The 124,901-nt window shown below is 44.1% G+C and overlaps 1 protein-coding gene across 2 annotated transcripts; it reads right to left on the bottom strand.

The window, feature by feature from the left end:
• Positions 1–54,261: 54,261 nt before the first annotated feature.
• ECHDC1 (ethylmalonyl-CoA decarboxylase 1) lies at positions 54,262–106,564 on the bottom strand. Of its 2 annotated transcripts, XM_077486932.1 has the most exons (8): positions 106,442–106,457; positions 98,718–98,864; positions 91,709–91,783; positions 86,378–86,599; positions 84,263–84,405; positions 75,869–75,921; positions 62,212–62,292; positions 54,262–55,411 (listed from the first exon to the last, which is right to left on the bottom strand). In XM_077486932.1, exons 4-8 carry the CDS (start codon positions 86,595–86,597, stop codon positions 55,009–55,011), a joined length of 900 nt encoding a protein of 299 aa, XP_077343058.1. In that variant the 5' UTR covers positions 86,598–86,599; positions 91,709–91,783; positions 98,718–98,864; positions 106,442–106,457; the 3' UTR covers positions 54,262–55,008. The 2 variants fall into 2 exon arrangements, with proteins under 2 accessions (XP_077343058.1, XP_077343059.1); XM_077486933.1 differs by lacking the exon at positions 98,718–98,864 and having other exon boundaries at positions 106,442–106,564.
• Positions 106,565–124,901: the final 18,337 nt, after the last annotated feature.

The following is a 124,901-nucleotide window of genomic DNA, read 5'->3' as shown; positions in this document are numbered from 1 at the left end:
TGGCTAAAGGTAAGCAAATAAGCAAAGGCCCCCCCCCCCCAAAGCCACAGTTTGGAGACCACTGATCCAAACTCACAAAATGAGATGAATGGAAGAATACCTGTGCTGAGACGTTGTATTCTGACAGCTGCACTGTCAGAATACACTGATCAGCGACTGAAGCCAGAAGTTGATCAATCAACTTTGAGCAGGGGCTGCCACATATACCGAAATTTGGCCAGTCATTGTCGAACAGGTCAAATTGTGATCAGTGTATGGCCAGCTTTACTTAGTCAATGGATAGCAGCAGATGCACCCTATTCCAGACATTCTTCAAAACCTAAAACTGCTGGGTTAGGATTTTTTTTTTTTTTTTTTTTTTGTGTCCAGTCATTTCTGTATACTCACAGATAATTCAATTACATCCTTGGGACATATGAGTGGTCATGAAACCATTGTTTTTAAAGGAAACAAAATGTATATCCTGAAGGAAAAACTTTTTTTTTTTTTTGTATAGAGTAGGGGAGGTTTAAAACCCACTGGTAGGGTTTTTGTTGCCATCTGTCTTATTAGGCAAAATTTCCTTTTACTTTTTGTCCTGAAGACAGGAAGTGAGAGTATTCCTTTGCAATGTGACAATTGTCACGGAAAAATGTCCTCTCCATATTCCTGTTCTGGTGGCAACTTTAAACCTTTGGCTGTTCCTTTTAATTTCAGAACTCTACTGCATCTGAGAGTTACAAGTCTTTGCATAAAACCAACTATACAAATCAATGACCACACATCTGAGTGTTTACATTAGGGTTGCACCGATACTAGTATCAGTACTCGTGCAAATGCTCTGATGCCTGATCCGATACCTGTTGTATCGGACCAGGCATCCTCAGTGTAGCGGGGGGGGGGGGGGGGACCTCACAGGTGATCAGTGCAGCAATGGGGGGGTATAAGCACCAATCACCCTGTATAGCTTTTTTGACAGCCACTTCTCCTCAACCTCCTGCAGCTGTCAGATGCTTTATTTAAAGCTATACAGGGAGATCGGTGCTTATACTCATCCCCCCCCCCCCCCCACCACCGCTGCACCGATCATCCCTGACTGTCCCCCCTGCCCCCCCCCCCCCGTGTGCTCCTCATTCTGTCTGGTTTCCCACTCCGTGCTTCTCGCTCTCTACTGGTCCCACCCTCATCCTGGATCTGTCAGGATGGAGAGTGGAGGAAGGAGCCAGTAAATCTGTCATTTACTGGCTCCTTCCTTTTCTGAATGCATAGTCCGTGATCATTGACTCTATCCATTCATGACTGTGCATCATAAATTGTGATGATGATGCTTCCATTTATGAATGGAGAGGAGCCTCTGTCTCCTGTCCATTCATTTTCAGTGCAGGGTAAGGGACTGGGGAATCTCTATCCTCAGTCCCCTTTCCTGTCTCAAAGCGGAGATATCTCACCAAAGCCCCCCCCAACAGGGACGATTAAAAAAAAAATTCTAAATAATAAAAAAATACTGACACTGTCCACTCCCCCCAACAAAGAAAGCATTGTAAAAAAAAAAAACATAAAAAAAAACTAATGCCTCATCAGTAGCCATCACTGCTACATATTAGTGCCACTGTCACACAACATAAAAAAAAAAAAAAAAAAAAAAGTATCAATAATCGGTATGGGCAAGTACTTGGGGAAGAAAAAGTATCAGTACTTGTACTCAGTCTTAAAAAAGTGGTATCGGTGCAACCCTAGATTACATGCATACAGGGACACTCCTGTAGCCCTGTACACTTGTAAACATTTGGATGTGCAGTTAACAGCGTACAGACCTAGCCTGTCATTGGTTTGGACAGGAGCTGTATGCAAACACTTGTAACATCTTAACAGGGCTCAAAATTTCAAGTCTTAAGCTACTAGCCAGTCCTCAGGGGTTACTCGCCACCAGTTGCCCCACCTAACCCTTACCCTCCACCTCCCCTAAACATGCCCCCATAAATTATCTCATGAAATGACACGTAAGTTTTATGTAGAATTATGTTTAAAAATAGATATGAACAACAACTTTATCTGTGCCCATCAATGTAGCCTCACCTGTGTACACCAATGCAGCCTGCCATGTCCACCATGCAGCTTCCCTTTGTCTAGCATGCAGGGGAACAGAGGAGAGGAAGGGGATTGCCGGCTGGATGATCAGAGCACCAAGGAACATCACTGGAACAGCTTTTGTTTCAACAGCAGTGTGTTTTCGTCGCTCTGCATCACATACAGCCCTGCCCCCTAGCTGCGGAACTTTGGTACACGTTACTGGTCCTGGGATTGGATGAGTGATCTGTCTATCAATGTCCCAGGAGCAAGGGGTGGGGCTGTGTGTGACAGCGAATGCAGGGAACACTCTGCTATTGAAAGTAAAGCCATTAGTGACGTTTCTCATGCTCTGATCATCCGGCCGCCTGATCATCTCTCCCCCCCTCCCCCTGCGAGCGCTGGGAGAAGGACTCCCATACAACCCGCTCCCAGGCAGTCCTTCCTCAAAATGCGAGTGGAATTTTTGAGGGCTGTTAACATGATATAACATGTCTGAAATTTTATTTCAGTACACAGGAAGTTAAAAGGATGCTAGGATTCTAGCAAGATCAACAGATGTTTTCAGTACTTGCAGAAATTTTTTTTTCAGCCTGAAAAAAAAAAATTATTCCAACCTCCAAGGACTGGTAAGCTGGAAATTTTACATTTTTGTTCTTGGTTTTACAACAAATTGCTCTCCTCTGTGACTCGGTCAACAATTTTTAAAATATACTTTTAGCAGCTGATATTGTACATAACCATCTACATACAAAAATAAATCAGCAGACCTCATGTGGTAGCGTATGAAAGAACATTTTATATATTTTGCTTATGTACATCTTTTTGTGCTTCCACGGCAAGTTAGAATAGGTTACTAAGAGTAACCCACTTTTATATTTAAGACATATTTTCATGTCTGAAAGGTACTCTGTTCAACATTCCTAGGAATTATGTTTAAGCTTACCATGGGAAGAAAGCATTAAAAGGGGCCAAAACCTAGATGAAATACTGGATAAAAATTCAGATGACATCACTAAGTTAAATTTTGAAACAAGAGCAATCAGAAAACCTCTAGAACTTCATGACATGGCCATAGAAAGTAAGACTATAAATGTTGTACTTGGATACATAATACCAGTATAGACATATCTGATTATTATGACATAATCTCATAACAGAAAAGAAGTAGATAAAATTACAAACAGAAGCACGAGATATAGCAAAGAATTTGGAACCTAATTTTGGAGGAATATTTTTGTGGCTGAAAGGCATTGCTAAGACTATTATGATTTTGCTTTTTTTATTATTTTTATATGCATGTTTCAAACTTGTAATGTGTATCATTATACTTTTTTTTTCTAACACCTTAGAGATTAAAATGGCAGTCATTGAAATACTTCTGTCACACCGTATTTGCGCAACAGTCTTACAATCGCACTTTTTTGGAAAAAAATAAAAAATTTTAATTAAATAATAAGACAACAGTTAAGTTAGGCCAATTTTTTTTTATATTGTGAAAGATAATGTTACGCCGAGCAAATTTATACCCAACATGTCACGCTTCAAAATTGCACCCGCTCGTGGAATGGCGACAAACTTTTATTCTTAAAAATCTCCATAGACGAAGTTTAAAAATTCTACAGCTATCATGTCTTGAGTTACAGAGGAGGGCTAGAGCTAGAATTATTGCTCTCGCTCTACCGATCGTGGCGATACCTCACGTGTGGTTTTAACACCGTTTTCATATGCGGGCGCTGCTCACGTATGTGCTCTCTTCTGTGTGTGAGCTTGTTGGGACGGGGAGCGTTTAAAAAATAGGATTTTTGTACTCGCCGTAAAATCCTTTTCTCTGAAGTTCACTGACTGACACAGCTCCATTATTCTTGACCATAGGGTTGTTAAGCCACCTTCAGGAGAGGGCTAGGCAAAACATGTTCTACATGTGAAACAAAACAGAACTTTATAGTTCCGCCCAGGTACGTCAACAAGCAGTATAACGTAAATCAGGGTTGCTGTGTCAGTCAGTGAACTTCAGAGAAAAGGATTTTATGGTGAGTACAAAAATCCTATTTTCTCTTTTGTTCACTGACTGACACAGCTCCATTATTCTAGACCATAAGGACGTCCCCAAGCAGTGTCATAACAAGGGGTGGGAACAGCATTAAAAAAACTTCCCCACAACCAGAAGTGCTCCCTAATAGGGGAGTCACCACCTTATCTCAGAACTTGCGGTTAACAATGCAACACTGCATTATACTCAAAAGTAACTGTATTCTAAGAAAAAAAAAGAAGTGCAATTGCAACATCACACGGCTGCCTGCAAAACTTTGTGGCAAGCATCTGAAGATGCGCTTACATCCACTTTGTAGAATTTGGTAAAAGTGTGAATGGACGGCCAAGTCAGCGCCTTACACACTTGAGCGACTGACGCTTGATGTCGGAAAGCCCAAGAGGTTCCAATTGCCCTGGTGGAATGGGCCGTGACAGGATCGGGGGGGGCACCTGCCCCTTCAAGGCGTAAGTCTGTACCACAATCTGTCTGATCCACCTGGAAATGACCAACTGGCCAACGATACCGCCATACCTTTTTTTGGACCAGCTACCAAAACGAACAGAGTCTGACTTTCAAAGGGGAGCCGTGGCAGACAAATACACCCTTAGAGCCTAGACCGCGTCCAGGAAATGAAGGGCCACCTCTTTAGGATGTGTCGGTTTAGGACACAGGGATGGTAACACAATGTCTTCATTGTTGTGAAACTCCGAAAATACCTTCAGCAGAAAAGAAGGTTGCGGACGCAACACCACCTTATCCTTATGGATAACCAGATAGGGCGACTTGCAAGACAAGGCCGCCAGTTCCGTAACCCTCCTGGTCGATGTAATGGCCACTAGAAACCACTTTCTGGGAAAGAGTCAAGAAGGGAATTTCTCTTTTGTTCTCAGACGGCGGTTTCTGAAGAGCCGATAACACCAGGTTCAGATCCCGCAGAGGTAAAGGTGGACACGCCAGACCCCCTGAATAAAAGTGCTCACTAGAGAATGAGCCACCAGAGGTCACTGAAAAAAGACAGCCAGGGCTGATATTTGTCCCTTAATGGTGCTTAAGGCCAATTTCTGCTCTACTCCTCACTGCAGAAACAGCAGGATCCTGGAAACGGAATAGGTGCGCGGACACCATCCTTTCACTTCACACATGGAGATGTAGGCCTTCCAGGTATGATGGTATATCTTCTGAGAATACATTTTCCATGCTCTTAACATAGTTTAAATCACTGAGTCCGAAAGGCCTCGGTTCCTTAGCACCTGGATCTCAATAGCCATGCCGTTAAAACCAGCGATGGTAAAGCAGGATGGAGAATCGGGCCTTGAGACAGAAGGTCTTCTCTCATCGGTAGTCGCCAGGGAGCATCCGCAACCAGGCGTACTAGGTCGGCGTACCAGGGGCCGGTCTCCACTCTGGAGCAGACGTGGTAGTAGCTTTAGTGGAGGAAAGGTATAGATCAGTCGATACTGACCCCACGGAGCCAACAGCGCATCTGACGCATCTGCCCAAGGATCTCTGGATACGAATCTCGGCACCTTCCGATTGAGATGGGAGGCCAGAAGATCTAAGACTGGTGTGCCCCATCACAGGCACATTTCCCCCATCCGGATGCAGTGCCCATTCTCCTGGGCCACCATCTGGTGACTTGGGTAGCCCGCCTGCCAGTTTTCCACTCCTGGGATGTAAATGGCTGTTAGGGCCGGTACATGTCACTGCCCACTGAAAGATGTGAGTGACCTCCCGTGCTGCAGCCAAGCTTCTTGTCCTCCTTGATGATTGACATATGCCACCGACGTGGCGTAGTCTGACTGAATCCAGATCAGACGCCATCATAGTCTCATCGACCATGTGGAGAGGCATAGCCTGATCACTCGAAGTTCATGCACATTGATCGGCAACTTGGATTGCTCCCCCGACCAGAGGCCCTGGGTCGATTGCACCCCCAGTACTCCACCCCAGCCGGTCAGACTGGCATCCGTTGTGATCACTGTCCAATGTAGAGGTAGGAACGACTTCCCGGACCGAAGTGTCGGGGACCTCAGCCACCAGAGCAGGGAGTCCTTGACTAACTGGCTCACCCGAATCTGCCAAGCCAGGGATAATGGAGATTTGTCCCATTTCCTCAAAATCTCCTGCAAGACTCTGGTATGAAACTGGGTGTATGGCACTGCCTCGAAGGAGGCCACCATGAGCCTCAGGACTCGCATGCAGAAGCGTAGCGACGACCACCTGCGGTTCATCAGTAGTTTCACCGCAGTTTTGAGAGTCTGCAGCTTGTCTTAAGGGAGAAACACGCTCGATTCCATGGAGTCCAGCAGGAGGCCTAGGTACTCCAAGCGCTGAGTCGGTATAAGCACTGACTTCTTTAGGTTCAACAGCCACCCAAAATCCTGCAAGGTTTACATGGTGATCTATACAGTGAATTGATGTCACGCTATTCTATTTTAGGATAGAGCGACATCAATTCACTGTATATGTTTTCTTTAGTGGATATAGTTTTGGTCCATATTGATGTATGCAGCTATTCATATAAATAGCCTTTGTTAGGAGCAGCGCAGGAATAATCATCTATTTTTACATGGTGATCGCCACATCCTCTCTTAATTCTGAGGTGGAAGGTGCTCTCAGGAGTCTAGATAACCTACGATCGCAATCCCGCGTTGTTGCAACAATGCCAAAATTGGAGACAATACCTTGGTAAAGCTGATGTCAAACCAAAAGGAAGGGCCACAAACTGGTAGTGGGCTTCCCCAACTGCAAATTGCAGAAACCTTTGATGCTGGAGGCATATGGGTATGTGCAGGTACGCATCCTGGATGTCCAAAGATGCCAGGGAGTCCCCCTTATGGAGTGCAGCGACCCCTGAGCGAACTGATTCCATTCTGAACCTCTGTGCTTTTACAAAGCAATTGAGGGCTTTCAGGTCCAGGATTTTACGTACTCCTTCCTTTTTGGGGACAACAGATTGCAGTAGAACCCCTGGAACCTTTCCGACTCCGGAACAGGCACTATCACCCCGCAACTTAGCAGGTCCCTTACCACCCCCATTAGGGCCTCCCGTCATGTCGGGAGTAAGGGTATGCTGGAGGGGAAGAATCTGTTTGGTGGCCAAGAGAGGAACTCTGTCTTGTAGCCAGAGGAAATCAGTTTGCAGACCCATTGGTCGGACAGCCAAAAGGCCCTCCGGGCTGCAAACTCCTGAAGGCGACCCCCCCCCCCCCACCTGAGAGACGGGCGGGGGCAAACCTTCATACGGTAGCACTTTTGCGGAGCAGGCTTGTTAGGCTTGCAGTTCCAGGGATGCTTTTGTCCCTCAGAGGTCATCCTGTTGGGCTGGGGGTGTTTAGCCGAAGCCCTGGGTGGACGAAAAAGTCTATTTTGAGCGGAAAATGAGGGCCTTTCCCTGCGGTGTGGCTCCTAAGCCTTCCTGGTCTGTGGGAGTAAAGTACTCTTCCCACCTGTGGCAGTCTTAATGTCATCCAACGAGCCACTCAACAAGAAAGGGTGGATCCGTCAGGGCTTTCTTAGATGCTTGGTCCGCGGACCAGCATTTTAGCCAAGTCAGGCGCCTCAGCACAACTGCTGACACTGAAGCCCTGGATAACAGAGGAAGCGTATCTAGGGCCACATCACAAACGTACTTAAGGCCTTGCACTAACTGGTCTGCTAGTTCCACGCAGACAACAGAGGCCTGTTGCTTCTCCAACTTGTGCAAAAGTTTTGCCCACTCAGTAAGTGTTTGCGACAAAAGTGCTGAGGCCAGTACTGGTCGCATCGCTGACCTCACAACCATAAACAAGGAACAGGCCACTGCCTCTGCCTTCCTGTCTGTGGGGTCCTTAAACGCAGTTGTCCCCTCTACTGGGATCGTGGTTACTTTATTTAACCTGGATACTGGGGGGTCCACGACCGGAGGAGCCGACCATTTTTTAAGAAGGCTCTCCTCAAAGTGGTAATGCACCGCCATACTTTTTGAGTCCGAAAAGGTCTGTTGTGGTCTTTCCCATTCCTTCTACATGAACTTATCGAAATAAGTCAGATACGGAAACTCCTTAGGTGCACGGGCTGGCTTACAGGACCCAAAAGGGACCGCTACTTCAGCAGAAGGACCTGCTGTATCTTCAATCTTCAGGGTATCGCGCAAAGCTGTGATAAGTGCTCCAACTAGCGCTTTGTCTTGTACGGCCCCGGGCGGGGACTCATCCTCACTGTCCAATCAGTCCCGGTCAGCGTCATCTGAAACGACAGAACAGGGGCCGCCAGTCTCAGCAGGTCCTGAGTTTACGTCAGAGCTCTCCCCAGAGGATGGGGGGGCAAAGGTCGCTTTTTACGACCTTTTGCGCCCGCATACCGCCTCCATCCTGGCAACGAACGTGTCCAAGGACCGCCGACAAAGCATCCAAAGGCACTGCACTGTTTGCAGACAAACCGCAATTGCCGGGAGTTCGGAAGAAATGCCAGTTTCTGAAGCCATGTTGACCCACCCTGTCTCCCACCTTTGGGGACTTAGGACAGGTGCACAGTCCCACCCTCCTAGCTACTGCAGACTGAGGGGCCCCCACCGCAGGGCTCGCCACCTTGACCGAGTTCTGCTCTGTTCAGCTAACAGTGTCTGCGTCCTGTATCAGCTCCCAGGTGTCCTGAGTGAGAGACTGCACTGTTCTGAGCAGCAGGGACCAGCACTGAGCATAAAAACCGCGCTGGGCTACAACAAAATGGCCGCCGCCCATCCAGTATAAAGGACATGATCACAAGGAAAATGGCTGCCGAACTACAGCAAAATGGCCCCTGAACATGCTTTCCACTGAGGCACACCAAAAATGTCCAACAAACAACTGTACACAGAGGAAAGACAGTGAAAATGCGGCAGAACAGCGCTATGGCGATCAGCAAGAGCAGACACCCAGCAGGAAGACCACAGACACCCAGGGAAACAGCCACCCAGCGCAGCCCCCCTTTCAAGGTGAGGGTCCCCTGGCTATAGGCACACACACCACTCAGCAGCCCATAATGCAGCATCCCCCACGGGGGGGGGGGGGATACGGAGAGAGGAGAGGGACTCTCGAATCTACCTCCCAGGGAATGCCCAGCTGCTCAACCCTGCCAAGGCAGGGAGAGCTGTACTTACCATCCAGATGAGCTGGGGACATCCCATCACAGACCCATTCTCTGATCAGTACGGGGTGGCTGCTGGCCTGGCACACTGTGACAAATAAATCAGTAGTCCGGTCATATATGTGCCCCAGAGCGTTGCACTCACCAGCCGCTCCTGGAGCCTGAGAGGCATGTTGTGGCCGACCCAGTGCATAGCTATGGTCTGCACACACTTTATGAGCAGGCTGGGGAGACTACAAGGATAAGAATATCCAGCCTGTCACCCAGCAGGCTGTTAATAGTAGATCACAGGATCCAAAAATCTTGCGCAAAAGGCAAACTTCTGCAAAAAATTCCAGGACCATCTCCTTCGCTAGGCAGAAAAAAACGAAGCTGCAGGAAGCAGGCTGAGGGGGTGTTACTGAAGGGACTGCCCCCTGGGCGGAACTATAAAGTTTTGTTTTGTTTCACATATAAAATGTTCTGCCTAGTCCTCTCCTGAAGGTGGTGTAACAACCCTATGGTCAAGAATAATGGAGCTGTGTCAGTGAAAGAGAAAATTTTTATTTTATTTATTTTACCTTTTTATTTTTAATTTTTACACTGTTCTTTAAAAAAAAAAAAAAAATGGTGTCGCTTATATTCCTATTACAAGGAATGTAAACATTCCTTGTAATAGAAAAAAAGCATGAGGGGACCTCTTAAATATGAGATCTGGGGTCAAAAAGACCTCAGATCTCATATTTACACTAAAATTTGTCATTTAAGAAAAAAAAAAAAAAGGCCCTTTAACCACTTCAGCCCACGGAAGAATTTACCCCCTTCCTGACCAGAGCACTTTTTGCAATTCGGCACTGCGTCGCTTTAACTGACAATTGTGCGGTCGTGTGACATGGCCCCCAAACAAAATTTACCTTTTTTTCCCCACAAATAGAGCTTTCTTTTGGTGGTATTTGACCACCCCTGCGGTTGTTTTACAAACAAAAAAAAGTGACCGTTTTGAAAAAAATGTCAGGTCACCTTGAGGCGAGGTGGCAGGTGCACACCGTAGGATCAGGAGTGCACCGCAAGGTTGTGGACCCTACGGCTGACTGCTGCAGACGGGGGACAGATCCCACTGGGGTTAGAGCGTAAGATTCCCTGGGGCGCGGAGTCTAAGAGCCAGCAGGTGTTTACCAGCGCCTCTGGTGGTGAGGATGGACTTGGCTGCAACTGGCTCCAGGTTGTGACCCCCAGGGTCCCCCAACTCACACCCACAGTAGGCAACAGGAGGATAGGGATGGTGAGGGACAAAGCCAAGGTCGGGGCCACAAGCAGACAAGAATAGTCGGGGACACGCCAAAAGGTCAGAATCACAGGCAAACAGGGATAGTCAAAACACGCCAAAGTCGGTAATGGAAAACAGTAGCAGAGCACACGGCAGGAAACAGGAAGCTAACACACAAAGGAATACACAATGGTTGATCAGCACTGATGGCCTGCAGTGCACAGGTTAATATAGGGCTCCCTGATAGGGCCTGGGTTGGAGCCATGCTTAGAGAAGAGGTTATAAAAACCACCAGGTGGAAGTGGCTGACCTCTTAGTATGAAGACATGAGGGAAGGTAAGCAAACACAGGAAGATCACTGCATAACCATGACAAAAAAATTCATTATTTTTGACATTTTGCTATAATAAATATCCCCCAAAAATATATATAAAAAAAAACATTTTTTTTCCTCAGTTTAGGCCGATACGTATTCTTCTACATATTTTTGGTATAAAAAAAAATCGCAATAAGCGTTTGATTAGTTTGCACAAAAGTTAAAGCGTTTACAAAATAGGGGATATTTTTATAATTTTTTTTTTTACTAGTAATGGTGGCGATCAGCGATTTTTATCATGGCTGCGACATTATGGCAGACACATCGGACATTTTTGACGCATTTTTGGGACCATTGTAATTTATACAGCAATCAGTGCTATACAAATGCACTGATTCCTGTGTAAATGACACTGGCAGTGAAGGGGTTAACCACTAGGGGACAGTGTAGGGGTAAAGTGTCTCCTGGGGAGTGTTTATAACTGTAGGGGGGGCGTGGCTACGTGTGACACATCACTGATCTCTGCTGCCGATCACAGGGAGCAGCGATCAGTGACACTGTCACTAGGCAGAACGGGGAGATGCTTGTTTACATTAGCATCTCCCCATTCTTCCTCTCCGTGAGGTGATCGTGTCCACAGGACTCGCAACCCGACTCACGGAGCTTGCCGTGGGCCCGCTGGCCGCCTCTTAAGGGGCAACGTACAGGTATGTTAGGTTGCCTGTATGAGCCCTTCTGCCGATTGTATATTGGCGTGAGGCGATCGGCAATCGGTTAAGAGCTATGGTTTTGACATCACTTCCGCCCTGCAATGGTATTTAGACGGGTAGGGACATCTTTCCCTCACTCGTCTCCATACCCATCAAGGAAGAGGATCCGATAAGCGGTGCAGGGCACCAGAGAGCAGCAGGAGGGGGGCCCCTCTCCCGCGGAAATAAAAGTGACCTTGCAGCAAATCCGCTGCAGAGACCACCATTATCAGAAACCGGACTGCCGGCCGAAGAAGAGGATAGCGGGGTTATGGCAGCTAGCTGCTGCCATAACGACGATATTCCTCTTCAAAGTTAGGAAGTATACACACACAAGCTTGTTTCTCATGTCATGTGGTGTCTCATGGATCCGAGGGTCCCGGTGGTCGGCCTGCATAACCAGGGTGGTCGTCAAGGTGTATAATTCCTTTCATTTGTAAACACTCTGTGTTTTTTTACCTTAATGCATCCTCCTGTCCATGCATGCAGTTGCCTGCCTTGAACCCTTGGATATGTTTCAGTGCAGCCTTACAAAAACTCTGAGATTATTTTTTATTTTTTTTAAATCAGCTCAGAACCACAGCATGTTTGAATAGAGAAGTAACTCACTTTTTTTTAGCAACAATACTATGTCCAGGCGGAATGTCATCAAAACTAGCTTTAATAACGGCGGAGTTTATTTTAAAGCAACAAAGGTGCCCAAACCTCTTAAGGAGTTTCAGGCATGAAGTACGGTAAGTATTTCTCACACATTGTCCTTGTGAACAGTAACACTTACAGCCTTATTAAATTTCCCTTGGATTGCTTAAGATGCTGTGTCTGGGTCTTCATTAACCACTTCAGCCCCGGAAGGATTTGCCCCCTTCCTAACCAGGCCATTTTTGGAAAACGGCACTAGACGCTTTAACTGATCATGCAACGTTGTACCCAAACAAAATTGATGTCCTTTTTTCCCCACAGAGCTTTCTTTTGGTGGTATTTGATCACCCCTGCAGTTTTTATTTTTTGCCCTTAAACAAATAAAGTGCGACAATTTTGAAAAAACACAATATTTGGACTTTTTGCTATAGTAAATATCGTATATTGATTGGTTTGCACAAAAGTTATAGCGTCTACAAAATAGGGGCTAGATTTATGGCATTTTTATTTTTGTTTTTTTTACTAGTAATGTTGGTGGTCTGCAATTTTTATCGCGACTGCAACTTTGCAACAAACACTTTTGACACTTTTTTGGGAACAGTGATATTTATACAGTGATAAGAGCTAAAAATAGTCACTGATTACTGTATAAATATAATTGACAGGGAAGTGGTTAACACTAGGGGGCGATCAAGGGGTTAACTGTGATCCCTATGTGTGTTTCTAACTGGGGAGGGGGTGGCTGACTAGAGGAGGAGACAGATTGTGTTTTCCCACTAAGTAGGAACAACAATCTGTCTCCTCTCCCCTGACAGAACTGGGATTTGTGCGTTTACACACATAGATCCCAGTTCTCGCTCTGTAACAAGCGATCGGGGGTGCCCAGCGGTCATCTCTCCAGCAGGGCACATGCATCGACTCTGGGGACACGCTGCGGACTTCCTGTTCCACCCTTCCCTTGGAATAAAACTGAGTTGGCTGACCGCTGCTCAGACATTTACAGGAAGTTTTGTATTCCATGAATGAATACAAAGCTTCCTCTAAATGGCTGATTCAGAGATTGTGAAGTCAGCAGCCAACCTTAGCCAATTAGAGGAAGCTTTGTATTCATTCATAGAATACAAAGTTCACTGTGAGTGGCTGAACAGTGCTTTTTTCCTGAAGCGAGACACAAGGTCCCAATCCTGCTGTTGGAATACAGCGCTGTATACTTTATGTGGTTTTGGCAACATGCATCTCATACCGTGCTGACAGCCACTGCATGTGTTAGTGAAATAAATAGTTTGGATCAAGGTAGCCCAAACAAACCATTTAAACGTCACTAAACTTGGAGACCAGCTTTAAAGTGTCTGTAAACCTAACAAATATAATATGCTTAATAATGTTCCTATTTTATTCAGTCCTGCCTGTTATATAATACCTGGTTGATCCTGCCTGTGCCCCTCCCCCTGAAAGTAAACTGACCACGCTAGCATCCTGCTGTTAATACAAATACACCGTGCAAGTGTACTGGATTGCTTGGTAAGCTACAGTTATCACGTGGCCTGCAATTTAGGCACCAGGGGTTAAATTATAGCCACATTTTTCAAGAAAAAAAACCCTTGAGTTTTGACAAGGTAACATTTCTCTGTTTAATAATGTGTTTAACATTAGTGAACTTTACAGCTACTTTAACTGTTCCAATAAAAATATTAAAATACTTTGGCTAGAGATACATTTTAAATAACTTCCCCACCCTTTATAAACAATGGGAGCACAGATGGACTTGCTGAGACATTGCCTTGCAGCAAAATGATCATTAATTTTGCCAGAAGGAATAAATATAAAATAAGAAAAACAAACATAGTATATTATTCAATGATAACCAAATGAAAAGAAGGTCTATGTGATAAATATATATAGCAGGTAAAATAAGTATTGAATAGATCACCATTTTACTAGGAAAATATATTTCTAAAGGTGGTATATGAAATCTTCACCACGTCGACAACAACCAATGCAATCCAAACATAGAAAAAAAACAAAACAAATAAGTTAAGTAATTAAGTTATGTGTAATAAAATAGAATGACACAGTGAAAAAGTGAAAACAGGGAGGCGCAAAAAAGCATTGAAAGCCAAGACACCAGCTGAAATCAGTAACTGGAAAGCAATCCTGCCTCTTGTCAGTGCAAATTAATATCAGCTGGTCTTAACTGATTGTCTATCAAAAGGTGTCTCATTACCAGGTTGTCACACAAGAAACATGATGGGTAAAAGCAAAGAGCTCTCTGAAGACCTTTGCAACCTTATTGTTGCAAAACATACTGATAACATTGGTTACAGAAGGATTTTTAAACTTATGAATGTTCCAATGAGCACTAATCTGGAAGTGGAAAGAACATAATTTCACCATAAACCAGCCACCACCTGGAATATTTCTAACAGAGTGAAAATAATTATCAGAAGAGTTGTCCAAGAGACAAGGACCACACGTGGAGAGCTTAAAAAATGGAATTAGCAGGTACAATTGTTTCCAAGAAAACAATAAGTATGCAAAACTAAATTTTTTCTTCCCTGTGTCATTCCATTTTATTACATATAACTTAATTTCTGAACTTATTTGTTTTGGTTTCTTTGTATGTATGGATTGCATGGGTTGTTACTAACGTGGTGAAAATTTCATGTCAAAAGCACCTTTAGAAATATATTTACTTAGAAAAATGGTGACGTGTTCAATACTTATTTTGCCTGCTGTATGAATCAATAACATGTAATACATTATATAAATAACAATACAGTGTCAATCAAAGCCTCAAAGAGAAGAATTACATAAATACCCAGTATAGTGTAAAATCATAAAAAATTAATTTTCCCAATTATATCTTTTTTTTTCTACCAAATATCTTGCCACCAGTGTAAAAAGATATTTATTTGGACTATTTACTGTTTATGCGTTTACACTACACTGGGTGTTTATGTATTTCTTCTTTTTTAGGATTTGATTTACACCAGTGTTAATTTCATCGTCGACAACATTTTTGTCATAATTTATGACGGAAAATGTGAAGGTCATTTAACAACCTGAACTTCTGGTTTCCTCTGGGCTCTGCCTGTAAAGCACATGAGTGTTTCCCCTCCCAGCAAGCAAGGTAGCGACTTTTCCATGCTTAGTGATATGGTCAACTTAGTGCTGTGCAGCATTGCAGGACTCCTCAGATCACCGTCCAGAGAACTGTTTGCATTACAGGCCTCCTTGGACCACTGTCCAGAGCACCGTGTAGCATTACAGGCCTCCTCAGACCATCATCCAGAGCACATTGTGCATTTACAGGCCTCCTCAGACCATCTGCAGCATTTACAGGCCTCCTCAGATCACTATCCAGAGCACTGTGTGCATTACAGGCCTCCTTAGATCACCATCTAGAGCACTGTGCAGCATTACAGGCCTCCTCAGACCGTCCAGAGCACTGTGCATTGCAGGCCTCTTCAGACCACCATCCAGAGCACTGTGAAGCATTACAGGCCTCCTCAGACCACCATCCAGAGCACTGTGAAGCATTACAGGCTTCCTCAGACCACTGTCCAGAGCACTGTGCAGCATTTACAGGCCTCCATAGACTGTCCAGAGCACTGTGCAGCATTTACAGTTGTCAGACCACCATCCAGAGCACTGTGCATTACAGGTCTCCTCAGACCATTGTCCAGAGCATTGTGTGCATTATCCCCTACCAACCAACAACTCTGGCTCCCACAAACTGGCTACAGTATGTGCTCATATGGTATGCAGATTAGTCCTGTCAATTTAAGAAGGTGCTTCTAACGAAAACTCATTATGTATATAAAAGACACCTGTCCACAGAATCTCTTTCTTCCATTCGAATCAGCCATCATGCGTAAGACCAAAGAGAAGTCAGGGGCAAGATTGTAGACCTACACAAGGCTGGAATAGGCTACAAGACCATCAGCAAGATGTTTGGTGAGAAGGAGACAACTGTTGGAGCAATAATCGCAAATGGAAGAAATACAAAATAATCAATCACCCTAAGTCTGGAACTCCATGCTAAATTTTGGCCCATCAAATAAGGAAGATCATGAGAAAAAGTGAGGGATCAGCCCAGAACTACACAGGAGGACCTTATGAATGATCTCAGCAGTTGAGACCATGGTCAGCAAACAAACCATGTTAACACAATATGCCGCCATGGATTGAAATCCTGCCCATAAGGTCCCCTATCTCAAGAAGGCACGTGTACAGGCCCAGTCTGAAGTTTGCCAATGAACATCTAAATGATTCAGAGAAGGATTGGGAGAAAGCGCTGTGGTCAGAAGAGACCAAAATTGAGCTCTTTGACATTAACTTGACTCGCCATGTTTGGAGGAAGGAAAATGCTGACTATGACCCTAAGAACACACCCCTACAGTCAAGCACGGAGGTGTAAATATTATAATTTGGGGCTGTTTCTCTGCTAAAGGTACAGGCTGACTTTGCCACATTGGGGGACAAATAGATGGAGCCACGTATTGAAAAATCTTGGATGAGAACCATATTTCCTCAGTCAAAATACTGAAGATGGGTCGTGGATGCATATTCCAGCATGACAATGACCCATACTGCCAAGGCAACAAAGGAGTGGCTCAAGAAGAAACACATTATGCTTCTGCCTGTGGGAGTCATGTTTGTAACTGTCAACCTTGCAATACCTTATGGGACTTGTAGTTCTGCAACAGCTGGAGGGCCACCAGTTTGACACCTGTGGCCTAGCCAGTCTCCAGACCTTAATCCTATAGAAAATGTATAGAGGGAACTGAAACTTCGAGTTGCCAAGTGACATCCAAGAAACCTTAAGGATCAGTAAAAAAATGGACCAAAATGCCTCCTGAGATGTGTGCAAACCTGGAAACCAACTACAATAAGCTATTTATAGTGTTGGTATGGGCTGTTGGCGCTACCTCTGTTAAATTACTTAAGCCTCTACTAGATGTTTTATTACCTCTATCAGGTGACCCAAAATATTTTACAGGTGCTTGTAAAAAATTTATAAAATCAATAAGTGTGCACCCCTATGCCAGCCATGTATATACACTAATAGTACAGTAGCATACAGTAGGATAATGGCCCTCGGGGGGTGAGCAAAAAGACAAATAGACCAAAAGCTATGAAAAATAGAACAAGAGGTAAAAAATAAAAATGAATATAATAGAATAGACCTGTATTTGTGCGTAGCGTGCCTTCTTATAGATTAAGGACCCAAACGTGTTCCCTAGTACACAGTCCCACTCCTCTGCATACGCAGGGGATGTATCAGGTCTCAATCATAAATGCTAATGTGATTTAAGCATATATGTTCAAAAGTTATAAGCTAATAAAGTGCATATCTAGGTTATAAGCCAGTACGATGCCTAAATACTACAGTGAAGGTTATAAAGTGCAAAACAGTGCAAAAATAATTTTTCTGCAAGTAAACCCTACAGCTCTCAGTTCAAACCCTCACATAGGGTAAAATGAACCATACAGAAACCACACATTATATGTAAAGATAACTGTACACCAAACAAATGGTCACATTACATTAGGTATGTATTCAATAGTCCTCAACCATCAGGTTTGTAAAGGTTGTGAAAAAAATAATAATAAATCAAACAAAAGCAGGTATGTATAAAAATAGTGCTCAGTATATAAAGTTCAACTGGTGTCTTGTAATTGTCAGCAGCATTCAGGATCCCAGCTCAAGAAAGAAGAAAAAGGTGACTTTCATGATCATATATATCTGGTGACTTCAGTGCTCGTGCCCCCTTTAGGTCCCCACTCACCAGATTCACATCCTCCCTAAGGGGTTATAGGCATATAGACTCTCCATCACTGTGCGCCTTGCATCTAACGGTTCCACCTGCCAGCTGTATACTTGACACTCTGCCGGTACTCCTTTTTTCCAAACGGTGGTTTTCCTTTTGTCAAAGCGATATTTGGCGAACAGGGTCGTTCCTCAGAGGGGAAAAAAATCGATTCTCATAGTGTAGTATGTAGATCACCACGGAGTATATAAAAAACTTTTAACACATATTTCCAAACGCTTAGTATGGTTTATTATGGGATACATAGTGCTAAAGAAAAATCACAAAAAAACACACAAAAAAGGAGACTCTTTGCAAAATAATACAAAGAAGTTGGTCCTTAGGCCAGTTTTTATTGAAAAGGTGCCATAACAGCAGAAAAAACGTTTTGATAAAAAGGGGTTAAACAAAACTTAAAATTAGAGGTAACTTAAAAACAGAGGTAATAAAACATCTAGTAGAGGCTAAAGTAATTTAACAGAGGTAGCACCAACAGCCCATACCAACACTATAAATAGCTACAGACCATAGACTTCTAACAAAGTCTGAGGAATTATAGGGCGGCAGCAGCCTTAACGTTTTTCCCCCCTTTCCTAAGCGCGGCTATATGTACATACATTTTCAACTACAATAAGCGTCTTGCTTCTGTGCTTGCCAACAAGGGTTTCTCCACCAACTACTAAGTCTTGTTTTGCTTGGGAATCAAATACTTATTTACTCACTGAACTGCAACTCAATTTATAACATTTGTATTGTGTTTTTTCTGGATTTTTGGTTGATATTCTATCATTTAAAATACACCTATGATAAAAATTATAGACCCTTAATTTCTTTGTAAGTGGGTGAACTTACAAAATCTGCAGGGGATCAAATATTTTCCCTACTGTATATTTATCCATAGTGCTGCTTTTCATTCAGTTATCACTGAATTATGTATATTACTTTGAGGGTGGAAGTTATTGCAGTAGCAGTGTAATAATTGGCCATTTTGGGATATTGGGCATTGTTTTTAACTGGGTTTATATTTAAAGTGGTTGTAGACCTTTACATATACCCAGTGAAGTGATTGGCCCCAGGTGATACACAAAGATGAAAACAAATCCTCCTACATTGCACCTGTCTATCTGCAGTCTTCTCTACAGCCATTTAAAGTGCTGAATTATAAAGCTTGTCTGAGAGTTCAGAAAAAGGGGTCAGAGAGCTGAAATCACACACTACAGAGCCCAGTGAGGGGAGCGCTGAGAACTGATTGGAGGGCAGGGACACACCTGTAAAATAAAACCAAATCATTTCCAAGCTCAACTTACCAACCAGCCTGCGACCAAACGAATTACCCTAACAGTATGCGTTAAAAACGGGTATAGTTGCACACATTTGCAAATACATGCACAAGCTGCAGGCCACGTCAAGGCACCCTGTATCCTGCAGACCCTAACCCTAACTTTGAAGAGTCTACACAGTGGGAGCACATGTATTCTAATGGATTCTAACACTAACCTCTGTAAAGCGAGTATACATACCTTTTCTGCAGGCAATCCAACCTGATCTCCAGCGGCAGAAATTTTGCTTAGTACACAGATAACGGCTGTTACTATGGGGCTTCCGTTGACGGATGCGTCCTCTGCACCCACCTTCGCAGCGAAGCCATTGCTGACAGCTCAGTGTGGGATCAGAGCTTCCGACGCTGGAGATCAGGTTGGATCGCCTGTAGAAAAGGTATGTATACTAATTTTTTCTTTTCGGGGCTAAAGAGGTTAGTGTTAGACTGTTGGTAGCTATATATGCAGAGATTTAAGATTTTGCATGGACTTCCACTTTAAGGATAAATTAATGAGTGACAGTGAACAGAGAAAAAAAAAGGTCTAACTCCCACAATATTTGTCTCATTCAGTACAACCTGCTCCCAAGTGAAGTAATAGGCAGTCATGCCTAAAGCTGTAATTAAAAAAAAAAAAGCTTAAAACAGAGAAAAGAAGAAGCCCAGAAGGGGAAAGACAGAAAGCAGGAGAAGGGAAAAGGTAAAAAAACAAAGACACACACATACAGATGAAGGGGGAGCTCCTACCAAACGCCAGTCTAGAAACCCAAGAAGGAACCATAACAAGATTAAAAATAATCTTCTGTAGCATACTGGCATTAGGCCACAAACTCAGTCTTGCAGTCCTAAATATGACCAATATTCAGTAGTTATCTTAAAATCTAACCAACAGTACCAGGTGGCTGTGAACTTAGACATCCTGTCTTGTGAGATATGAATCAGCTCTGCATCGTTGATCCTGCAAAACCCTTCATGCCACGTGGGGATAGCGGTAGAAGAATGATGTAGTAAGAATTGCGCTGGATAATAAGCCAGATTGTAAGCAGTAACTCTAGCAATCATGCTATGTACATGCTTCCAAAAAGGCTGGAGACTGGGGCACATCCGCTAGACATGGTACCAACTTCCTAAATGCATCACCAGCATAGATTAGAAACAAAGGGATATCATTTGTTAAGCAGGGAAGGAGTTTGATACCAGGAAGAGAAAACCTTATACCCATTCTCCCATATAGCCACATTTAGCAAACCCTTATGAATGTAAGTACAAATAGTTTCCCATTCTGTATCTGTAAAGGTTTGATTCAATGCCTGAGAACAGGCCAGACAGGCAGGAGATGTGAATATGGAGGGGAGGTCTAGGAGCAAACTGTAAAGAATGTAAATAACGTGTCTTTGCAGTTGTGTGTGAGTGCAGATGGCCTCCAGTACCGTCAACGGTCGGGTCCAGGTTGAAGTAGGGTCCTGTGAACACAAGAAATGGTGAGTTTGGAGATAAATCCATTGTGATATATCATGCAGTTTCATCAGGCTATTAAGCTCCTCCCAGGTCAGAAGTGATCCCTTTTGGAAAGAATGCATGGAAAACGCCTCCCAACTTGTATCAAAAAGGATGTGGACCTGCCAGGTGGGTGGGGGGGGGGGGGAGTTGAAAATTAAAGACTTTAGGGGGCAGCCTTGAACCATCCCACATGTTAGTGTGCAAGTTTGATGCTAGATTGCCATGGAGGCAAAAATCAAAAGGATGTGATTTAGCATCAGTAGAAACCTCATTCAGCTGGAGCCAGGGCAATAGATTCAAGGGCGAGGATATCTGGCAGTGTTCTAGATATGCTTTGTTCATATTTGATGTCTGAGGTTTACAACCAATTGAACAGAGACAAATGGTTGATAAAGGTTTTGTAACCATAAGCAACCTGGATCCTGGAGTGTTACCTAAAATAAGTATCTACAGCTAAAATAAAAAAATGTGAGGTCTATTTGGCCTTTCATTTGTGTCCCTTGTGTGGTTTATTCTAAACTACAAATATGTGGTAAAGAGCTTATAGCAAGGAAGATGTCAAATTAATAGCTATTTAGTAGGGATGAGCTTCGTGTTCGAGTCGAACGTACGTTCGACTCGAACATTGGCTGTTCGGCGAATTCCGAACGTTTGGGCCGTTCGCGTCAAAATTCGAGTGACGCGCGCGCGGACCACAATGCACTGCGGTGGCGCAGTGCATTGCTGCCCCATGATTGGCCAAGCATGCACTGTGACCCCACATGCTTGGCCAATCGCAGTGCCGGCAGCGAGGAGAGCCATGATTGGCCACAGGCATCCTGCCTGTGGCCAATCATAGCTCAGGCTGTGTAGTGCAGGCCCCACACTATATAAGGCCGCCTTTGAGGCGGCTTCGTGTAGTGTGTTACTTAGCATCTGAAGCAGTGGGTGTTCTGTGTACCTTCAACACAGTACACACCAATCGTTTTTGGCTGATTTCCTATCTTGCTGCTGTGTAGTGGTTGTTGTCTGTGCCCTGACTGCAGTATACACCACTATATTCACCTCACCTATATAGCTAGTGATCTAGCTTTAACCACTTAACAACTGCCCATTGCCGATTAACGGCTTCAGGGGGGTTGTTTAACTCTGAGAGGCCGTTTATTAACGGCCTCCCAGAATTCTGCTCTCGCGTGCCCCGAGGTGTGCGCACTCGAGAGCATCCGTGACCGCCGGGTCGCATCACGGATCACGGTAAACGGCCGCTCATAGCGGCCGTTTACCACGTGATTGCTCCGTCAAATGACGGAGTGATCACTTGGAAACAAACCGGCGTCATGTTATGACGCCGGTTCCTCCCTCCCCTCTCTGTACCGATCGGTACAGCGGAGGGGAAAGAGATCGGTGTCAGCAGCGATGTGGGCTGCATCTGCAGTGCCCACATCACTGCTCACCGAATTTAACCCCTCAATTCCCTGCCAATACTCTGCAATACCAGTGCATACTCTGCAGTACCCTGCCATTACTCTGCAGTACCCCGCCATTACTCTGCAGTGCAGTACCCCGCCATTACTCTGCAGTGCAGTACCCTGCCATTACCCTGCAGTACCCCCCATTACTCTGCAGTAACCCCCATTACTCTGCAGTACCCCCCAATACTCTGCAGTACCCGCCATTACTCTGCAGTACCCCCAATACTCTGCAGTACCCTGCCATTACTCTGCAGTGCAGTACCCTGCCATTACTCTGCAGTACCCCCCATTACTCTGCAGTAACCCCCATTACTCTGCAGTACCCCCCAATACTCTGCAGTACCCGCCATTACTCTGCAGTACCCGTCATTACTCTGCAGTACCCCCAATACTCTGCAGTACCCTGCCATTACTCTGTAGTACCCCCCAATACTCTGCAGTACCCTGCTATTACTCTGTAGTACCCCGCCAATACCCCGCCAATACTCTGTAATACCCTGCCATAAATTGCCATACCCAGCCATACTCAGAGATACCCAGCCATACTCGGTGATACCCTGAAATACACAGCCATAGACGCCCCCCACCCCTCACCGCCCTCCGGTGCTTCTACCAACTCGCCAGTACGATCAAAGCCAGAATCTTTTTTTTATTTTTTATTTCAGGCTTCCCAGCCTAGAGGTGAGATGTGGGGTCATATTGACCCCCCATATTTCACTGTAAAGAGGACCTGTCACCCCATATTCTTTTTACAAGGGATGTTTACATTTCTTGTAATAGGAATAAAAGTGATCAAAAATATATTTTTGGGGAAAAAAATGTCAAACTAACATAAATAAAGTAAAATGAACAATAAAAAAATAAAATTAAAATTAAAGCGCCCATGTCCCCATGTGCTCGCATGTGCCACACATGTGAGGTATCGCCGAGAATGTTAGAGCGAGAGCAATAATTCTAGTCCTAGACCTCCTCTGCAACTCAAAACATGTAACCAGTAAAAAAAAAATTAAAGCGTCGCCTATGGGGATTTTAACACAACAAACCTACACAGTCCCTGTCTTGTTTGCACCGCCTGTATACTGCTGTTCTGAGTATATAGGGCCTGGGGGCCACACGCATTTCCTTTTTTTTATATGGGTACAGGGTTCCCCTTAATATGCGTACAAGACCCAAATAGGCTGGTAATGGGCAGGGAGGGCTACCCATGCCATGTTTCTCAATGATTTTCAACCATATTGCAGGAACCAGATATAACATTAAAACTGCAAGCAGTTTTAAATGGTGTTATTTCCGTTTAATGTCATTTTGTGCAGGGACTGTTCTAAACACGGGAAACACGTGGCACTTCACAGGCATACTACAGACACCCCCCAGGCACCATATTTAAAGGAATATTTCACTTTTTTTTTTTCACTTTAATCGTCATTAAAATCAGTGCTCCCGCCAAAACGGCAGTTTTTAAAACTTTTTTTTGCAGTGACCCATGTCCCCTGAGGCAGGAGGCAGGTCCCCAAACCCTTTTTAGGACACTATCTTGCATATTAGCCGTTAAAATTAGCACTTTCCAATTCAAACGTTCGAGTCCCATAGACTTCAATGGGGTTCTAACGTTCGTACCGAACGCGGGGGTCGTTCGCAAGTTCTGGTGTGAACCGAACCGGGGGGTGTTCGGCTCATCCCTACTATTTAGGAGTGATACATGATTGGGGAAGAAGATGCAGTTGGTGGAAGACATGGAATGCCCCGTTTTCTCAAACTGTATGCAAACCTTAGCAATGATTCAATCTCATTTGCTTTCTTTTGGTACGCCGAATACACCATCGAAAGTGTTTTGTTCTATCTGTTCGAGAAGTGAAAAAAAAAATACCGGTTGATATTGCCAGAAAATCTGGGAACTGATAACTTCCTGTACTGTCAGTCTGTTCACAAGGAGGTGTTATGGAGATAGGGAAAGGGCTGTATTCTTAATTCGTAATGCATCAGTAACAATGTAGGCAGGGCTGACTTTGCATGTTAGAATTTCAAAGCTGAGCGGAGTTCCACCCAAAAATGGAACTTCCGCTCATTTGTCCCCCCCCCCTCCGGTGCCACAATTGGCACCTTTTGGGGGGAGGAGGGACAAGATACCTTTGACAGGTATCCTGTTCCCACTTCCGGGAGTCCGGGCTGCGGCCCATGACATCACCGCAGGGCTCCTCTCCCTGTTGCCGGGCCAGTAGAAGAGAGGAGCGGGGCCTTGCGCATGCGCAGTATGGTTCCTGGCATGAAGCCATAAGGCTAAACTGTCGGGTGCCCTTGCCCGCAATGTGGCACGGTGGCAGCAGCCAACATTGCTGGACTCCAGGACAGGTAAGTGTCCTGGAGTCCAGTGTCCAATTTTGGACGTGCAATGCTGGAACCCGGATATCCTGCAGTGGATGCCAGGGCCAGCATCACCTGGTTTTTCGGCTACCACTGCAAGGCCTTTAGGCTAAAGACACGTTTAGCTCTCTGCAATCTATTGGGTGGGTCGGGATAGGGAGCCTCTGACCCTTGTTGTGTAAAACCACCTTCCCCACATAGGTTTGCACCCACTTAGTGACTTCTATTTGGGGGTTACTGGGGTGCATTGAGACTAGGTCTCTCCTACGCCCAAGGCATTAGTCTTCTTTTTTCCCTTTCCTGATTACTTTTTCCATATTCTTCTTCTTGGTCTCCACACAACTTCTTCTTCGCCCACGCTTCTACTTTCCGCTCCTCTTAACCCTCTCTATCCCCCCCCCCCTTTTTTTTTATGTTTGCTTGAACTCCTCCAGTCACAGCCATGCCCACGGGAAAAACAGAGCTTGTCCATCTAGTTTCTTTCAACGTGAAGGGATTAAACAACCCAGAGAAACGCTCCATGGTGCTAGCATATGAAGGTACAAGTGTGTCTCCTCCAGGAGACACACTTCTGTGCGGATAAACTACCGAAACTTCATGACCGCTTTTTCCCTGACGGTATACCACAGATGCTCTTCTGACTCTAAATCAAAGGGGGTTAGTATCCTGGTTCCGTGGAACTACCACTTGGTGGCTGAAGGACCAATGGCGAGATAGAGAGGAAAGAGCTCTCTTTGTAAAGGAGACGCTGGGGGGATCCCTGGTAAACTTATACCTCCCCAACTCAAACCAGATTGCCTTCCTGGAACCGATTCTGACCAAACTAGGTGACTTTGCCGAAGGGGGGGTGATCCTGGAGGGGGGGGGGGGGGGTATGGACATGAACTTCATCATGGACCCGACTCTGGACTCCTCCAGGAATGCCTCCTGAATCTCGTACGCAAAGCTGAAATTACTTAACAGGAGCTTCCAAGCTTTCCACCTAGTGGATGTGTGGCGCATTCTCCACTCGTGCCACAGAGAATACACATTTTTTTATTAAATCGCCTTTCATGACAACCCTGGAGAGAGCACAGCTCCGCCCCTTTCTTCAGGAAACACCTGCCAACCTTTAAATCCCTCCTATTCCACCATGGCTTCAGTTATGGTTTCCTCCGCCATGGTGGAAGCACCTGTGGGAACCAAAGGGGGGTTTGCGCTCTCTCCAGAGAGAGGGAAAAGGCTTACCGCTTGGCTTGTTCTTTTTGTGACCATCCCAGTACGTTCAGAGGGTGTTCTGGAGCCCCCAGCTTTTCCCATGCTCAGTGGAGCGGTGGTCGGCAGATGGTCGAGGCGTCAGCCGACCCGGGCTCTGATGTGGAGTGCGGGAAACAGGAGTATTTCGCCGCTGATGAGGTTTCCGGGGTTTCCTGCCTGGCGGGCAGGTGAGGCGGCAGCCAGTGATGCGGCTTCCTGTTATGGGCGGGGCGATGGGTGTTTCCGGTCGCCTGGAACGCAAAGGCCAGGGGGGCGGGTCCATAGGCCGGTGTTTCCGCTTCCAGGCCGGCGGAAGACGCCGGACCCAGGAAAAATTTAAAAGCGGACATTTTATACATTTCCCCGCTGCGCTCTCTGCAAGATGGAGGAGAGACCATCAGCGACAGTGGAGGCAGGCACCATAAGCACCGCTCAGGCCCAGGTAACAGGGGAACAGCGGTGCCTTTGATTCTTCTCCTTATGGGCTGTGTCTTTTTCTCTTGTATGTTTTTCCTCCCTAGGGGAGCCTGCTACTACAGGGTCAGAGGTTACTTCTCTCAGACCCTGTAGCTTTGGTGGTGGAGGTTGCTCTTTGGTTCACTCGAGTTTCTGGTGTCTTCCTTTTGGCTGGGCGAGGTAGCATGTTGTAGTGGATTTGCAGTAAAGAGTGGGTCGCCCTCCCCCTTTTTTCTTTCTTTCTCGTTGCAGGAAGAAAGTTTGGTGAAAGTGAAGCACTTAAACCCAGGGAAAAGGTGCCATTCGTGCAAAAATCCACTTAGAGAGAGCTCGCTGAGCTCGGTGAAAAGATTACTGGTCCAGAATACCCCAGGCCAGTCTGGGAGTCAGCAACCACCACCACCACTCAGTCCCAGGGCATCTACCTCTAAGACAGTGGAGGTTATTGAGTCAGAGGACGAGGGAGCAAGCACTCTTCCTTCAGGGATTCAGAGGATGAAGGGGAAGAGGAAGATGATGACAGCCGTAGCTCTAGGTACAAATTGTCCTTAGAGGAAGTGGACGAGCTTTTGAAATCAATTTATATGACCCTGGATATTCAAGAGGAAAAAGTCCAGTTGTCGGTCCACGATAGAATGTACCAAGGTCTGGACGACACTAAAGGCAGGGTGTTCCGGAGACCGGGAGGAGGGAAGCGGCGACCTGGAGTGAGCGGTGTGCGGAGGAGCGGGGGAGTACATATCAATAGATGTGCATATAAAGTGAAGAGTGAACATTCCCCCAGCGCACCAGCAGCGGTATCCAGATAGCAGCACAGTGGCTCATACTGTGAAATCCCATCCAACCCCACGGGGATACATGATCTGGTGAGAGCATTCACATTACCACAACACTGAGTGGCGCACCGGGGACGAGTGTTTTCTCTGCATTGAAGATTGGCACTTTTGCACTAGTCACTTTACCTTGTGTTACCACTACCTGGGACATTACTACATGGGACTTTTTAGTGATCCCAGAATTTGACTTTGAAAGTTTTTTCTATGCACAAGGACGTTTTTGGGATTAATTATTTTGCACACATTTTTTGAATGAATTTTTCTTATGAATTTTGATATTATCGTTATAGGCAATTTATATTTATTGGTCACAGTAGTGTTAGCACGTATTTGCATACACTGATTATTGAATTTTCCTTATTTTAATTTTATAACGTTTAAAATTTCAGCACTGAGATATGTAACATTTGCAAACTAATTATCAACTTTATATATATCCTTATAGATAGACCATCATAGGCTAGATATATATTGGGTTTAGCGCCATAGCCCATTATTTAATCTTTTATATTTAAACCTCCCCCCCCCATTTTTAGGGGGTGGAGGATCTAGGCAAAGGCAGCTCTAACCCCTGTAAGTTTTACGTCTAATAATTCACAGTAGTATTCACATTTTCAATCCTTTATTTGTTTTCAAATTTTCACCCATTTCAGTCACTCACAGGGTGGGTAGTCCGTAGCGTGACTTTATTTATTTATTTATTCAAAGGTTTTTATTCACACATCTTTCTGGTAAAAAAAAAACCTTCAGGGAAGTATCGGTTAATTCTGAATCTGAAAATCTTAAACAGATCAATCCGAAAAAAGCATTTTCAATTGGATACAATCCACTCGATAACCAAGTTGTTGTCTCCAAACTGCTTCATGGTATCCCTAGATCTGAGGGATGCATATTTACACGTCCCGATTGCCCAAGCTTCCCAGCGCTTTCTCCGACTGGCAGTCAACCTGGGGACATCAATCTGGCACCTGCAGTTCAGAGCCCTGCCTTTCGGGTTCTCATCATCCCCCAAGATTTTTACAAAAATAATGGCGGAAGCCCTGGAGCCGTTGAAACTGAGGGGAATTTCTGTAGTCCCATACCTAGATGACCTGTTGTTCTTCGCGGACTCCAGGGAACAGCTTTTGACAAATCTACAGATATCACAAGCGCACCTCAGGGATCTGGGATGGCTCCTCAACTTGGAGAAGTCAAATCTGTGTCCAAGCCAGGAGGTGGTATTTTTGAGCTACATAATCAATTTGGTCCTTCAGAAGGTCTTTTTACCGCAAGCAAAACTAGAAAAGATATACGCGGCGGTAAAGCAAATGCAAACGAACTGTGCAATCTCAGTCCGATCAGCTATGGCGGTGCTAGGGCTTCTTACGGCTTCAATCCCGGGGGTTCAGTGGGCCACTTTCATTCCAAACCACTTCAGTCAAACATCTTACAGAACTGGTCACATCAGATTTCACTGGAGAAACAGATCAGGCTCACCTCACGAGTGAAACAAGCACTGTGGTGGTGGAGGAATTTGGCCAACCTGACGAAGGGCCTCTCCTGGGTATTTCTACTAGGCAAGCGTCTGACAACGGATGCAAGTTCCTGAGGCTGGGGAGCCCACCTGGATGGTCTAACCGCACAAGGGACTTGGTCCAAGGTGAAAGCCCAGAGGTCATCAAATTGGCGAGAGCTAAGAGACATCTTTCTGGGTCTTCTAGCTTTTGATTAGACAGGGGGCAGCATGTTCAGGTCCTTTCGGACAATATGACAGCGGTAGCTTATGTCCTCAAACAAGGGGGAACCAGGAGCAGGGGTCTTATGAGTCTTGCCAATCAACTTTTCGCTTGGGCAGAACAGAATGTGGCCTATCGGCGATCCACCTAAAGGGTTCCCAAAATCTGTTGGCGGACCTGCTCAGCAGAAGGAGGTAGAGGCAGAGTGGAGCTTGATCCAAGAAATCTTCCTAATGATCTTCGAAGCTTGGAGGTGCCCCCAGGTGGACCTGTTTGCCAGTCAACAAAACTCAAAAACACACAGGTTCTTTTCTCTTCACCGAGAAGATCAAGCTATAGGCATAGATGCTCTAGCCCACCCATGGCATTACCAGCTGTGCTATGCCTTTCCACCATTTCCTCCAATTCCGATGGTCTTAAGGAAATTTCCAAGAGGAAAGGACCAACATGATCTTAATTATGCCCTTTTGGCCAAAAATAACTTGGTTTGCAACTTTACTGAATCTGGCTGTAGAACCTCCCTGGAAACTGCCATTCAGGAAGGACCTTCTAACTCAGGGATCAGTGATGCACCCGGAGGCGGACAGACTGCACCTAACTGCTTGGCTTCTGAGGAAGACCTCCTGAAGGCCAAAGGTTTATCAGATAGATTAATAAAGACCCTACTCTCCAGCAGGAAGGAAGTGACTAGAGCCATATACCTGAAGGTCTGGAAGAAGTTCAATTCCTATTGTGTCTCTAAAGACTTTCAGGTAAACCGGGTCATTTCAGTCCTTGAGTTTCTCCATGAGGGAATGGAAAAAGGACTGGCAGCCAGCACCTTAAAAACACAGGTAGCGGATCTTTCAGTTTTTTTTTGGAAAGGACTTTATCAAAAGAAACTTTAATTTCAAGATTATTTAGGGCCATGGCATGGAATAGGCCGGGGCCCCTCAATAGTTCTCCCAGTTGGGACTTCTCTATTGTTTTACAGGGTCTCATGAAGGCACCGTTTGAACCCTTGTACGAGGCTTCATTAAAAAGTTTAGTTCTCAAAACAATCTTCTTAGTAGCCATCATGTCGGCAAGAAGAGTCAGTGAACTGCAGGCCTTAGCAGTTACGGAACCTTTTCTCAAAGTTTTTCTAGATAGAGTGGTTCTTCGCACAGACCCAGCCTTTCCTACCCAATGTCTTTTTGAACTTTCACCGTTCACAGGAAATAGTGCTTCCCACGTTTTCGCTAACTCCTGCCAATGCGGGTGAAGAAGCTTTCCATACTTTGGATGTAAGGAGGTGTCTTCTTCAATATTTTAAATTTAAAAAGTCCAATGCCCTTTTTGTGATCTTCATGGGCTTTCGTAAAGGGGAGAAAGCTTCTAAAAGCACTATGGGCAGATGGCTTAGATGGGCAATCTCAGAGGCCTATGGAGCCAAGGGAGAAGTACCACCCTCAGGGATTGTGGCCCATTCTACAAGATCTACGGCAGTTTCCTGGGCCGAAAGGGCCGGTGCTACGCCTGATCAAATCTGCAAGGTGGCCACCTGGTCCAACTACTCAACATTTCTCACACACTATAGGCTGGACTTACTGTCAGCTGTGGATCAAGCCTTCGGTAGGAAAGTACTGCAGGCAGTAGTCCCACCCTAGGGTAAGTTTCTCGGCTATCCTCTCCAGGGTTGTCCTGAAAGGCGATTTGAGAAAAACTTAGTTAGACTTACCGGTGACGGTATTTCTAAGAGCCTTTCAGGGCAACCGCTATTTCCCTCCTTTTGTAGCTTAGAAATGTTTTAAGCATCTATCATGGTTGTTTTTGGTTTTCTGTGCTCTTGTTTTCCAGTATGTTGGAGGCCAAAATAACTGAAGCCATGGTGGAAGAGGAGGGATTTAAAGGTTGGCAGGTGTTTCCTGAAGAAAGGGGCGGAGCTGTCCTCAAGCCAGGGTTGTCCTGAAAGGCTCTTAGAAATACCGTCACCAGTAAGTCTACGTTTTTTTGCACCCCCATGACTCCTATACCAGAATCGATCTGTTCATGATACCACAATCGCTCTTGTCTAGGGTTACCTCAGCCTCAATTGGCTCTATCACCTTCTCGGACCATGCCCCGGTTTTTGTAGACATAGATCTGCTTCAGCCCACTATGAAACAGTGGATATGGAAGCTTAACGACTCACGGATACAGATGCCAGAGGTCGCTGAGGAGGTGTCAAGGGAACCGATACAGTACTTTTCCACAAATGTGGAACCAGAAGTTGACACAACAATGGTTTGGGAGGCACATAAAAGCTACATTTTGATCAAAATAGGGTCACGTATCAAGAAAGACAGAGCAAAACAAATTGTTGATCTTTTGGGAAAAATCAGATCCCTAGAAGCTGTTCATAAACAATCACAAGCCTACCAGACCCTTTCAGATCTAACTGCCCTGCGGAATCAACTCCGATCCTTGGCCCTGTTCAAGGCCAAGGCAGTGATTTCTAAATGTCACCGTACTTTTTATGAGCACAGCAACAAATGTGGCAAGATGCTGGCACGGGCTCTGAGCGCACAGAAAGCTTTTAGGGTTGTCCCTGAACTTCTTAATGACATTCATAACAAAGTTCACACTACTAAAGATATCGCAATCTGTTCCGGGAGTATTATATCGCTTTGTATAATCTCCCGTGCCCAAAGTCTCAGGGAGAGAAAGCCACCAAATGGAAGACTATCAAAGACTACTTGCATAGGTCTGGGCTTCCCCATCTTTCGGAGGAGCTGACCGATCTAAAAAAATAAAAAATAAAATGATGAAAACAATTCTTTGTGTTAAAATAAAAATTCCTTTTATTTTACACTGTGTTTTTTTAGTTTTTTAATTTTTAAAAAAAGTTTCTAATTTAATTCAGTCATTTGAAAGTCTACAATCACTTCACAGTTTTTTGTTATTTGAGACTGTCTGATTCATTTAAATAATTCTTCATTTTAAATAACCAAAAAAACCCACCTGTGGGTCTAATACCATTTAGATATTTTGACATAAATTACAATATTTTCACACAAATTTAGTTTTTTCAGACAAGGTATTGAAATGGCATGAGGGTAAGTCACATCTTTAAAGGATCACACACATCACTGATCCACTAATACCCGACAGAGGGTTTAACACAATATTCTGATTAATAACACAAAGAATTGTTTTCATAATTTTATTTATTTTTTGCATTCAATTTAAAGAAATTGCATTTGGATAGCATATTCCTTATTTTGGAGGTAATAGGGGACAGCGCCACTTCTACTTGGCTTTTCTATTTTCCATACTTTATTCCACCCACCGGTGAAATAAATTGTAGAGGCAGCTCCAAGCCCCCAGCTCACAAAAAGGCACCTTTGGGTTACACAAATCCGTAGCGCAGCCCCACCTTTCCTTTTTCTGAAGGGAGGCATAGCCTTGCCGGATGCCAATCTCTACCACACGGCATGTCACCTAACCCTTATATTAGACTGGTGTCTTCATGGCGCACTGAAACAATGGGTGCAAATGGAACAATCCCTAACGGGGGTCCAACTGAAGTAGCTGCCCTGGTGTCAACAGCCCTTGCCAAAACAGATTTCAGACCATCCCCCGGTGGGGGAGACAGTACAGACTGCTCGGAAGGCTTTCTGCGACTTTTCTATTGTGCCGCTCCCATCCCCACTCACCCCTGTAGAGGGCAACCCAGCCTTCAGTCTGGGACTCAACCCTAGATTCCTGGAATTGAAACTGGTTGAGAGGTCACAGGCCTGACACTTTCTCACCAATGGACAATGGAGAAATAGGCAGCAGATCCTGGACAACCCAGCCCTGATGGGGCTTTCTTTTCGGCAAAAAAGGCCTAAATAAGAAATTTTAAAAAAAATTGGATTTTTAAAATAGCTTACCTGTAAAATCCTTTTCTTTGATGTACATCAGGGGACACAAAGCCGTAGTAATAACGATGTGGGTTATATCGGTGTATCAGGCGCTGGACACTGGCACGCCCCTTAAGGTGTGAACTTACCCCATATAATCCCTCCCATTACTGGGAGTCCTCAGTTTTGTAGCCAGGCAATCAAAAGTGTATAAGAAGAAGAAGAAGGGAGGGACCTCTGTGTCCCCTGATGTACATCAAAGAAAAGGATTTTACAGGTATTGATTAATATCAATTTGAAAAAAATCAGATAAACGTCTGAACCAAAGACCAGGTTGCGGTCTTACAGATCTGAGCCATAGAGGCCTGATGATGCACCACCCAAGAGGCACTAATCGCCCTGGATGAGTGTGCTCGTAATATGAGAAGGAAGAATTTTCTTCTTTAAGATGAAGCTTGATCAATCACTTGACACATCCATTTGGAAAATAGTGGATCTTGACACTGCCTGCCCATATCTTGGACCCTCTGGCAGTACAAACAAAACCTGTGTTTTGCGAACCTGAGCAGTCGCCTTTAAATAGATTCTGATCGCTCTTACTACATCAAGAGACTGTAGTTCTTTCTCTTCCCCAGATTCAGGCTTCTGGGGAGAAAGAAGGAAGAACAATATCTTGGTTTAAATGAAAACTGGTTACCACTTTTGGTAAGAATTCAGGATGAGGACATCAAACCACCTCATCCTTATGCATGATGAAATATGGCTCTTACAAGACAGAGCGGTTAGTTCCGATACTCTTCTAGCAGAAGAAATGGCAAGCAAAAAAGATTATCTTTCTTGTCAAAGAACCAAGAGAATTTCTCATGAGGTTCAAATGGCTGAATCAGCAAAGCCAAAAAGAACCATTTTTAAATCATAAGGATTTAAAGGTGCCTTGATAGGGGGATAAACCGTGTTACCCCCCGAATAAGCTACGCACCAAGAGTGGGAAGCAAAAGGCCATAGGAAAAGACATTGAAACGGCCTGGATCTGGCTCTTGATAAAAGTCAAGGCCAGCTTCATTTCAGATCCCATATGCAGGAATCCTGCCTAGTGACATACTTCCTGGGGTGCCAACCCCTGGATCCATACCAAGAAACCTATGTCTTCCAGATTCTATAGTAAGTGATTCTGTAAGCCAGCTTCCTGGCATTAGTCAAAGTAGACTACTGAAGGAGATTACCCACGATCTTTTATAGAGTGGGATTCAACAGTCAAACCTGTTAAACTCCTTGTCCGTAAAGTAGGATGAAATACCGGACCTTGTGCAAGAAGGTCTGGCTATAATGGCAGAGTCCAAAGGACTTCTACTGACCTCTTTATGATCTCGATAAACTAAGATCTTCTGGGACCCAGCTGGGGCCACCAGAATCACCTCCTCCTGTTCCTGCTTAATCCTGCAGAGAAGGTGTGGAAGTAGCAGAGCTGGAGGAAATGCATAGATCGGTGAAAACTGATCCCCTGGGAAGACTAACGCATCTTTTCCGCCTGCTAGCGGACCCCTTGCTTGACATAAAGTTGGCGACCTTATTAATGAATCTGGACGCGAATAGGTCCATGTCTGGAGTACCCCATTGGACATATTGTTAGGAAGATGTCGAGGTGAAGAGATCATTCTCCTGGAAATAATTAGTACACCTGAAATATTAAAATTGCAGATAGGCAAGGAGTATTGTGTTCTGCCAAAGCTAGAGCATTATTCACCTCTTTTTTAGGCTGCATGACTTCTCGTGCCTCCCCTGGTGATCGATGTAAGCCACCGCCGTGGCTCTGTCAGACTGAATCCTGTCAGGACAGTCTCGTAATCTGACCGCCAAGATTCTATGGCCAGATGTACTGCCTAAAACTTCCAACAAAGTTAATAGGCAAGGTCCTCTAACCTGGACCATCTCCCCTGGCCAGAATCTTCTTCCAGGGCTGCTCCCCAGCCTAGAAGGCTGGCATCTGTTAACACCTTGCAGGATTAAGATGTTCCCTCCTGCTGGATAACAACCACCAATTTAGGCTCTGACCTATGTTTGGAGCCAAGCATATTGTAAACAAACAAGGCCTGAATCCTCTTTATTCCAGACCGACAGGATGGTGTCTTGAAGCAGTCTTTGAATAAAACTGCACGTAAGGGACGGCCCTGAAGGAGGCCACCATTTCCCCTAAAAATCTCCTGCAGCCGAATAAAGGAATAGATTCCTATTTGCACTTTAGTTCTATTTGGACATTGCACTTTATTTATATATTTATTTATGCATATTTTTTAGGTAGCGCCGCATTTATTTATCTATTTGTATTCTTCTGTATGGTATCTATAACCAACCCCCAAGTAACCTCCTTGATGGTTTTAAAGGAGAATCTTCCTAGGCTGAGAATCCAACCTTGAGATTTCAGATATCTATAGCTGAGACCAGATTCTGATTTTAGACCTGAGACTGAATGATCTGTTAAAAGTATATCCTTTTAATAGGCTAGGACTGTTATGCCTTGAGCCCTTAACCTGGCTAAAGGAGGTGCCAGAATCTTTCAGAACACTCGTAGTGCTGTGGCTAAGCCGGATGCCAGTGCCATGATTGAAAAAATAATTTTATATTTCAAACCGCAGAAATTTCTGGCAAGCGGGAAACTTTGGCACATGGAGATATCCAACGCTCCTCCTTGCAGGATGGACACAGCCGATCAAATTATGAAATGATCGGATGTTCAAGTGCCGATTCAGATCTTCGAGATCTAGAATGGGTCTTACCTCTTTGTTTGACTCTGAGACCTTAAAAGGTTTGCGCCAAAAAAAAAACCCTGTTCCACTAAGGGAATCTCTGATATCACTGACTGGGATAACAGCTGATCCAGAGGCTAAGGGTTTTCACCTGGTGCTTTGGCAGACTAATATTTCAGCCACGGACCTCTTGCAAAAATGCACTAGTCCTCCATAGTATCTGTGAGAGACAGTGCGTCAAATACACCAGCCCCTTGCCGGGCCTGCTGATCAGGCAGAACTTTCAGGTATCTCACACCTGTTCCTTAACCCCTTGGAGTCCATATTCCAATGCATTGGCGTGACTCAAAATGTGCTCCACCAAAATAGCGGAGCAGACGTTAAAGGGTTAATGGACTGAGCTACTCCAATTGCAGCCAGAACTGCAAAAGACATCTGGTCTTTAACCACCTTCAGACCGGACCATTTTGCTGGTAAATGACCAGAGGTCTTTTTACACTTTGGCACTGCGCTGCTTTAACTGGTAATTGCGCGGTCATACAATGTTGTACCCAAACGAAATTTGCGTCCTTTTCTTCCCACAAATAGAGCTTTCTTTTGATGGTATTTGATTGCCTCTGCGATTTTTATTTTTTGCGATATAAACGTAAAAAGACCGCAAATTTTGAAAAAAAATGATATTTTCTACTTTTTGTTATTAGAAAAATCCAATAAACTCAATTTTAGTCATACATTTAGGCCAAAATGTATTCAGCCACATGTCTTTGGTAAAAAAAAAGTAAATAACTGTATATTTATTGGTTTGCGCAAAAGTTGTCACATCTAAAAACTAAGGTACATTTTCTGGAATTTACGCAGCTTTTAGTTTATGACTGCCTATCTCATTTCTTGAGGTGGAAAAATGGCAGGGCAGTACAAAACCCCCCCAAATGACCCCATTTTGGAAAGTAGACACCCTAAGGAAATTGATAAGAGGCATGTTGAGCCCATTGAATATTTTATTTTTTTGCCGCAAGCGATTGAATAATGACAAAAAAAAATTTTTTTTTTTTTTTTTACACAAAGTTGTCACTAAATGATATATTGCTCACACATGCCATGGTTATATGTGGAATTGTACCCCAAAATACATTCTGCTGCTTCTCCTGAGTACGGGGATACCACATGTGGTCGACTTTTTGGAAGCCTAGCCGCGTACGGGGCCCCGAAAGCCAAGCACCGCCTTCAGGATTTCTAAGGGCATACATATGTCATTTTACTCCTCACTACCTATCACAGTTTTGAAGGCCATAAAATGCCAAGATGGCACAAAACCCCCACAAATGACCCCATTTTAGAAAGTAGACACCCCAAGCTATTTGCTGAGAGGCATGTTGAGTCCATGGAATATTTTATATTTTGCCACAAGTTGCGGGAAAATTACAAACTTTATAAATTTTTCACAAAGTTGTCACTAAATGATATATTGCTCACACATGCTATGGGCATATGTGAAATGACACCCCAAAATAAATTCTGCTGCTTCTCCTGAGTACGGGGATACCACATATGTGGGACTTTTTGGGAGCCTAGCCGCGTACGGGGCCCCGAAAACCAAGCACCGCCTTCAGGCTTTCTAAGGGCGTAAATTTTTCATTTCACGCCTCACTACCTATTACAGTTTTGAAGGCCATAAAATGCCAAGATGGCACAAAACCCCCCCAAATGACCCCATTTTAGAAAGTAGACACCCCAAGCTATTTGCTGAGAGGCATGTTGAGTCCATGGAATATTTTATATTTTGCCACAAGTTGCGGGAAAATTACAAACTTTTTTTTTTTCCACAAAGTTGTCACTAAATGATATATTGCTCACACATGCCATGGGCATATGTGAAATGACACCCCAAAATAAATTCTGCTGCTTCTCCTGAGTACGGGGATACCACATGTGTGGGATTTTTTGGGAGCCTAGCTGCGTACGGGGCCCCGAAAGCCAAGAACCGCCTTCAGGCTTTCTAAGGGCGTAAATTTTTGATTTCACGCCTCACTACCTATTACAGTTTTGAAGGCCATAAAATGCCAAGATGGCACAAAACCCCCACAAATGACCCCATTTTAGAAAGTAGACACCCCAAGCTATTTGCTGAGAGGCATGTTGAGTCCATGGAATATTTTATATTTTGCCACAAGTTGCGGGAAAAGTACAAACTTTTATTTTTTTTTATTTTTTTTTCACAAAGTTGTCACTAAATGATATATTGCTCACACATGCCAGGGGCATATGTGAAATGACACCCCAAAATAAATTCCGCTGCTTCTCCTGAGTACGGGGATACCACATGTGTGGGACTTTTTGGGAGCCTAGTCGCGTACGGGGCCCCGAAAACCAAGAACCGCCTTCAGGATTTCTAAGGGTGTAAATATTTGATTTCACACCTCACTACCTATCACAGTTTTGAAGGCCATAAAATGCCAAAATAGCACAAAACCCCCCAAAATGACCCCATTTTGGAAAGTAGACACCCCAAGCTATTTGCCGAGAGGCATGGTGAGTATTTTGCAGCTCTCATTTGTTTTTGAAAATGAAGAAAAAAAAAAATAATGTATATTTTTTTTCTTTTTTTCAATTTTCAAAACTTTGTGACAAAAATGAAGGTCTGCAAAATACTAACCATACCTCTCGGCAAATAGCTTGGGGTGTCTCCTTTCCAAAATGGGGTCACTTGGGGGGATTTTGTGCTATCTGGGCATTCCATGGCCTCCGAAACTGTGATAGGCAGTGAGGAATGAAATCAAAAATTTACACCCTTAGAAATCCTGAAGGTGGTGCTTGGATTTTGGGGTACCGTACGCGGTTAGGCTCCCAAAAGGTCTCACACTTGTGGTATCCCCGTACTCAGGAGAAGCAACAGAATGTATTTTGGGGTGTAATTTTACATATAACCATGGCATGTTTGAGCAATATATCATTTAATGACAACTTTGTGCAAAAAAAAATAAAAAAAATAATAATGTATTTTTTCCACAACTTTTGTCAAAATATAAAATATTCCATGGACTCGACATGCCTCTCAGCAAATAGCTTGGGGTGTCTACTTTCTAAAATGGGGTCATTTGTGGGGGTTTTGTGCCATCTTGGCATTTTATGCACAACATTTAGAAGCTTATGTCACACATCACCCACTCTTCTAACCACTTGAAGAAAAAGCCCTTTCTGACACTTTTTGTTTACATGAAAAAATATTTTTTTTTGCAAGAAAATTACTTTGAACCCCCAAACATGAAGTGTTTTTTTAAAGCAAAAGCCCTGCCGATTAAAATGGTGGGTGTTTCATTTTTTTTTTCACACGGTATTTGCGCAGCGATTTTTCAAACGCATTTTTTGGGGAAAAAACACACTTTTTTTTATTTTAATGCACTAAAAATCACTATATTGCCCAAATGTTTGATGAAATAAAAAATATGATCTTAGGCCGAGTACATGGATACCAAACATGACATGCCTTAAAATTGCGCAGAAACGTGCAGCGGCGACAAACTACGTACATTTTTAAAAGCCTTTAAATGCCTTTACAGGTGACCACTTTAGATTTACGGAGGAGGTCTACTGCTAAAATTAGTACCCTCGATCTGACCTTCGTGGTGATACCTCACATGCATGGTGCAATTGCTGTTTACATATGACACCAGACCAACGCTTGCGTTCCACGTTGCGCCTTAGCAGGGGGGGACAGGGGTGTTTTTTTTTATTTTTATTTTTTTATTATTTTTTTTGCTTTTTTATTTTATTTTTAAACTGTTCCTTTCATTTATATATATTTTTTTATGATTTTTATTGTTATCTCAGGGAATGTAAATATCCCCTATGATTGCAATAGGTAGTGACAGGTACTCTTTTTTAAAAAAAATTAGGGTCTATCAGACCCTAGATCTCTCCTCTGTCCTCAAAGCATCTGACCACACCAAGATCGGTGTGATAAAATGCTTTCCCAATTTCCCAATGGCGCTGTTTACATCCCGCAAAATCTAAGTCATGAAATGCTCGTAGCTTCCGGTGTCTTAGATTGGAGCCATTCTGGTCTCTGATCAGCTCTATGGTCAGCTGGCGGAACCACCGGCTGCATTCTCAGGTTCCCTGTTGGGACAGGAGAGCCTGAGAAAACCATGGAAGATGGTGCGGGGGGGGGGGGGGACATTCCCTCCCACTGCTTGTAAAAGTAGTCTAGAGGCTAATTAGCCGCTAGGATTGCTTTTACATAAAAGCCGACCGCTGGCTGAAAAGAATGATACCAAGATGATACCTAAACCTGCAGGCATCATTCTGGTATAAGCACTCAAAGTCCCGCAACATACCAGTATGTTGCTGGAACTGGTTGGGCATATATTGTAATTTTTTTTTCATGCAGCCTGTGGGCTGAACGAAAAAAAAATATTGATCGGTGGGTATGCCCACCATTAGATACCTCCCTTCATCCACCCACTTCTAATGGTGGGCATACATGCACCATTTATATATGCCGAAGCATGGGGGCATCCTCCCGCAAAAGGTAGGAGCAGATCGCTCTTCCACCCCGTATGCCCCCATGCTTCGGCATATATGCTCTTTTTTAACTGTGGTGGTGAAATCACCTCCGACAGCGCTGGAGTCGTGGCTTTACGTATCGTGGGAGCAAACGCTGTTGCTGTCAAGATAAATAAATCCACGCTACAGCTGAATGGCGTATCTGAAAACAAAAAATGGTTAACAATAAAACATTGCAGAATAGAATACAGTACAAAGGAGCAGAACAATAGAGAGAGAATAGAGAGAGAGAGAGAGAACAATAAAACGACAACTATTTTTGTTTTTTTTATTTTATATTTTTTTTGTTTTTTTGGTTTTTTTACTTTTTTTTTTTTTTTAACACTTTTTTATGTAACTTTAACACTTCTGTTGTAACGGTTCCAGCGGTTTGGGTCTCTCAAAATGTGATGGCATCTTGGGAGACCCTGTGAACGTGTGCCTAGCCTGTGCAATGCTGTACCCTACGCTAATACTCAACTAGTTCATGGTAGCGTTCAAAACACTCACCCTGACAAAGACCAGGATTGCCAGGACAGCGTGGACAATAAGAACGGGTGTCACGCCAAAATCCGCGCTTTCTGCAGACACGACATTTTCTTTGGGGGGCTCGTTGGGTAGGGGTACTCGGGAGGACATGAATAATGAATAGAATAATGAAAAGAATAATGCCTCTCATGCAGCCGGCTTACTGCATCTGGTAGGGGAAGGTGAGGTGGAGCACCGCCTGGATACAGAAGGGCTCTGACGATATCCTCCTGGAATTTGAGGAAGGATCCAGTCCGTCCTGAAGCTTTGTGTAGTACATAAGCATTCAGTATAGCCAATTGGAATAAATAAACAGACACTTTTTTGTACCAGCGTCTGGACTTACGGGCAACTAGATACGGCGCCAACAACTGGTCATTGAGGTCCACCCCTCCCATGTTAAGGTTATATTTGTGGACACAGAGGGGTTTCTCCACAATAGTCGCCGTAGGAATTTGGACCGTCGTGTCTGCATGAAGGGAGGTAAGAACGAAAACATTCTTATTATCCCTCCACTTCATAGCGAGCAAATTATTACTGCGCAAGCAGGCTCTCTCCCCCAGCCTAAGACGGGACTCTACAAGCCGCTGGGGAAAGCCCCGGCGATTAGGTCGCACGGTGCCACATGCTCCAATCTGCTGATCAAACAAGTGACTAAACAGTGGCACGCTTGTGTAATAATTGTCCACGTACAAGTGGTACCCCTTTCCGAATAAGGGTGACACCATGTCCCACACTATCTTGCCAGCGCTTCCTATGTAGTCAGGGCAGTTCTCCGGCTCTACGTGACTATCTTTACCCTCATAAACCATGAAACTACGTGTATAGCCTGTGGCCCTGTCACAGAGCTTATACATCTTGACCCCGTATCTGGAACGCTTGTTGGGGACGTATTGTTTGAATGACAAGCGACCAGAAAACTTAATCAGGGACTCATCAACGCAGACAACTTGATCGGGAGTAAACAAGTCTGCAAAACGTTGGTTGAAGTGGTTTATGAGGGGCCGAATTTTGTAGAGCCGATCGTATTCAGGGTCTCCACGAGGACGACAGAGTTCATTGTCGCTGAAGTGCATGAACCGCAAAATCATCTCGTATCGTGCCCTGGACATGGAAGCAGAGAACAAGCGCATATGGTGAATTGGGTCAGTGGACCAATATGACCGCAACTCACTCTTTTTGGTTATGCCCATGTTGAGGGAGAGGCCCAGAAAGATTTTAAATTCGGAAACCGTAACTGGTTTCCATTGTCTGGCAAGGGCGGACTGGGGAATAGTGGCGATGTGTTGAGCAGCGTACAAATTGGTTTGGTCCACAATAGATCTATAGAGATCTTCGGTGAAAAACAGTGAGTAAAAGTCAAGTGTCGTAAAATCAACTGTTTCCACGTTAATGCCAGGTTGGCCAGTGAATGGGGGAAGTACGGGTTCTGCAGAAGTGGTGGGCACCCAAATAGGATTGGCGAATTCTGCAGGAAGGGCACTATGGGTACGATGGGTCTGTCTTTGTCTTCTTCTTGGTGGCAGCGGGACACTACTTGTGCTTGCCACCTCGCCAGCTTGAACTGCACTTATGGGACTCGCCACGTCACCACGTGTTACTGCAGTGCTGGATGTAGGTCCAGGGTGTACTAGGCCGCTGGTGCTTGCCAGTTCACCAGAAGGATGAGCGGCTCTAGTACGTCTCTGCTCCATACGAGTGGCCTGCGGTTTATGCACCTCAACAACAGAATACATTCGGGATCGGGCACACCTGTCCCTAACAGAGGCCTCATCTCCGTCGTCAGAGCTATCTGTCATGGAGCTGCTGTCCTCTACAGGATCGTATTCTGAGCCTGAATCTGACAGATGAGTGACGTCCTCTTCACTATCTGTCATGCTCAGAAACGTGTAGGCCTCTTCACTAGTGTACCTTCGCTTTGCCATTTTGGGCTCTAAATTTAGGGGTACACTAGTGAGACTCACAGGTAAAAAAGCACCTAGCCTGTCAGCGACTGTTTCAAAACGCTACAAAAAAAACTGTTAGCGATCGCAGGGATCAAGCCTGACTCTGCGAACGCTGCAGTTATGTGTGTTGTGTTTTGTAAGTGATAGTGATCGATCGATACTGCACTTGGGTGGGCTGGGCTTGGCGGAGGGGCTAAACGCAGGTGCTAGCAGGTATCTGGGCTGATCCCGCTAACAATGCGTTTTGGGAAACCTAAAATGCTGGCAACGCTAATATAGATCTGATCAGATACTATATTACTAAGGGAGGTGTATGCTTTGCGCGTGGGTGTTAGCGGTACTGGCACTAACCTGACGCTGGGGCGACGCAGGCCTTATCTGACCCTCAAACTTATATCACTCGCCGGGTGATCAGGGGGTTAAACCTTTATTAGGTAATAAATGGCGAGTGCCCTGAAACAAAAAAAAATAACTAACCAACCAGCGTCACCTGTAACAGTTATATGGTGATCACTGGTGAAAGGGTTAACTGGGGGGCAATCAGGGGGCTATGCGGTAGTATATGGGGGTCCCTGACGCTATAAAAAGCTGCAGCGAACCTAAATACTTACCTGCCTAACTAGCGTCACCTGTGACACTAATACAGCGATCAGAAAAACGATCGCTTATTAGTGACACTGGCGACGGGGGGTGATCACGGGGTTAAACCTTTATTGGGGGGGTTAGGGGGGCACCCTAGAGCTAAAGGGGGCTAGCCCTAACTGCCCTAACAGTTATTACAGTCACAAATGACACCAATGCAAAAAAAAAAGAAAAAGAAAAAAAAATGCAATTGGTGTCACTGTGACTGGGGGGGGCAGGGGTGATTGGGGGGTGATTGGGGGGTGATCGGGGGGGTGAAAAGTGTGCCTGGCGTGTTCTACTGTAAGTGTAGTGTTGGGTGCAACTCACGATCCTCTCTCCTCGGTGCCGGAACGAAAAAGACCGACACGAGGAGAGATTACTTCACTTCCTCTGCCTGTGTTTACATTACAGGAGAGGAAGTGATGTCACCGAGCATTTTCATTCGTCGGGAGCGATCGCGAGGGGGTGGCCATGAATGAATGGCCGTCCCCTCGTCCGGGATCGCTCCCGAACGAATACCGACCACCGCAGGCACCGGGCGGGGGCCCGATCGGGCCCCCGACCCGCGGGCAGGCAAGGACGTACATGTAAGCCCTTATGCCTGCCCGTGCCATTCTGTCGACGTACATCGTCGTGCGGCGGTCGGCAAGTGGTTAAAAGGAAAATCCAACCTTAACTTGCTGGATCCTTTAACATCAGTGCATTATCCACTGGACATGTGAGACTATGCTTAATGAGGTGATTACAGCATTAATAGTTGGAACCCCCCATTTCTTTCATAGAAATGTTCCCAATCAGAATATATAGCTATGCATGAATAGGAAAAACATCCCCAGGTGGGGGAGGTTCAAACGAACCCTATTAGAGGTAGATACCTCAAGAGCCTGTGCTGCAGGCAACAAAAGGGTTAAGAAAGGGAGTAGACAAACACCTGACTTGTGTGGCTACTTAGTCCCTGTTAGGATCCTTTGAAGAGGAAAAATAAGTATCTTCCAATATTTGGGAAGATCTACCTGATCCCCAGCCTCCTGCACCTCAACAAAAGGGCCCAGAGGTGTAGAAACAGAACGAAACTCTGGATAGCCGCACTCCGGATTGTGTAAAAATTAGATGCCTTTATTTCTTCAAAATGCAAGTGCAAAACTTCATTGAACAAAACGTCACAGCAAAAAGGGAACAAAAAAGGATTTTTACATATATATATGTATATATATATATATATATTTTTTTTTTTACATATTTATACTTTTCATCTAATCACGTTTCAACACACAGACATGTTCACCTTTTTTCCCCTTTTTTCCTTTCCCAGTTATTTTCACCAACCAACAACTGGGTGTGGAATGCATGTGTGGAGAATCTATGATGATAGCTTTATCAGCTGTCATGGTTTTACCTCTGATTTCACTGTGGTGTGCTTATACATGAACAGTATATATTTGTTTGTTATTCAGAACATAAGCTAGCTATGAGTAAGCGCTGTTTGTAGCGTGAAACGCGTTAGCTATTTTATTCAAAAATCCTTTTTTGTTCCCTTTTTGCTGTGACATTTTGTTCAATGAAGTTTTGCACTTGCATTTTGAAGAAATAAAGGCATCTAATTTTTACACAATCCGGAGTGCGGCTATCCAGAGTTTCGTTCTGTTTCTACACATTTGGCTTATGCAATCAGCCTGCACTTGGAACCCCATTTGGAGAGCTAGCAGCCTGTCAGTGGTTTTGACTTGGAGCGGTGAAATCTTTGTTTGTTTTGTCGACTTTCTGGATCTTTTTGCATCTTCTAAATATCACCAGCTCAGAACATCCACTTCTGTTTACCTATACACAGGTATTTACAGCTTCGTTTATCTCTCCGATCTATTTTACCAGTGGGGTTGAGAAATTCTGCCTGAACAATCCTGAACATGGATCCGACCATCATCCCAACAACCACAGCAGAGGGAACAATCAGTAGAACCCTCACGGCGCCGTCCAATAATCCATTACGACGAACATCACAGACACACATGGTACAATCTTTGGACGATGATAGTGTGCCTTTAATACGTCAATTCAGGAAACTTGAGCATCTGATGGCCAAAGAGATCAGAGTTTATTGGGACATTAGTTTTCTGACAGAATATATTTCTATAGCACACATTCCACGTGGACTGTGTATTAAAAAGTTTCCATCCTCAGAACTATTCAATGATGACATGAAGAAGGAATGGACTGAAGCACTTGATATCTGCTCCTTCACCTTAATGAAGACTTTAGTGTCATCTAAACAAAAAGAAATAGAAGTGCTACAAACAGAGATAACCTCCGTTCAAACAGACCTAGCAAGGATGCAAACTCACCCTGACTTTTTGAATTTAGACAGCCGACTTAACAGCAAATTGGATAAAATGGAAAAATCTGTGATCGACAATAAAAGAGGGAAAATGGCTCGTGATAAAACAGACTATGAAAATAAAAAAGTCTATGTTTGGAAGAAGCCACGATTTTTTCCTGGACGTTCTCAGAGGAATCCAATTAAACAAGTCAGTTTCTCAGATCATGATAGTGACCTGGGAGATGATACCCTTGCGTATACCATGTCAGATTCTTCTCCAGAACACCTCACAAGTTCTATAGAACCGTCAGGTTCAATCAAATCTACTACAGATCGGTCACCGGGAAACCCTCAAAGATCCAGTCAAACCAAAAAGAAAAAATCATCCATAAAAAAGTCAGGAGAGGGGGCAAGAAACACAGAAGTCGCGAAGGACACTCAGCACATGTCATGGACGAGAACCAGAAGATAGCCCTAAACGTTATCAATGTTTCAGAGAGAATTTTATTGAAAGAGGAATGTCATTTATTATCAAGAGGACTTGGTTTTTGCCCCAATAGACACTTTGATTTGTTTTGAACTATTTTAGATGTTAATAGGTTTTCACAAGCTTTAACACTCAAGAAACATTTCTTGGACATTTCTCCCACAGACATTGAAGCTGAGGTTTCCTTTGACACCTGCGAGCGGGGTGAGTCTCCTGATCTTCCTTCACCTGTCAAGTTTTGTGATACTTGTGCATTATTAGATTTACAGGATCTTGCTATGGAATCGGATTCCTTCCCCCTTGACCCCATCGATGTTTCCCTAAAAATGTCATTTAAGACTAGATCCAATTTTTACCCTATCGAGTCAAGGGGCAAGGATCTGGATTTATTCCAAAAAATGGTGGAGAGAGACTTGACCCGCCTTGCTCGCACTTGTCATAAAAAAACATTTCTTGACAATTTAACAAATGCTGAAAGAAATGCTTTCAAATCATTGTCAACAGATAAAAACATAGTTATCAAGAATGCGGATAAGGGAGGCAGTGTGGTGGTCCTGAATTCATGTGATTATAAAGCAGAAACACTGCGTCAACTTTCAGATACCAACACTTATCAATTACTGCGATCTAACCCCACTGCCTCCTTTAAACTTGAACTTTCTAATTTGTTGAATAGAGCTGTCAGGGCTGGTCTTCTGTCTGAAAATGACAAAATCTCTTTTATTCCTGAGAATCCAGTCATGCCTATTTTTCACTATCTTCCTAAGGTCCACAAAGGGTTAAATCCCCTTGTGGGTCGACCGATAGTGGCAGGAATAGGCTCTCTTAACGAACGATTAGGAGAGTGGGTGGATAATTTACTCCAGCCTTTAGTCCTAAATTTACCTGGATATCTCAGAGATTCTGTAATTTACTCAGCAAATCACCAGTATCTAAAGTGGCACTCTACATACAGATGGATCAGCTGTGATGTTACCAGTCTGTATTCCAGCATTCCACACCGACTGGGTTTAAGAGCAGTAGCTCACCTTTTACAAACATCTGGGAGGTTTTCTCTAGCACTTCAAGAATTTATATTGTCATCTTTAGAATATTTACTTACACATAATTTCTTTATGTTTGACGGGGCCTATTACCTCCAGAGATGCGGGGCCTCCATGGGAGCGAAATTTTCGCCCTCATTAGCCAACCTATACATGGGTTGGTGGGAGAGGTCCCGCATCTTTGGACATGATAGCCCCCGCCGCAAAGATACCATATTTTTTGGGCGCTTCATAGACGATATGTTATTTATTTCATCTGATGAGTGTGCCAGTTTGGAAAATTGGCTTACCTATTTCAATGACAACAATTTAAATTTACAATTTACTGGAGTCATGAAAATAAGCACCATAGAATTTTTAGATGTCAATCTGACTGGTTCAGAAGAAAACATAGTCTCTGGTCTACATAGAAAATCAATCGCAGGTAACACACTTTTAAGAGCAGACTCAGCCCATCCTGGTCATACTATCAAAGGGATACCATATGGACAATTTTTGAGGTTGAGGCGTTTATGCAGCTCCCCAGAAATTTTTCAGCTGGAAGCCAATGAGATGGCCAATAGATTCAAGGAAAGAGGATATACACCCGCCAATATACAAAAAGCCCTGGTTTCAGCTAGTACCATCCCAAGAGATACTTTGTTACAAAAAAAACGTTCCTCCAGTAGAAATAGCAATAAAAGTAAATTTTCTTCTTTAGAGACAAACATCCCTGTGTTCTCCACATCTTATAGTTCAGAATTTAATGACGTGAGGAAAATAGTGACTAAATATCTCCCTATTTTATTTAGCGATTTTGCATACAATCAAATCCTTTCCAGAGGTATAAAAACGGTTTCTCGTAGAGCACCTACTTTAGGACATACCTTATCCCCCAGTTTATTCACAAGTAGCAAATCCGACCAACATTGGTTAAGATTTACAGGTAACTTTAAATGCGGTGGAACAGGTTGTGCTTACTGTTGCCATATCATGAGAGGCACACAGATTACTTCTTGTGTTAATAATAAAACTGCTGACATTAAATCTTTCATGAATTGCAACACTAAGTATTTAATTTATGTCATCACATGCAATCTTTGCCATATACAATATGTAGGACGCACCACACGCAGACTTAAAGATCGCTTATATGATCATTTATATGACATTGAAAAGAACAAATCCACTAATGTGGCTAGACACTGGAACATTGTACATCAGAAGGATGTTTCAAATCTATTTATACAGGGGATTGAGAAGGTGGTGACCCCCAAGCGAGGAGGTGACAGATTTCTCATACTCTGTAAACGTGAGGTTTTCTGGACATTCTTTTTAGAAACCAGAATTCCGACAGGGTTAAATTTTGATTGGGATGTTTCATATTATTATGATTGAGAAATCTTTTGAAACACTGTAATTCCCCTTCAGGATTAAGATTACCCCAATTTAATGTTACCTTTTATGATGTACTAGTGTTCCAGTTCTGTTTCTTATTTTCCATCAGCTCTTTCAGCCATCCCAAAATCTAACGTTATAATAGTCATAGGTTCATTCACAATAACACCCTCTACAAGCTTGTCACATGGGATCAAAATGATAACATCCATGTGAATGTCTAAAATTATACATGTGTGCGCTAGTCAGACACACCAAGTGGGTGGTAATTGACATTTCTTCCCCATATTTACTAAGACTATAGAGGGGGTTTTTGTCTAGTTTGTGAATGTTACCCATATATAGATATTTTCAGATACAGTATATATTATATGGGTATAGTCTCATAGATATGGGACACACTCACTATTTTGCATGTATGTGGTTTACTGATATAACCCAGATATTGGGGAATTTGTATATACCGCATTACACACTTTGCGGTTTATGCAATTTATTGATGCGGTTTATACACAGCACATTTCACATTTAACCATTGAACAGATCTGGAAATATTCTTTTTCCGCGACTATAGTCTTTTAACAATTAAATCTTTATATATTTTTTCACTTTACATAATCTAGAGAGGTGTCATTTACATTAGGTTAATAAATGAATAATAATAAAAATAAGAAATAGAAATCAAGAGATCTCACAGCATTGTAGCGTGATCCCTTCTGCATATATATAGTCCACAAACCGTGTTCACATGAGTTTATACATATTGTGGTTATATATATCACCATTTTATCTTATGCGGAATTGATCATGTTCAATCACCCATTATAGCCATTGCATCCTTGCCTCTATTCCATCATAGACTCTCTCATACTATTCACTCAGGTCATTGGTCTTCAAAGAAAAGGAGATGTTTCACAGCATTATAGTGAGATATTTCCTTTTCATACTACACAACCTATAAAAAATGTCTAAGTGACTTTATATACACTGCGATTACACACTATATATCACTATTCTATGTAGAACAGTTGGTGTCTGTACACTAGTTGCATTTATTGTATTACAGACATTTCTGCACGTTGCTGTATTGGTGTTTTTATATGGGCGACCCGTGTGAACAACATGAGTTAATTATAGTTTAGGAGGGAAGGGGTTAAAATGTTTGTTCCTTTTCTCGCCCATTAATCGTAATATCTATGGAATATTCAAGTAGATGGTTGATTGCCTAAAGCATACGCCTCATTTGGGTGCATTTACTGTTTTAGGCACTTGATTGAGGCGTCTAGGCTTATTCTAGTGTCCGTGAGGGTTCTAAAAGGTTTTTTGTTTTTCATTTTTGTTTCTGTTTTAATTTAACTATTTTACATGTTATATTTGTGTGTTTTTATAGTGGTAGTTGCAGTCACATACTTTATTTTATGCATTGATTGGTGTATTTACATTCATTTACACATCGATAAAAACACGAGATTGGTTGGTGTATGTACAACTTTAGAAATATTTGGCAATTGTGATCTGCTTCTGAATCTTGGATTTTCCATGCATGCATACTACTTGTCATCGAAATAAGTCCATCAATTGTATGGTTTCATATTGGTTCTTTCATTATTATTCTTTTCTTTTTTCACCAACAGTTCACATAAATATGGCCATCGATCTGATGTGATTTTGTTTAGTGCAGGTTCATCCCTGTCACTGTTATATCACAGTTCATTCTCTAAATATTTGAGTTTATTTACATACATATAAACATTCAATACTGTTTTACTTTGAATTTTATGACATTTATTCATATTCTTTATCTATGCATTAAAAGGTTATTCTGCACTAGTGCACAATTACATGTATTATTATCACCTTTACACCAATATATTTATATACACACATTTATACACGCCTATATACATATATACATTTTTCTTTTTATTTTCACACTTTGTTATTTTCACCTCTATATATATATATATATATATATATATATATATATATATTTTTAAAATTTTTTTTTTTTTTTACATATTTATCCTTTATATCTAATCACGTTTCAACACACAGACATGTTCACCTTTTCTCCCCTTTTTTCCTTTCCCAGTTATTTTCACCAACCAACAACTGGGTGTGGAATGCATGTGTGGAGAATCTATGATGATAGCTTTATCAGCTGTCATGGTTTTACCTCTGATTTCACTGTGGTGTGCTTATACATGAACAGTATATATTTGTTTGTTATTCAGAACATAAGCTAGCTATGAGTAAGCGCTGTTTGTAGCGTGAAACGCGTTAGCTATTTTATTCAAAAATCCTTTTTTGTTCCCTTTTTGCTGTGACGTTTTGTTCAATGAAGTTTTGCACTTGCATTTTGAAGAAATAATGGAATCTAATTTTTACACAATCCGGAGTGCGGCTATCCAGAGTTTCGTTCTGTTTCTACACATTTGGCTTATGCAATCAGCCTGCACCTGGAACCCCATTTGGAGAGCTAGCAGCCTGTCAGTGGTTTTGACTTGGAGCGGTGAAATCTTTGTTTGTTTAAAAGGGCCCAGAGGACTAGATGGGAATCTGCTATGTTTAGTCCTACTATGGAGAGACATCATAGCAATAATCTTTTAAATGGTAGAAGAAAAAAACTGCTTGTATGAAATACACAGGGACAGAAGTGTTCTACCCTTGACGGCTTATCTGACTGGCTGTATTTTTCTTTTTTACCTCTCAGGGGAGGAAGACATTCTTTTGGAAGGGTTTTTAGTCTGTTGTATACCATTAACCCCTTAGAACCCTTAGGAGGTTCCTGGTCCCTTTGTCACTCATAGCTTACAGTACAAAACAGAGGCAGTACCAGCAAAAGAATGTTTCACTTGCTAGGCTATAGTACAGTACAAAAGCTGCTATTAGTCCTAGCTATACAGTACAATGTTGTCAACAAAAGTGGGATGCCTGTGTCACCCAACCTGACCAGCAACCACTCTGCTCTGTCCCTCTACAACACAATACATGGAAGGAGAGATTCCTGAGAAAATCTCCCCTACCTTTCCTTGCAGCAGGGTTTATCAGAGATAAAAAAAAACAATCTTCGCCCTTCACGGTAGGCCCCGAGACCTTGAAAGGAAACCTTCAGGAATAGGGTGTCAGGGATGGCTTAGCCCTTCCTCCTCTGGGCTGGCCGCTCAGCTGTCGGCTAATTGCCAGCTCTCTTCTCTTTCCACAGTTACCAGCTGTTCCAGATGATGCTCGTCTGACCTACCTATTTAAAGCCTTGCAGCTCACTTTTTCCTTTGCCTTTGCGTTGGTCACATCACAAGGAACCATCTCCTGCTGTTTGTTTCTAGACTGGCTTGCTGACATCCCTCCTGGCTTCTTATCCTACCTGCAGTTGCTCTCCTTGGATCCCTGACTTCTGGCTTGGCTGATTACCCGATCTGGTTAATTAACTTTGGACTGGCTGACTACCCGATCTGGCTACTGGACTCTGGCTATGCTTGACGATGTTTTTTTCTATTTACCTTTTATTTTTATTAATAAACAAGTGTGATTTGATTGTACTTCTGTCTCAGTCTGTTTCACGGTTTCTGACATAGGGGAACACTCAGGTTATCCCACAATCCTGGACCTGCGAGAAGACCCTCCCAGTAAACTTTTATTGGCTTTACTACCAAAAAGTACTGGATCCCAGGGCCCAGCTTTAAAAGCATTTGAAAGCAAAACCTTGTGTCTTTGGATGAAAAGGCCCAGGTACCATTCATTTAGTCCATTACGGAGACATCAGAACAGATCCAGTCAGGATGGCTGGCTCTCATCAAAGGATTACTGCCCGTGGAACTCAGTACACACATCCTTACACGTGCCCAACACCTTAGACACTGGTGAAAAAACGGAGGACTCCTCAGTAATGGGAGGGGTTATATGGGGGAAGTTCACGCCTTAAGGGGCATGCCAGTGTCCAGCACCTGATATGCTGATGTAACCCACATAGTTATTACTATGGCTCTGTGTCCCCTGATGTAAGAAAATAAAAATGGTTTCACTGGCACAAATTCATCTACTCTGAGGAGTACAGGCAGCTAGTGGCCCAGCTCCCCTGAAGGGGGGTGACTGAAAGCTCCCCAGACAGAGTGGGCTTGACTGGATGGTGGTACTAACCCCTCCCCCCCTTTTTTCCCCTTCTTTCTTTTTCTTTCCCCTTCTCCTTGCTCCCCGATTTACCCATTTTCCTGACTTGTCTATAGTGCTGTGGCCTTAGAGTCGGTCAGTACCAGGCTCAAATCCCAATCTCTAAAAACATCAATTGCCATAAAAAGGGCCATGTGGGGTATGGGGGACTGCTATTCCCTTGAAGCTCAATGTGATTCCCTCCTGATAGAAGACTTCTCTTTACACTGTGATGTATGTACGAGGTTATTGGGAACAACTATTTTATTGCGTTATACACCAGCATGGGCTCTGTATTTCCACGTTTTTCTTTCTTAAATAAAGAATTTATATAAAAAAAAAAAAAAAAGTGCTAACCACTACACCACTGTGCCGTCCAAATAAAAACCTCTTTGCCATTCTGAAGCTTTTGTAAGGGTCATTCATAAGGGTTTGCCAAATGTGGGTATTGTGATTGTGCACTTGCTGCCCTGTTCAGTTCCTGGATTTACACAGACACATAGAGGTACACCTTCAGCTCTCCAGCTTTCATTGGCATTCTTATGACTCACCCCCCCCCCCCCCTCCCTTAATGGCAAACTCTCACAAGAGTGAGATAGAGAGCTGTGCATGATGTCATAAGCCTACGCTTTTTACTAGACAAGAAACAGCAAGTGGGCTGTATAAGGTATTTACTGGCAGAAATAGAATGTTTTACTATCCAGAGTTAAAACAATAGGGGCAGAAGATTTTAAAAAAATGGAAAGTTTAAAAAAAAAAAGACTGAAGGTCCACTTTAAGGCTAAATGATCAACACATTTTGTGGCTCCCTATAGCTTTTACCATAAAATGAAAGTATGCTCAGCGTATTTCACATTATGCCAAACATATCAATGCCCTTCCCAAGTAATGCGACACCTGCATTCTCTCTCGTTGCTCCCATCTCCACCCAGTCTTCTTCTGTTTGCACACAGGAGTTGCTTTGCCCTCCGCACAAAATCATGCAGAGACTGTATACGGAGCTCCACATACCTAGGCTAAATGTATAAAAAAAAGCATTTATGACAAAAGTCAATTTCTGCTTCACTGAAGGTTCCCAAGAGCACAGTGGCCTCCATAATTCTCAAATGGAAGAGGTTTGGCACAACTAGGACTCTTACAAGGACTGGTTGCCTGGCTAAACTGAGCAATCGGAGGAAGAAGGTGACCAAGAATCCGATGGTCACTCTGAGCTGCAGAGATCCTGTGTGGAGATAGTTCCAGAAAGACAACCATCACTGCAGCCCTCCACTGATCTGGGCTTTATGACAGAGTGGCTAGATGGAAGCCTCTCCTCAGTGCAAAACACATGAAAGCCTGCTTGGAATTTGCAAAAAAGTACCCAAAGGATTCAAGATTGTCTGGTCTGATGAAACCAAGATCCAACGGTTTGGCCTCATCACCCGTCCAATGCCATCCCAACAGTGAATGTCGAGGAAAAGCGGGAGCAAAAGTACAGCGATCTCCTCAATGAAAACCTGTTCCACAGCACTCAGGACCTCAGACTGGGGCAAAGGTTCACCTTTGAACATGACAACGATCTTACGACAATACAGGAGTGGCTTAGGAAAAACTGTGAATGTTCTAGAGTGGCCCAGCCAGAGTCCTGACTTCAACCCTATTGAACATCTCTGGAGGGACCTAAAAATGTCTTTCCACCTACGGTCCCCATCTAACCTGACTGAGATTGAGAGAATTTGCAAAGAAGAATGGCAGAATATCTTTCAAACCAGGTATGCAAAGCTTGTTGTATCATACCTAAAAAGACTTAAGGCTGTAATTGCTGATAAAGGTGCTTCGACAAAGTATTGATAAAGGGTCTGATTACAGTTTTATCTTTTTTAATAAATTCACAGACATTTTTGATTAATGAGAATTTTTTTTTTTTAAACAACTGTAGTATCAGGCTGCAACATAACAAAACTGAAAAAAGTGAATGGGGTCTGAATACTTAGATGAATGCCTCTACTAGGCCAGGGCATACAATGCATTCATAAACATACAGTATTTTAGGGAGCCAAAGTAGCCCTTAGTATGTGGATTTTAGTAAACCACTATCTAACTTTGTGGATGACTTTAATGGCCCTTGGTTAAGGGTGAAGTGGCCAAACAGAAGTATGCTGAGGCATCTTTTGGTGCATTCTATAAAATGCTGGCCTTATTCTGTAGCTTGCCTTAGTTTATTTCCAATACAGGTTCACTTTGTCACATTACTAACTTCTGATGAGCTGCTATATCTTAGTGCAATGTGTACATTGTTCATTAATTAACCAAATAAGTAGATCAATGCTATACTATTTAGAGCTTTATAATATTTTCCTGATTAGTAGATAAGTTAATGGCCATCATCCCCATAACAAATCTGATTACTGTAAAAAAAGAATGCTTTGCTTTAGAGAGTTAATAATATAATAGCAACTCATTACAGGCCAAACCTGATTAACATTTTTCAATTATCACAATCAAGTGTACAGAGACACAATGTTAGAAAACTGCATACTTCGCACATTAATTTTTATTTTTAAAATCAGGTGCCCTGCAAGCTAACCTTAGTCTTTAAGAATATCTTCATTAATTGTGTTTGGTTCCTTTTGACAATGCCTGCATATTGGCAGGCCCACCCCACACTGTTCCAAAAATATCTTTCTCTGTCCTGAGAGAATCCTCAATTAACTTCTCTCTTCCAGAAGCTATTACTTTTTTTACAGCTCTGTTCACATCAACTGCTCCTTTTGTGTAGGATGCTATCCATTTTTGGGCTTCTGCCAATGATCCATCGGCACCAGAAGATAAAATCTCATCAGCAAGACCAATATTCAATGCATATTTAGGATGAACACGGAGAGCACTGCTGAGTAGTTTCAGCGCATGTCTACTTCCAATAAGATGAATTAATCTTGTTGCTCCACCCCAACCTGGAACCAAACCCATACGTTTATGGACAAATCGTATTTCACTGTCTTCAGTCATCAACCTGCAGGAGAACAGAATATAACATTTGTGTTTTTGTCTGATGAATTATCTTGTACTGTAATAAAATGTAGTATTTATTGCACGTGACACACAAAACTATATATCACATTAAAAAATACAATTGAAAAGAAAACACTGCTCTGTGATTTGTTATAAGTGAAGAATGGCCTCGACAGCCAGAAGAGCAGCCAACACCAAAAACAAACAAAGTTCGGCAAATAGGATAATAAAAACAGTGTAGCGCTTCAATGATAATAAACGTGATCAACATAAAAAATAATAATATGTCAAAAATCGCATAAATATAAATGCCTAGAGATGAAAGTCCAACATTGGGCGCTCATTCCACTATGTAGCTGGCATGGGGGTGACCGAACCGTCACAGAGAAGGAAGGTAATACACTAGGCGAATGTATTCATATGGATCTGCTTGACTGTAAACATCAGGAAAGAGTAGATAAATACTTCTTACCGGAACAGTTGGACTCACACAGTCATATGACGGTTGAGTCTAGAAGGCTTGAGGTCGCAATCTGGGACCAAGGAGTATAAGGAGGGAGGTCTGTTGAGCTGATGGTGGAGCTCCGGGCGGTTGTAGGCCCAATGGTGGATCCTTTCAGATGGAACGTCAAGGTAGTCAAGCTCAGACGCAGCCCGTTGTACCAATACTCCAATCTCCCCCGAATGGGGAGGGAGATGATGTAAAGGTTTAAACCAAAGAAACGGAGAAAAGAAAAAAGAAAACCTGCGACGCAACCTGCGACGCTCTCATATACACGCCCCCACTCCGCCGCCACGCACTTGGCACGTTCTTACGCTGTTTGTTTCGATTCACAGCGTGGAACGCACAACACGGAGAAATGGCGCCAATGTTTGAATACCTCCCCCCTTCCTTATATTTTGCATAATGATGTATAAATATACACGCCCTTGCTCTGTAGACGCGAGCTCCTTTCAACCACTCCCACACCCAGTCACATGATATACACATTGAGGGATTAGTGGAACCTCTCCTGTCTTACTGCACGTCATGATGTTTATGATCATTCGATCGCAACTCTAAATAATAGATCAGTACGTATGAACTGTCATCATGGTTATTTATACATATTTTCTGGTTACACACTGCTAGTATAACAAGTAAGAGACATCCAAATTGCACAATGACAGATCCTTATCAGACACTATTACTGAGACCTTCACATCTCCATTTATGATACAACACAAATGCAAAGTAGCCCTTTCAGGTGACGTTACAATGTAGTTTATGTATAGCTAACAATACATGTCTGATTTTTTTGTACCAGAGCTGGAAGTGTTTTCTGTATACAGTGGTGTGAAAAAGTGTTTGCCCCCTTCCTCATTTCCTGTTCCTTTGCATGTTTGTCACACTTAAGTGTTTCGGAACATCAAACCAATTTAAACAATAGTCAAGGACAACACAAGTAAACACAAAATGCAATTTGTAAATGAAGGTGTTTATTATTAAAGGTGAAAAAAAATCCAAACCATCATGGCCCTGTGTGAAAAAGTGATTGCCCCCTAAACCTAATAACTGGTTGGGCCACCCTTAGCAGCAACAACTGCAACCAAGCGTTTGCGATAACGTGCAATGAGGCCTTTACAGCGTCCTGGAGGAATTTTGGCCCACTCATCTTTGCAGAATTGTCCTAATTCAGTTACATTAGAGGGTTTTCGAGCATGAACGGCCTTTTTAAGGTCATACCACAACATCTCAATAGGATTCAGGTCAGGACTTTGGCTAGGCCACTCCAAAGTCTTCATTTTGTTTTTCTTCAGCCATTCGGTGGTGGACTTGCTGGTGTGTTTAGGATCATTGTCCTGCTGCAGAACCCAAGTTCGTTTCAGCTTGAGTACACGAACAGATGGTCGGACATTCTCCTTCAGGATCTCTTGGTAGACAGCAGAATTCATAGTTCCTTTTATCACAGCAAGTCTTCCAGGTCCTGAAGCAGCAAAACAGCCCCAGACCATCACACTACCACCACCATATTTTACTGTTGGTATAATGTTCTTTTTATGAAATGCAGTGTTCCTTCTACGCCAGATATACTTGGACACACATCTTCCAAAGAGTTCCACTTTTGTCTCATCGGTCCACAGAATGTTGTCCCAAAAGTCTTGGGGATCATCAAGATGTGTTGTGGAAAAATTGAGACGAGCTTTGATGTTCTTTTTGCTCAGCAGTGGTTTTCTCCTTGGAACTCTGCCATGCAGGCCATTTTTGCCCAGTCTTTTCCTGATGGTGGAGGCATGAACGCTGACCTTAACTGAGGCAAGTGAGGCCTGCAGTTCCTTGGACGTTGTTGTGGGGTCTTTTGTGACCTCTTGGATGAGTCGTCGCTGCGCTCTTGGGGTCATTTTGGGCGGCCGGCCACTCCTGGGAAGGTTCACCACTGTTCCATGTCTTCGCCATTTGTGGATAATGGCTCTCACTGTGGTTCGCTGGATTCCCAAAGCTTTGGAAATGGCTTTATAACCCTTTCCAGACTGATAGATCTCAATTACTTTCTTTCTCAATTGTTCCTGAATTTCTTTGGGTCTCGGCATGATGTGTAGCTTTTAAGGATCTTCTGGTGGACCTTACTGTGTCAAGCAGCTTCTATTTAAGTGATGCCTTGATTGTGAACAGGTGTGGCAATAATCAGGCCTGGGTGTGGCTAGAGAAATTGAACTCAGGTGTGGACAACCACAGTTATAGTATGTTTTAACAAGGGGGGCAATCACTTTTTCACACAGGGCCATGATGGTTTGGATTTTTTTTCACCTTTAATAATAAACACCTTCATTTACAAATTGCATTTTGTGTTTACTTGTGTTGTCCTTGACTATTGTTTAAATTGGTTTGATGTTCCGAAACACTTAAGTGTGACAAACATGCAAAGGAACAGGAAATGAGGAAGGGGGCAAACACTTTTTCACACCACTGTATGCTTTGCATGTGCATTGAATCTCTCTGCATTTATATGTCTGATGAGGCTATGAATAATGCAGATGCAGACTATTACTTTCAGATTTTGGTGCAATGCAGTTTATGTATAATTAACGACACATGTCTGATCTCTTTGTACCAGTATTGGATGCGTTCTCTGTATATGTTTTATATGTATGTTGAATCTTTCTGCATCTACATGTCTGATGAGGCTATGAATAATGCAATCTATTCAGAGCTATCCATGCGTGAGCATGGTGGTAAAAAATTTTTCTATATATTTTTATATATCTTATTGTTATTAATTTAACAGCCTGCATGAGTGACATCTCTAGATGTTATTTATAATTGCTTATTGTGTTTGAACATGTTTACCCTGATTTGATCAAACTGTTCACTGTATCTTTAAGAGGTTGTTTGAGACGGGATTCTCCGCCCCTTGGTAGGCGGAACCTCTCTCTCATTCCTTATATATTTGTCAGCAATGTGGTGGGTTCCAACATGCCCCAGTTGAAGACACATATGTCGAAACGCGTCGGGTGAGCTGTTGGCACCCCACATTGCTTTTAATTTCATTTTATTTTTTATGTGATCACCAAGTCATTAATTATCTTTTGACTTCAATAAATCAACATTTTTTATACCGTTTGACCCGCACCATGTGGAGCCCTTTTTTTCTTTTTTCTTTTCTCCGTTTCTTTGGTTTAAACCTTCACATCATCTCCCTCCCCATTCGGGGGAGATTGGAGTATTGGTACAACGGGCTGCGTCTGAGCTTGACTACCTTGACGTTCCATCTGAAAGGATCCACCATTGGGCCTACAACCGCCCGGAGCTCCACCATCAGCTCAACAGACCTCCCTCCTTATACTCCTTGGTCCCAGATTGCGACCTCAAGCCTTCTAGACTCAACCGTCATATGACTGTGTGAGTCCAACTGTTCCGGTAAGAAGTATTTATCTACTCTTTCCTGATGTTTACAGTCAAGCAGATCCATATGAATACATTCGCCTAGTGTATTACCTTCCTTCTCTGTGACGGTTCGGTCACCCCCATGCCAGCTACATAGTGGAATGAGCGCCCAATGTTGGACTTTCATCTCTAGGCATTTATATTTATGCGATTTTTGACATATTATTATTTTTTATGTTGATCACGTTTATTATCATTGAAGCGCTACACTGTTTTTATTATCCTATATATCACATTGTTATCAAAATTGCCAAAGTACAAAAATCTTACATTTTTAAGGTTTGGTCAGATTACAATGTAAGAGAAAATACAGTTTGAGTTGTCTCCAGTACAGAGAGGGAAAATCTTCCTCTGAAGACCTCTTGTGCCATTGACATTTGAGTAAATCTACTATTGATCCTGATGACTGGAGGGAGAGTCAACAGTTCACAGTGAATGGAAAAGTGATAGCTTAAGTGGCATCTGTCAAATGAGAGTTCCCCTTGTTTCTGGTAGTTGTCCAATTACTTGTACTACTTGTATCTCTGGGGACAGGAAAATCTTATAGATGGTTTTAAAAACTTTATCCAAAACGTAAAAAAATAAAATAAATTAGGCTGGAGATGCTGGTTTGCTAAAACCTAGTGTAAGTCTGCAAATGTTTAGACACACTCCAATACCCCTATGTACCTTTAGTTTGATACAGTGTGGCCCCCCTATTCCCCTTCCCCAACAGCATAGATATTTGGGGAAGGGGGCTCCAAAAGAATATTGGGGCAATAGGCACTTAGTTTAAAGGAAAGATGTGGGAATGGAGGTACCTGCTTTAAAGCTGCATGCTTTGTTTCCAGTTTAAAAAAAGTAAAGATTTACTTTAGCTGTTAAACATTAAAATAAATCCGAACCCTAACTGGATGAAATTTAGTTTGTTAAGCTTCTGATCATTATAAACGTGTTTTTTTTTTCCATAAAAATACTGTTTTCACCTTTGTTTATCTTTTTTTTTTTCTTTTTCTTTTTTGCATCTCAGTGCTGATCTTCTTCAGCCTCTTCCGGTCTACTTGAAAACACTAGAGTAAACTACACATCATTACTCTGGACTAAATTACTGATAGTAACAATGAACTATGCCTGAGATATGTGCGTCTGCATGGCTGCTTATAGTCACAACCAGGGGCATATTTGACAGGGTGTCAGCACATAAGCACATCTTGTCAATTCATAACACAAAGTACCTGGACCTGAACCCCTTCATGGCAGGATCACCAGGTTTATTTTAATCCTGTGGACTGGTAAAGATTAAAAACTATTTTTGAATTTAAAATGTTAATGCTTGCATGAAATTTTAGTTATTGGATTTAGATAAAGTTTATTTTTAAGGATTAAGTCAAAGTTAAATGTTAAGGTACAGACTGATTGTTAGGCTGCATTCACACCTAAGCATATGGATTTACTGGCATTTTTATTTGAGAGATTTTGAGCATTTTCTAGAAGTGTATTGCAAGCGCTTTAGAAGCTTATTACAAGCGTTTTACAGTCTCAGGCATTTTTAATTAAAAAGCATTTGGGGAGAGGTAGAGGAGATTAGGGTCAGAGAGCTGTTGCCCGAGCAGAAAATGTGTGACAAAGCACTTGTAAAACACTTAAGTCAAGCATTTTCAGGTGTTTCTACTGAAGTTTATAGGGCCGAAAAGAAGCGTTTTTGAGGGACAGGCGTTTTGCTGCAGGTGACAGGATTTGGCTTGTTGAGCGTTTTAGAGCTAAAATCTTCAAGCAGAAAATCACTGCAAGGCACGGGAAGTGTTGATGAAATGGGTGAATGAGAATATGTATAAGCGTTTTGAATGTCTAACTGATGCTAGGTATTCCCCTGGTCTCAGAGAGGCAATCATCGGCGTTGCATATTCTATGTGAAATGTTAGAATGTGAAGACAATTGTTTAGGGATTTTAGGTCAAGGGTAGGACAAATACTCCTTTTGAGTTTTGGTACAGTGAACTTGTTTGAATAGAATCCTTTGAACCTGCCTTCCAGAAGAAATCCAGGACATTTGTAAAAATACTTTAAAGCAATTGTCAAGTCTTGTTTTTTTTCATTGTAAAAATATTAAACATGTTATACTTATCTGCTCTGTTGCAGTGGATTTGCACAGAGCAGCCCAGATCCTCCTCTTCTCTGGTCCCTCTTCGGCTCTCCTGGCCCCTTTTCCTGTTCAATGCCCCCAAAGCAAGCCTCTTGCTATTGGGGCACCCAAGTTGAATCACAGCTCACGGCATCCATTCAGACATGGAGCCCTGTCCCAGCCCACCCCCTTTCACCCTGATTGGCTAGCTTACTTTGATTGACAGCAGCTGGAGCCAATGAGGAAGGCGAATCTCGGACAGCTGAGACACTTGTGGACATCGCTAGAGGAAAGTATTAGGGGGGCTGCTGCACACTGAAGGCTTTTTATTTGAATGCATAGAATGCATTAAGGTGAAAAAACCTTCTGTCTTTACAATTCCTTTAACTTATGCTCTTTGCTGACAGTCCTGTTCCAAGAACTACCAGCAACAGGCTTTTGCCGAAAATAAAGGAAAATATAAAAGACATTTTGAAGCTGCCACTTCGAACTTGTTTTTGAACAAGTGCTTCTTTCTGCTTTATTTCTTAGTGATTCGCTAAAAAGGAACAATCATGAAGCTACAGTCATATGAAAACATCTGGCCTCCATACCTGCTCTTGACGCATGTCTTACTAAGTAAGGAAGCCAAAATCAGGGACATCACCTTAAAGCTTGCCTCTTTAAAACAAGTCAGCAATTATAGTTGAAATACTTTAATCACAGGAGCATTTTATTCTACTTTCATGGCTAAACTGACACTATATGCAGAAAATCAGAAACCCAGGGCAACATACCTGAAATCACATGCTGTACATAACTCAGCCCCTCCTCCCAATGCTTTTCCTTGCACTAGTGCAACACTAATGAGTGGCAATCTAAAAAACAAAAACACAAGGCATATTTTAACCACTTGCATACGGGGCACCCAAGCCCCCTCCTGCCCAGACCAATTTTCAGCTTTTAGAGCGGTCACACTCTGAACGACAATTGCGTGGTCATACAACACTGTACCCAAATGAAATGTTTATATTCCCCACAAATAGAGCTTTCTTTTGGTGGTATTTGATCACCTCCTGGGTTTTTTTATTTTTTGTTAAAAAAAATAAAAATTACCAATTTTTTTTTTTTTTATACAAGACCGTTTTATATTTTGTTAATAAATCTTGCAAACAGGTAATTTTTCTCCTTCATTGATGTACGCTGATGAGGCTGCACTGACAGGCTGCATTGATGGGCACTGATGAGGTGTTATTGGTGGGCACTGATGAGCATTTATAAGGGGCACTGCTAGGTGGCACTGATTGGCATTGATAGGTGGCACTCATACACTAGTGGGCACTGATTTGTGGACACTGGCAGGTGGCACTAGCAGGCGGTACTGGTTCCTCCTCGGGACCGATGTCCCTTGCACAGAAGCCAGTCATCTGCTTTTTTTTCTCCTCACGCTGTCAGTGTGAGGAGAAAAAAAAAACGATTACGGATCTTCTGTTTACATCACGTGATCAGCTGTCATTGGCTAACAGCTCATCACGTGGTAAGGGGGCGGGATCAGCCCCTTACTCCAATCTGTGATCACCTGAGTCTCATTGACTTGTGATCACAGCAGGGGACGCATGCAAAAGGGGAGGACGTCTCTTGATGGCCTCCCGGCAAAGTAGGTCCGCGCTGTAGCCATCATTCGGCTATAGCACGGATCTGAAGGGGGTTAAATAATATTTCATTCAAAGTGAACCCGTGCTTTGCCTATGCTGGGGCAATGCAACACTGAACAGCTTACCTGCAGCATTGTCACTTGGGTAAGGAGTAACTTTCTCGCCACTTCTGGAAATAGAGGGTATTTCTCTTTGCTTCCAGTGGTCAGGAGGAGAGCCCAAAGAAGGAAAGTATGTGCAGGTACAAAGGGGATATGTTAAATCTACTGCTTATTTAGTCCTGCATGGGCAACGTGTAGGTTCACTTTGCATTCCAACCATGGTCAGCTTTTAACTGTGATACCTCCAACTTATGCTGTATAAAACTACAATATAAAACCGGTCAGGGGGGAAAGTTAGTTAATTTACTTTCCATTTGTCTGGTTTCAATACTGCAGGGGGTAATTTCATCATCCTGCTGACAAGATCCCTTGGAATGCTGAGTAGACCAATTATTATGAGAAGATGCTGCAGCACAGTGCAGGATTATGTCCCCCCAACATTTGAGCTACTCAGTAATCATTAGAAGGATGACATCGTCTTTACCTAGGCACTGTGACCAGAATCCAGGGGGACAGGAGAGTATATTATCTACCTTTCCCCATGGAATCTGATGCCTAATTTTAGCCACTAGCCATAGCCACATAGCAGATTTACTGCTACAGGGCAGCTCTCCTGTGCAGAATTGCATATATACAGTATCTCACAAAAGGGAGTACACCCCTCACATTTTTGTAAATATTTTATTATATCTTTTCATGTGACAACACCGAAGAAATTACACTTTCTTACAATGTAAAGTAGGGAGTGTACAGCTTGTATAACAGTGTAAATTTGCTGTCCCCTCAAAAACTCAACACACAGTCATTATTGTCTAAACCACTGGCAACAAAAGGGAGTACACCCCTAAGTGAACGTGTCCAAATTTGGCCCAATTAGCCATTTTCCCTCCCCGGTGTCATGTGACTCGTTAGTGTTACAAGGTCTCAGGTGTGAATGGGGAGCAGGTGTGTTAAATTTGGTTTTATCGCTCTTTCTCTCTCCCCTACTGGTCATTGGAAGTTCAACATGGCCCCTCATGGCAAAGAACTTTCCGAGGATCTGAAACAATGAATTTTGCTCTACATAAAGATGGCCTAGGCTATAAGAAGATTGCCAAGACCCTAAAACTGAGCTGTAGCACACTGGCCAAGACTATACAGTGGTTTAATAGGACAGGTTCCAACCAGAACAGGTCTCACCATGGTCGACCAAAGAAGTTGAGTGCACGTGTGCTCAGCGTCATATCCAGAGGTTGTCTTCGGGAAATAGACATATGAGTGCTGCCAGCACTGATGCAGAGGTTGAAGGGGTGGGGGGGGGGGGCAGCCTGTCAGTGCTCACACCATATTCCACACACTGCATCAAATTGGTCTGCATGACTGTTGTTCCAGAAGGAAGCCTCTTCTAAAGATGATGCACAAGGGGGGCGTGGCCTGGAGAGCTATGGAGTAGGACACAGGCAGTGAGAGCTCTGCCTGCCCATACTCCTTTACCGACATCCTGCAGTGATCCTGTCCATCCAAGACTGCCCTCCACACCGCAGTGGTCCTGCTCTGTCCTCCCCGTGGATTTGAGAGGTCTTTGGAGCCCCGGGGGGCCGCCGCCGCGGGTCCGTGCGTTCTGCGGTAGCCTTCAGGAAAGTCCGCGGCTCCGGCCTACCTCCTGGAGCAGCGGCCATCTTGCTCCACCCGGAGACGGTCCCTGTGGAACTATCTGGCCTCCCTGGTGGTCCCAAGTTTGCCTGGTCGTTGGAGCAGCCTCCAGACAGCCCCTGCCCGCGGATAAAGCTCCCCAGTGCCCTGCAGCTGCCTTTGAGAGGTCCTGTGGCCCTGGCCTAACTCCCGGAGGGGCGGCCATCTTGCTACACCTGGATAGGACCCCTGCTGGCATCTCTGCTCTGTATAACTGCCCTGAGCCTGGCCCCCCCTGCTATAGCCACCGATCCCCGGTGGCCACTACTGTACCACATCAGTGCCCTCCAGCTGTCTGGGGGATAGCCTGCAGCCCACACCCAGCTCGCGGAGCAGAGGCCATCTTGCTCCACCCTGGGGCGACTGGGACGGATGCCCTAGGTTTTCTCGGGATCTGTGAGCCCAGATACCTCCTGTGACAGTCACTGGACTTCCGCAGCGGAGTGCGTGTTTCCTGCAGCCCCCTGTGTCCTCTCTATACATTGTGCCAGGAGGGAGCCCCTGCGGAGTGGGCCTGGTGAACAGCGGCCATTGTGGTACACTTGGGGACCCTCCCGAATACCCCTGGAACATGTCTCCACCAAAGAAGAGCTCTGAGGCTGCTGACAAACTAGCTAAATATCACCAGCTCGAGGGGGACCAACAGAACAGGGACGGCGCCAGCGCGTCCTCGGATGCGGAGCATTCTATGGCGGCCACCAACAAAGTGCTTGAGGCTATTGCCTTATGTCAGAGTACGCTTAGCACCAAAATAGAGGAGGTCAAAATTGACGTGCCCCTTATCCGCAAGGACCTCTCTACTCTGCGGGACCGTGTGGCGGAGACGGAGACCCATATCGGCAGATTCGGAAGACATCTTGCACCCCCTACAACACACAAGGGACGAGGTGCGCTGCCAGCTACAACAGATTAGCGCAAAACAGGATGATATGGAGAACCGCCTTCGAAGATGCAATCTCCGTTTTATTGGCCTTCCTGAGAATGCCGAGGGCAATGACCCGGCGAGCTATCTTGAAAACCTCTTGGTAACCACCTTTGGCAGAGACGCATTCTCTGTGATGTTTGCACTGGAGAGAGCTCATCGAATCCCTGCCTGTCCTCCCCCTAAGGGAGCCCCGCCGCGTACACGGATAGCAAAATTCCTTAATTTTAGAGACCGCGACAAGATCCTCCGCCTGACCAGGGAGAAGGGAAATATTCCCCACACCAACACACATGTGGCTGTCTTCCTGGACTTCTCCAATGAGGTACAGCGGCAGCGTCCCAGGTTCCAGGATGTTAAGAGGCGACTCCGCGTTTTACACCTTAAATACGCTATGCTGTACCCTGCGAGGCTCCGCGTGGAGTGTGATGGCCGAACCCACTTTTTTGAGGACCTGGAGATGGCGTCCACTTGGATCGATCAGAGGGATCGTCAAGATTGAGTCTGTCACATCCTTTACAAGCTGGGAGCACCTCTATTTTATTTTATTTTCCTCCTCGCTCCCCCCTGCATCCGCCAGGGTGCTCACTGTCACCCTGACGTCTAGCCCTTGAGCGAGTGCATCCTATGTACATGTTCTTGAATGGAGCAGGGGGGCAGACCTGGGAACTATGTCCTGTTAAACGCTGTTTTTTATAGCATGCTTACCACCCCTGAGTGATCCTGTTGTTTTGTGCTCCTCATTCTCACCCCTCCTGAGAGTTGTTTGTGGAGGATGGCATGTCGAACGGTGCTGAGATTACTTAACTCAACTTATTTACCATCCTGTTGGCAGGTGGGATCTCCTGCTGCACACCTGTAATGGTATTACATTGTTATGGCACCTACACCCCATGCACTTCTCAGAGAAGAAGTGCCCCCCCCCCCCCCCAGGACCTTTGTTAACTTTTTTGCCCCCTGATTTACCAATGTTTTTTTTCTTCCCCGTTTTTCTACTGTTCACCACAGGTGTCTATGCCCCCTTGCAATCAAGTTCCCTGCCTCCAATAGGTCTTTTACGTTGGATGTCCCCTGTTGATACCTGGTTAAGGGGTGCTATGTCCATGCCGAGTTGGGGTGGCAGTGAACCGGGTGGGGGGGGAGAGGTTGCGGTTATTGTTTTTTATGTATCACCAAATTTACAACTGCTTATCAGTGCTAAAGGTACTGTGCTACTGTAAAACATATATCATCAATATTGGATGTCAATGTGTTCTATGCTATCAAGTGTGACTATATCTGCTCTGCCGGTCTTGGTCCATTTGTGGTCTGCCATATATGCCCTATACCCGCCATGAGTTCTTTAAAATTTCTCAAGTGGAATGTTAGAAGCCTGCGCAATAAGATCAAACGCACAGCAGTCTTAACATTTCTCAAGTCCCAGCGCGCTGACATCATTACATTGGTAGAGACACATGTCACGGGCCACCTGCAGGCCTCTCTTAAAAAGCCCTGGATAGGTTGGGCATACCACGATTGCAAAAAGGGTGCCGTTTGATCTAGTGCTGCTCCAAACAGACCAGCAGGGCAGATATGTGTTTATCCATGCCACCGTTAACAAGCTAAAATCAGGATGGGGGATCCGTTATGTCCCTCCCCCTTACAACTCAGCAGTAATTAAGGAGGGCCTTGCCTTTATGGCACATTACACATCTGTTCCGGCAGTGTGGATGGGGGACTTTAATATGACCCTTATTCCCGCTCTGGACCGTATGGGCACACTGGACCCCCCCTTAATCCACCGGCCCATACCAGACTGTACCGCATACTGACTGACTTTGCCCTTGTAGACACCTGGCGCCACAGGCACCCACATACCAAGGTCTTCTCGTGCTTCTCAGCCAGTCACAACACGATGTCACGCATCGATTTTATTTTAATCTCACAGTCCCTGACACCTAAACTAGGAGATGTGGGCTTTGCTCCGAGAATCCTCTCGGACCACGCTCCCTACTGGATTATGCTCCAGCTCTTGAAGGCCTCCCCGGCTCCCTCATGGCAGCTCAACCCGTTTTGGTTAACCGCTCGGCAGGACCATGGGGACATCCCTGCAGAACTACAACACTACTTCACAGTCAACGTGAACTCTGCTACGTATGATATGGTGTGGGAGATGTTTAAGCTCCATGCCCGTTCCTTACTCTCCTTATTGTCCAACAGGCTGCAGAACACCTACAGGTGCTAAAGGAGGCGTTCCATCGGGACCCCTCGCCCAGCGCAGCCAATAACCTTAGGATTCAGGCACGACAGGTCTCTCAACTGCACATTGAGAAAGCTAAACAACGCATCTTTTTCTGTAAACAAAGGGTATTTGAGCATGGAGAAAGATCGGGTAAACTACTTGCGTATCTTGCCCACCTAGACTCTCGTCCCCCAGTGGTGGTGACGTTGGTCGGCCCTCAAGGGAACAAAATCACTGACCCACAACAAGTGGCAGAGGAATTTGGGAAATTCTACCGTGCACTTTACACCTCCAGAGTCACACACACTCCCCAAGACACCAAAGACTACCTAGCAGGGGTTAAATTCCCTAGGTTGACTAACGACCAGCTTGAGCTCCTCGAGACCCCCATTACTAAGGAGGACATTTCTGGAGCTATCTCCTGACTGGCCACATCTAAGGCCCCAGGACTGGACGGCCTACCACTTGAGTTCTATGCCACCTATTCTGACATTCTAATCCCTAAACTCTACGATCTATATAAATCCATATTTGATTCGGGAACCCTGCCCCCCTCTATGAGAGAAGCCCAAATTATAGTGATCCCCAAGCCGGGTAAGGACCACAAATATGCGGAATCATATAGACCCATCTCCTTATTGCAGGTAGATATTAAAATACTAGCTAAGATTTTGGCCTCACGCCTTAACCAGGTCATTCTGTCACTGATCCATCCTGATCAGACAGGTTTTATGCCAGGAAAAAACACAGCTATGAATATACGCCGTCTATTTATGAACCTCCAGGGGTCCCATGATGAAATTGGCTCGGTCATGGTGGCTCTTGATGCCGCCAAGGCATTCGACTCCGTGGAGTGGAATCACCTGTTCCAGATCTTCAGGACTATTATCTTGCCTCCCAATTGTCCCACTTCTATCATTTTGATAAAGACGAGCTACCAAGATACTAAGCACTACTCTGTGAGCGCCCGGGTGACCCAGCCCATGCCCCACTTCAGGCAGGCCTTAGAGCCCCATCGTCAAGACGCCCCTCCCAACACAAAGCGGACATGCTGACTCATCACCGTAGGGTATGGCGGATGGCATTACTAAAACTCGGGACCCCACAGGTTCACTTCCACACCCCCCTCTGGTTCAACACACACCTACCAGAATTATTGTCTATTCCGGACCCGGAGATGTGGATACGCCATGGGATCCTATACCTGTATCAGATCATGACCACTACGGGACTTAAAACATTCCAAGCGCTAAAGGACGAATTTTCCCTTCCCAATTGCCTTCTCTTCAGGTATCTACAGCTCCGTCCACGCTATACAAACACAGTTTACTGACTCCAACCCATCTCTGGCAGTCCCCTCTGTAGTAAACACAGTCACAGGTACTGAACCAGCTAAACTGATTTCTACCCTATACTCTGCCATTCGCCTCCCTAGTACTACAGCATTGGCCTATACTGCCAAGACTGGGTGGGAGGTGGATGTTGGAACCATTGACAATGAGGATTGGGATGAGATTTTGGAGTATGTGAAGAGAGTTTCCCCCAAACTGTCAGACCACCTTACGCAGTTGTACATTATACACAGGACGTATCTGACTCCTCAGAGGATAGCGCGCTACAAACCCTCATACAACCCGAGGTGCCGACTATGTGGTCACACACCAGGCTCTATCACCTTCTATGGTCCTGTCCAACCATGCAAGGGTACTGGACACAGGTGGTTCGCTTTCCTACATGACCAAATGGGCTCCCCTGCCACTTTAGACCCGAAGATGTGCCTGCTTGGTCTAATACCAGACTTAGACGCTGATAAGCCCCTTCGCACCTTTCTACATGAGACGCTATTCATGGCAAGAAAAGAAGTAGCTCGCAATTGGCTGCAGGCCCAGCCCCCCACAATCCAGTGTTGGAAAAATGGAATTAACGATACTCTCCCATACAGAAGTTGATATATGTACATAGAGGGTGTCCGCAAAAGTTTGAGAAGGTTTGGAGTAGATGGTTAGCAGATGGTGAAACGTGTACTTGATATGTTTATTCCTGCTCCCCCCCCTTTTTTTTCTCCCCCCCCTCTCTCTTCTCCTCCCTCCTGTTCTGGACTAAATACTGGTCCTACCCCCGGTGGATCTCTGGTTTTATGCCACACTGACACTACAATGTATGTATTATTGTTCTGGCCATGTTGGCACGCACAGATGTATGTACCATGATTACACTTTTCAATAAAGTTGGTTTTCCAATTAAAAAAAAAAGATGTTGCACAAGAAAGCCTGCAAACAGTTTGCTGAAGACAAGTAGACTAAGGACATGGATTACTGGAGCCATGTCCTGTCGTCTGATGAGACCAAGATAAACTTATTTGGTTCAGATGGTGCAAGCGTGTGGGGCAGCAACCAGGTGAGGAATACAAAACAAGTGTGTCTTGCCTACAGTCAAGCATAGTGGTGGGAGTGTCAAGGTCTGGGGCTGCATGAGTGCTGCCACCAGTGGGGAGCTACAGTTCATTGAGGGAACCATGAATGCCAACATGTACTGTGACATACTGAAGCAGAGCATGATCCCCTCCCTTCGGAGACTGGGCCGCAGAGTAGTATTCCAACATGATAACGACCCCAAACACACCTCCAAGATGACCACTGCCTTGCTAAAGAAGCGGAGGGTAAAGGCGATGGACTGGCCAAGCATGTCTCCAGACCTACACCCTATTGAGCATCTGTGGGGCATCCTCAAATGGAAGGTGGAGGGGTGCAAGGTCTCCACCAGCTCTGTGATGTCATCATCAAGGAGTGGAAGAGGGCTCCAGTGGCAACCTGTGAAGCTCTGGTGAACTCCATGCCCAAGAGAGTTAAGGCAGTGCTGGAAAATAATGGTAGCCACACAAAATATTGATACTTTGGGCCCAATTTGGACATTTTCACTTAGGGGTGTACATACTTTTGTTGCCAGCGGTTTAGACATTAATGACTGCGTTTTGAGTTATTTTGAGGGGACAGCAAATTTACACTGTTATACAAGCTGTACACTCACTACTTTACATTGTAGCAAAGTGTAATTTCTTCAGTGTTGTCACATGAAAAAATATAATAAAATATTTACAAAAATGTGAGGGGTGTACTCACTTTTGTAAGATACTGTGTATATATGTATATACGCCATTCTGCACTTCTACCTAGGGGGCATGCACCACCAGCGGCCAGCTTCTGCTGTGATTAATTACAGCAGAAGCCGATCTGCGGGTGCTGGGCACTGGATGCCCGCCAGCACTCATCGACCGTGTGTAAAACACAGAATGGAGATCTGCCCATGTAAACAAGGCTGATCTCTGTTCTGACGGGGGAAGGAATGGATTTTGTGTTCCTGCAAAGCAAGGAATAAAATCCATCTCTTCCCCTAGTAAAAGCAGCACACACAGTGCACAGAAACGCTGGATAGGCACGCAGTTAACCCTTTGATTACCCTACATGTTTAACCCCTTCCCAGCCACTGTATTAGTGTCACTGGTTCCCACAAAGGGTCAAAAGTGTCAGTGTCCAATATCGCAGTCTCACTATAAGTCACTGATCACCGCCATTACTAGAATAAAAATAATAAATAAATACAAATTCCATAAATATTGCCCATAGTTTGTAGACGCTATAACGTTTAGGTAAATCAATATACACTTATTGGGATTTTTTTAACCAAAGATATGTAGCAGAATACATATTGGCCTAAATTTATAAAGAAAATTGATTTTTAAATTTTTTTATTGGATATGTTTTATAGCAGAAAGTAAAAAATAATGTTTTTTTTTCAAAATTGTCGGTCTTTTTATTTATAGAGAAAAAAATAAAAAACACAGTAGTGATCAAATACCACCAAAAGAAAGCTTTATTTGTGGGGAAAAAAATACATATTTTATTTGGGTACAGAGTTGCATGACTGCGTAAATCTCAGTTAAAGTAATACAGTTGTATCACAAAAAATGGTCATGAAGGGGACGAATCTTCCAGAGATCAAGTGGTAAAAAAAAAAAAAGACCACGCTAAATAGCTTTTATAGAGCAGGGTCCACTTTGAACTACATACACGAACGTGTGAAAATACTTCAGTTAATTATAACAAATTAAATAAGTTTTGGAGACTGACTGCCATGAATCAGTATGCCTATCACTAGTTTCTCACACTGTAGCTGCTCCGTGTTAGCGGTAAAGTTCCATTAGTCTTAACGGCGAATTACCGCCGTTTTAGCTGCATTTTCAGTAGATTTTAACCCCTGCTAGCGGCAGAAGAAAGGGTTAAGAGTGCTCGTGTTGTGGTGCTGCCCAAGCGCTTTGCAGACGCTTCAGCAATGGTACCCATTTCAATGGGCAGGGCATTTTAGGAGCAGTGCATACACCACTCCCAAACCACCCCAAAGATGCTGCTTGCAGGACATTTCAGAATGTCTCGCAAGTGCACCACCCCATTTTAAAAAGTCACACTGAAATTAACGGGGAGTCGGTTTTCAGGTGTTAGAGGCTATTTCTAGAGCTAAAACGCCTGAAAACCGCCTCAGTGTGAAAGGAGACCCAATAAGAATTTAATATAGCAAGGCTAATTTTACAGAGAAAATTCAGGATCCTGTGTTGTCTAAGGTAATTGCCTTATATATATGATAATGTCTGGGCTGGCTTAGCCCTTCCTCCTCTGGGCTGGCCGCTCAGCTGTCGGCTAATTGCCAGCTCTCTTCTCTTTCCACAGTTACCAGCTGTTCCCGATGATGCTCGTCTGACCTGCCTATTTAAAGCCTTCCAGCTCACTGTTTCCTTTGCTTTCGCGTTGGTCACATCACAAGGAAGCATCTCCTGCTGTTTGTTACAAGACCGGCTTGCTGACATCCCTCCTGGCTTCTTATGCTGCTTGCAGTTGCTCTCCTTGGATCCCTGACTTCTGGCCTGGCTGATTACCCGATCTGGTTTATGAACTTTGGACTGGCTGACTACCTGATCTGGCTACTGAACTATGCTTGACTACGCTTTTTTCTATTTACCTTTTTATTTCTATTAATAAACTAGTGTGATTTGATTGTACTTCTGTCTCAGTCTGTTTCATGGTTTCTGACAGATAAAGAGTAGACTGCCAAAGGCAAGAACATCCTGTTAACCACCCCGGAAAGTTTTCTCCCTTAAAGCAGGATTCCACCCTAAAGTGGAACCTCCGCTGATCGGATCTCTCCCCCCCTCCGGTGTCACAATTGACACCTTTCAGGGGGGACGGGGGTGGAGATACCTGTCAAAGACAGGTATTTACACCCACTTCCGGGCATAGACTCCCTTGGGAGTCTACGCCATTTCCTGCCCTGCCGCGCTGTCTGCTGGGACACACACGGGTCCCAGTGACAGCGCGGAGATTTCCTATTGCGCTGCGCGACTCGCGCATGCGCAGTAGGGAACCGGGAAGTGAAGCAGATTCGCTTCACTTCCTGATTCCCTCACCTAGAATGGTGGCGGCAGCAGCCGAGAGCTGAGCGATCGGTCGGCCTCGGCTGCTGGCATCGCTGGAACCCGGGACAGGTGAGTGTCCATTTATTAAAAGTCAGCAGCTATAGTATTTATAGCTGCTGGCTTTTAATATTTTTTAATGACCAGGCCATTTTTTGCTTTAACTGACAATTGGCCATTCATGCGATGCTGTACCCAAATAAAATCAATGTCCTTTTTTCCCCACAAATAGACCTTTCTTTTGAGGGTATTTGATCACCTCTGCGGTTCTTCTTTTTTTGCGCTATAAACAAAAAAAGACTGACAATTTTGAAAAAAAATAATAATAATATTTTTCACTTTTTGATATTATAAATACCCCCAAAAATGTAAAAAAAAAAAAATGTCTTCATTAGTTTAGTCCAATATGTATTCTTCTACATATTTTTGGTAAGTAAATAGAATCGCAATAAGAGTAAATTGATTGGTTTGCGCAAAAGTTATAGCGTCTACAAAATAGGGGATAGATTTATGGCATTTTTATTTTTTACTAGTAATGGCAGTGATCAGTGATTTTTAGTGGGATTGCGGCGGACAGATCGGACACTTTTGACACTTTTTTGGAACCATTGACATTTATACAGTGATCAGATCTAAAAATAGCCACCGATTAGTGTATAAATGTCACTGGCAGGAAAGGGGTTAACACTAGGGGATGATCAAGGGGTTACATGTGTTCCCTCATGAGTGTTTCTAACTGTTGGGGGATGGGACTGACTGGAGGAGACATATTGCTGTTCCCGATTACTTGCAGCAGATTTGTCTCTCCTCCCCTGTCAGAGCAGGGATTTGTGTGTTTACATACACAGATCCTCGTTCTGGCCCTCGTGCTTGCGATCACGGGTGGCCTGGTGGACATCGTGGCCACCCGGCCAAGTGCATCGGGTCCCCCACCGTGCAGAAGCTGTGGGCCTGCTCTGGCTCTTAAAAGAGCTGACATACAGGTACAGCGATTCATGGGAACGAGCCAAGCTGCCGCCGTAAATGTGCATGAGCTGGTCAGCAAGTGGTTAATATGGCCAAAATTGGAAACAAGGGAAAGATGGACTTTTGAGGTGCACAATACAACAATATAAATAAAAATATAAATTTTATTGTAACAAAATTCATAAAATCACAATTTTAAAAGAAAAAGGAGAGATGTCTTGACACACATTATATGTAGCAAACCTCCCTTAAATGCCTCCCTTGACACCAACCTATAATAATACAATCTCTATATAGAGTTATTAGTTCACTATTGCTAGGTAGGTATCCATCATTGGCAGGTAGTTGCTCAAATCCTCAACATGTTTCATGGGAATGACCTGCTTCTTTGGGAGGTAAGGGGAGCTAAAAAACATAAAACAAACAAATCTAGATGCGTGTGTCAAAAGCACCTCGAGGGCAGGGGTTACAATAAAACCTGGCGGCAGTATTCTGCCTTTGTTTGGTGCCGGACTTTTGTGATTTGGTAAGTGTTATGAGAATCTTTGTTTCAAACAAGTTTAATAGATGTATTTTCTATTATTTTTCTTGTATCTTGCTTATTTGTCTTTGGCTCCCCTTACCACCTGAAGAAGCGGGTCATTCCAGCGAAACATGCTGAGGAGTTAAGAAACTGCCTGCCCATGATGGACACCTACCTAGCAAGAGTGAACGAAGAACTAATTTTATATTATATATATATATATATATATATATATATATATATATATATATATATATATATCCACATGCACACACACACATATGATTAAGCGCTGGTGTCATGGAAGGCATTTAAGGGAGGTTTGCTATGTATAATGTGTGTCAAGGGATATCTCCTTTTTCTTCTATAAATTATGGTAAAAAAAACTTCTGCCTTTAGAACCACTTTAACTTTAGATGTGAATGTGATTTATGGTACCCCTTTTCATCTCCCGGTCTATGTGTTACAGTACATGTTGCAGCTACAATCATTCTGGCAAGACAAAAAAGCTGACAGGCTTAAAAGTATTTGTTTTGCCTAGCTTTGGCAATGTACTGAATTTTTCATTTTACTGCACTGGCCTTTGCTGGCCTGGTGTTTCCTAAGGAACAAAGTCTTGGGTAGTCTATTGTTATTTTGTTATTATTTGTTGGGGCAATAGAGGCTTATGAGGCTGACCAGAAAGAGTCAGATAATTATACCACTATGCACCAAGCGCAGAGAGCTGTATCTTGAAAAGGATTTCACAGAGATACGTAATAATAAAAACATTACAGTTACCTCCTGCAGTCCTTTTTAATGATACCTCATGGAGTTGTCCTTTAGGGTTACAAGTACACCCCCCCCCCCAACTATAGTTATTTACTGAACGTGATCAATCCCTTTTACTGCAACCCTGTGAAACCATTACAAAGGCAAAACCAATGAATAGTACCTCAGCAGTCTCGTCAGGGTGTTCTGCATTAACATACACATCTTTATCCCATCCTATAAAAAGAAAAAAAAAACAGAAAGAAAGAAAAACAGCTGTACCTCAACATTTAAAGTTTGCAAAAAGTAACATTTAGCGGTAAGTACAAGCCATAAGATTTGACTATACTGTAATCAGTACTGCAAGACATGAATGCTGACTGGTTGCTGCAGATTACTGCATTTTGCAAGTAATCATGGCTCTACAATTTAAGTAATTTAATATGTTCGCTCTATTATTTCTGAATCCAGGCATATATGGGCTAATGTTTTGTTTGATTTGCAAACAATCTTACCATAGGACAACCTCTGTTAGTTAATAATGACATAAACTTATGTAAACACAGAATACAAGCAGGTTTTGGCTCCTTTCACATGGGTGTTATCCGTTCAATCACGTTTTTTCAAAGAGAAAACAGATTCAGTTTACATCAAATTTGGATGGTGTCCTTAACAACATGACTCATTCCCAATTCAAACATGACTTCAACCATGATTCCCCACTGACAGCAGAATGTAAACCAAAGAGCCCACATTAATAAATAAAAAAAAAAACACATGCAGACACGCCCCCCCCCCCCCCAAATCCACGCCTGGTATGGTTGTATGGATTTTGGAGGAACCTCAAACCAAAAAAAAAAAAAAAAAAAAGGCATTAGTTCCCCCCAAAATCTATGCCAGATCCTTATCCAGGCCAAGAAAGGTGGGGGGGAACAACTGTGCCCCCCCTAACCATACTGGGCCACATGACCTCAGGGGCCTGCCAAAGGGTCCCCCCCTGGCAAAGCACCGTATGCCTATGTTGATGAGGAATAGGGCCTCTTCCCCACAACCCAGGCCTGGTGGTTGTGGGTGTGTGGGGGGTGATTTATCTGAGTCTGGAAGCCTCCTTTGACAGGGGGCCCCCAGATCCTGCCCCCACCCCCCAGTCAATCACGATGAGAGACAGCCGCTGAACCGGGTTACCCCAACCCTTTGTTTACTTTGGAGGTGGAGGGGAAGCAGAGCTGTCATTCGGTGCCAGCAATGGATACATTTGGGTTCGGCAGGCTTTATTTTTCATGGCCATCATTTATCCATTTACATCCGTTTGCCCATAGGAATGCATTGCTGTCTTTTTTCCATCCGCCAATGGATGGATGAAAAACAGAGAGATGGAATGCCTGTGTGAAAGGGGTCTTTAAGTTATAGCTATGGCACAGGACAATTTTATTTTTAGGGCTAGCATTTACTGTTTCAAATGCTATACTGAAGTCTATCATTTTTATTACTTGCAATGAGTGCAGCAGAACTATGTGAATTATACAGTTATCATTTTGGGGCACTGGAATCTAGCACATAAGAAATCTCTTCATGGATACATTCCACTCAAAGCTCTACCAAATGTTTTTGTAAAGAGAATGATGTGAGATTGAAGGATACGCATTTGTGTTCCTGCTGAGCTCCGTTAATCCTCCTCTTTTCTGTGTGTACAATGTGATAAAAGCCAGTTCAACTATGAACAGGTATTTTTTGCTCCTCATGAGCTTACTTTGTCAAGTGTAGTAAACCCAACCTCATTAATTTTATATTATGTCAGCCAGACATAAACTAGGTGATGCTGGGGGAGGGTCCAGAGGTAGACATAGTCAGCACGGAACATATTCTAGAGGGTAGTATTGGTTGACCAAAGCACATAAGCCCAAGGTAAGTATAGTAGCAAGTCCTAGTTGCAATCTCGGAACACCCAATAAGAGGATAATATGCGACCGGTCTCAACTACGTGGCATGTTCACCAATGGCAGACAAGATGAATAGAGATACTATTGTACGAGGAGGATTTGGATTTTGTAGGAATTTCAGAGACCTGGTTAAACAGCTCTCATGATTGGCTGGCAAACATTCAAGGGTATTCCCTTTATCGCAAGGATAGAGAGGGTAAAAAAGGGGGGAGGGGTATGCCTATATAATCAAGAATAATGTACAAGTCAATGTGAGAGATGACCTCACAAAGGGAGCTAGGGAGGAGGTGGAATCCTTATGGGTAGAGCTCCAAAGGGATGAAGCTAAGGGGAAAATAATACTGAGAGTATGCTATAGGCCCCCTAACCTGAGGGAGGAAGGGGAGACAGATCTCCTATCACAATTTTGATTAGCAGCAAGGATGGGAAGTGTTATCATAATGGGGATTTTAATTATTCAGACATAGACTGGGCGGAGGGAACCGCGCATACATCTAAGGCTCGCCAGTTCCTAAATGTCTTGCAGGACAATTTTATGGGTCAGATGGTAGAGGCACCAACTAGAAATAGAGCGCTACTGGATCTACCGATTACCAACAATACCGACCTGATCACGGATGTGGAAATTTAGGGAACAGCGATCACAGGTCAATGGCTTCCGTATAAATTACACAAATAGGAAACATAAGGGGAATACAAAGACACTGAATTTCAAAAGAGCCAACTTCCCTAAACCACGAACCTTACTAGAAGGCATAAATTGGGATAAAATCTTAGGAACAAAGAATGCAGAGAGATGGTTTTGCTTTAAGAGCATATTAAATAAGGGCATTAGCAAATGCATTCCATTGGGTAATACATTTAAAAGTGCGAACAAAAGTCCTGGATGGCTTAACTCTAATTAAAAGCAAAGGAGAAGGCCTTCAAAAAATAAAAGGTTGAGGGATCATCAGCATTCAGAATTTATAAAGAATGCCACAAGAAATGTAAGGATGCAATAAGGACAGCTAAGATAGAACACGAAAGACACATAGCGGAGGAGAGAAAAAAAAAATCCCAAGAAATTCTTTAAGTATGTAAACAGTAAAAAAGGGAGGACAGACCATATTGGCCCCATAAAGAATGAGGAAGGACATCTGGTTACAAAGGATGGGGAGATGGCGAAGGTATTGAATTTATTCTTCTCCTCAGTCTTCACAAGGGAATCGGGGGGGCTTCAGTAACCAAAACTGCAGTGTTTATCCTCATGACACATCACAGGAAGCACCTCCATGGTTAACAGAGGTCAGAATTAAAATTAGACTTGGGAAACTTAACATTAATAAATCACAAGGACCAGATGGCTTGCACCAGAGGGTACTTAGGGAACTCAGTCAAGTAATTGCCAGACCATTGTTTCTAATTTTTACTGACAGTCTACTGACTGGAATGGTACCAGCTGATTGGCGAAAAGCCAATGTAGCAACAATATTTAAAAAGGGCCCAAAATAGATCCCTGGGAATTACAGACCAGTTAGCCTAACATCAATAGTATGTAAACTCTTAGAGGGGATGGTAAGGGACTATATACAAGATTTTAGTAATGCGGTACCATGAGCAGTAATCAGCATGGATTCATGAAGAATCGTTCTTGCCAAACTAACCTTCTATAAGGAGGTGAGTTGCCACCTAAAGGAAAGCCCATAGACGTGGTGTAGCTGGATTTCTCAAAAGCAGTTGACACAGTTCTCCATAAACGTTTACTGTACAAATGAAGGTCCATTGGCATGGACCATAGGGTGAGTACATGGATTGAAAACCGGCTACAGAGGGTGGGGATAAATGGGTAGTACTCAGAATGGTCAGTGGTGGGTAGTGGGGTCCCCCAGGGTTCTGTGCTGGGACCAATCCTATTTAATTTGTTCATAAACGACCTGGAGGATGGGTTAAACCTTTCAATCTCCGTATTTGCAGAGGATACTAAGCTAGGCAGGGCAATAACTTCTCAGCAGGATGTGGAAACCTTGCAAAAAGATCTGAACAAATGAATGAGGTGGGAAACTACATTGCAAATGAGATTCAATGTAGAAAAATGTAAAAATGCATTTGGGTGTCAAAAACATGAATCCAATCTATACACTGGGGGAGAACCTTTGGGGGAATCTAGGATGCAAAAAGAACCAGGGGGTCCTAGTAGATGATAGGCTCAGCAATGGCATGCAATGCCAAGTTGCTGCTAACAAAGCAAACAGAATATTGGCGAGCATGAAAAAGGGATCAACTCCAGAGATAAAATAATAATTCTCCCACTCTACAAGACCCTGGTCCGGCCGCACCTGGAGCATGCTGTCCAGTTCTGGGCACCAGTCCTCAGGAAGGATGTACTGGAAATGGAGCGTGTACAAAGAAAGGCAACAAAGCTAATAATGGGTCTGGAGGATATTAGTTATGAGGAAAGGTTGCGAGCAGTGAACTTATTCTCTCTGGAGAAGAGACGCTTGAGAGGGGATACCATTTCAATATACAAATACCATACTGGTTCCCCCACAATAGGGATAAAACTTTTATCGCAAAAGGGAGTTTAACAAGACTCATTAAAATTAGAAGAAAATAGATTTAACCTTAAACTACGTAGAGGATTCTTTACTGTTAGAGTGGCAAGGATGTGGAATTCCCTTCCACAGGTGGTGGTCTCAGTGGGGAGCATCGATAGTTTCAAGAAACTATTAGATAAGCACCTGAATGACTGCAACATACAGGGATATACCATGTAATACTGACATATAATCACACACATAGGTTGGACTTGATGGACTTGTGTCTTTTTTTCAACCTCACCTTCTATGTAACTATGTAGAAGTTTGCAAGTGGTTATACTAATTAAAGAGAACATTGCATGGATGTGAATTACCACAAATTAAAACCATGGCTAACCAGTGTACGTGCTTTGAACTGCGTAAAAGGGCACAGGTACAAATGCGCTTTATATATTTTGAGGATTAATAGGTGAGAGAATCCTAAAAGGTCCAACAGATGCTGCCCTAAGCTCATGCTGATTAACACAATTCTGTTCTTAGAGGACAGCAATAGCTTTCGCAGGGCGTTTTTCAATATCTAAGGGTGAGAGTAAGAGTAAGGCTAATACATAGAATTCTCTCATTCAGTCTTTGGGCTGAACAAGAAAAAATATATAGGTTCCTGCATCCAATCTAAAACAGAGTGCTGCTAAACTGCTGGCTATTGTGTTTAAAGTGGTTGTAAAGGCAGAAGGTTTTTTTTTTCTTCATGCATTCTATGCATGAAGATAAAAAAAACTTTCCGTGTGTAGCAGTCCCCTCAGCCCCCCAAATACTTACCTGAACCGGACCTCTATCCAGCGATATGCACGAGTGCGTCGGCCCTCTGGGACTCTCCCTCCTGATCAGCCGAGACACAGCAGTGGTGCCATTGGCTCCCACTGCTGTTAATCAAAGTCAGTTAGTGAATCCAGAGAGGGAGGGGGCAGGGCCAAACAGTGGCTTCATGTCTAAATGGACACACGGAGCTGAGGCTAGGCTTGGCTGCCCCCATAGCAAACTGCTTACTGTGGGGGCATTCGACAGGAAGGGAGGGGCCAGAAGAGCAGACGAGGGACCCGAGAAGAAGAGGATGCGGGTTGCTCTGTGCAAAATCAATTAAGAGAACAGGTAAGTATAACTTGTTTGTTACTTTTTTTTTTTTAATACTTTAGTATCACTTTAAGCAGCTGCAACACCATTGGATACTTGAATATCTGAACAGAGACTGCACCTGATAGGATCACATCAGTGTTCGAATGCCAATTTTTAACCCGGCCCCTTCAATTTTTCATTCAAAATCTGGTGAACTGGGCTCTGCACAGCTGACCTTTCTGCCCTCACCCTGGTTTAGATGGCTCTTGTTTTGTATTCTCCAAAAAAAAAAATTTCAAGTTTGTTGAACTAAGTGGTTTTAACAAGGCCACCCACAGTGGCTGTAAAGTCACAAAGGTTTTTTACCTTCATGTGTTCTATGCATGCAAGTAAAAAACCTTTCATATGCAGCACAGCCCGAGCCCCCTCTCAATCCAGCAATGTCCATGAGCCCCCTCTCGATCCAGCAATGTCCATGAGCCCCCTCTCGATCCAGCAATGTCCATGAGCCCCATCTCGATCCAGCAATGTCCATGAGCCCCATCTCGATCCAGCAATGTCCATGAGCCCCATCTCGATCCAGCAATGTCCATGAGCCCCCTCTCGATCCAGCAATGTCCATGAGCCCCATCTCGATCCAGCAATGTCCATGAGCCCCATCTCGATCCAGCAATGTCCATGAGCCCCCTCTCGATCCAGCAATGTCCATGAGCCCCCTCTCGATCCAGCAATGTCCATGAGCCCCATCTCGATCCAGCAATGTCCATGAGCCCCATCTCGATCCAGCAATGTCCATGAGCCCCCTCTCGATCCAGCAATGTCCATGAGCCCCCTCTCGATCCAGCAATGTCCATGAGCCAACTCTCGATCCAGCAATGTCCATGAGCCCCATCTCGATCCAGCAGTGTCCATGAGCCCCCTCTCGATCCAGCAGTGTCCATGAGCCCCCTCTCGATCCAGCAGTGTCCATGAGCCCCCTCTCGATCCAGCAATGTTCACGAGCCCCCTCTCGATCCAGCAATGTCCACGAGCCCCCTCTCGATCCAGTGATGTCCATGAGCCCCTTCTCGATCCAGCGATGTCCATGAGCCCCTTCTCGATCCAGCGATGTCCATGTGCCCCCTCTCGATCCAGCGATGTCCATAAGTCCTTATTGGACAAAGACAGACCTGACTAATTGCCAGGCGTGCTAAAATGGATTTTGTATTTTATGGGGGTTTTTCTGTCTATGAAAACGCTGCCTAAAAACTGTGTGGATGGTAAAATTCTTCCATAAATCTATTTAATCCTAGAAATGCAGGAAAGGTGGTTAAATCAGTCTTGAACTGTTGCGTGTACTGTCATTGCCTAGAAAATAACCCACATTTGACATTGCCTACCCCAAGAATCTAGTGAAGCAAGGCTTCACACAGAAATGTATCACAATTTGGAATTAGTTTCTCATTTTATAAAGGGAAAACTGTAGCCAGTAGTTTTTCTACAGACTCTGCATTATCTCTCACCAGCTTACTTCCTGTCTGATAGAACATGGTCAGCAGGACCGAGAATGAGGGGAAATCTCTCAAACATATTTATCTTCATTAAAACGCTTATTTTACTGCAACATTGGTAATTATATACTGTATGCATGGGCAATACATACTTGTCACATATGTATGCAGTTCTTTTTGTGTATCAAAGCAGTATTATGCTAATTTTTATGTGCTCATATTCACAAGATAGAAGGAACATCACAGAGAGCCATTTTTGCATAGAAACTACACAAAGAAAAATATCTCATTATGAATGCACATAGTTTTAAAATGAAAGCAGACATGTCTGTCCACATGCATCTAATGTCCTTACTCAGTTCTATTGCTGCCCACACAAGATTTAGACTTGGGGTGCCCATACACTAGACGAAAAATTGTTCATAAATCTGTCATTTGGACAGTTTGTTCATTTTTGGTCCAGTTAATGGGCACAAATCGATAATCGGCTGTGATGTTTTTGACCCAAAACAATTTAAGAAAAAGCTTGGAAAACTCCTGTTGAATGGACGATACATTGAAAGATTCATGTGTTTCTTGTTTGTTAAAAACCAAACTGTTGGTACTGCGCACGTGTGCAAAAAATTTTTTTTTAACTCGGAAGATAAATGATTGTGTCAATGAATGATCAATATCTAAAATAAAGAGCATAGTACATACAGGAAACATACAACCATCAATATAGGCAGTCCCTGAGTTACAAACATCCAACTTACATACAACTCATACATACACCCCTTTCACACTGGGGCACGGGCAGCGTTAGCAGTGAATCGCAACTGGTTTTAGCTGTGCGGGTGGGAGCGGTAAGCTTTTAACCTCAAAGACGGGGTTAACAAGGGGTTAAAAGCACCCGAAAAGCTCTGCTGCCAAACCACTTTGCAAGCACTTCGGCAGCGCTTCCCATTGCTTTTAATGGCAGGGGCAGTTTAGGAGCAGTGTATACCCCGCTTCTGCACCACCCCAAAGACGCTGCTTGCAGGACTTTTTTTTTCCGTCCTGCCAGTGCACCTCCCCAATGCGAAAGCACTCGGGCTTTCACACTGGGGGACAGGGGAGGCAGCTTACAGGCGCTTTCCAGGCACCATTTTTAGCGCTAAAACACCTGTAAAGTGCCTTCAGTGTGAAAGGGGTCTTAGTGTTTGTAATCTAAAAAAAAAAAAAAAGAGAAGAGAGCTCCTGTTTCCTAATAACAGGTTAAATGGCACAGTGCATGTGCTGTGTAATCTGCCCCTTGTAAGCTGTAAAAATCCTGGCTGATCTTGCCAGTTCCTGTGTCCCCCTGTGTGGGCTGACCACGGTAATCAGGGCTGCTGAGCCCTGATCACCATGGTCAGTTGACATGCCTCCGTCGTCATCCACAGCTTTCCTCTCACTCCCCAACCCTCAGCTCCCAGGTCTGAGTGAGCTGTCTACAGAGCCCCCCCCCCCCACTGCTATTAGTAGTAAAGAAAAGTTTGAAAAATGGCAATTTACTTACCTGTGAATTGGTAATAGCTTTAACGGCATTTAAGTCTGAACCAGAACAGAATGTGTTCTCTGCACCATAAACAATAAGTCCTTTCCCTTCCTGCCAGTTCTCCAAGTCACTAACCCGTTCCATCAATTCTATCATCATTGTTCCTGCAACAAAAATTTAACATAGGTTCCAAAATCTAGGTATGTCAAGAAGAGCTTTGGAGGAAGACAATGCATAAACATCTGGTGAAAACAAGGCTATAGTGCACAGTACAACAATAATTATTTCTCTATTTAAAAATATTAGCCCTTGGAAAACCCTGGAAAATTGAGGTTACCCCTACAGCCCTGCCACGTTTATGGGGCCAGTAGTAGAGCCAAGAAATAACCTGAAACTTCTGCTCATCTTATCGGTGTTCCATATGTACAGTACTGTGCAAAATTTTTAAGCAGGTGTGAAAAAATTCTGTAAATTAGGAATGCTTTCAGACATAGAAGTGTTAATAGCTTATTTTTATCAATTAACAAAATGAAAAGTAAATGAACAGAAGAGAAATCAAAATCAATATTTGGCGTGACCACCCTTTGCCTTCAAAACAGCATCAATTCTTCAAGGTACACTTGCACACAGTTTTTGAAGGAACTCAGCAGGTAGGTTATTCCAAACATCTTGGAGAACTATCCACAGATCTTCTGTGGATGTAGGCTGCCTCAAATCCTTCTGTCTCTTCATGTAATCCCAGACAGACTTCATGATGTTGAGATTGGGGCTCTGTGGGGGCCAAACCATCACTTCCAGGACTCCCTATTCTTCTTTACACCTAGGATAGTTTTTAATTACATTGGCTGCATGCTTGGGGTTGTTGTCCTGCTGCAGAATACATTTGGGACCAATCACACGCCTCCCTGATAGTGTGGCATGATAGGTAAGTATCTGTATTCCTCAGCATTAAGGACACCCCTGATCCTGACCAAATCCTCAACTCCATTTGCAGAAATGCAACCCCGACTTGCAGTGAACCTTCACCAGTTCACTGTTGCCTGCAGACTCACTATTGTACTGCTCTTAAGCTCTTCTGTGTACAATTTGACTCATCAGTCCAGAGCACCTGCTCCCATTTTGCTGCACGCCAGTTACTATGTTTTCATGTCTAGGAAATGGAAACCAGGCCAAGGGACTTAACTATGCATGAAATCATAGGAACTGGGGTGCAGAAAAATGACAACAGGTGTTCTGGACTGATAGAGTTTCTTCAAAAACCGCGTGCAAGTATACCTAGAAGAATTAAAGAGTCAATATTGTTTAGAAGGCAAAGGTTGGTCACACCAAATATTGATTTGATTTGGAAACAACAAATGTGTACCGCTCCAGATGGCAATCCCACGATTACACCTACCCGCATGTCAGGAAAGAGTGCTGGCTCAGCATATACAGTCTATGAAAGTAAGGAGGTCTGGATGACCGCATACCGAAGCAATCACTTTTATTGGAATAAAATACAGTCCATATAGTAGACAAGAGGTACAGAAATCAGCTGTAACTGACGCGTTTCACACCCTCACAGGTGTCATGACTAAGCACCAGTGAGGGTGTGAAATCAACTACAGCTGATTTCTGTACCTCCGTCTACTGTATGGACTGTACTTTATTCCAATAAAAGGTGATTGCATTGGTGTGGAGGACTTGGCTCAATCAGGGAACGTAAGATACGTAAGAACGTAAGATACATTTATGCTTTACAAGCATATACTTGTGCATCATATAGCAACTGGATCTGGGAATTGTTTAGACCAGTGATGGCGATCCTTGGCACCCCAGATGTTTTGGAACTACATTTCCCATGATGGTCCACTACACTGCAGAGTGCATGAGGAGAGGATCATGGGAAATGTAGTTCCAAAACATCTGGGGTGCCAAGGTTCGCCATCACTGGTTTAGACTGTCATACAGGAGTTGTTCTTTTAATTAGTAATTATTCCGTAAATCTGGCCAGCAGAAACCATAGCCCAATTATGCGTTTTCATATTTCATAAAGAATTCTCCATCTATTCTCCTTGTGAAATGGATATGCAGACCCTGGCTGGTAAACCACATTAATGTGCATCCATCGTTCAAAATTTGTGAAGTCCCCCCTACCTGTAAATGCATTCATTCGAGCTGGATTATCAATGCACAATTCTGCAATTCCGTTTTCTCTTTTAACAAGTGTTACTGATCCTCCTGTAAATGGAGCTAGTTTATTTTTAATTTCTTCTTCATTAAAACCATGGCTGCTGTTATATAGAGACAGGGATCGGTGAAGATGCCATCTTGCTGCTGATCTGTTCAGCATGCATCTCCATATGGAAAGGGCCATGACTGCAAATAAATAGAAGATATTTAAAATATTAGGATTTGGAAGTTTTTGGCAAAATAAATGCAATTATAGGTTTACATTAGCATTCACAATGTGTTGTAGAGAAAACATGTAACATAAGCAAATATTGCAAGATTTAGTTATGCTGGAAGTTTGCCTATTTTGCTATAAAAGAAACATGAAAATGAAATGTGTACTGTGATTTGTTTGCAAAGAACGTCATAGTTCAAAATACAAGACATAACATAGATGCGCTGTGGGTGATCATAATATAGTCAAGGCTATGGAGAGGTTTATATACAATGGAGTGCATTTCGTAATAAAATGTGTGTCTGATATAAAATGTCATTCTGGTATGGATGTTATTAACCCACTAAACAAATATGGTAACCCTGTTACGCTGTCTAACAGTTGCGGTACCAGAGGTTTTTGTTGCACACCATTTGCCAATATATGTGGAAGCCGCACTGCCTCACCAAGGCCCCTCTGTATGTTGGAGCATACAGTGGTGTGAAAAAGTGTTTGCCCCCTTCCTCATTTCCTGTTCCTTTGCATGTTTGTCACACTTAAGTGTTTCGGAACATCAAACCAATTTAAACAATAGTCAAGGACAACACAAGTAAACACAAAATGCAATTTGTAAATGAAGGTGTTTATTATTAAAGGTGAAAAAAAATCCAAACCATCATGGCCCTGTGTGAAAAAGTGATTGCCCCCTAAACCTAATAACTGGTTGGGCCACCCTTAGCAGCAACAACTGCAACCAAGCGTTTGCGATAACGTGCAATGAGGCTTTTACAGCGTCCTGGAGGAATTTTGGCCCACTCATCTTTGCAGAATTGTCCTAATTCAGTTACATTAGAGGGTTTTCGAGCATGAACGGCCTTTTTAAGGTCATACCACAACATCTCAATAGGATTCAGGTCAGGACTTTGGCTAGGCCACTCCAAAGTCTTCATTTTGTTTTTCTTCAGCCATTCGGTGGTGGACTTGCTGGTGTGTTTAGGATCATTGTCCTGCTGCAGAACCCAAGTTCGTTTCAGCTTGAGTACACGAACAGATGGTCGGACATTCTCCTTCAGGATCTCTTGGTAGACAGCAGAATTCATAGTTCCTTTTATCACGGCAAGTCTTCCAGGTCCTGAAGCAGCAAAACAGCCCCAGACCATCACACTACCACCACCATATTTTACTGTTGGTATAATGTTCTTTTTATGAAATGCAGTGTTCCTTCTACGCCAGATATACTTGGACACACACCTTCCAAAGAGTTCCACTTTTGTCTCATCGGTTCACAGAATGTTGTCCCAAAAGTCTTGGGGATCATCAAGATGTGTTGTGGAGAAATTGAGACGAGCTTTGATGTTCTTTTTTCTCAGCAGTGGTTTTCTCCTTGGAACTCTGCCATGCAGGCCATTTTTGCCCAGTCTTTTCCTGATGGTGGAGGCATGAACGCTGACCTTAACTGAGGCAAGTGAGGCCTGCAGTTCCTTGGACGTTGTTGTGGGGTCTTTTGTGACCTTTTGGATGAGTCGTCGCTGCGCTCTTGGGGTAATTTTGGGCGGCCGGCCACCCCTGGGAAGGTTCACCACTGTTCCATGTCTTCGCCATTTGTGGATAATGGCTCTCACTGTGGTTATCTGGATTCCCAAAGCTTTGGAAATGGCTTTATAACCCTTTCCAGACTGATAGATCTCAATTACTTTCTTTCTCAATTGTTCCTGAATTTCTTTGGGTCTCGGCATGATGTGTAGCTTTTAAGGATCTTCTGGTGGACCTTACTGTGTCAAGCAGCTCCTATTTAAGTGATGCCTTGATTGTGAACAGGTGTGGCAATAATCAGGCCTGGGTGTGGCTAGAGAAATTGAACTCAGGTGTGGACAACCACAGTTATAGTATGTTTTAACAAGGGGGGCAATCACTTTTTCACACAGGGCCATGATGGTTTGGATTTTTTTTCACCTTTAATAATAAACACCTTCATTTACAAATTGCATTTTGTGTTTACTTGTGTTGTCCTTGACTATTGTTTAAATTGGTTTGATGTTCCGAAACACTTAAGTGTGACAAACATGCAAAGGAACAGGAAATGAGGAAGGGGGCAAACACTTTTTCACACCACTGTATATACTGTATAAAGCAATGGATAAATTAAATATATATATTTTTTTTAAATAAACAAACATTCCATACTTATCTGCTCTGTGAAATGGTTTTGCACAGAGCAGCCCCGATCCTCCTCTTCTGGGGTCCCTCACTGGCGCTGCTGACTCCTCCCCGATGACCAGTGCCCCCAATAACAAGCCGTTTGCTATGGGGGCACTGCTGTGTGCTCGTTCCCGAGACCCACTCTATGCATCCATAAGACAGTCGTGGCTTGGCCATGCCCCCATTCTCTTCTCAGTGACTTACTAGCTGTGTCTAAGCCAATGAGAGGGAGACCTGGGACAGCCAGCGCTCCCATGCACATCACCGGATGAAGAGTGGGCTCAGGGGAGTATTAGGGAGGCTGTGGGGGAAGCAGCACACACGTTTTTTTACTTTCATTCTGCTTCTGTTGAAGGATCATGGCCGAAAAAGGTCTGCCAACCGGCTCACAGTCAACTCTCTCCCCCTGCATCAGAATCCTCACATCTGACACACGTTCTGGGGTAAAATTCCTGATCCAAGCCAAACACCGTGGTCCCATCTGTCAGCCACAATGCCACTACTGTGTCCTCTAGTGAAATAAAGGCTGGTAGATGGAATCAACAGTCCTGGAAGTGGCAGATGCAGAATAACCATGTGGCAGCAGTAGGTCCTCAAGTGTGACATTCAGTGGTGCAGGCAGGATATGGATATCCTGACATTTTGAGGTATGGATAATATTTCTCATGGGACTGGAGAATATACTCTACCTTTGCATCAGGCAACTTGTTGCTTGATACATTAGCTACACATAAATATGAAAAAAAATTTTTTTTATGTACTTGGAGAATCTTTAAATGCATTGTACACTATCAAATGTTTTATTTGTTTTAAGTAAGTATTAGCACAGTTATATTCCCTGTGCCTGTTTGCCTTACCTTGTAATGATGGGCTGAAGTATGTTGGGTCATGGCTGACCGGTTCCTCAATGTCCCTGGTTTGCTGCAGCTAGCCTTTCCCTAATCATCAAAGGGACAAGACAACTTCATATCCTGGGTCACAGGGTCCAGTGCATGCATTGCCATCCACTGTAAATGATCAGCCTGTTTGTGGCTGGCAGATCTAATTAGATCCCACCTGCACCAGAACTAGCCTAAGGCCTGGTACACATGCCAAGTTTATTTTCATTCAACCCAGTGGGCTGAACAAAAATAAAACTGAGGAGCTTGCTGTACTATATAATGTTAGCACGGTGATCTCCCTGCTTTTCTATTGGGTTCTGACAGCACCAAAACACACCAACCAGCGCTTGCAGCCAAGTGCTGATTGGATGTCAATTGGCTGCTGGTTTTCCAGTATGCTCGTTCAATAGAAGCCAGTCGTGAGACCGGCTTCTGTCAGACAAGGACCTGTACACATAGGACGAATGTCATTCAGTCACTGGCGTATTATTTCACTAGCTTTTGTCAGTAATGCAGACATCCCAAAGCGGCCAAATGGAGTAATGCCGCCCAGGCTGCTCTGTCTGTGGCTGAGCAACAGTCAGATGCAGGTTTTTTTTTCAGCCAGAACTCGGCGGAACTCTGTTCCGCCACCTCTAGCGCTGATCACTTGGTCCTCTGCTCACTGCTGTCACTTATAAACAGAAAAGCCCAGCTTCTCTGTTTACAAGTCACAGTACTGCTCTCCCAGGGGCACAAAACCCTCCCTGCTCTGGGTATCATTCAGTGTGGTTCGGGTGCACAACCCCCTGGCTTCCTATTGGCTGTCGGTCCCGGGACACTGTGCCGCCTCCAGTTCGTGGAGAATGCCGCTTAGAGCTGTGTTCCTCTGCTCTTACAGGGATGGGTGTGCTGCTCTACGCCACACACACACACACACACACACACACACACACACACACACACACACACACACACTTAGCACCAATGCCCCCCTCTCCACACTGATCCCTATTGCCCCCTCTCTCCACACTGGTGCCCAACGCCCCCTCTCTCCACACTGGTGCCCAACGCCCCCTCTCTCCACACTGGTGCCCAACGCCCCCTCTCTCCACACTGGTGCCCAACGCCCCCTCTCTCCACACTGGTGCCCAACGCCCCCTCTCTCCACACTGGTGCCCAACGCCCCCTCTCTCCACACTGGTGCCCAACATCCCCTCTCTCCACACTGGTGCCCAACGCCCCCTCTCTCCACACTGGTCCCTAACGCCCCCTCTCTCCACACTGATCCCTAATGCCCCCTCTCTACACGCTGATCCCTAACGCCCCCTCTTTCCACATTGGTGCCTAACGCTCAATCTCCACACTGGTGACCAACACCCCCTCTTTCCACACTGGTCCCCAACGACCCCTCTGTCCACAATGATCCCTAACACCCAATCTGTCCACACTGATCCCTAACGCCCGATCTGTCCACACTGATCCCTAACGCCCAATCTGTCCACACTGATCCCTAACGCCCAATCTGTCCACACTGATCCCTAACGCCCAATCTGTCCACACTGGTCCCTAACGCCCAATCTGTCCACACTAGTCCCTAACATCCCCTCTCTCCACACTGATTGCTAACACCCCCTCTCTCCACACTGATACCCAATGCTCACTCTCTCCACACTGGTCCCTAACGCCCCCTCTGCCCACAATAATCCCTAACGAACCCTCTCTCCACACTGATCCCTAACATCCCCTCTTTCCACACTAATCCCTAACGCCCCCTCTGTCCACACTGACCCCCAATACCCCCTCTCTCCACACTGATCCCCAATGCTCCCTCTCTCCACACTGATCCCTAACGCCCCCTCTCTCCACACTGATCCCTATTTAAACTGGCACTGGTAAGGCTGCATTTAATTGGGGGGGGGGGGTTTGCAACGCTGACGCAGAGCGTCACCTCCCCGAAATGAGTTTGCCACCTCGCTGAAATTAGTTTTTGCAGGTAGGGATGTCTGGTAATATGAGGATCTAAGAAAGGATTTTGCTTACCTGTTTGAAATGGGTGCGCAGTATTCCCAAATACACCCACTGTAGAGTCCTTGCTGTTCCTTGCACGCAGAAATCCTAAATTGAAAAACCATTTAATAACAATAATGATAATAATGTGGCGAGTGAAGATTTAACAAGCTAAGTTGTCTAAGTTTGCCATAGTGTTGAACATGACCTGGATTGACACACTGGGTTATAACCCTGTTACCTATGTTGTCTTTTAAATGCATTTACTGCTTTAATAAGCAATAAATTAATTTAATTCCGCACTGCATGCGGAAGCTCTTTTGTGCTGTCTTCCTTGCTGGTCATTCATTGTCGGGAGATCACAAAGGGTCTGCGGATACAAGTTACAATAAGACAGAGTTCCTTCCTACAATCCACACACTAGGACGCAGGGTTTCCCCAGAAAGTGATACTGCTGAGCTGTGTGAGGTCTTGTAAGTGAAGTATATTACAGCACTCTGTGGGGGATTGAGGTATAAACAGGGCTCTTTTATGAATAAACTGTTCTATAAATAAAGCCATGGGGCAATAATCATTTCCTTTACTTTCTATCTTGGCCGAAGAGCATGGCCTGAAAAGGGTCACCTAGTTTTTCAGTTCAGGATAGAATAGGGAAGGGTTAAAACCCCGTCAGGTTATTTTGTGCACCCCCATTGGATAATTAACCCTCGGCTCTTGTTCTGTTGGTAACATATACATTTTGGATCTCTCTTTACTGTCCATTTTGTTGAAAATAATCACCAGGGATAACAGGATCTCTTTTGCGAGAAAGGTGAAGTAGGCCTTTACATTTGAGAAACCAACACTCCCAAAAGTGTCCATTGTCAGAATAGCAGAACGAATATCTCTACTTATGGTATAACTAAAGGCAAAAATATTTTCAAGTTTTGAACAGAATGGAGAGGAATTAGAACCCTTGTCAGTTTTTATTGCTGTTTGTCCCTTTGGGGGAATTCACCATCTCCATTTGTCCCATTTACCATTTACCAAAAAATCCCACATTTAAAAATCTTCCAATGGCGACACTAGTTCTGGTGACCCTGATGACAACCAGGGATCCCCCCCCCCCACTTCTTGTAGTTGTTATTATACAGGAAGTGAAATCTCCCCAATGGGACACAGATGGCAAAAATAAATCTGGCAGGTGTACAGTGGCTTATCATCCATGGGTGCAGGGTGTTCACTGCACACGGGCCTCCAAGGAGGGCCCACTGTGGCTTGACCTACCCTGTACCCACGGATGATACGTTCAGGGATGACTGGTGTAGCAGTGGGAGCCCATCTTTTCATCCAGAGGCGCTGCATTGAAGGGGGGGTGAGGCAGACAACTGTATTACTACTCCTGTGGCCGGACCGGTATGTCGATTTGTGCCCGCACATGCGCAGAAGGGAAGGGCACTCCAGCTGATTTCCCGATCAGCTGGACGGACGTCACCATAGCGCATGCGCACATCGTAGGAGGCTTTTTTTGATGGGAGATACCATTTTATGGGCACAATTGAAAGCTGTGCAAAGAGCAGAAGGACACCGTAGTTGGCAGATTGAGCGTCGCTCTTGCAGGGCGGGTTGTGGGTGTGTTGAAAGGCAGGTTTTGTTTGTGTTGCAACCCGCCCTTAGATACAGGCAAAACCCGCCGTTCAACACAGCCACAACCTGCCCTGCAACACAGGCAAAACCCAACCTTGAGCGCACTGTAAACCCACGCCGCAATAGAGAGGCACAATATGACAAATACAGTGTCCCTCCACTGTTTTCATAGCTTTCAACTGTGCCCATTAACCACTTGCCGACCAGCGCACGACGATGTACGTCGACAGAATGACACGGGCAGGCAAATGGGCGTACATGTATGCCCCTTTAAATTTGCCGCCCTGCCATCGGGAGCGCGGCGGCGGCGGCGTGCTCCCGCGCTGGTCGGGACCCCCGTGAGTCTGGTCGCGGGACCCGCGGACTCAATCGCCGCGGGCATACCCGCGATCGTCTCACGGAGCGGCCAAATGAAGAAATGCCGTTGTAAACAGCATTTCTCCATTCTGCCTAGCAACTAGTGACGCTGATCTCTGCTCCATGTGATTGGAGCAGAGATCAGTGTTCACTAAATGAAAGCCCAACCCCCCCCCCCACAGTTAGTAACACACCCCTAGGAACACTTAACCCCTACACTGCCACCCACTGGTTAACCCCTTCACTGCCAGTGTCATTTACACAGGAATCACTGCATTTATATAGCAGTGATTACTGTATAAATGACAATGGGCCCAAAAATGTGTCAAAAATGTCCGATGGGTCCCCCACAAGGTCGCAGTAACAATAAAAATCGCTGATCGCCACCATTACTAGTAAAAAAATAAAAATAAATTATTAATAAAAATGCTATAAAACTATCCCTATTTTGTAAACACTATAACTTTTGCGCAAACCAATCAATAATCGCTGATTGCGATTTTTTTTACCAAAAATATGTAGAAGAATACATATCGGCCTAAACTGAGGGAAAAAAATGTTTTTTTTATATATTTTTGGGGGATATTTATTATAACAAAAAGTAAAAAATAATGTGTTTTTTTCAAAATTGTCGCTCTATTTTTGTTTATAGCGCAAAAAAAAAAAAAAACGCAGGGGTGATCAAATACCACCAAAAGAAAGCTCTATTTGTGGGAAAAAAAGGACGTCAATTTTGTTTGGGAGCCACGTCGCACGACCGCGCAATTTTCAGTTAAAGCGACGCAGTGCCGAATCGCAAAAAGTGGTCTGGTCTTTGACCAGCAAATTGGTCCGGTCTGAAAGTGGTTAAATGGTATTTCCCATCGAAAAAAGCCTCCTACGATTTGGCGCATGCGCTATGGTGATGTCACACCAGCTGATCAGCAAATCAGCTGGAGTGCCCTTCCATTTTGTGCATGCGCGGGCACTTATTGACAAAGGGAACAAATCGACAGAACACCGTCATCTCTGGAGGAGGGATGCTGTAGGTGCCATGCAGCAACTGCTCAGCTATGTAAAGAAAGTGTCAGCAAAGGAAGACTTCCAGTGGCTTCTTCTGCTGGGCTCTGCAATAGATGAGGTCATCCTTCAGAGCCTGGAGTGAGCAGAGGAAATTTTCTTTTGCTTTAGGGAGAGCAACCACTGCACTGGCATCCCCGGCATCCCTCTAGATGAGAGAAATCAGCCCAGAAGAAAAGTGAGAGAAGGGAGGATTCTTCTACACAGAATGTAAGGAATGTAATCCCGCCTTGCCTCATGGGATTGCAGCAACGGGGTTTCTAGTATCCCCTCAGGTTTAAAATTTGCGGGAAGACTTCCCAATGGTCCTTGACCTCTGGAAAGGACAGGTGACACTGTATCTGTGAAGTTTAAGGGGATTGGCCTTTGGCCTTTGGCCTCTGGGAAGGTCAGGTGACCACTGTACCTATGAAGAGCACACACACTGCTCCAGGCCAATCTTCAGGTGCAATTGGATAACAGGTGCAGACCCCGGCTCACCACCATCCAATGCAAATAAAATGAAGAAATGGTCGCACTCTGAATATCCAAAAAACTTGCTTGATGTACATTTATTGTCACAAGTGGATCAGACAAACACAGGACAGGCAGTTGAAGTGTTTCACAAGCGATAGCTTTCTTGTACCTGGGCAGTTTAAGGGATTTTCTGTGTGGAATTTCAAATAAAGGAGGGGTCCAAGCCCCAGAGGTTCAGTCGCCTCAGTAGCAAACAATTCAACCAATGCCTCATACACACCATCAAACAATCCGGTGGAAAAGTCCGGCGGACTCAAGTCGGCAGCGGCGACAGAAGACCGGGCCACCGCCTGTAAAAGAGCTAGAAGAAGGCGCAGTGGACCGGCAAGAAGAACCGAAGAGGGGGACAAGACCCCCGAAGAGGAAGGCAAGACCCCCGAAGTCGGAAGAAGAGGGCGGCGGCAAAGAAGAAAGCCGGGCTCCTCCGCTAGTAAAAGAGCTAGCAGAAGATAGCGGAGGAGTCCGGTGAGAAGACCCCCGAAGACGGAAGACCCCCGGAGCTGTGCAATAAACTATTTTAACCCTTGTATGTTGTGTTTTTTTTTTACTTTTTTTCACAGGTGAATGGGTAGGGGTACATTGTACCCCATACTCACATAGGGTGGGGGGCCGGGATCCGAGGGCCCCCTTATTAAAGGGGGCTCACGGATTCCGATAAGCACCCCGCCCGCAGACCCCTACAACCAACGGCCAGGGTTGTCGGGAAGAGGCCCTTGTCCTCATCAACATGGGGACAAGGTGCTTTGGGGTGGGGGGGCCCCCCTTCCCCAAGGCACCCCCCATGTTTAGTGCCTGGTACGGCTCAGGAGGGGGGGCGCTCGCTCGTCCCCACCCCCTTTTCCTGGCCGGCCGGGTAGTGTGCTCGGATAAGGGTCTGATATGGACCTAGGGGGGAACCCTCACGCCGATTTTTTGGTGTAGGGATTCCCCTTTAACTCCATACCAGGTGACGGGCCCAGCGACGCCTCCTTCGCTGGCCCCGGCTACCTGGAGACGCGCTCAAAATGAGCAGACTTAACTCTGCGTGTGTGGGCGAGTCCGTTCATTTCAAAAGTACGGCGGATAGTCCGGCGGACTTAATACGTCGTATTAGTCCACCGCAAAAGTACCGTGAGTGGGCAGGTAGCTCGTTCGGACAGTCCGGCGGAAAGTCCGCCAGACTAAGTCCGCCGGATAGTCTGCTACGTGTGTACACGGCATAAGGCTGAAGAAGATGTCCCTTCTGAGACACCTAATCGAAAGAGCTGGAGAAGAAGCCCGGGAAGAACTGGATCTGAATATGCCTAGACCTAACTTGATCTGTGGGTCTAGTCACAGCCGAAGCTCCCGGAGCCCTCGTCGGCAGCTCTGCCTCCACTGCAACAGCCACCACAGACACAGCCACCGCTGTTGATGCTACACCCAGGGGCCCCATCAAAGCAGCTGAGGCTCTGGAAGTAGAAGTCTGGAGCCCAGCAGTGGATTTGGAGGAAGAGGATGCTCCACCCACGGAGGAAGTGCAGAGTCGGCCGTCAGCTCGAGTAACTTCCCTTCCAGCCAGGGGGGCAGCGAATAGGCAGGGCTACAGGAGCCAGCGTTTCTCCCCATCATTGTTTCTTCCCGTAGCACCAGGGGTCCCCCTCGGCCCAAGGGTAGCATGACTGGAAGCAGGGTGTGGGAGTACAACGCAAAAAGAAGGAGCCTAGCGAGAATAGCACCGCCTGGGTCACAAGGGGTGCTGGAAGAGAGAAAATCCCAGCTGGCGTGTCAAGCCCCACTGGGGGTTGGGCAACAACCCCAAGGAAATCCTTTCCGGGGGTCTGCACTTCAATGGATCAACAGGCGGGTGCTGCTGCTGTACCTGGCACTGTTGAGTTTGCTCTGCATTTAATTAAATTATTCTCCTCAGTTCTAGTCGGGACTGTTAGGGAATTGAATGCAGTTAGAGAGATTTCAGAGGTTAATTTACCTGGTCCTGTTTTGAACAATATTGCTCCTTTGCCTGCAGTCTCATCTGCTAGTGAATAAACTGTGGCCATGGTTTGGGCGCCATGGCAGTAATGCTAACTCTCAAGTTTTTTACTTGGCTAAATCACAGATTTCTTCTACAGCTGATATTATTCCTTTACAAAACACTAATGTTCCTGAAACATGTAGAAAGGAAGCATTGCCATCCATCTCGTCTCCTCTAGGTTTTAAATTTTTCCACGGGCATCACGGAGAAGATTTGGCGAGGGGAATTTTTGTATATATTATCATTTCTCCCCTCATCAAAAGAGTTTATTCAGAAGTCAGGTGGAAGAGATAATAAATCTGAAGAGGATAGAAGGCAGCCAATTAACAAAACATTTAACAATTGGTTGCAAGACTTTTTCATATTCGCTAGCGTCCTATGCGAAAGACATCCGGAGAAAAGTCTGAGAGTCTTTTTCAGCATTTGGACATCGTTTTGGAGGCTTACAAAAACTTTGGGAGTATGGCTTGGTTTATTTATGACGAATCATTTTGCCAAAAATTGGCAGTACACCTGTCATTACAATAGGAAACTAAGGATATTGGCCAGTGGCTGAATCTTTTTCTTCCCCAAACGCCAACAATTATCAGACAAGCCGCTCCCCCAAACCAAGCATCACACTCAAATTATAGAAAGGGGGTCAGTTTTAAGTTCAATGAAAACCATTGTAAATGGCCTAATACGTGCAAGTACAGGCACAAGTGCGCATTTTTTGCAGGTACTCACCCCATCTCCAAGTGTTTCAAGAAACTATCATTTTCAAACCAGTCGGCAGGTAAGGAATCCTTTTTCTAAAGGTGGAGTCGCCCATGAAACTACAGGTAATGGCCCATTGGCTCAAGGAATTCCCAGACACACAGACAGCACATCTGTTTAAAGGGTTTTTCTCAGGTTTTTCTTTACCAAGATTTGACAGGTCAGGGTGCAAGATGCATCACAATTTAAAATCAATAAATGGTTTAGAAGCTATAGTGGTGATCCATTTCCCCTTTAGGAATTGTTCCCAAAAAGGAACCAAACTCTTACAGGCTCATTCATCATTTGTCATTCCCTTTCGATGATATCCTAAATGACCAAACACAGGACCAGATTTTGTCTGTTTCTTATGCTTCCTTTGAGGACGCTTTGATCATTTTGAAGGAATTAGGTCCAGGAGCTCTGTTGACTAAGGCAGATGTTGCTTTCAGGCTACCTATAGACCCCGTGTCATTTAATTTGTTAGGCTTTTTCTTTCAGGGAAATTTTTATTTTGACAAATGCCCGCCAATAGGCTGTTCTTTATATTGTTTTTATTTTGAATCCTTTGCATCTTTCTTACAATGGGTAGTTTCACGGGTGGTGGGACTGCCTTCCCTGATCCATTACTTGAACAATTTTCTTTTCCTAGGTCCTCCTCATTCAAATAGCAGTAGAGATTTATTGCTAGCATTTTTTTCAGTTTGCGAAGCATTTGGGGTTCCTTTAGCACAGGAAAAACGGAGTTAGACTTACCAGTGACTCTCTTTCTAGGAGTCTTCCAGGACAGCCTCTGAGATATAGGGCTCCTCCCTGCGGGAAAGGAAACACATTCGCCCAAATGGTTAAAAAGGGCTCCTCCTGGCCTTCCCCTTCAGTTTCCACAAGAACCGCCAGAAGGCTCTGAAAGACATAACACATTGGCATAACATTAGCATATTCCTTTTGCATAAGCTATAAGACTCTGAATGGGAAACCAGGCTGTCCTGGAAGACTCCTAGAAAAAGGGTTACCGGTAAGTCTAACTCCAGTTTTCTCTTATCACCTTCCAGGACAGCCTCTGAGGTGATAAGCAATAAACTTACTCTGTTAGGGCGGGACGACTGCCTGGGAGGACCTTTTGCCCAAATGCCTGTTCTTTATCAGCAATCAAGTCCAATCAGTAATGCTTTGCGAACGTGGAGTAACTGGACCACGCCGCTGCTCTACAGATCTCCTCCGGAGTGGCACTGGCTTTTTCTGCCGCGTGATCCCGCAAAATTCACAAACAAAGATTCTGACTTCCTGAAGTCTTTGCTGATATCTAAATAAACTAAAGGGCTACACCTGACGTCTACTAAACTGAACTCTTCTTCCTCGTCGACTTCTCAGGAGGAGTAAAATGTTGGCAGGATAATGTCCTGAGTTCTATGAAAAGTAGAAGAAACTTTGGGGAGGAAACTAGGATCTGTCTTGAGCACAACTCTATCCTTCAAAATCAACAAAAATGTCTCTCTAAATCGAGAGCACCTGCAACTCACTCACTCTTCTGGCTGAGGTGATTGCAGTTAAAAAAAGCTGTCTTTAGAACCACCCACGTAATATCAGATTTTTCCAGAGGTTTGAAGGGCCTCTTTGTAAGTGCGCCAAGTACCAAGGATAGATCCCAGGAGGGACAGGCTCTGACCTTCACTGGCCTGGACCTGGAGAGAGCCTTGAGCCCCGTACACACTATCAGATTGTCTGCTGAGTTTTTCCTTCAGATTTACCAAAACCATGTAGTAGAAGGGCCTGCCTGATTGCATACACATTGAAACTCCTAAGGTTTGACCTCATATTATATGGTTTTGGTAAATCTGAAGGAAAAACTCAGCAGACAATCTGATAGTGTGTACGGGGCTTTAAAGAAATCCCTACAAAAAGATCCTGCTGCAGGGAGATCTGAAGAAAAACACTCAAGGAGGCAGCCTGTACCTTCAGGTTGCTAATAGAAAGACCTAATTCCACTCCTGCCTGGAAAAAGTCCAACACTGCTGGAATTCCTGGTTCTTCTTGCCCCTGTTCGCTAACCAGGAATTTAACCTCTTCCAGACCTTGGTGTAGTTACTGGTTTAGGGCATTCTAAGAGGGTCTTGATGACTCTTTCATGGTGGTCGTTGCAATGTTTTCTGTCACACCGTGTTTGCTCAGTGGTCTTACAAGCGCACTTTTTGGGGGAAAAAAAAAGGAAATCCTTTTCTCTGAAGTTCATTGATGGACACAGCTCCATTAATCTTGACCGTAGGGTTATTACGCCACTTTCAGGAGAGGATTAGGCAGAACATGCAATACATGTGAAAAACAACAGAACTGTACAATTTTGCCCAGGGGGAGATCCCTCTGGTAATAACCCCTCAGCTCAGTTTTTTCTGCTTAGTGAAGGAGAAGGACCTAGGATCCCTGCCGGGACCATCAGTCCGGGGGATTTTTTTACACAAGAATTTAAGATCCTGTGATCTTCTATCAACAGCCGGCTGGGTGACAGGCCAGATAATATAGATCCTTGTACTCTCCCCAGTCTGGCCATCAAGCGTGTGCAGACCCTAGCTACGTGCTCCTCAGGCTCCAGGGGGGGGGCGGTGAGCGCAATGCTCCGAGGTACACATAGGACCAGGCTACGAATGTCTTTGTCACAGTGTGCTGTGGCCAGCAGCCACCCCGTACTGCTCGGGTGTGGGTCTGTGATGGGATGCCTCCAGCTCGTCCAGATGGTAAGTATAGCTTTCCCTGCCTCAGCAGGGAAGGGCAGCTGGGCATTCTCTGGGAGGTCGATTAGGGAGGTCCCTCTTCTCCCTTTCTTCTCTACCTATCCCTGTTTTCCCTCTCCCCGTGGGGGATGCTGCATGACTGTGCTGTAGTGCGGTGTGTGTACCTCCCCCCGTGGGGGATGCTGCATGACTGTGCTGTAGTGCGGTGTGTGTACCTGAGCCAGGGGTCCTCCGGTGGGCTCTGATCCTTGATTGGGGGCTGCGCTGGCTGTCTGTGGGCTCTGCATGTGCTGCTGCCACACGGCTGACCGCCGCCATTATCTGTGTTTATTCTCTGTGTACAGTTGTTTGTCGGCCATTTTCTGTGAGAAGCATGGTCAGTGGACATTTTCCCAGAGTTCGGCAGCCATTTTCCCTGTGCTTTTTCTCTATACAGGGCGCCCGGTAGCCTCAGCACATTTTTTTTTCCTCCAGCGCTGGTTCCTGTACCTCAGAACAGCGCGTTTTTTTGTCCTGGACACTTAGGAGCTGATACTGGACATCAGTAACAGCATGGCGCAGCACTCGGTCAGGGTGGTGAGTCCTGCGGTGGGGGCCCCTCAGTCTGTAGCAGCTAGGAGGGTGGGATTGAGAACCTTGTCCTAAGTCCCCAGGGGTGGCAGACAGGGTGGGTCAGCATAGCGTGAAAAGCTGGCGTCTCTTCCCCAGACCTCCCTGCAATTGCAACCGGCTTATCTGCAAACAGTGCAGTGCCTTTGGACGCTTTGTCTGCAGTCCTTGAAATGTTCGTTGCCAGGGTGGAGGCAGTGTGCGGGCACAAGGGTGGTAAAAAATGACCCCTGCCCCCCTGTCCTCCAGGGAGAGTTCTGACTCAGACTCGGGCCCTGCAGTGACTGGCGACCCCTGCTCTGATGTGTCAGAGGACACTGACCAGGACCAATTGGACAGTGAGGATGATTCCGTGTCTGGGTCCACGCAGGAAAAAGCTCTAGTTGGAGCACTTATCACTGCTGTGCATGATACCCTGAAAATACAGGATGCGGCAGGATCCTCTGCCGAGGTGGTGGTCCCTTTTGGGTCCCGTAAGCCAGCCTGTACACCTAAGGTGTTCCCATATCTGACTTACTTTGATAAGTTCATATACAAGGAATGGGGAAGCCCGCAACGGACCTTTTCGGTCCCTAGAAGAATGGCGGTGCGTTACCCCTTTAAATAGAGCCTTCTCAAAAAATGGTTGGCTCCCCTGGTCGTGGACTCCCCCAGTATCCAGGTTAAACAAAGTAACCATGTTCCCGTTAGAAGGGGCTCCTGCATTTAAGGACCCTACCGACAGGAGGGCTGAGGCAGTGGCCCGTTCCATGTTTACGGTAGTGGGGTCAGCGATACGACCGGTTATGGCCACGGCATTAGTGTCGGAGACCCTTACTGAGTGGGCAAAACTATTGCACCATGAATTGGAGAAGCAGCAGTCTTCTCCAGTCTATGTGGAACTAGCAGATCAGTTAGTGCACGGCCTAAAGTATGTCTGTGACACGGCCCTGGATACACTTCCTTTGCTCTCCAGAGCATCAGTATCAGCAGTGGTGCTGAGGCGTCTCATCTGGCTGAAATGCTGGTCTGCGGACCAGGCATCTAAAAAAAAGCCTAGACGGATTTGCCCTTCCTTGGTGAGTGGCTATTTGGAGCCTCGCTGGATGACATTATTAAGAATGTCCCAGGTGGGAAGAGCACATTGCTCCCACAGTCCAGGAAGGGTAAGAAGCCACACTGCAGGCAAGGGCTCTCCTTTTCCACTCAAAAGAGGCTTTTTCATCCGTCTGGGACCTCAGGTAAACGCTCCCAGTCCGACAGGGCGACTATTGAGCAACATAAATGTCCCTGGCCTTGCAAGCCTGCGCGCAAAAGTGCTACCGCATGAAGGTTTGTCCCCGCCCAAAACATGGGTGGGGGGGGGGGTCGCCTTCGAAGGGTTGCAGCTCAGTGGGCCTCTTGGCTGTCTGACCAATGGGTCTGCGAACTGATTTCATCGGGCTACAAGATAGTGTTCCTCTCTTGGCCACCAAACAGATTCTTTCCCTCCAGTGTACCCTTATTCCCAGTTCGCCGGGAGGTCCTGTTTGGGGCAGTAAGGGACCTGCTCAACCGCAGGGTGATAGTGCCTGTTCCAGAAACAGAAAGGTTTCAGGGATTCTATTCCAATCTGTTTGTAGTCCCCAAAAAGGAAGAGGTACATCCAATCCTGGACCTGAAAGCCCTCAATTGCTTTGTGAAAGTACAGAGGTTCAGAATGGAATCAGTTCACTCTGTAGTCGCTGCACTCCATCAGGGGGAATCCCTGGCATCTCTGGATATCCAGGATGCATACCTGCACATACCCACATGCCTCAGGCATCAGAGGTTTCTGCGATTTGCACTAGGGGAAGACCACTACCAATTTGTAGCTCTCCCCTTTGGCCTGACTTCAGCAACCAGAGTCTTTACCAAGGTATTGGCTCCAATTCTGGCATTGTTTTGGCAGCGTGGGATTGCAATCTTGGGTTACCTAGACAAACTCCTTCTGAGAGCAACTTCCGCCTCAGAATTAAGGGAGGATGTGTGATCACCATGCAAACCCTACAGGAATTTGGGTGGGTGTTGAACCCCAAAAAGTTGGTATTAGTGCCGACCCCAGAACCTGGAGTACCTAGGCATACTGCTGAACGAGAGTGTTTCTCCCTTCAGACAAGCTGCAGATTCTCAGAGCCACGGTGAAGCTGTTGATGAACCGCAGGTGGCCGTTGTTGCGTTTCTGCATGCGAGTTCTGGGCCTTATGGTTGCCTTCTTCGAGGCTGTACCGTACGCCCAATTTCACACCAGAGTCTTGCAGAAGGAGACATTGTCAGAATGGGACAAATCTCCGTTATCCCTGGATCGGCAGATTCGGGTGAGCCAGTTAGTCAGGGACTCTCTTCTCTGGTGGCTGAGATCTCCGGCCCTTCGGTCCGGGAAATCGTTCTTGCCTCTTCATTGGACGGTGATCACAACGGACGCCAGCCTGGCCGGCTGGGGTGGAGTACTTGGAGTACAATCGACCCAGGCTCTCTGGTCAAGGGAGGAATCCCAGCTGCCGATCAATGTGCTTGAGCTTCGAGCAATCAGGCTATGCCTCTCCACATGGTCGAAGAGAATACGAGGTCATCTGATCAGAATCCAGTCAGACAACGCCACGGCGGTGGCATATGTCAACCATGAAAGAGGAACAAGAAGCTCGGCTGCAGCGTGAGAGGTTGCTCACATCCTTCGGAGGCAGAGCGACACGTACCAGCCCTGTCGGCCACATACATTCCGAGAGTAGGAAACTGGTAGGCGGACTATCTAAGTCGCCAGATGCTGGACCCAGGAGAATGGTCACTGCATCGGGAGGTGTTCAGTCTTCTTTGACTGCGGTGGGGCAAACCAGATGTGGATCTTCTGGCTATTTGGCTCAATAGAAAGGTGCGGAGGTTCGTGTCAAGGACAACATATGCTTGAGTGGACGCGTCAGACGCGTTAGTGGCTCCATGGGAGCAGTACTGACCGATTTGCACCTTCCCTCCGCTCAAACTGTTACCGTGTCTGCTCCGAAGAGTGGAGGCCGAGGGGATTCCAGTAATACTGATTGCCCCAGATTGGCCTCAGCGTCCTTGGTGAGCCGACCTGGTACGCCTGGTGGCGGATGCTCCTTGGCGGTTGCCGATGTGAGAAGACCTTCTGTCACAAGGTCCAATACTCCATCCTGCCTTACCGTCGCTGGTTTTAACGGTATGGCTGTTGAAAGATAGGTGCTAAGGAACCGAGGTCTGTCGGACTCGGTAATTTCCACTATGCTGAGGGCACGAAAATCTTCTTCTCGGAAGATATACCATCCTAGGTGGAAAGCTTATGTCTCCATGTATGGAGGAGATGGGGTGGCATCCACGCACCTATTCAGTGTCCAGGATCCTGTTGTTCTTACAGCGTGGAGTGGAGTTGGCCTTGAGCACCATCAAGGCACAGATATTAGCCTTAGCTGTTTTTTTCCAATGACCCCTGGCGTCTCACTCATTGGTAAGCACCTTTGTACAAGGGGTCCGGCATGTAGTCCCTTCAGTGCATCCACCCCTACCTCCGTGGGATCTGAACCTGGTGCTATCAGCGTTTCAGAAAGTGCCATTTGAGAACATCAAGGAAATTCCCTTGTTGACTCTCTCAGAAAGTGGTCTTTCTAGTGGCTATTACATCTGCCAGGAGGGTTTCTGAACTGACGGCCTTGTCTTGCAAGTCACCCTATCTGGTTAACCACAGGGAAAAGGTGGTGTTGCATCCGCAACCTTCCTTTCTGCCGAAGGTGGTTTCGGCCTTCCATCTCAATGAAGACATTGTGTCTTCATTGACATTTTCCGACAACTTTGTGCGACCGTGTGTATGCAAGACAAGTTTGGCCCAAAATCCATCGGAAAAAATCTGACGGATTTTGTCATCGCAATGTCCGACCATGTGTACAGAGTATACTTCTTTTCCTGGCGACAACCCAGAATTTTCTTTCACGCTCAGTGAAACTGTAAGCAAAACAAATAGAGACCGAAAACCACCTTAACCGCTTGCGAAATCACGTTACTGTACGTGATCTCACGAGGCTTGGCTAGCGGGCGCGTGTGCCCGCTGCGAGCTCCGTGAGTCCGACAGCGGGTCCCAGAGAGGAAGAACGGGGAGATGCAAACGTAAACAAGCATCTCCCCGTTCTGCCTAGTGACACTGTCACTGATCAGTGCTCCCTGTGATCGGAAGCGCTGATCAGTGATGTTTCACACACAGCCCAGGCCCCACACAGTTAGAATCACTCCTAGGGCATACTTAACCCCTACAGCACCACCTAGTGTTAACCTATTCGCTGCCAGTCACATTTACACAGTAATCAATGCATTTTTAATCACACTGATTGCTGTATAAGTGTGAATGGTCCCAAAATAGCGCCAAAAGTGTCCGCCATAATGTCGCAGTCACGATAAAATTCACTGATCGCCATCATTACTAGTAAAAAAAAAAAAAAAATGCCATAAAACTTATTCTCTTATCCTCTATTTTGTAAACGCTATAACTTTTGTGCAAACCAATCAATAAATGCTTATTGTGATTTTTTTTAACCAAAAATATATAGAATGCATATTGGCCCAAACTGAGGGAAAAAAAAGTTTTTTATATATTTTTGGGGATATTTATTACAGCAAAAAGTAAAAAATAATGCGTTTTTTTCAAAATTGTCGCTCTTTTTTTGTCGCAAAAAAATAAAAACCGCAGAGGTGACCAAATACCACCAAAAGAAAGCTCTATTTGTGGGGAAAAAAAGGACGTCAATTTTGTTTGGGAGCCATGTCGCACAACCGCGCAATTGTCAGTTAAAGCGACGCAGTGCCGTATCGCAAAAAGCGCTCTAGTCTTTGGTCAGCCAAATCCTCAGGGGCTGAAGTGGTTAATGTGGACAAAGTCTGCAATAAAATACTGGAAAACATTCTAACCCTGCCCCACTCTATGCAAAAAAAATTGTAAAATTGCCTTTAGTTTACTTTAACACATGTCTTAGCGGAACATTACAGGATCCTGATAAAAGTTCCTGCTGTCATTCTAACTGTTCAGAGTAGAAAACTACAATGTGCAATGCTGACACATTTTCTAATCACTATTACAAGTAAACATAACACTATTCTCCCGATTGCAATGTCAAACCACAATCCTGCCCTATTATCCCAAACACTCACCACGGTGCAGCAGAGAAATGTGTCCGGCTAGAAACCAGCAGAGCACAGAGAGTTCCTACTGTACACTGACTGTTCCCAGGGAGGAGGGGATGAGTGAGGGCCTCTTCACACCATTAGTGCATGGGAACTGAAAGGAAAACTACAGATTTCACTTGCAGAGACACATGCACGTCATGTTCCCTATTCACACCGATGTTGATGTCATGTCAGTTTTATTCCTGTGCAGAAAAAAATCTGCACGTGATATTAGTGTTGTGGTTAGGGTTGCCGCCTCATCTCTTTAAAACCAAACACATGATAATAACACAGGTTTTGGCTTATTAACCACTTGCCTACTGGCCACTTAAACCCTCCTCGTGACCAGACCAATTTTCAGCTTTCGGTGCTCTCACACTTTGAATGACAATTACTGAGTCATGTAACACTGTACCCAAATACATTTTTTGTCCTTTTTTTCATACAAATAGAGCTTTCTTTTGGTGGTATTTGATCACGTCTGTTTTTTTTATTTTTTGCGCTATAAATGAAAAAAGACCGAAAATTTGGAAAAAAAAAACACATTTTCTTTGTTTCTGTGATAAAATTTTGCAAATTATTAATTTTTCTTCATAAATTTTGGCCACAATTTATACTGCTACATATCTTTGGTAAAAAATAACCCAAATTAGTGGATATTATTTGGTCTTTGTGAAAGAGTCCACAAGCTGTGGTGCAAATCATAAAAAATTGATCACATCTGATGTACTGGTGGCCTATCTCATTCTTGCGACCCGAACAAGCCAGGAAAGTACAAATACCCTCCAAATTACCCCTTTTTTGAAAGTAGACATTCCAAGGTATTTAGTAAGATGCATGGTGAGGTTTTTGATGTCATTTTTGCCCACAATTCTTTGCAAAATTAAGATTTTTTTTCCACAAAATTGTCATTGTAATAGGTTATTTCTCTCACATGGCATGTGTATACCACAAATGACACCCCAAAATATATTCTGCTACTCCTCCTGAATATTACGATACCATGTGTGGGACTTTTCCACAGCCTGGCCACATAGAGAGGCCCAACATGCAGGGAGCACCATCACGTGTTCTAGGAGCATAAATTACACTACTAGATCTAACTTGTTGACTACCTATAAGCCCTTGTACACACGGTTGGACATTCCAACGGAAAATGTCCGATCGGACTGTGTTGTCGGGTAATCCGACCATGTGTGGACTACATCGGACTGTTTCCATCGGAATATCCGACCGACAAAGTTTTAGAGCTGGGCTATAAAATTTTCCGACAACATGATCCGATCGGACTTTGTCTGATCATTTGTAGAGAATTCCGATCGGACAAAGTGCCACGCATGCTCAGATCAAATTCCTACACCAAAGCTATTGGCTACTAGCCTGAACGTAGTCCCGTCATAATGAAATAACGTCATCACGTTACAAACGATCGGATTTTCCGACAACTTTCTCCGACTGTGTGTATGCAACACCAGTTTCTGACAAAATCCATTGGACAAAATCTGACGGATTTTGTTGTCGGAATGTCCGACCGTGTGTACAAGGGCTTACACTTCTAAAGGCCCTGGAGCACCAGGATAATGACACATGACAATGATGTGGCACTGATATGTGGCACTGATGAACGTGACAGTGATGTGGCACTGATGACACGTGACACTGATGACAGATGGCACTAATATGTGGCACTGATGACAGATGCCTCTAGTACATGGCACTGATGACAGATGGCACTAATACGTGACACTGATGACAAATGGCACTGATGACAGATGGCACTGATATGTGGCACTGATGACACGTGGCACTGATGTGGCACTGATAACAGATGGCACTAATATGTGCCACTGATGACACGTGGCATTGATGACATGTGGCACTGATGACAGATGGCACTGACAGGTGGCACTGGGGACAGATGGCACTGGGGACAGGTGGCACTGGGGACAGGTGGCACTGACATGTGTGCACTTTATTTTCCTTTTTTTTTCCACTAACTGCTGCAGCCATTCGTCTCTCCCTCCTCACACGCTGTCTCTGTGTGAGGAGGGAGAGCTGGCGATGAGAGATGATCTTATATGTTTACATATGAGATCATCTCTCATTGGACACTCAGATCGCACTGTAAACGGCCGCTGTGATTGGCCATTTACAGCAATCTGTGACTGGCTGTGTCCAAGGGACACGGCCAGCACCTGAATTTCCGCAATGTGCGCTCACGGGAGCGCGCATTGTGGAAGTAAACAGGAGGACGTCCAGGGATGGCCTCCCGGCAATTGGCGTCCGCGCTGTAGCCATCTTTTGGCTATAGCGGGGGCGCCTAGTGGTTAAAGGAGAAGTCTAGCCTGAGCTTGTTTGGCTGGACTTCTCCTATGGGTCACAGGAGTGCAATCAGTTTTGTGCTCCTGTGACTCGTTTTTCACAGAGAGCAGACTGAAGTCCCCTCTCTGCTGACATCACAGCAATAAATCCAGGCACAGCGTCATCACGACAATGAAGTCTGGATCTGCCAGGCGCCTGGACTGACATTCATCTCAGCCAACCAGCGAGCTGCTGGGAGCCCTGAGATGTCTGCTCCCCACCCCTCCACAGCTCAGTGCTCCAGTGATCATGGAGGAGCAGAGAGGACAGTCAGCAGCTCTCCTCTTTGGGATCTGTGAGAGCCATCTGTGATTTTTGATCACTCGGTTCTCAGTGCAGAGGCGGCGGGGGACAGATGCAGCATCAGACGGATGCTGCATTCACCTAGGTAAGTATGAACGCTTCTCTTTTAATTTAGTACCTTATCTGCATTAAATTTGCCCCAGAACCTGTGTAATTAATATGTGTTTGGTTTTAAAGGGATGATGTGGCAACCCTAGTTGTGGTGTGAACAGGGCACATAGAGAACAATTGTTTTTTTTTGTACCCCTGCAAAACGTGTGCAGAAAAACGTGTGCAGAAAAACTGACATCTCTGCCATGATGTAACCCCAACACTGGTATCACGTGTGGATTTTTTCTGCATGGGAAAAAAACTGACATGACATCAACATTGGTGTGAATAGGGCACATAACTGACTTACATGAAAACTGATGGAAACTGATGTTGGTTTTCCCATCAGTTTTCATGCACAGATGGTGTGAATGAGCCCTTAATGTGACAGGCAATTCTTTATATTGTTCCCCACATTTTCATATTGATCAGCTAAGGCTACTTTCACAATGGGGCTGTGGGGCATCAGCGGTAAAGTTCTTTACCGCGGTTTAAGCAGTGCTTTTAACCCCCTAAAGGGGTTAAAAGCACCGATGCCCATTGATTTCAATGAGGAGGGCAGTACACTGCTTGCGCACCGCCCCAAAGATGCTGCTTGCAGGACTTTTTTAACCATCCTGCAAGCACACCGCCCCAGTGTGAAAGCACTCTGGCTTTCACACTGGGGCTGCAGGGGAGGCAGTTTTCGGGTGCTATTTTTTAGCTCTAAAGCACCTGAAAACCGCCCCAGTGTGAAAGGGGTCTTAGTTATAGGGGTTGGCTCAAACTACAGCACTGATGGGGGTGCTTACAATGCTTTTAAAACAAGCTGAAAAAGGCTGAATATATAGAGAAAACACATACTGTTTACCTGGTAAAGGATTTGTATCCCTGCCCATCCAGTCCTGAGATCTAGGCCCCATTCACAGAAATGCACATTCCCGCTTGCTTTTTTTTTTGCGTGTTTTTCACAAGTTGACACACGTCGCACCTAGTGCAGTCTATTCACTTGAACGGGCTGCTCTATGTGCAACAAATGCCTCAAAGTAGCTCCAGAACCTTTTTGGTTGTGGAGTGTTCAGTGCTGGTTTTGCCGTGTTTTGTCATGTGGCAAAACACAGATCTGCTACCCATGTTTGGGGTGCCTTTAACCATTAATGGCATCTTAAGCTCAATGTTTCTGTGACACCTGGGGGAAAAAAAGCACATCTTGGTGTGTTGTGCTGTGCATTTAGGAAACTTGTCGGTGGGAATGCAGCCTTACATAGCTTTATCCCATAGCACAGCCCTGTTTGCAGACATTTTTTTTTTTTTACGTAACAGTTATTTTTAACGACAAAACTCCTTCTCTTACAGTATGTAGTCCTGATGTGTATCTTTAGGGATGCAAGACACAGATACATGGAGGTGCCGGTATGTGACTCTGTATGTGTGATATTTCCTATAGTATGTGTGACGGACTGGGGTTTATATGGTCACAAAACAGACACCCCAAAGCAAAGTACATATTCATTTTTTTTTTATATTTCTAAACATATCCCTTCTATTCTATTAATAACCAGTAGATGGCAGAGAAGGTACACAAACAGAGTCTATATAAGGCCACACACCATGTGACTGGAAATTAAACTACTTCCAGCCATAAAGTCAGTGGTCATATCTCATGCTGTTTGTGTGATTCTTTGCAGGTATGTACTCTAAATTGTTCCTAATCTGTATTAACCTGTGATAGAAAGATTCCTAAACATCTTGAGCAGATGCAGAAAAAGTCTCAGCAGATTTTATGCTATAGTTTTGCTGTAATTAGAAGTTTAGAACAGCATGTGTCAGAAACAAGTGAAAAGTGCATAAGAACATGAAAATACTGCATTAGTCAGAACAAATGTCTATGATAAACACTAAACCTTTCTAATAAGGTATATTTAAACCTGATTTATTGGAAATTGCATAGATTTATAGAAGCACATGTTTTCTGTTATTTAATATAGAAAAAAACCTATTGTATGTAAAGCTTATGTATTGCATCATACAGACATGCAATGTGCACCATCTAGTGGTTAAAAAAGAGTACTACCATGAAAATATTTGTATTAAAGCAATGCATTGCTAGTATGATTATTGCACACTTAAAATGTACCAGAGAGATAAAGATAATTATCTATAACACTGAATAACAGGGATATATATGTTATTAAAATATAGTAATGTTCATTGTTATAACTACGTTTTAAAATACTTTAGTTAAAATCTGTATTATATATATTGTTAATGGTTATAAACATGTGACTATAAAAATGTAAAAGATGTATTGTTATGTAAAAATTAAACTACTTCCAGCCATAAAGTCAGTGGTCATATCTCATGCTGTTTGTGTGATTCTTTGCAGTCCACGCCAAGCTGATCACCTTATCTCATCGCGTCTACAACCATCGGCTCTCTTAATTCACATTTTGAGGCCGGTAACATTTTGGGGGCTCGTGTGCCGGGATTCGTTGGGCTACCAGTGAGAGGGAAGCGCGAGACAAGCGTGAGCCTGCTACAGAGCTACAAGGAGAGTCCTGAGTGTCGTCTGCCTCGTGAGTGCAAGTCTTCAGATTGCAACAGAGATGGCGTCTCCTCATCGTGCGCTGATGTGGGATATCCGGAAACAAATTCATCTGCTTAATGAAGAACAGCTGCATAGCCTTGCTATTACGCTGGGAGATGAAAGAGAAGTGGACGTTCCATCAGTGACTGGTACCAACGAAATGGAACTTGTTGAATTTATTGAAGACTACTTGAGAAGTGATCAGCTGGAAAAGTTGGAAGATCAAGGTATGTCTTACCTACTCATCATCCAAGACAAGATCAAGGAACTAAAACTTAACAAGGAAAGTACACCAACTGTGGACATTGCAACCGCTGCAAAAAAAATAAGTAGTGGAACTGCAAGGACTGAACAGGTATCGGAGGTGGTGAGATTAACTGATGTTGTTGCTTTATTGCCACGTAGAGAATTTAAAATGCATGGTGGTGTAATTTCAGATCATGGTTCGGACATGAGTTACAGTAGCGCGTGCAGACAAATTGACCAGGGTCTAACAGAAAAATTCCCTGAATCTGAAATTATACGCACAGTGTTGAGAATAATCAAACCTGGTAATTTTAAAGATATGTTGACTGACAAAGATGATCTTACTGTTGCTGAATTGAAAAGGTTTTTGAAGTCACATATGAGAGAACGAAGTGGTAATGAGTTATTTCAGGACCTTAGCAATGCTACCCAGCAAGAAAGAGAAACAGCACAACAATTTGTTTACAGGCTAGTGGGGTTAAAACAAAAAGTTCTGTCTACATCACAACATGATAGGCGAGAGCTTAGCTATGACAAAAAACTGGTGCAAGGCATATTCCTTCATACACTGTATCAGGGACTAAATGAGAAAAATTCTAATGTTAGACGAGATATCAAGCCTTACGTGTCTGATTTGACAGTAACGGATGACTTTATCATAGAGCAAGTCACCAGATCAGTTGATGAGGAAACAGAAAGGCAGAGACGCTTAAACAGTGCACCTAAACATAAACCTATTACTGTTCATTCATCCCAGACACCAGGGAATAGTGAAAAAGACACCTTGCAACAGAGAGTTGAGGGAGATGTTAAAGCAAATCACACTGCATTAATGGAACTAACAACACAGGTCTCTGCTCTCACAAAGAACCTGGAAAAGATGATGAAGCTAACTCCTCTTGTTGGAAACCAAATGACTAAGCCACTAACCAATGTTCAAGTTCCAGATACAACTCACTGCAAGCCCAGGTGTGATGATTGCATTAAACGAGAGAGTCAGAACTGCTACCATTGTTTCTACTGTGGTTGGACAGGACACAGAGCGGTTGATTGCTTGAAGAAAAGAAGGCAGTCGGGAAACGACAGACGGTCACTGGGAAAGGGACAACCAGTGACCACCTCAAATGATCTGTCCTATGCTAAGGTAAACAGGGTATTCACCCACCGGTCAACTAGAACACTCCCAAAAGAGAATGGATTCTCCAAACAACACGTAGCACAATTAATTGGAGGAAAATGCCTACTGTCATGTCAGATGAATGGTGTACCGGTTGACATGTTGATGGATACAGGAGCTCAGGTCAGCATTGTCGGGAAGGCATGGTTAGAAAAGTTTCTACCCAGCGTCTCCAATAGGCACATACAAGATTTACTTTGTGATGACAACTTATCCATTACAGCTGCAAATGGTTCTCTCATTCCATTCATCGGATGGATTGAAGTCTGCCTGGAATTCAAAAGTAGTGGACATGGAAACTCAGCCATTTATGTGCCAATGCTGGTGAGTGACTGCTGTAATGACAATCCAATTCTTGGGTTTAATGTTATCGAAGAATTGATCAGAGAAAACCGTGACCGACCAAACAGCACCCAAAACCTGACTATCTTGCTGAGTGAAGCTATGAAAGTAAGACAGAGTGTAGCGAATAACATTGTCAATGCTGTCAGTCAAGCAACTGACCCAGGAGAAATATTCGATAGTCGTATGGTCAAAGTGGGGAAGAAGGGACTCCAGATTAAAGGAGGCGAGCTCTGTGAAGTCAAATGCAGAATTAGAGCGTGGCCGAAAGGAGGAATCATGTCATTTGAACCACTTCCCGAATATCCAGTCGAGGAAGGACTTGAACTATTTCCTTCAGTGGTAGATGTGCCAAATGGGTTCTCTAAACTGGTGAAGATACCTATACTGAACCGTGCTCAACATGACATCTACCTTCCACCCAGAACAGTATTGGGTACCATTTCTCCAGCAGCTGAGATTCTGCCATTGTCTCCAAACAAAGACGATGGAAAGGGAATTGACCAGAAGAAAAGGGTGTTTCATGTAAACCAGTTGAATCAAGTGGACACTGGAAATCAGCTACCCACTAACAAATCTGTTAAGTGGCACCCACCTGTCAATTTGGAAGGTCTCTCAGAAGAAGAACAGGAGATAGCGAGACAAATGTTATATGATGAATCAGATGTCTTTGCTCGAGATGAGGGAGACATAGGATGCATCCCTAACCTGAAACTGAGGATAAATCTGAAAGATGAAACTCCTGTCCAGAAACGCTACAATTCGATACCGAAACCCCTATACAAAGAAGTGAAAGAATATATCCAAAACCTTCTTGACCGAGGTTGGGTAACAAAATCTTCTTCCGCATACTCATCACCAGTTGTTTGTGTTCGAAAGAAGGACAGTAGCCTACGACTATGTGTTGACTTTAGGGAGTTAAACCGAAAGACTATCCCAGATAGACATCCACTACCCAGAATACAAGATCTGCTGGATAGCTTAGGAGGATTTACGTGGTTCTCAATCCTGGACCAGGGTAGTGCGTATCATCAAGGCTTTGTGCATGAAGACTCCAGACATCTGACGGCTTTCAGCACCCCCTGGGGACTCCTGGAGTGGAACCGTATTCCATTTGGATTAACGAATGCCCCAGCAGCTTTTCAGAGATGCATGGAGAATGTATTAGAGGGCATCAGAGACAAATGTTGTTCTCCATACTTGGATGACGTACTTTGCTACTCCAAAACTTTTCAGGAGCATGTCAATGATATTAGGCAAGTGCTTAGTCGAATGCGTGAGCATGGTATCAAACTTAGACCGAAGAAGTGTGAACTCTTTAAACGACAGATTCGATACCTTGGACGAATGGTGTCCGAAGAAGGCATAAAAATTGACCCAAAAGATCTTGAAGCGGTATTACATTTGAAAAGGAAAGAACCAAAAACAGTGGGAGGAGTCAGATCTTTGTTAGGATTCCTGAGCTACTACAGGTCCTTCATTCAAGATTTCTCTCGACTTGCTAAACCACTGTATGAACTTTTGCAGAACACTGAGAAAGAATCTGCTACATCCATCCCCAAAAACAATCGGAGGGAATCTACAAAGAAAAACGGGAACAAAGCACAAGTGCCATCTAAAACACTGATTCAATGGACACCCAAACATCAAGCTGTAGTATCCAGACTGGTGGACATGCTAACCAATCCACCAATTCTAGCATACCCTGATTTTGACTTACCCTTCGTCTTACACACTGATGCTTCCAATGAAGGCCTAGGTGCTGTACTATACCAACGACAAGGAGAAAAACTTCGTGTTATTGGGTTTGGCTCCAGAACATTGACTCCAGCAGAGCGCAATTACCATCTTCACTCTGGTAAACTTGAGTTTTTAGCTCTGAAGTGGGCAGTCTGTGACAAATTCAGAGATTACTTGTACTACGCTCCAACATTCACCGTTTACACAGACAACAACCCATTGACATATGTATTGAGTACTGCCAGACTGAATGCTGTGGGTCATCGCTGGGTTGGCGAGTTGGCTGATTTCCACTTCGATATCAAGTACAGGCCAGGTAAACAGAATGCAGACGCATATACACTGTCACGCTTTCCGGTGGAACTCACGAAGAATCTGAGTGAGTACACAGAGCTTGTACCATCTGAGGTTGTGTCAGCTATGTGGCAAGGGAGCAAAGCTGTTGACGAAGAAGAGGCATTATGGGTGGCTTCATTGACTCTTCACTCAGAAAGTGATGTGGCCGAAGAATTGCTGAAAGGACAGACAATCTGCCCAATGACTCAGGAGAATATCAGAGCATTACAACAAGACGATACCAACATTAGAGAAGTGGTCTGGCTTAAGGAGAACGACTGGATTCCAAACCACAAAGAAAAGGAGAGTATGACCAGCAAAACAAGACGTTTGATACATGAATGGAATAAACTCAGAGTCGATGAAGGAATCCTCTACCGACACTCTGGAACCCGAAAACAGCTAGTTCTACCAGAAAAGTTAAAACCATTGGTCTTAAGAAATCTTCATGATGACATGGGTCACATTGGTACTGACAAGGTAACCCACCTAGCACGTGAACGATTTTACTGGCCATTTATGCAAAAAGACATTGATGAATATGTGCTGAAGAAGTGCAGCTGCATCAAACAAAAGCGTCCAAATATCACCGAAAGAGCACCTATGGGTTCGATTACTACCAGTTCACCTTTGGAGTTAGTATCCATTGATTATCTTCACTTGGAGAAAAGCAAAGGAGGATATGAGTATATACTTGTAATAGTTGACCATTTCACACGCTTTGCACAAGCGTATCCAACTAAGAACAAATCTGGAAAAACGGCGGCAGAAAAGATCTTTCAAGATTTCATACCACGTTTTGGCTATCCAGAGAAACTCCACCATGACCAAGGAAGAGAATTTGAAAACAACTTATTTCAGACATTGCAACGATTGGCAGGGATTTCTCATTCAAGAACTACTCCATACCATCCACAGGGTAACCCAGTGGAGAGACTGAACCGTACTTTGTTACAGATGCTTCGCACCTTAGAGGAAGAGAAAAAGTCAGATTGGAAAGAACATCTTCCACATATGGTTCATGCATACAATTGCACCAGGCATGAAGCCACAGGATACTCGCCATTCTTTCTATTGTATGGAAGATCTCCTCGTTTGCCAATTGACCTAATGCTCAACCTAAATTTGGAAAAGGAATCAGAAAGTCAACCAACATTTACTCAGAAATGGGCATCTAGAATGCAAGAAGCTTACAAAATCGCATCCGAGAATAGCAAAAAATCATCTGCTAAAGGGAAGAAGTACTATGACAAAAAGATAAAAGGAGCACCTCTTCAACCGGGTGATCGGGTCTTAGTACGAAATCTCTCTGAAAGAGGAGGACCTGGTAAACTTCGTTCATACTGGGAAGAATCAGTACACAAAGTGGTAGAAAGAATCAAAGATGAGCCTGTGTACAAAATTCAGCCTGAAAGTGGTAAAAAGACTATTCGAGTACTGCACAGAAATCTTTTACTACCAGTAAATGACCTACCAATTGAAGGACACATTCCAAGAGTACCGATGAAACAAAGACAATCAAGTAACAGAAAGGATACCAGAATGGATGTGGACCAGGAGGAGGAATGTTCAGATGAAGAAAGATGGTATTATCCTTATATACCAGAGACTACAGAAAGTCATGATTGTGTTGTGTCTCAACCAAACTCTCAAAACAAACAGAAAATCCCATTAAGAGTTTCTGCTGAAGAGTTCTATCCTACAACTATCACACCCAATCTTGAACAAGAACAAAATGATGGAACAGTAGTTGGCGACCAAATCTGGGCTACAGATATGGTGGTACTAGACACTGCAGAATTACCCTCATTAAGTCAAGACTTACCTGTGAACCAAGATATGCAAATGGAAAATGATGTTGATGGAGAAGACTCAACTCCTGTCAGAAGATCTACCAGACAAGCTAAGCCTAAAGAGATCTTTACGTATGACACACTAGGTCAGCCAAGATACATACCAAGTCAGGTTCACACTATACAAACTCCTACAATGCTAGCTACTCCCAGGACATGCCAGGTAGTTAACGTAGCTCCTTGGTGGCAACAAGTACCTATTTGGGTTACTTAAATCACTAAATAGTGTTCAGATACCAATTGAGTTTAATGTCGGGAGCCATTAACTGAAGGAGGGGAGAGTGTGACGGACTGGGGTTTATATGGTCACAAAACAGACACCCCAAAGCAAAGTACATATTCATTTTTTTTTTATATTTCTAAACATATCCCTTCTATTCTATTAATAACCAGTAGATGGCAGAGAAGGTACACAAACAGAGTCTATATAAGGCCACACACCATGTGACTGGAAATTAAACTACTTCCAGCCATAAAGTCAGTGGTCATATCTCATGCTGTTTGTGTGATTCTTTGCAGGTATGTACTCTAAATTGTTCCTAATCTGTATTAACCTGTGATAGAAAGATTCCTAAACATCTTGAGCAGATGCAGAAAAAGTCTCAGCAGATTTTATGCTATAGTTTTGCTGTAATTAGAAGTTTAGAACAGCATGTGTCAGAAACAAGTGAAAAGTGCATAAGAACATGAAAATACTGCATTAGTCAGAACAAATGTCTATGATAAACACTAATATCAAACCAAAGTGTAGCGCTTAACAAAGTTATGAATAATCTAGTTAGTACATCATCATACAATTTAACCCAAACACCTTAGGTGTGAATTCTTAAAAAAGTACATAGAAATAAAAAAATACACTTCCAAAAAAATATAAATGAATTTAAAAGTCTCTATGTAAAAAGTTGATCCAATCCAAACGTGAAATACGGGTCACCATCCACCTTCTTAAATGAGGCTAGCATGCAGACACCCTGTGATATTCCCGTCACCTTTAGAAATAAAGGCTTACCGGATAGTATGGATCCAAACGAATATATATTCGAAGGATCATGCAAGCTTATAACATAGAAGGCGAGATTTGCAGGTGTAGATTTTCAGGGAAGTAACAAGTCAGACTCCTCATATAGTTGTCCCAACTAGTTGTTAAATCCACATCGGTACACTCCAGCTCAAAATGTTGAACTCATACAAAGGAAAATAAGGAGCCACAATAGTGTAAATCCGTTTAAGAGAAAAAATTTAATAAAAAAGTAATGAACTCACATGTAACCAAAGAAATCAAGCGCTTATTCCATAAAAACAGTGCTACAGCAGTAGTCCCGACGCGTTTCGTCCTCTACAGACGTCATCTGGGGTAGCACTACACTGTAGCATCATCACTTATATAGCAAACAATCAATTTGGGCGAAAATTCCATCTGCCTGTGTCACCGCGTGTCATTTCCGGTTTAAGATGGCGCCCGGCGTGCGTTCCACGCCTCATTATAATGTTACAGCATGTATCAGCAGACAGACCATGCCAAAACATATATAAAATAAACTAATAAATGAAAACTAGGTTGGCCCAAACTTTAGAAATATACCAAACGTAAAAATTAGCCAGACGTTATAATTTATTCCCCTCTGTAATACCGTTAGTAGTATTTCCGGGTCATGATTGAACACATAAGGGGCGTGGATATGGTTCCAATCATTATCCTACCCAGCCACTTATGCCGACGAAGCCACCCCCACTACAGGGAAGTACTAACATAGTGGGCGTGTCGTATATAGAGAGCACTGATGCCTCCGTCTAGCGGTGATGGAACGCACCGCGTACCGGAAGCACCAGTATTACACGCACGTCCGACGCAAGAGGCGGCGTGAGAGGAAACACGTCACAGCCAATCGGAGAGCATCGAACATCGGAAGTGACGTAAACGGAAAGTACGTCACATCCGGCCAGGATGTGACCGACAACAGGAAGTGATGTGATGAAAATACATCATCTCCGGTGTCAAGTAGGACGTATGTAAACATACGCCGGACCATACATCCTAAAGGGGCTGTGCATTTAAGTACACCCATACTAATAAGTATGGGGTGGGAGCAGTTATGTATATGCAATGAAAAAGTATCTTTAAAACAATTTTTATACAAAGTATACATCAGCACCGACACAGCGCATGCCCGAACGTGCATTGTGACAAATACTGATAGCATCTAAGGCAGATAGAATTCTGTCCCAAGACCAATAATATTGATATAACATAAACAACAATGGTAGAAAAACCTACCATTTACATAAAAATCGAAAAATATTAAAACAGATAAGCAAAATAAAATAAAACACTAAAATAAAATATTGTCAATATACATATTAACCATTATTAATGAAGGCATTAATATCCCATTCTATATTTAAGCCAAATGGCGAGTAAGAACGAATCAAATATATCCAGTAGGTTTCTAATCTGGAAACACCCCGAGTCATAGCACCACCCCTCCACGGAGGTGTATATTTGTCAATAGCTAGAAATTGGGTACCTGTTGGGTCACTGTTATGGTGTTCCCTGTAGTGTCTCGGGACAGTGTGTTTAGAGACCTTACTTTTTATTAAGGCTATGTGTTCCCCTACTCTAATCGCAAACGTCCTTGTCGTCCTCCCCACATATTGTTTACCACACGGGCAAGTGATCAGATATACTACATACCGGGTACTACAGGTACAAAATGATTTTATAGTGTGTGTTCTATTAGTTGTTGTTGATGTAAACTCAGTTGTTTTATATCTTCCGGCTATATTAAACTGACATACCACACATTTTTTACAAGGATAAAAACCTGTTAGATTGTGAAAAAATGATGGACGACAGGGAGGGTTAATAACATTGGGAGCAATAAAGTTCCGTAAAGAGGGTGCTCCCCTGAAAAGTACTTTCGCCCGCTCAGGTAACTTTGAGTTGAGGACTGGGTCACTTCTTAATACGTCCCAATGTTTATTAATAATGGTCCTGATTTGTTTATGCTGTACCGAAAAGGATGTAAGCATAGACCACCTATAAGTGTCCTCAGGTTCATGACGGGCTTTCTCAATCACTAGGCTCTCCCTGTTAGTGTTAATAACTTTCTGTATCTCTACATCAAGAACACTAGCATCATATCCCTTATCCTCAAATTTTTGTTTGAGGATTCCTGCTTGTGTCCTAAACGTATCAAGGTCCGTGCAATTCCTTCGCAATCGTAGGAACTGACTGCGTGGTATCGAACTCAACCATGATCTATGGTGGCAGCTGTCAAGGGGAATGAAGCTATTCCTATCAGTCGGTTTGAAGTGCGTTTTGAACACAAATTTATTATCTACTAATTCGATCTCTAAATCAAGAAAATTTATCCTAGAGAGGCTCATTTCAAACGACAGAGAAATACCCCTATCGTTATTGTTCAAATTCTTAAAGAATTCAGTTAATGAATCCGATGAGCCATTCCATAGGAGGAGGATGTCGTCTATATACCTAGCCCACAGGACCAAAGAGGGGTTCCCCTGGGCATAGACGACATCCTCCTCCCACTTAGCCATGAATAAATTAGCAAGACTAGGGGCAAATTTGGCCCCCATTGCTACACCCCGTTGTTGTAAATAATACTTGTCATTAAACCAAAAATAGTTATGTTCCATGGCAAATTCTAAAAGCTCTATGAGGTAATCACATTGGAATGATGCCAAAGAGTCCTCGCGATCTAAGAAGTATCGGACAGCATCTATACCCATTCCCTGAGGTATGCAAGTATAGAGGGACGCTACGTCAGCTGTAGCTATAATACATTGCTCATGAAGCACTAAACTTTCAAGTCTCCTGATTGTAGCACCCGTATCTTTAAGATAGGATGGGGTTTTTTTAACAAGGGGTTGCAAATAAAAATCTATATAACGGCCTATACGTGAAGTGACCGAATTAATGCCACTCACTATGGGCCTACCGGGAGGGCTCACCAGATCTTTGTGGATCTTCGGTAAGTAATAGATTACAGGAATTGAGGGGGAAATGGGAACCAAAAAGTTTTTTTCTTTATTATTCAATATTTTTTGATCATAGCCTTTATTGATAAGATCCTTAAGTTGTTTTTTGTATACAATCGTGGGATTATTGGGGAGTTGTTTATAGGTACCTGGCTCACCCAAGATCCTATGCATTTCAGCTTCGTACTTATCCCTGTCTAGAATCACAACACCCCCCCCCTTATCGGCTGGACGTATAACTACGTCTTTTTGCTCACATAAGGACTTAAAACCATTTGTTGAAAAAGTGGTTCTATTATTACATTTCGTAGGAAGTTTATCAAGATCTCTTAATACTAAATCCTTAAATATTTTTACAGCTGGTACAGAGGGTACAGGGGGTATAAATAAAGACGGGTTAGCCAACCCGGAATGTACAGTTCCCGATGTGGCCGCTAGATAATCCGTTCTGAACGGATTGGTTATCAAATACCGTTGAATGTTAATCTTTCCGATAAATTTGTGTATATCAATAAAAGTATTGAATTTATTAAGTCGTTTAGGGGGTGCATATTTCAAGCCCTTGTCCAATACTGATAATTCAGCATGGGAGAAGGATTTCTTGCTTAAATTAAACACACCCTGTCCCACTAAACCCGCCTTCTTTTTCCTCCTCTGTAGTCGCTCTCCCCCTCTACACCCTCTCTTGGGTCTTGATCCCTTTTTCGAATATGCGGATCCTCGCGAAAATCCTGGTTCCTATGGTTAGTATTAGGTGGATTATATCCAGATGGAATGTAGGTATTATTCACATTGTCTGAATCTCGTATTTCTCCCAATGGAGAAAATCTGTTATAAGTAGAAACGGGAGCCGCATTGTAATATTGGGGTCCACTATAATGAGGGTTAGATGGGGCATTGTAGTAAGAGTTAAGAGGAGCATGTCTAGGTGATGGAGAATAGTAGGGAGAGTCATTATACTCTCTAAATTGGTGAGCATCATAATTATATGATCGTCCTCTATTAGAACCTCTACCCCCTCTCTTTCCTCGATTGTTACCTCTTCCTCTATGAGGATTATTAGATTATTATTTTTTGTCTATATGATAAACACTAAACCTTTCTAATAAGGTATATTTAAACCTGATTTATTGGAAATTGCATAGATTTATAGAAGCACATGTTTTCTGTTATTTAATATAGAAAAAAAACTATTGTATGTAAAGCTTATGTATTGCATCATACAGACATGCAATGTGCACCATCTAGTGGTTAAAAAAGAGTACTACCATGAAAATATTTGTATTAAAGCAATGCATTGCTAGTATGATTATTGCACACTTAAAATGTACCAGAGAGATAAAGATAATTATCTATAACACTGAATAACAGGGATATATATGTTATTAAAATATAGTAATGTTCATTGTTATAACTACGTTTTAAAATACTTTAGTTAAAATCTGTATTATATATATTGTTAATGGTTATAAACATGTGACTATAAAAATGTAAAAGATGTATTGTTATGTAAAAATTAAACTACTTCCAGCCATAAAGTCAGTGGTCATATCTCATGCTGTTTGTGTGATTCTTTGCAGTCCACGCCAAGCTGATCACCTTATCTCATCGCGTCTACAATCATCGGCTCTCTTAATTCACATTTTGAGGCCGGTAACATATGCTTGGTGGCAAAAGCCTTATTTCTGTATGTGATCCCATGCCTTTTGCAATCTGGTTGTCTTTATGCATAAATACACATGGGTAACATAGGAGTATATAGGTTAAGGATAAAACTTCCTGGTTGCTGAGACGTTATAATGGTATCTTTTATATATGTATCACCCTTGTCCTAAGCAGGTCTGCTAGTAAATTTAGTTGTGCTAGATGGTAGCTAACCTGGCTAATTTGTAGTCTATTAATCAAATGGATTTCTTCTAAGCCTGGAGTTAACTGTGATTTCTCCCTTTTGTCAATAGGTGTCACTGTCACCTTTGGCATCAGTGTGATGAATTATAGTGGATTCAGGTTATGGGCGTATATATTTTTCTTTGGCTGCTGTGGATGCTGGAAGAGGGTATTTATTCAGAGAAGATCAGGTGATTGAGGTTCTTTTCCAGCCGAACTGTGGCCTGGTTGGGTATGTGTGGAGCAGCAGTGGCCCATCCATTAGGGTGCACGGGCGCCGCCCCCTCTATTCACGCCACCCCCTATTCATGCGTCCGGCCTATTTCAGGATGCCAGACACATAAATTACAGCGATAGGGGTGTTTTTTTTAAAGCGCCTAATTAGAGCCATGGGCTGTAATAGGCTTCAAATTAGGACGGATTTGGAGCTGAGAGCATTGTGCTCGGAGCCCACTCAGATGTGTTAGAAAAACAAATTAATATTTGCTTTTCTAACACTGAATTGCCTCTCCACCAATCAGGAAGCACGAGTCTGTTATCCATTTCCCCAAGGCTTAAAGGTCAGGCAAACGTATTGGATGCCTAGAAGGAGGGGAGGAGACGCATGGTGTAAGCCGCCGTGATCTCAGAAGGGAAGAGGATGCAGTCTGTCCCCCTGCCCGATGAGCCCGCTGATCCCTGATGTGCCCGCCGATCCCTTCTGCTGATGGGGTAAGTGCTGGTGGACTGGCAGACGGGGGGGTTTGAGGTGCCGCAGGGGGGTGTTGGTTGTCCCCCCCCCCCAAACAATAAACCACAAGCCGCCATTGGTGTGGAGCAGCAGCAGAGGTGTATGCCTAAAGCCTGAGGCCTAATCACGTGTAAAGGAGCTCGACCTGAGGGGAGCCTGATCGTTGCCTGAGAGGCAAGGGAGAAGAAGTTGCCAGAGTTTCAACCACTCTTGTTGCCTGAAGCAAGTGTTAATGGATGGAGTTCTGAAGGAGTACCAGAGGAGGGGAGGAGACACATGGTGTAAGCCGCCGTGATCTCAGAAGGGAAGAGAACGCAGTCTGTCCCCCTGCCCGATGAGCCTGCTGATCCCTGATGTGCCCGCCAATCCCCGCCGCTGATGGGGTAAGTGCTGGTGGGCTGGCAGATGGGAGGTCGAGGTTCCCGCAGGGGGGTGGTTGTTTGTCCCCCCCAAACAATAAACCACCAGCCGCCATTGGTGTGAAGCAGCAGCAGAGGTGTATGCCTAAAGCCTGAGGCCTAATCACGTGTAAAGGAGCTCGGCCTGAGGGGAGCCTGATCGTTGCCTGGGAGGCAAGGGAGAAGAAGTTGCCAGAGGGTCAACCACTCTTGTTGTCTGAGGCATGTGTAAATGGATGGAGCTCTGAAGGAGTACCATAGGAGACACTTTTCATCAGCGGGGGACTGTAAAGTAGCTGGGAAAGCTTCAGGAGAGAATTCATCCAATAAGTACAGCGGGTAGCTGTGAACTAAGCTTAAAGAATTACAGTGGGTAGCTGTGAGTTAATCTTGAAGAGTACAGTGGGTAGTTGTGTG

The sequence above is a fragment of the Lithobates pipiens genome, unplaced genomic scaffold (assembly GCF_037356315.1).
Source record: "Lithobates pipiens isolate NorthernLeopardFrog02 unplaced genomic scaffold, aLitPip1_a1.2 Scaffold_18, whole genome shotgun sequence".
Lineage (NCBI taxonomy): Eukaryota > Metazoa > Chordata > Amphibia > Anura > Ranidae > Lithobates > Lithobates pipiens.
The sequence above is the reverse complement of the archived record's forward strand: the minus strand, read 5'-3'. Positions and strand labels throughout refer to the sequence as shown.

Excerpts from the sequence above, each read along its gene's own strand:
- ECHDC1 (XM_077486933.1), bottom strand. The coding sequence starts at position 86,597 with ATGGCCCTTTCCATATGGAGATGCATGCTGAACAGATCAGCAGCAAGA. Across the intron at positions 75,922-84,262 it reads AAGCTATTACCAATTCACAG|GATGGGATAAAGATGTGTAT; the intron begins GTAAGTAAATTG and ends TTCTTTTTATAG. Across the intron at positions 62,293-75,868 it reads ACCCTGACGAGACTGCTGAG|ATTGCCACTCATTAGTGTTG; the intron begins GTACTATTCATT and ends TTTGTTTTTTAG.